At 41.8% G+C, this 106,874-nt stretch overlaps 5 protein-coding genes and 1 pseudogene across 17 annotated transcripts; 1 reads left to right on the top strand and 5 right to left on the bottom strand.

The window, feature by feature from the left end:
- Positions 1 to 10,814: 10,814 nt before the first annotated feature.
- On the bottom strand, positions 10,815 to 18,870 carry LOC139387132 (zinc finger protein 48-like). 2 transcript variants are annotated; one of them, XM_071133155.1, is made up of 5 exons: positions 18,411 to 18,818; positions 14,468 to 15,175; positions 13,954 to 14,268; positions 13,492 to 13,902; positions 10,815 to 13,128 (listed from the first exon to the last, which is right to left on the bottom strand). In XM_071133155.1, exons 1-5 carry the CDS (start codon positions 18,673 to 18,675, stop codon positions 12,131 to 12,133), a joined length of 2,697 nt encoding a protein of 898 aa, XP_070989256.1. In that variant the 5' UTR covers positions 18,676 to 18,818; the 3' UTR covers positions 10,815 to 12,130. The 2 variants fall into 2 exon arrangements, with proteins under 2 accessions (XP_070989256.1, XP_070989257.1); XM_071133156.1 differs by having other exon boundaries at positions 13,492 to 14,268; positions 18,411 to 18,870.
- A 12,979-nt stretch (positions 18,871 to 31,849) lies between these two features.
- LOC139387146 (zinc finger protein 892-like) lies at positions 31,850 to 39,284 on the bottom strand. Of its 7 annotated transcripts, none has more exons than XR_011629133.1 (7): positions 37,719 to 38,198; positions 35,032 to 35,067; positions 34,735 to 34,768; positions 34,287 to 34,344; positions 33,923 to 34,124; positions 32,624 to 33,803; positions 31,850 to 32,448 (listed from the first exon to the last, which is right to left on the bottom strand). XR_011629133.1 is itself a non-coding variant. In XM_071133179.1 (7 exons), the coding sequence occupies exons 1-6, from the start codon at positions 38,995 to 38,997 to the stop codon at positions 32,694 to 32,696; spliced, it is 1,794 nt and encodes a 597-aa protein (XP_070989280.1). In that variant the 5' UTR covers positions 38,998 to 39,284; the 3' UTR covers positions 31,850 to 32,498; positions 32,649 to 32,693. The 7 variants fall into 7 exon arrangements, 6 of the variants coding, with proteins under 6 accessions (XP_070989280.1, XP_070989279.1, XP_070989276.1 ...); XM_071133179.1 differs by lacking the exon at positions 37,719 to 38,198 and adding an exon at positions 38,644 to 39,284 and having other exon boundaries at positions 31,850 to 32,498; positions 32,649 to 33,803; XM_071133178.1 differs by lacking the exon at positions 37,719 to 38,198 and adding an exon at positions 38,644 to 39,063 and having other exon boundaries at positions 31,850 to 32,523; positions 32,649 to 33,803.
- Positions 39,285 to 43,470: 4,186 nt separating this feature from the next.
- LOC139386793 (zinc finger protein 25-like) lies at positions 43,471 to 47,314 on the bottom strand. The gene is made up of 3 exons (XM_071132598.1): positions 47,298 to 47,314; positions 45,215 to 45,410; positions 43,471 to 45,111 (listed from the first exon to the last, which is right to left on the bottom strand). The coding sequence occupies exons 1-3, from the start codon at positions 47,312 to 47,314 to the stop codon at positions 43,471 to 43,473; spliced, it is 1,854 nt and encodes a 617-aa protein (XP_070988699.1).
- Positions 47,298 to 71,530, bottom strand: LOC139387145 (uncharacterized). The gene is made up of 12 exons (XM_071133173.1): positions 70,965 to 71,530; positions 68,755 to 68,895; positions 68,255 to 68,398; positions 64,266 to 64,403; positions 62,313 to 62,453; positions 61,890 to 61,970; positions 61,002 to 61,643; positions 58,450 to 58,674; positions 57,814 to 57,856; positions 51,020 to 51,065; positions 49,415 to 49,634; positions 47,298 to 49,311 (listed from the first exon to the last, which is right to left on the bottom strand). The coding sequence occupies exons 1-12, from the start codon at positions 71,310 to 71,312 to the stop codon at positions 47,671 to 47,673; spliced, it is 3,810 nt and encodes a 1,269-aa protein (XP_070989274.1). The 5' UTR covers positions 71,313 to 71,530; the 3' UTR covers positions 47,298 to 47,670.
- Positions 71,531 to 73,158: 1,628 nt separating this feature from the next.
- LOC139386792 (general transcription factor II-I repeat domain-containing protein 2B-like) lies at positions 73,159 to 74,026 on the top strand (annotated as a pseudogene).
- A 1,650-nt stretch (positions 74,027 to 75,676) lies between these two features.
- On the bottom strand, positions 75,677 to 102,934 carry LOC139386672 (ran-binding protein 3-like). 6 transcript variants are annotated; one of them, XM_071132457.1, is made up of 16 exons: positions 102,891 to 102,934; positions 93,702 to 93,760; positions 93,506 to 93,542; positions 92,303 to 92,386; positions 92,113 to 92,190; positions 90,898 to 90,963; positions 90,453 to 90,652; positions 90,167 to 90,256; positions 89,899 to 89,990; positions 89,428 to 89,503; positions 88,791 to 88,890; positions 88,500 to 88,624; positions 85,262 to 85,382; positions 82,538 to 82,680; positions 81,192 to 81,372; positions 75,677 to 77,529 (listed from the first exon to the last, which is right to left on the bottom strand). In XM_071132457.1, exons 1-16 carry the CDS (start codon positions 102,910 to 102,912, stop codon positions 77,486 to 77,488), a joined length of 1,518 nt encoding a protein of 505 aa, XP_070988558.1. In that variant the 5' UTR covers positions 102,913 to 102,934; the 3' UTR covers positions 75,677 to 77,485. The 6 variants fall into 6 exon arrangements, with proteins under 6 accessions (XP_070988558.1, XP_070988557.1, XP_070988559.1 ...); XM_071132456.1 differs by having other exon boundaries at positions 90,453 to 90,655; positions 102,891 to 102,928; XM_071132458.1 differs by having other exon boundaries at positions 90,453 to 90,640; positions 102,891 to 102,928.
- Positions 102,935 to 106,874: the final 3,940 nt, after the last annotated feature.

Here is a 106,874-nt window from a genome sequence, read left to right as displayed (position 1 = left end):
TGTATATATAGCTATAGAAATGCATGTATTGATGTCTACATTCGTTTTTTAACACGTTTGTTATATAACATACACATTAATGTATACTTTTAAACTATATTATGTAAGCTAAACATAAACATGAATATATAAACACATTTTTTTGTACTAATGTTACTGTCCCCACTACAGCAACTAAAAATATATGTTGTTTTGTCCTTGAAACATTTAATTGAAATACTGTAGAATTCCATTCATTGCTATGAAGGACTGCTCCTACTGAGGAGAGCCAATATGGCCGACCGGTGGCTTCAAAGCCTCTCAATGGCCAATACCTCGCATCAGCAGTTCAGGGTTTATATACATCATTGTTGCGGATCCAGTAGTGACGAACCTACCGATTCTACATGTAGAATCACAATACTTGTCGGTGGCAAACAACTTAACTTTGAGTTAATCAGGGAGCACAAACCCACACTTCGGGGAGCCCCCCCCCCCCCCAAAAAAAGAGAAAAGCACCACCACTTTTAAAAAAAAATCTTCCATTTATCTATTTTTTCTATTTATTTATCTATTTTTTCATCAATGGATTAAGTATAGGATATGGATCAGCAGCTCAGACATCTTTAAAAAAGCTAGATGTTATCCAGCCCCAAGCCCTAAGAATATGTTGTGGAGCACTTAGGACCTCTTCGGTGGCAGCGATGCAGGTAGAGTTGGGAGAGATGCCATTAAAGTTAAGAAGACAACAGCTAGCCATGACATATTACGTAAATCTACAAGGACATAAGGTTACACATCCTACAAAAAGTTGCTCCTAGAGTGCTGGGAACATGAACAAAATCTGAATACAATCTTTGGGTGGATAGGCAATTGCATGGCGAGAGAGATGGGGTTGTTTGGGAGGGTGTTTAAACCCCTCTGTGGTTCTTCCTGCTATCCCACCTTGGTTTCTCCCTCAACCAAGGATAGACCTAGAGTTGCTTGAGAGGCTAAGAGCTATTGAGGAAGGAGTAGATTCAGTTGTAAGTGAACATTTAAGAACACAGTAACTATGCTTTCTTTAATATATTCACAGATGGATCTAAGGACCATAAAACAGGAAAGGCAGGAGTAGCGTTTAGTGTTCCTGAGTTGAATGTGGCAGTGGCAAAAAAAGAGCAACGGATCATTTATCTGTTTACACAATGAGGTTGTCGGCCTTTACTATTGGCTGCAGAGTGGGTGGAGGAGGTGTGGCCAGACAGGGTAGTCATCTGCTCTGACTCCTGTACAGCACTGATGAGCTTAAAGTCATGTGTGTCCCAGAGCAGACAGGATCTATTGTATGAGGTTTTGCAGTGCTTGTATAGGGTGAAACAGATGGGGGAATTTGTGATGTTTCTCTGGGTACCAACTCATGTGGAAGTAGAGGGGAATGAGGAAGTGGATATTATCGCCAAGAAGACTCTTAAACATCCTAATGTTGAGACGGAATTTTCAATCAGTAGCGGTCCAAAGATTATCTATTTTATTGACAAGATATTCGAGTGACCGCTCTAACAATGGAAATACATTTTGTATAGATTCATCAGAACATGACGACTATATCGACTTTAAATCTTAAAGTTCCTGAACATTCAAGGAAAGACACACTTTTTCTAAATGGAACTTTAATCATTATCATGACAGCAAATAAAACAATCCTGAATGAGAATAAAAGAACAATACTTTCTAATGTTATAGGCCTACTTTAAAAACTATACAAATTCTTAGCGTAACAAACTGGAATTCCAAAGGGAGGTTGAAAGTCATCAATTGATATAATGTAGTCATTATATAACATTAACACAAACTGAACCTATAAGACAATGCAGTAAAATAAGCTTATATGTTGAGTTCTGATGGGGTATGACAGATGGACAAAGCTCATGAGGCGTTCATAAATTATTTTCTTCAAGAATTAAAGGGTATATTGTGACGTCGTGACTTCCGGACTTGTCTCCATGCTGCTGTGCTGTTTGTTGCTACTTGGCTTTGATAATTTGATCATATTACTCATGCTAGCCTCTCTACACTGGCTTCCTGTTAAGGCTAGGGCTGATTCCTCTCTACACTGGCTTCCTGTTAAGGCTAGGGCTGATTCCTCTCTACACTGGCTTCCTGTTAAGGCTAGGGCTGATTCCTCTCTACACTGGCTTCCTGTTAAGGCTAGGGCTGATTCCTCTCTACACTGGCTTCCTGTTAAGGCTAGGGCTGATTCCTCTCTACACTGGCTTCCTGTTAAGGCTAGGGCTGATTCCTCTCTACACTGGCTTCCTGTTAAGGCTAGGGCTGATTCCTCTCTACACTGGCTTCCTGTTAAGGCTAGGGCTGTTTTTAAGGTTTTGTGTGAGATGTATATGCCTTTAAGGCTAGGGCTGATTTCAAGGTTTTACTGCTAACCTACAAAGCATTACATGGCCTTCCTCACTCTGATTTGGTCCTGCCGTACAAACCTACACGTACGCTACGGTCACAAGACGCAGGACTCCTTATTGTCCCTATAATTTCAAGGCAAACAGTTGGAGGCAGAGCTTTCTCCTATAGAGCTCCATTTTTTATGGCATGGTCTGCACATCCATGTGAGAAACGTAGACTCGGTCTCGACCTTTAAGTCTTTACTGAAGACTCATCTCTTCAGTAGGTCCTATGATTGAGTGTAGTCTGGCCCGGCAAGGCACTGGAGTGACAAATCACCCTTGCTGTCTCTGCCTAGTCCGTTCCCCTCTCTCCACTGGGATTATATATCTCTAACCCCATTACGGGGGCTGAGTCACTGGCTTACTAGTGCTCTCCCATGCCGTCCCTAGAAGGGGTGCATAATTTGAGTGGGTTGAGTCATTGATGTGATCTTCCTGTCCGGTTTTGCGCCCCCTCAGGCAGTGGAGGTCTTGGTGGGCTATTTTCAGCTTTGTCTGTTGGGTAATAAGTTGGTGGTCTGTTGATATCCCTGTAGTGGTGTGGGGGCTGTTCCTTTGGCAAAGTGTGTGGGGTTATATCCTACCTGATTGGCCATGTCAAGGGTATCGTTGGACGGGGCCACAGGAAATCACAAAGTGACCGCAAACTTTTATACGGTAGTGTACAGTTGAAGTGGGAGATTTACATACACCTTAGTCAAATACATTTAAAATCAGTCTTTCACAATTCCTGACATTTAATCCTAGTAAAAATTCCCTGTCTGAAGCAGAATACCATTAATTGGGGGGGTTATTACTCTCCCAAATTAGTTTTTTTTGTTTAAGGTTTTTTTGTTGTTGAAGGAATATGCTCATCTTTTAGTATTTGTTGTCTTTCTTGCCTTTTGTAGAGGAAGATGGAGAACCCATACTGTGCAGAGGCAGGAACCACATACACGCACAAACAATGGTTACTGCTTTTATGTTGCTATTTAGACTAAGATATTTTGTGCCAAATAGAATGACCTCTGTTTTACCTTTTGTTTAATTGAAGGAAGTTCTGTGACATCCAGTTATTCTCACACACAAGTTCTCATTCCTGTTACTCAGCGCTCATTCCTGTTACTCAGTTCTCATTCCTGTTACTCAGCGCTCATTCCTGTTACTCAGTTCTCATTCCTGTTACTCAGCGCTCATTCCTGTTACTCAGCGCTCATTCCTGTTACTCAGCGCTCATTCCTGTTACTCAGCGCTCATTCCTGTTACTCAGCGAGATCTGCATGGAGGAATGGGCCAAAATACCAGCAACAGTGTGTGAAAACCTAGTGAAGACCTCTGTCATTGCCAACAAAGGGTATATAATAAAGTATTGAGATAAACTTTTGTTATTGACCAAATACTTATTTTCCACCACAATTTGCAAATAAATAAATTAAAAATCCTACAATGTGATTTTCTGGATTTTTTTCTCTCATTTTGTCTGTCATAGTTGAAGTGTACCTATGATGAAAATTACAGGCCTCTCTCATCTTTTTAAGTGGGAGAACTTGCACAATTGGTGGCTGACTAAATACTTTTTTGCCCCACTGTATATAACAACGTTCCAACCTTGTTTAGCATCTAGTCCAAAATGTGACATTATTCCACTATTTGTATCAATTTGCATCAGTTTCAATAGGGAACTTTTATTTTGAAGGCAAACCGCAAACACCACTATTGTGGCTAATCCTTATTGGGGCTACCATCAAAGGTTTGGCTCCAAGCTAATTGTCCAATTTTTTGTTACTGTAAATATTAGAGAAGTGAGCACCATATTTGCATGGGCAGAAATAGGAATCTCATATATGTTTTTTTTTTACTGTCAACAAGTAAAACAGTGAACCCACAAGATTTGCATTCAGAATTTTACATTTATTAAAGAATACAACAGCAGATACGAAATAACAACGCAAACTTAAGAGTGCGTTTTTGAACATAGGAGTCAAAAAAAAATCTATCATTTGAACTACTCAACGAGTACGGTTACATGCACACAATAATGCGATTGTTGATCGTCTGATTAATATAATAATTTGATTAAAACGTTTACATGCTTTGCAAGAAGAGCCATTTCCCTAATAATCCTGTTTACATGGACATGTTTAAAATCAGGCTACCTGATGGCACTGATAAATGCAGAAAATTGACAATAAACATTCTACCACAGTGACCATGTTATTTTTGTGAGGCATATTTGATTCGAGTTCGGACATATAAAAGTTTGTGAAAACTACTTCTAAGACCCGTTGTTCCGAACTCACTTCACTCGCACTAAAGAGTGAGGCTCGCTCGGCTGGCGCAAGCTCATGTGCAGATCAAATACACAGGTAGAATGCTGATTAAGTCCAGGAACCACACCCTAACAGAGATGTATTTTTTACACTTAAAACAACTTTTACTAGTTGAATGTAGCCCCAAATTATTATTTTTTACTAATATGCAAATGAGGCAATACATAATTAAATATGCGCATACAACATCAATTATTTTTTCTGGACACTGAATGAAGTCAGCCTAAATATTTTCACTTACTTTTAAGACAGTCCAGCACCAGACTTGTCCAGAGCAGATTGTGGATAAATATTTTTTTTCATCTTTCTATCAGTAAAATAAAGACATTTACTATTTTACAAATAAAATGTTACTTAGAATAAAAAATGTACAGCATATCAACAATTCACTCTGGGCAAGTCTGGATAATATATATCTAAGGATAACCAAACAAAGTGGTGAATGTTGATGCTGCTGAAAAGGAATTGGCATGTGGTAAGAGTCTGACTTTCAGGAAATGGCAGTTAAAGACGAGTACAATGAATTAAGAGTACCAAACACCAAAACCCTATCCTCATCTCTTCAAAGTAAGTTACTAAATGAAGTACAGTTTTGTAACATTCTCTATGAAATGGGCTTGGAAATTGTGTAATTCAATGTAGTGGGCTTTGAAATGACTGATGCATGTCCGGTTGAGCTAACGTGCGCTAATATGATTAGCATGACATAAGTAACAAGAAAATTTCCCAGGACATAGACATGTCTTATATGGTCAGAAAGCTTAAATTCTTGTTAATCTAACTGCACTGTCCAATTTACAGTAGCTATTACAGTGAAAAACATCATGCTATTGTTTGAGAAGAGTGCACAACAACAAAACTATTAATCACGGCAACTGGTTTGATACATTCACCTCTGAAGGTAAATAATGTACTTACATTCAGTAATCTTGCTCTGATATGTCACCCTGAGGGTCCCAGAGATCAAATGTAGTATAGTTCTGTTTGATAAAATACATTTTTATATTAAAATGTAGGAACTGGGTTCCCCACCATCTAGGTGTGTGAAGGTTTGTGTTTCTGTAGGGAAGCTAATTATCCATCATTTATGACATTCCTGGGAGTGTGTAAACTTAAATTTCGTATTACCATATCATTTTTGTATTTTGTCTATAGTTATGTACTTGAAAATGTATCAATTAACCAATTCGGCACAGTTGGGCAGACTTGATACAACATTGTGAACAGTAATGCAATGGTTCATTGGATCAGTATAAAACTTTGCACATACACTGCTCCCATCTAGTGGCCAAAATCTAAATTTCTCCTACACTGCTAAGTGATATAATGGCCTCTTTCTTGCATTTCAAAGATGGAACAAAAAATAAAAATAGAAACGTTTTTTTTCTTTGTATGATCTTTTACCAGATCTAATGTGTTATATTCTCCTTCATTAATTTCACATTTCCACAAACTTGGTATTAGGAATTTGCATATCCTTGCTTCAGGTACTGAGCTAAATAAAGGGAATTAGATTTGGGTATGTCATTTTAGGCAAAAAAAATTGAAAATAAAAGGGTCCGATCCTTTTAAGGCATTCTAATAATTAGAAATATTACTCAGAAAACCATGTGTTTTAATCGGCGTATGCCTTTGATTTTGACCTTACGCCGATTAAGATAAACGCCTTACTCTGCTTACATGACTATTGCATAATATGCTTACTGACATAATCAGTTTAATATTGAATTATTAGTGTGCATGTAAACATACCTATTGAGTAATAAACAACCCTACCATCAACGTCTTCATACAAAACAAATAGATATGTGGCCCACATGTTAAATTGGATCATTGATCCATACGTTTGATGCAGGAAGAAAAGAAAAACGTTGAATAATTAAATTACATTTTTCCTTAAAAACACTTTTTTCCCCCCCCTCCCTTCTATATACATTATTGGAGAGATACCTGATGACAACTTTATAAACTAAGAACTACTAAAAATGTTCATTTTTCCATAGCCCCAGCATTTGGATATCTTTAACATCCTTTGGGCTCCCGAGTGGTGCAGCGGTCTAAGGCCCTGCGTCTCAGTGCAAGAGGCGTCACTACAGTCCCTGGTTCGAATCCAGGCTGCATCACATCCGGCCGTGATTGGGAGTCCCATAGGTCGGCGCACAATTGACCCAGCGTCGTCCAGGTTTGGCCGGGGTATGCTGTCATTGTAAATGAAACTTTGTTCTTAACTGACTTGACTATAATAAAGGATTTTTTTTTTAAAACACACAAAATGTATTGGAAACAAATATGACATCTTATCACAATTTAGTTGGACTTCTAAACTGTTATCAATAGCAGCCAAGTGTCCCATACTCATTAACCGGTTTTGATGAGGACGAAACAACTTTCAGTTAGGGTGCATCCCAAATTATAATCCATTTCTTACATAGTACACTACTTTGACCTATGGTCTCTACAGTGGCAAGAAAAAGTATGTGAACCCTTTGGAACTACCTGGATTTCTGCATAAATTGGTCATAAAATGTCATCTGATCTTCATCTAAGTCAACAACAAGAGACAAACACAGTCAGCTTCAACTAACACACAAAAAAATGATATGTTTTCATGTATTTATTGAACACGCTGTGTAAACATTCAAAGTGCAAGGTGGAAAAAGTACGTGAACCCTTGGATTTAATAACAGGTTGACCCTCCTTTGGCAACAAAACATTTTCTGTAGTTGCGGATCAGACCTGCACAACGGTCAGGAGTCATTTTGGACCATTCCTCTTTACAAAACTGTTTCAGTTCAGCAATATTCTTGGGATGTCTGATGTGAACCACACTCGAGGTCATGCCACAGCATCTCAAATCGGGTTGAGGTCAGGATTGACTGAGCTGCTCCAGAAGGTGTATTTTCTTCTGTTGAAGCCATTCTGTTGTTGATTTACTTCTGTGTTTTGGGTCGTTGTCCTGTTGCATCACCTAACTTCTGTTGAGCTTCAATTGGCTGACAGATAGCCTAACATTCTCCTGCAAAATGTATTGATCAACAGAAAAATGATTTTGCAAGTTTAAGCTGTCCAGGCCCTGAGGCCAAACAACTCAACTGCAGTTTCATCTGTCCACAGAACATGTTGCCAGTATCGCTGTGGAACATCCAGGTTCGCTTTTGCAAACTTCAAACGTGCAGCCATGTTTTTTTTGGACAGCAGTGGCTTCTTCCGTGGTGTGCTTCCATGAACACCATTCTTGTTTAGTGTTTTACATATCGTAGACTCAGATGTTATCAGATGTTCCAGAGTCTTCAGCTGACACTCTAGGATTCTTCTTAACCTCATTGAGCATTATGCGCTGTGCTCTTGCAGTCATCTTTGCAGGGACAGCCACTCTCTTAAGGAGAGTAGCAACTAGAGGTCGACCGATTATGATTTTCAATGACGATACCGATTATTGGAGGACCAAAAAAGCAGGTACCGATTAATCTGACTATTTTTTATATATATATATATATATATATATATATATATATACACACACACATATATATACAGTGCCTTGCGAAAGTATTCGGCCCCCTTGAACTTTGCGACCTTTTGCCACATTTCAGGCTTCAAACATAAAGATATAAAACTGTATTTGTATTTTTTTGTGAAGAATCAACAACAAGTGGGACACAATCATGAAGTGGAACGACATTTATTGGATATTTCAAACTTTTTTAACAAATCAAAAACTGAAAAATTGGGCGTGCAAAATTATTCAGCCCCTTTACTTTCAGTGCAGCAAACTCTCTCCAGAAGTTCAGTGAGGATCTCTGAATGATCCAATGTTGACCTAAATGACTAATGATGATAAATACAATCCACCTTTGTGTAATCAAGTCTCCGTATAAATGCACCTGCACTGTGATAGTCTCAGAGGTCCGTTAAAAGCGCAGAGAGCATCATGAAGAACAAGGAACACACCAGGCAGGTCCGAGATACTGTTGTGAAGAAGTTTAAAGCCGGATTTGGATACAAAAAGATTTCCCAAGCTTTAAACATCCCAAGGAGCACTGTGCAAGCGATAATATTGAAATGGAAGGAGTATCAGACCAATGCAAATCTACCAAGACCTGGCCGTCCCTCTAAACTTTCAGCTCATACAAGGAAAAGACTGATCAGAGATGCAGCCAAGAGGCCCATGATCACTCTGGATGAACTGCAGAGATCTACAGCTGAGGTGTGAGACTCTGTCCATAGGACAACAATCAGTCGTATATTGCACAAATCTGGCCTTTATGGAAGAGTGGCAAGAAGAAAGCCATTTCTTAAAGATATCCATAAAAAGTGTCATTTAAAGTTTGCCACAACCCACCTGGGAGACACACCAAACATGTGTAAGAAGGCGCTCTGGTCAGATGAAACCAAAATTTAACTTTTTGGCAACAATGCAAAATGTTATGTTTGGCGTAAAAGCAACACAGCTGAACACACCACCCCCACTGTCAAACATGGTGGTGGCAGCATTATGGTTTGGGCCAGCTTTTCTTCAGCAGGGACAGGGAAGATGGTTAAAATTGATGGGAAGATGGATGGAGCCAAATACAGGACCATTCTGGAAGAAAACCTGATGGAGTCTGCAAAAGACCTGAGACTGGGACGGAGATTTGTCTTCCAACAAGACAATGATCCAAAACATAAAGCAAAATCTACAATGGAATGGTTCAAAAATAAACATATCCAGGTGTTAGAATGGCCAAGTCAAAGTCCAGACCTGAATCCAATCGAGAATCTGTGGAAAGAACTGAAAACTGCTGTTCACAAATGCTCTCCATCCAACCTCACTGAGCTCGAGCTGTTTTGCAAGGAGGAATGGGAAAAAATGTCAGTCTCTCGATGTGCAAAACTGATAGAGACATACCCCAAGCGACTTACAGCTGTAATCGCAGCAAAAGGTGGCGCTACAAAGTATTAACTTAAGGGGGCTGAATAATTTTGCACGCCCAATTTTTCAGTTTTTGATTTGTTAAAAAAAGTTTGAAATATCCAATAAATGTCGTTCCACTTCATGATTGTGTCCCACTTGTTGTTGATTCTTCACAAAAAAATACAGTTTTATATCTTTATGTTTGAAGCCTGAAATGTGGCAAAAGGTCGCAAAGTTCAAGGGGGCCGAATACTTTCGCAAGGCACTGTATATATATATATATAAAAAAATAGTCAGATTAATCGGTACCTGCTTTTTTGGTCCTCCAATAATCGGTATCGGCATTGAAAATATATATATATATATAAAACAATGACAATTACAACAATACTGAATGAACAAACACTTATTTTAATAGATCAATAAAATCAATTTAGTCTCAAATAAATAATGAAACATGTTCAATTTAGTTTAAATAATGCAAAAACAAACTGTTGGAGAAGAAAGTAAAAGTGCAATATGTGCCATGTAAAAAAGGTAACATTTAAGTTCCTTGCTCAGAACATATGAAAGCTGGTGGTTCCTTTTAACACGAGTCTTCAATATTCCCAGATAAGACGTTTTAGGTTGTAGTTTTTATAGGAATTATAGGACTATTTCTCTCTATACCATTTGTATTTCATATACCTTTGACTATTGGATGTTCTAATAGGTACTTTAGTATTGCCAGCCTAATCTCAGGAGTTGATAGGCTTGAAGTCATAAACAGCTCAATGCTTGAAGCATTGCGACGAGTTGTTGGCAAACGCAGTAAAGTGCCATTTGAATGAATGCTTAAGAGCCTGCTGCTGTCTACCACCGCTCAGTCAGACTGCTCTATCAAATCATAGACTTAATTATAATATAACAACACACAGAAATACAAGCCATAGGTCATTAATATGGTCAAATGCGGAAACTATAATTTCGAAAAACAAACGTTTATTCTTTCAGGGAAATACGGAACCGTTCCGTATTTTATCTAAATGGGTGGCATCCATCAGTGTAAATATTGCTGTTACATTGCACAACCTTCAATGTTATGTCATAATTAAGTACAATTGTGGCAAATTAGTTCGCAATGAGCCAGGCGGCCCAAACTGTTGCATATACCTTGACTCTGAGTGCAATAAAACACAAGAGAAGTGACACAATTTGCCATTTTCTTTTAACTAAATATGCAGATTAAAAAATATATAGTTCTGTGTATTGGTTTTAAGAAAGGCATTGATGTTTATGGTTAGGTACAGTCGTGCAACGATTGTGATTTTTCGCAAATGCGCTTTTGTTAAATCATCCCCCGTTTGGCGAAGTTGGCTGTCTTTGTTAGGAAGAAATGGTCTTCACACAGTTCGCAATGAGCCAGGCTGTTGCTGTATATACCCTGACTCTGTTGCACAGAACGCAAGAGAAGTGACACAATTTCCCTAGTTAAAATTAACTCATATTAGCAGGCAATATTAACTAAATATGCAGGTTTAAAAATATATACTTGTGTATTGATTTTAAAAGGCATTGATGTTTATGGTTAGGTACACATTGGTGCAACGACAGTGTTTTTTTCACAAATGCACTTGTTAAGTTTGGTGAAATAGGCTGTGAATCAATGATAAATTAACAGGCAGCGCATCGATTATATGCAACGCAGGACAAGCTAGATGAACTAGTAATATCATCAACCATGTGTAGTTAACTAGTGATTATGTTCAGATTGATAGTTTTTTATAAGATAAGTTTAATGCTAGCTAGCACCTAGCCTTGGCTCCTTGCTGCACTCGCATAACAGGTAGTCAGCCGTCACGCAGTCTCCTCCTGGAGTACAATGTAATCGGCAATTATCGGTGTCCAAAAATGCCGATTACTGATTATGAAAACTTGAAATCTGCCCTAATTAATCGGCCATTCCGATTAATCGGTCAACCTCTAGTAGCAACAGTGCTGAACTTTCTCCATTTATAGATCATTTGTCTCACCGTGGACTGATGAACATCAAGGCTTTTAGAGATACTTTTGTAACCCTTTCCAGGTTTATGCAAGTCAACAATTCTTAATCTTAGGTCTTCTGAGATCTCGTTTGTTCAAGACATGGTTCACAGCTTCTAGTGAATAGCAGAGCAGCTCTAACCAACATCTCCAATCTCGTCTCGTTGATTGGAATCCAGGTTAGCTGACTCCTGACTCCAATTAGCTTTTGGAGAAGTCATTAGCCTCGGGGTTCACATACTTTTTCCAACCCACACCTTGAATGTTTAAATTATGTATTCAATATAGACAAGAAAAATACAATAATTTGTGTATTACTAGTTTAAGCAGACTGTGTCTATTGTTGTGACTTAGATGAAGATCAGATAACATTTTATAACCCTAATCCAGGTAATTGCAAAGGGTTCACATACTGTTTCTTGCAACTGTATGTATAGGGAATAGGGTGCCATTTGAAATGCAAACAAATACGCTTTGGCCCTTGATTAACCTGTATGAAGTCTCTGATGAGCTTTCAGGCTGCTCTTCTGAGTGAAACTCTTACCACATATCTCACAGCTGTAGGGCTTCTCACCAGTATGAGTGTGCAGGTGTCTTTCAAAATGACTATGGCGATCAAAACTCTTTCCACAAAAGGAGCATATGAAACATCTATTTCTTGTGTCGTCTGTAGTGGCACTGGTTCCCTCTGTACTGTCAAAACTGTCTATGCCAAGGGCAAATAAAATCCCCTCTTGACTGTAGTTTGGTTCTGTGATGTACGCTCTCATTGCTGTTTCCTCCTCTACAGGTAGTGGTGACGGTGGTACCCGGTCCTGAAACCTAGGTAGTACTGTTCCATCACCATCCTCCCTGTTCCTTGCATGTAGAACCCCCCCTGCATACTGCTCTTGCTCAATCACATCCAACTTGTCTTTCTCATCCTGAAAAGACAAGTGTTGAAGTTCCACCTCTCTAGAAGCTGACGTATAGAACCCGTGGTGGTGGTGCAGTCCATCAAAAGGACTGTGATGGTATTTGACACTGGGTGAAACAGGATGGGAGTTCTGCTGCTTTGTCGCATCGGAGGAGCAACCTGGATTTAGTGATCCAGACTCCATATCACTGTGCCTCTCTGTGAAAGATCTACACAGCTGACTCTCCCTCTCATCACTGTGCCTCTCTGTGAAAGATCTACACAGCTGACTCTCCCTCTCATCCATGACATACTCTGGGTCGTCCTGGTAATCTGGTCGCTCTGTGATTTGTTGGTGTTGAGGTCCTGGTTGACTGAGTATCTGGGATTCAAACTGCTTCTCTTTCTCTGCTACCCCCACCAACCCCTGCCCCCTGCCCTCCTCCTCCTCACTGTGCCCGGAGCTAGGCTGTGCTTCACCAGGTGAGGGCTGATCCCTCGGTTCCCCTGGGTTCTCCGAGGGTCTAGGATAAACGTCAGGCTTTTTATCATCTAGCGGAGGTAGACCCGTTAGCATGTCAGCGCCGTCTGTTTGACAGGAGAAAAAAAGTATGGAGTATTTTAACAACATGGCAATTTAAACAATGAATTGTTTAACGTCATCTTAAACCACTGATAAAGAACAGGAAAACACTTTGTGTCCATCCCAAATGGCACCCTATTCTGTATGTAGTGTACTACTATTGATCAGAGCCCTTTGGGTCCTGGTCAATAGTAGTACACTATAAAGGGAATAGGGTTCTATTAAGGATGCAGCCTTATTTAAGCCTTATTTAATGATATAACGGGCATACTGTCTGTTAATTACAGAATAATTGACTGATTTACACTCTTAAGAGAGTTAGTTTTTCATGTATTTAAAAAAAATATATATATATTCTAATCTCTTACCTCTGTGAGTCTTCAGATGTCCTTTCAGGCTACCCTTCTGGTTGAAACACCTTCCACATATGTCACAACTATACGGTTTCTCACCCGTATGAATTCGCTGGTGTCTTTCCAGATGACCAACACGCTCAAAAACCTTCCCACAGAATGAGCAGATGAAGCACTTCTTGTCCTTGGTGACTCCTTGGAAGGTTTTCACCTTCCTTTCCGGAAAACTGGAGAAGATGGGAGGATGGTTCAGAGAAGCCCCGTCCGTGACCTGCGAGTTTGGCTGTACTGTACCGTCACTTGCTATCAAGAGTGTGTCTGAAGGTCCATAATGTTGCTGTCTGAGCTGTAAAATCATATCCTCGCTGACATCTACATATGGTTTCCCTGGAGATGAAGCACTGCTACATGACGCCTCCACCCTTCCTGGGACAGGAAGTACAGGAGAGTGATCAGTGAGACACTGGGAGTTCTGACCTGAACTGATGAAATATTCTGAATTGCTCGTCTCCATATCGTTGTCTGCTTGTGAACTGGACATCCACGGCCGGCCGTCTCTCTCGTACGTTGACAAGTCATCATCCAGTTGCTGTTCTGCTCTTCCTGCAGTCTGTTCTCCTGCTTTATGATCTAGTGTCTGGAATGCATCCTTCTCCTCCCCTGGCTCAGACTTCATGGGCATCTGAGGAGCAGTTTGGAAAACTTCGTACTTTCCGTTGCAACGCTCTTCCTCAGACTGACGTCTATCCAGGAGAGGCTTCTCTTCGTTGTTAGCTATCCCGTCCATCGATACTGTGTGGAAAGATCACATTTGATTGATAAAATATTGATGCATCGGTCATGTCCTACATTAACACCCTATTATAGAGGGTCTGGTCAAAAGTAGTGCACTACGTAGGAAAAAGGGTATCATTTGGCGTGTACATGGGAATGATCTGTTGTATAATTGTGTGCTATCTGCCGTCATTAGCTAGTGATTCTAGTCTCTTACCTCTGTGAGTCTTCAGATGTCCTTTGAGGCTCCCCTTCTGGTTGAAACACCTTCCACATAGGTCACAACTGTACGGTTTCTCACCCGTATGAATTCGTAGATGTCTTTCAAGATGGCTGTAACGTTCAAAACTCTTTCCACACAGTGTGCAAATGAAGTGTTTATTAACCTGGAAAAATCTCTTGGTCCTCGCTCTCCTTGCCGTATTGTAATTCGGGCCAAAACCGAATTCACTTTGAGGGTCTGGGTTTGACTTTACCGTGCCGTCGCTTGTTCTCCTGAGCGCTTCTGACTGCCTATGACGTTGTTGCTGTCGGAGTTGTAAAATCATATCCTCTCTGACATTTGACTCCAAATATGGTTTCCCTGGTAATGAAACACTGCTGCATGAAGCTGCCGTCATTCCGGAAGGTTCAGGAGAGTGATCAGGGAGACACAGTGAGTTTGTCTCCATATCATTGTCTTCTTGTGTACCGGGCATCCACAGCTGGCTGTCTCTCTCGTACGTTGACAGTTCAGCATCAAGACGATCCTCGTCTCTTCTCCTTGTAGTCTGCTCTTCCTGTTCACCCTCCCCTCCCGGCTCAATCTTGACCAGAGTCTCATCCACAGGTCCAACGCCTTCACCCTTTCCATTGCCGTCTCCCCCAGGCTGCAGTTTCTCAACGGAGGTCCTCCTCACACAAGTGGTACCATTTTTACCAGGCCCTGTGGAAATATCCAGTCATCAATATCCTTCATTGTTTGTTTTAACAGTAATCCAAATGGATTTGGATTATACACACACACACACTATTGTTATTCTTATCGTGTTCTTTTTTTTCTTTATTTGGTAAATATTTTCTTAACTCTTTTTAAACTGCACTGTTGGTTAAGGGTTTGTAAGTAAGCATTTCACGGTAAGGTCTACACCCGTTGTATTCGGCACACGTGACAAATAAAGTTTGATTTGAGGCTGTGGGCGATTGGGATCAAGGGTTGTAATGGTTTGTAAGAATAGATTATTTGATTTCACAATCCTACTATCATGATAGTGAGTAAGCCTCGTCCGAGCCAGGACGGCCCATAGGGCAAGAGCGTCCTGTTCCTATAGTGGGATGTACAAGTACAGCTAGGGGGCACATAGAATTTTCCACAGCAAACAGTAGAATAGTTTACTTATTCAATTGTTCAGACCGTCTCATTCTATGAGACAATAGAATGTTCCTCTAAGGCTCCTTCAAATTGCGAGTGCGGCACAGGGAGAGAAATACGCCCAGTCGTTGTAGCCTACAATCTTAATACAGTTGCAGGGGGCAGTATTTTGATGTTTGGCTGAAAAACGTAGCCAAATGAAACTGCCTATTTCTCAGGCCCAGAATCTATAATATGCAATATAATTGTCGGATTAGGATAGAAAACACTAAAGTTTCTAAAACTGTCAAAATATTGTCCGTGAGTATATGATATTGCAGGCGAAAACCCGAGGAAAATCCAACCAGGAAATGCTTCTTATTTTGAAAGCTCCCTGTTACATTGCATGCCTTCCCTCCATTTAAAGGGATATCAACCAGATTCCTTTCCCTATGTCTTCCACATGGTGTGAACAGTCTTTAAACATAGTTTCAGCCTTTTATTCTGAAAAATGAGCGAGAACGATCACATCGCGTCAGTGGATGGCTGTGTGTCCCCAGAGTTTTGCATGTGCAACAGCTTGGAGCAGACATTCTCTCTCTCTCTCCTATTGAAAAAGCTACGGTCCGGTTGAAATATTATCGATTATTTATTGTAAAAACAACCTGAGGATTGATTATAAAAAACATTTGCCATGTTTCTACGAACTTTACGGAGACTATTTGGAATTTTCGTCTGCCCGTCATGACCTGCACGAGCCTGTGGATTTCTTAACAAAACGCGCCAACCAAATGGAGTTTTTTTGATATAAAAATGATCTTTATCGAACAAAAGGAACATTTATTGTGTAACTGGGAGTCTCGTGAGTGCAAACATCCGAGGATCATAAAAGGTAAGCGATTCATTTTATTGCTTTTCTGACTTTCGTGACCAATCTACTTTGCTGCTAGCTGTTTGTAATGTTTTGTCTGCTGAGAGAAATGTCCTCACATAAACGCTTGGTTTGCTTTCGCTGTAAAGCTTTTTTGAAATCTGACACGCCAGGTGGATTAACAACCAGCTAAGCTGGTTTTGCTATATTGCACTTGTGATTTCATGAAAATTAAATATTTGTATTAATTTAATTTGAATTTGGCGCTCTGCAATTCAGCGGATGTTGACGAAAATGATCCCGCTAACGGGATGGGTGCGCCAAGAAGATAAAAGACGATGATCACGGAGCCTTTCTGGTGCTATTAGGCTACACTTATTTCTCAAATCCCAATAAAAATGGTGTCAAATGCACCATTTTATGAACAGCAGCGTCGTTAGCAGGCGCCAACGGGCGTTGAATACAAAGGGCTAAATGAGACACGGGTCGGGTGTAACAGAGAAGCCTACAATATATTCACAGTACATGATCCTTGGGTTGGCTGTGCGCCAGCGGAACACTTTTTTGGGGACATTCGAATCATCAATATGTTGCTATAACTAGCAACAAGAGATCCTATGTTTAGACTTTAGACTTTGATCTAGCTAAAAAATGATCCCAGTGGTGGAAATGCAGATGGGAAACCTTCCGCCTATTTTTTTCTTGCCAATATGCTGCATGAAGGTGAAATAAAATATATATTTTTTAAATACTTAAAATCAGTTGGTATACATCAAAATGCTTATTGCTAAATAGCACAGCTGCCTGATTTACTTAATTGAACCTTTATTTAATTAGGCAAGTCAGTTAAGAACAAATTCTTATTTACAATGACGGCCTAGGAACAGTGGGTTATAACTGCCTTGTTCAAGGGGAGGAACGACAGATTTTTACCTTGTCAGCTCGGGGATTCGATCCCACGCTCTAACCACTAGGCTACCGGATATTGACCAACATGTTATATTGGGCTCATTTCTTGAGGGGGAAATTATATTTGAGATGTCAGCATCGTGTTATGTTGGGAGTAGGATTTCCTTCTAAAAAGGTCACCAGAACTGACTTTCTCACAGTCACACCCCCCCCCCACAAAAAAAAACTGTTAGGTTCTTCCGCAACCCCAAACTAGGAACCCCCTATCTCCCAAATCAACCACTGAGTACAACCCATGGACAGGATTCTTGTCTGTTGTAGGGCCTTACTCCCAATCCATCTCCTTAATGTGAGTGCTAAACAATCTGTGTTCAAATCAATGATTTATATATACACACTAGATGACTATTAGGGGGTGCTGTGTTGAAGCCATCGCGCCTCCATCTTGGCTCTCCCCCACCATTGTAAAGAAATATTTTGGAAATCATAGAAAACGCATTTATTAATGTCTACATTCCTTTTTACAACAATAAAAATACTTAAATGCATGTCATTTTGTCCTTGAAACATTTCATTGAAATACTGTAGAATTCCATTCATTGCTATGGAGGACTGCTCCTACTGAGGAGAGCCAATATGGCCGACCGGTGGCTTCAAAGCCTCTCAATGGCCAATAAATAGCGTTTACAATCCAAGATGTATATATATCGTTTGCTCAAACCCTCAACCTTCCAATCTCAGGGCGTAGGCCTGCACTCTAACCACAAGGCCACGGAGTTGGTTATAATGATAGTCATTGCTATATTCCTCTCCCATCCCATTGGGCAGTCTGAGATATGACTGGAGGACATGAGGCCTTCAAACTGCACATTTTTTAGCCCAGGGCTAAATGCCGTGAGAACGTGTGTAGGCTGATTAAATAAGCTTAGTTACATTGTTTACCAGCGAAATGGTAATGTAATATTGCTAGAACCCTAATGTGACTTGCACAGTTAACTATTGATAATTGTTTGATAGTAAAAGTGAGTTAGTACCACTACTTCGACCCACCTTCTCTCCCAAGATTCTCAGCAGCGACTGATCGACCATGATGGATGCGTTTTCGAGGTTGAATCCCTCGAGCTTTTCGAAGCTCGCTGTCAAGTTGTTGTACATTATTTTTCAGGACGTTGATTTCATTTTCCCGTCGACACATTTCCACACGTAACACAACTATGCCATCGTCGACTACTTTGCTAATTTCTGAAACCGCAGCTTTAGAAAGTACCTCTATGATGGAAGCGATCTGAGCCCGGAGAGAAACACTGCTCAACATTTTCAAACGTTTGCGAAAACTAAACAGAGATCGGTCTGACTTCCGCAGAAGATTTAAACTTCGTGTCTAAGTAATATGCTAATAACGTTTTGAAAATGGTACATTTGCTAGCAACAATTTGATCCGTGTAGTTCTGAGCAGATAGCTACATGCACCGCTGTGAAGCAGGCAAGGATAACGAAGTACTTCCGGATCACGGATTTTCGGAATCCTTCAGAATAAGAGTCTTGTCATGTCTACTTTGTGAATTAATAATTAGGACGAAAATTATGGAAACTCTCCAGAATTATCTATATATCTTATTATTGTTATCATACAAAGAGTAATTAAAAATACTTATATTAGATATGTGATTTCTTTGTTTATTTTTTCAAGCCGAAATTGTCAACAATGTTTTTTTGTGTGTACTCAGGAGCACTTCTAGTTTCCAAATCCACCCAGAGTTCACACCCAGAGCATCGTCGGTGCTCATTTTGAGGCCCTTTAAGATCCAATAATCATCATTAGGATCATGTAGATCATTTACAGGTATGCCGTCAGTTTAACATTAACACGTCATCTACAGATCACATTGCTTCTATTGTTTCGCTTAAGCAGTTAGCTTCTCACCTAATCACATGCTAATAGTCGGAATTTGGCACCTCCATTATAAGGAAATCCAAGAGTGCAAGTCTGCTATGGAATGGAGTTTAATGTCATACTGGAAACAAACAAAGAGTAAGCTAAAATGATCAAATGTATTCCATTGCGATTAAGATATAGTCCTGAATTAGTCAATCAGCAGAGTGTTAAAGTGATAGTACTAAAGTGCAGACTGGACACTGGGTTTTATGGACACAATCGCTAGTTTTTCCTGGACAGTGCTATATTTGTACCATTGAGGGCCAGTTTCCCAGACAGATATTATGCCTAGTCCTGAACTAAAAAGCTTGTTCAATGATGATTCTCCATTGAAGGTGCTTTGTTCAAACTCATCTGTTTTGTATGCTATGGACTCTAGTGAGTAGGCTGGACCCTGGTTCATCGGTTTTGTATGCTATGGACTCTAGTGAGTAGGCTGGACCCTGGTTCATTGGTTTTGTATGCTATGGACTCTAGTGAGTAGGCTGGACCCTGGTTCATCGGTTTTGTATGCTATGGACTCTAGTGAGTAGGCTGGACCCTGGTTCATCGGTTTTGTATGCTATGGACTCTAGTGAGTAGGCTGGACCCTGGTTCATCGGTTTTGTATGCTATGGACTCTAGTGAGTAGGCTGGACCCTGGTTCATCGGTTTTGTATGCTATGGACTCTAGTGAGTAGGCTGGACCCTGGTTCATCGGTTTTGTATGCTATGGACTCTAGTGAGTAGGCTGGACCCTGGTTCATCGGTTTTGTATGCTATGGACTCTAGTGAGTAGGCTGGACCCTGGTTCATTGGTTTTGTATGCTATGGACTCTAGTGAGTAGGCTGGACCCTGGTTCATCTGTTTTGTATGCTATGGACTCTAGTGAGTAGGCTGGACCCTGGTTCATCTGTTTTGTATGCTATGGACTCTAGTGAGTAGGCTGGACCCTGGTTCATCGGTTTTGTATGCTATGGACTCTAGTGAGTAGGCTGGACCCTGGTTCATCGGTTTTGTATGCTATGGACTCTAGTGAGTAGACTGGACCCTGGTTCATCGGTTTTGTATGCTATGGACTCTAGTGAGTAGGCTGGACCCTGGTTCATCGGTTTTGTATGCTATGGACTCTAGTGAGTAGGCTGGACCCTGGTTCATCGGTTTTGTATGCTATGGACTCTAGTGAGTAGGCTGGACCCTGGTTCATTGGTTTTGTATGCTATGGACTCTAGTGAGTAGGCTGGACCCTGGTTCATCTGTTTTGTATGCTATGGACTCTAGTGAGTAGGCTGGACCCTGGTTCATCGGTTTTGTATGCTATGGACTCTAGTGAGTAGGCTGGACCCTGGTTCATCGGTTTTGTATGCTATGGACTCTAGTGAGTAGGCTGGACCCTGGTTCATCTGTTTTGTATGCTATGGACTCTAGTGAGTAGGCTGGACCCTAGTTCATCTGTTTTGTATGCTATGGACTCTAGTGAGTAGGCTGGACCCTGGTTCATCGGTTTTGTATGCTATGGACTCTAGTGAGTAGGCTGGACCCTGGTTCATCTGTTTTGTATGCTATGGACTCTAGTGAGTAGGCTGGACCCTGGTTCATCGGTTTTGTATGCTATGGACTCTAGTGAGTAGGCTGGACCCTGGTTCATTGGTTTTGTATGCTATGGACTCTAGTGAGTAGGCTGGACCCTGGTTCATCGGTTTTGTATGCTATGGACTCTAGTGAGTAGGCTGGACCCTGGTTTTATGGACACACAATCGATTATGTACGGTGCAATATTTATGTCCGGAATGAAAAAAGTACTGCATTTAAATGTGATTCGTCACTTTTTAAGGGACACAAAATGATCAGTGACGTCCTCTGGGTGTAAACTGTGGATTTGGAAACTAGAAGTGCTCCTGATTAGAATAAATCCCCCTTTTAACTGTGACACAACGTACAGGAAATTGTCTATGGTGCAATGTGGTATGTTCAATATGAAGAAAAAAAAATGATTGGATTCAAGCCGATTGGCCACTCTTTAAGGGCCGCAAAATGAGCACCAATGATGATGGGTGTTTAAAACCTGTGGATTTGGAAACTGGAGGTGCTCCTGAGTAGAATGGACCCCCCTTTTACTGCAACACAATGTACAGGCAATTATGTATGGTGCAATATGTATGTCTAATATGAAAAACGTACTGAACATCATTCAATACGAATGGGCTAAATAACACTGTGATATTATTAAACGTTAATTATAATATTTATGTTATACAATTTTTAGTACAATTATAGTTATTATATATATTTTTTTATGTATGACCTTAGCGGCATATAGGCCTACTATATAATAATAATATAATTATTAACAGTGGCATTATAAAGAATGTTTTGTTTGAATTACTGGTGTTACCATAATAACTATAACTATCTAGTGATCATTACTTCCAATACTGTTTACAATATCGGCAATGCTATAATATTATTTGTGACACTAAAATGTTTATATAGTTAAACAAAATTCTAAGTCTGTTAACATTTCCTAATAAAAATGTTACAAAAGAAAAAGCTTAGTTGTGGGACTTTTATTTCGAAGGGAAATCGCCGAGTTAAACGCCTTATTCTTGCTAGGTCTTGCTTATTTTTGCTGGCTTCTCAGCGCCTCAGAGCTCATCCACGCCACAAAGTAAAATAGGGGGAATTATGACCGCAAGTGTTGAAAGTAGTCAACCGTAAATAAGGGAGATTATGCGCAAATGAATTTGAGATCTCTTTTTTTTTTATTAGACGAAGCAAAGACAAATAACATGACAACAGGTTCAACATCTTTAATATTTTATATATTAATACTTAATATTTTGGAAACCAAAACCTTCTCAGTACAGTTGGACAATATTTCCGGTTTACTTTATTTTGAATCCCAAAATACAAGAACTGGAAATGTGTTATTTAGGCTGTGGGCAGGACGTGGACGTGTTCGAGAGTATCAAAACGACTTCAGGTGACTGTCGACGGACTGATCTACAAATCACATTGCATCATAAATAAAAACTCATTTATATTTGTAGGTCAGACAGTCAGTCACGATTTACCAATGATACATTGCGGTTTTGATCCTCTCGAGCGCGGCCCATGTGTTATAACCGGCTTTGCCAAATCAACCACTGAGTACAAGGCTTTGCCTTGTGGCTATAATCATGTCACCAACATGATACGAATGTCATAACGCATGGACTCCAGTGATTGGCTACCAGCAAACTATAAACGTGATGTTTTTAACGTTCATTTAAAAAGGGTCCCTGCTTTCTGGAATCTTTGGGACGTCGAACTCTGACATCCGCCCATGGAACGTGAAACTTAAAATTATTAAAGCCCCCATGCAGTCTTTGGATTTAGTTTTTAAATCATCAATTTATGTCTAATCAATTACTGTGTGTGTTTTTATAATTTATTTTCACTGCGCCTCCATGGGCTACTCAGTCTGATCATGTGATTGTTAGGAAACAAATTTGAATATGAAATTAGATATTTACATACACAGTCCTGATTGGCTGATAGGATGGTCTAGAGCCCACTCCCATTACTCTTAAAAAAAAGGGGGAGGCACAAGGTATTCAACCTGTCAGTTGTAGCTGGAATTGGACCCTGAAAGTGACCATCTTCCACAGGTGGGCAGGCTACTTTGTCTTGTCATCTAAACAAACATTACATAATGCCTCTTATGTCATTGTTGTATCGTTTTCAATAGGTGCAGGAGCACAACAACCTGTTTATACATTTGGGAATGTTTTCTGCTGTTAAAGGTAAACAAAGCAACCAGACTGCAATGAAAGGTTGTCATTCTTCATAAATGATCATCAGTTATTTACATAAGATAATAAACCGATAGTAAACAAGGTTATAGTGAAGGTTATGTATCTTCCTTAGAAGTGGTTGTTTTACATGTGCACTCACAGGTGTTCCTGTGAGAAGAAAAACAGATGATGGTGAAAGTAAGAGTGTGTTGGCTAAACATGATCAGATAAGAAGGCTAGAGCGGCATCGGAGTAGTCATCAATGGTATAAAGTACAAAAAAAAAAACAAGTGGTTTTATTTACATTGTCATCACCAGCTTTCTCCAACACTGACAATACACATATCCTGTGGTAGGAAAGGTAGAAGAGTTAGTATTTCACGCACACAACTACACATAGCTTCTCAACTACACTTAGCTTCTCAACAAGAACTTGCTTGGCGGAATCTGTTGTGATATGGGATGAGGAGGGAAAACCTATCGGAGAATAGATCTTCAAGAGGATGGATGGTGACCACTGCTCCTAAACACATTACAAATGTGTTTTTATAATATCAAATCAAATTTATTTATATAGCCCTTCGTACATCAGCTGATATCTCAAAGTGCTGTACAGAAACCCAGCCTAAAACCCCAAACAGCAAGCAATGCAGGTGTAGAAGCACGGTGGCTAGGAAAAACTCCCTAGAAAGGCCAAAACCTAGGAAGAAACCTAGAGAGGAACCGGGCTATGTGGCTATAATAGTCATACAGTCAATCATAGATAGACCCATAGCCCCTTGAATCGTAACTTCCTTCCTACTAATCGGTTGTAGGGCATGTTTCAACCACTACACTCTCTGAAAAAAAAGATTATAGAACTTTTGTCCTCTTAGCAGAACAATCTTGGGTCGAAAAAGTGCCTTAGAAAAGTATTCAGACCCCTTGACTTTTTCCACATTTTGTTAGGTTACAGCCTTGTTCTAAAATGGATTCAAAATATATATTTTTCTCATCAATCTACACACAATGCCTCATAATGACAATGCAAAAACTGTTTTTTTAGAAATGTTTGCAAATTTATTTATAAAAAATGTAAAAAAGGGAAATATCACATTTATACAAATATTCAGACCCTTTACTTTAGTTTATTAATTCGACCATTTAAAAAAACAAGCACACATAAAACTTAAAAGCCATACATGCACATGAATAAAATCATCGAGGACAACACACAATAAAGTCTGTGACTTACTTCCATTGTGGTCCTCTTGAGACAAGATGGCTGGACAAGATGGAACACAGAATGGCAGTGAAATAATAAAACAAAGACATAGAAGAAGAACATCTATCTCATCAAAAACATAGAAGAAGAACATCAATCTCAACATTCCAGTTACATCATAAGGGTTATTCATATGGGCACAGAAGACAAACATATTTTTACCTTATTTTTAAAGCTGCCCAGATAGGACATTGTTTTTATAGGCAGAGGCAACTCATTCCATTCTGAGTTCTCCAGTATACAAGACATTACCTTTCCCAGCATTACTCCTGAACCTGTATAAGCACACATAAGCAACACCTGATCTGGTGCTGTGATTGTGTGCATCCCGAAAGCGAGGAAAGTAATCACTTAAATATCTGGGCGCAGGATCATAAATACCCCTGTAAACCAAACCTAGTCTAATCTGGGACACCCTAGCCTCAACAGGCAGCCAGTTTAGTTCCTGAAAGCAGCTCCTGCCTATGTGAGTATGTGGACCCACCTTTAATACCACCCTGATCAGCTTATTCTGGGCTATCTGGAACTTCCCCTTCATAAGTTTAGATAAGCCCCCAAATCAGGAAGTACTAGCATAGTCAAAATAGCATTGAATGAGGGCAGTAGCTAGCACTTTCATGGAGTCCTTATCAAGCAGCTTGGACTTTCTAGCCAAAAACTTAGTCCTGGCATTAACCTTCCCTAGCACCTTATTGGCCATGCTCACACCTCCCAAGATTCCATCAAGGATACATCCCAAGTAGCTAACAGAGGTTTTAGTAGTCAGCACCTCACCCCCTAACTCCACTCTGATTTCAGACAACCTACACAATTTAGGTCTGGATCCAAAAATAATTGCTTCAGTTTTCCCTAAGTGCAGAGATAGCTTATTATCTCCAAGCCATTTGCTAATGTTAGTAAGCTCTGTGCTAAGTATGCTCTCCAACATAGTTTTACTTTTGTGAGACACCAGAAGTGTAGTCATCCACATAAAGAAAAAGATGGCAAGAACAAGCATCTTCAATATTATTAATATACAATAAAAACAGCAGAGGCCCAAGCACGCTCCCCAGCGGAACGCCACAACTCATTGGTTTTGCCTTAGACATGTAACCATTAACCTCTACTACTTGCTCCCTTCCTGAAAAATAGAACTTAAACCCAGCCTAGATGGATACTTTGTTGAAGTTCCTTTGGCAGCGATTACAGCCTCAAGTCTTCTTGGGTATGACACTACAAGCTTGGGACACCTGTATTTGGGGAGTTTCTCCCATTCTTTTCTGCAGATCCACTCAGCTCTGTGAGGTTGGATGGGGAGCGTCGCTGCACAGCTATTTTCAGGTCTCTCCAGATATGTTCAAGTCCGGGCTCTGGCTGAGCCACTCGTCCTGAAGCCACTCCTGCATCGTCTTGGCCGTGTGATTAGGGTCATTGTCCTGTTGGAAGGTGAACCTTCGCCCCAGTCTTAAGTCCTGAGCGCTCTCAAACAGGTTTTCATCAAGGATCTCTCCGTACTTTGCTATGTTCATCTTTGCCTCGATCCTGATTAGTCTCCCAGTCCCTGCCACTGAAAAACATCCCCAAAGCATGATGCTGCCACCACCATGTTTCACTGTAGGGATGTTGACAGGTTTCCTCCTGACGTGACGCTTGGTATTCAGGCCAAAGAGTTCAGTCTTGGTTTCATCAGACCAGAGAATCTTGTTTCTCATGGTCTGAGAGTCTTTAGTTGCCTTTTGGAAAAGTCCAAGCGGGTTGTCATGTGCCTTTTACTGAGGAGTGGCTTCCGTCTGGCCACTCTACCATAAAGAGTCTTGGTGGTTCCAAACTTCTTCCATTTAAGAATGATGGAGGCCACTGTGTTCTTGGGCACCTTCAATGTGGCAGACATTTTTTGGTACCCTTCTCCAGATCCCTGTGCCTCGACACAATCCTGTTTCTGAGCTCTATGGACAATTCCTTCGACATCATGGCTTGGTTTTTGCTCTGACATGCACTGTCAATTGTGGGACCTTATATAAACAACTGTGTGCCTTTCCAAATCATGTCAATCAATTTAATTTACCACAGGTGGACTCCAATCAAGTTGTAGAAACATCTCAAGGATGATCAATGGAAACAAGATGCACCTGAGCTCAATTTCGAGTCTCATAGCAAAGGGTCTGAATACTTATGTAAATAAGGTATTGCTGTTTTTTATTTTTAATAAATTAGCAAACAATTCTACAAACCTGTTTTCACTTTGTCATTGAGGTATTGTGATGTCATTATGGGGTATTGTGATGTCATTATGGGGTATTGTGTGTAGATTGCTGAGGTTCTTTTTTTATTTAATCCATTTTAGAATAAGGCTGTAACGTAACAAAATGTAGAAAATGTCAATGGGTCTGAATACTTAACGAATACTTTCCACGGTACATTACTATTTTTCAGTCCATGCCCTTTAACAGACTTACTACGAACTATCAATGGACAGGGGCTACTCGTCTATCTGTGATTGGCCGTAGGACCGATAGAAGACATTTGTAGTCATTACAGGTATCTGGCCTATAGGAGCTTTGTCAGTTGTTGCCGGGGCTATCTGGGCCATAGGAACAGAGTAGTGCTGCAGCTGCGTCCTGTGCTTGGCCCTCCTATGTTGAACATAATAAACGGCTCTCTATCCACCGGATGTGTACCAAACTCACTAAAAGTGGCAGTAATAAAGTCTCTCCAGATAAAGCCAAACCTTGACCCAGAAAATATAAAAAACTATCGGCCTATATTGAATCTCCCATTCCTCTCAAAAAAAATGGAAAAAGCTGTTGCGCAGCAACTCACTGCCTTCCTGAAGACAATGTATACGAAACGCTTCAGTCTGGTTTTAGACCCCATCATAGCACTGAGACTGCACTTGTGAAAGTGATAAATTACCTTTTAATGGCGTCAGACCGAGGCTCTGGTTTTGATACCATCAATCACCACATTATTTTGGAGAGATTGGAAACCCAAATTGGTCTCCACGGACAAGGTATGGCCTGGTTTAGATCTTATCTGTCAGAAAGATATCAGTTTGTCTCTGTAGATGGTTTGTCCTCTGACAAATCAACTGTAAATGTCGGTTTTCCGACATTGTTTTCACTATAAAACTATTGTTTTCACTATATATTTTACCTCTTGGTGATGTCATTCAGAAACAATGTTAACTTTCACTGCTCTGCGGACGACACACAGCTGTACATTTCGATGAAACATGGTGAAGCCCCAAAATTGCCCTCCCTGAAAGCTTGTGTTTCAGACATAAGGAAGTGGATGGCTGCAAACGTTCTACTTTTAAACTCGGACAAAACAGAGATGCTTGTTCTAGTTCCCAAGGAACAAAGAGATCTTCTGTTGAATCTGACAATTCATCTTGATGGTTGTACAGTCGTCTCAAATAAAACTGTGAAGGACCTCGGCGTTACTCTGGACACTGATCTCTCTTTTGACGAACATATCAAGACTGTTTCAAGGACAGCTTTTTTCCATCTACGTAACATTGCAAAAATCTGAAACTTTCTGTCCAAAAATGATGCAGACAAATTAATCCATGCTTTTGTCACTTCTAGGTTAGATTACTGCAATGCTCTACTTTCCGGCTACCCGGATAAAGCACTAAATAAACTTCAGTTAGTGCTAAACACGGTTGTTAGAATCTTGACAAGAGCCAAAGCATTTGATCATATTACTCCAGTGCTAGCCTCTCTACACTGGCCTCCTGTCAAGGCAAGGGCTGATTTCAAGGTTTTACTGCTAACCTACAAAGCATTACATGGGCTTGCTCCTTCCTATCTTTCCGATTTGGTCCTGCTGTACATACCTACAAGTACTCTGCGATCACAAGACGCAGGCCTCCTTCCTGTCCCTAGAATTTCTAAACAAACAGTTGGAGGCAGGGCTTTCTCCTATAGAGCTCCATTTTTATGGAATGGTCTGCCTATCCATGTGAGAGATGCAGACTCGGTCACGTCCTTCATGTCTTTATTGAAGACTCATCTCTTCAGTAGGTCCTATGACTGAGTGTAGTCTGGCCCAGTGTGAAGGTGAACTGAAAGGCACTGGAGCAACGAACCTCCCTTGCTGTCTCTGCCTGGCCGGTTCCCCTCTCTCCAGTGGGATTCTCTGCCTCTAACCCTATTACGGTGCTGAGTCACTGGCTTACTGGTGCTCTTCCATGCCGTCCCTAGGAGGGGTGCAATCACTTGAGTGGGTTGAGTAACTGACGTGATCTTCCGGTCCGGGTTGGCTCCCCCCCTTGGGTTCGTGCCATGGGGGAGTTCTTCATGGGCTATACTCGGCCTTGTCTCAGGATAGTAAGTTGGTGGTTGAATATATCTCTCTAGTGGTGTGGGTGCTGTGCTTTGGAAGTGGGTGGGGTTATATCCTGCCTGTTTGGCCCTGTCTGGGGGTATTGTCGGACTGGACCACAGTGTCTCCCGACCCCTCCTGTCTCAGCCCCCAGTATTTATGCTGCAATAGTTTGTGTTGGGGGGCTAGGGTCAGTCTGTTATATCTGGAGTATTTCTTCTGTCTTATCCGGTGTCCTGTGTGATTTTAAGTATGCTCTCTCTAATTCACTTTTTTATCTCTCTCTCTCTCTCTTGGAGGACCTGAGCCTTAGGACCTTGCTGTCCCCAGTCCACCTGGTTGTGCTGCTGCTCCAGTTTCAACTGTTCTGCCTGCGGCTGTGGAACCCTGACCTGTTCACCGGACGTGCTACCTTGTCCGAGACCTGCTGTTTTCAACCCTCTAGAGACAGCAGAAGCGGTTGAGATACTCTGAATGATCGGCTATGAAAAGCCAACTCACATTTACTCCTGAGGTGCTGACTTGTTGCACCCTCTACAACTACTGTGATTATTATTATTTGACACTGCTGGTCATCTATGACCATTTGAACATCTTGGCCATGTTCTGTTATAATCTCCACCCGGCACAGCCAGAAGAGGACTGGCCACCCCTCATAGCCTGGTTCCTCTCTATGTTTCTTCCTAGGTTCCGGCCTTTCTAGGGAGTATTTCCTAGCCACTGTGCTTCTATACCTGCATTGCTTGCTGTTTTAGGCTGGGTTTCTGTACAGCACTTTGTGACATCAGCTGATGTAAGAAGGGCTTTATATATAAATTTGATTGAACACTATCCATGTCAGCTACTACAGCAACTGAAATGACTGCAACACTTAACAAAGAGCTGCTGTTAGTTTCAGAGAGGGTGGCAAGGAATAAGTTAGTCCTAAATGTTTCTAAAACTAAAAGCATTGTATTTGGGACAAATTATTCACTGAACTCTAAACCTCAACTAAATCCTTTAATAAACAATGTGGAAATTGAGCAAGTTGTGTAGTACTGAGGTGACTAAACTGCTTGGAGTAACGCTGCTCTACTTTCTTAATGGCACTATCAGCAAGGCAGGTCCTACAGGCCCTAGTTTTGTCGAGAACCTGGACTACTGTTCAGTCATGTGGTCAGGTGCCACAAATAGGGACTTTGGAAAATTGCAATTGGCTCAGAACAGGGCAGCACGGCTGACCCTTGGATGTACACCGTGAGCTAATATTAATAATATGAATGTCAATCTCTCCTGGCTCAAAGTGGAGGAGAGACCGACTTCATCACTACTTGTATTTATGAGAGGTATTGACATGTTGAATGCACCGAGCTGTCTGTTTGAACTACTGGTACTGCATACGCCACAAGACATGCCACCAGAGGTCTCTTCATAGTCCCCATGTCCAGAACAGACTATGGGAGGCACACAGTACTACATAGAGCCATGACTACATGGAACTCTATTCCACAGTACTGCATAGAGCCATGACTACATGGAACTCTATTCCACAGTACTGCATAGAGCCATGACTACATGGAACTCTATTCCACAGTACTGCATAGAGCCATGATTACATGGAACTCTATTCCACAGTACTGCATAGAGCCATGACTACATGGAACTCTATTCCACAGTACTGCATAGAGCCATGACTACATGGAACTCTATTCCACAGTACTGCATAGAGCCATGACTACATGGAACTCTATTCCACAGTACTGCATAGAGCCATGACTACATGGAACTCTATTCCACAGTACTGCATAGAGCCATGACTACATGGAACTCTATTCCACAGTACTGCATAGAGCCATGACTACATGGAACTCTATTCCACAGTACTGCATAGAGCCATGACTACATGGAACTCTATTCCACAGTACTGCATAGAGCCATGACTACATGGAACTCTATTCCACAGTACTGCATAGAGCCATGACTACATGGAACTCTATTCCACAGCACTACATAGAGCCATGACTACATGGAACTCTATTCCACAGTACTACATAGAGCCATGACTACATGGAACTCTATTCCACAGTACTACATAGAGCCATGACTACATGGAACTCTATTTCACATCAAGTAACTGATGCAGCAGTAAAATTAGATAAAAAAAAACACCTTATGGAACAGCGGGGACTGTGAAGCAACATAAACATAGGCACAGACACATGCATATACACACACGATAATATAAGCACTATACACACACTTACAAATGGATTTTGTACTGTAGATGTGTGGTAGAGTAGGGGCCTGAGGGCTCACAGTGTGTTGTGAAATCTGTTATGAATGTATTGTAATGTTTTTAAAATTGTATAAACTGCCTTAATGTTGCTGGACCCCAGGAAGAGTAGCTGCTGCCTTGGCAGGAACTAATGGGGATCCATAATAAACCCCAGGAAGAGTAGCTTCTGCCTTGGCAGGAACTAATGGGGATCCATAATAAACCCCAGGAAGAGTAGCTGCTGCCTTGACAGGAACTAATGGGGATCCATAATAAACCCCAGGAAGAGTAGCTGCTGCCTTGGCAGGAACTAATGGGGATCCATAATAAACCCCAGGAAGAGTAGCTGTTGCCTTGGCAGGAACTAATGGGGATCCATAATAAACCCCAGGAAGAGTAGCTTCTGCCTTGGCAGGAACTAATGGGGATCCATAATAAACCCCAGGAAGAGTAGCTGCTGCCTTGACAGGAACTAATGGGGATCCATAATAAACCCCAGGAAGAGTAGCTGCTGCCTTGGCAGGAACTAATGGGGATCCATAATAAACCCCAGGAAGAGTAGCTGCTGCCTTGGCAGGAACTAATGGGGATCCATAATAAACCCCAGGAAGAGTAGCTGCTGCCTTGGCAGGAACTAATGGGGATCCATAATAAACCACAGGAAGAGTAGCTGCTGCCTTGGCAGGAACTAATGGGGATCCATAATAAACCCCAGGAAGAGTAGCTGCTGCCTTGGCAGGAACTAATGGGGATCCATAATAAACCCCAGGAAGAGTAGCTGCTGCCTTGGCAGGAACTAATGGGGATCCATAATAAACCCCAGGAAGAGTAGCTGCTGTCTTGGCAGGAACTAATGGGGATCCATAATAAATACATTTCTGCATTCATATGAGAAGCACGTGCATAATGAATTGTACAGTTAACCACTCTGTTGAACAATTCTGTTTACATCACAGAACTGAGCGGACTATGAATCAGTGATATAGTTGGATATTATAGTGAGCTTGAATATTACATCGACTTCAAATCTTAAAAGTTGCACGGAAATCTGTAAAGGCAGTATTTCAAAATGGAACTTTAAATCATCCTCATGACAGCAAATACAAAAATCCTCTATATAAATATAACTATTTTCTAATATGATATTTCAACAACTATTAAAACAACTGTAATTCCAAATGTTTAAAATATGTAGAAAGTAATTAATACATGTTATATAACATCAACACAAACTAAGTTAAAAGTTAAAGTAGTAGTAAATAGCTCATTTTAATTTCCTGTTGAAAAACGTTTTGCTACGGTGTGCCCTATGAACACAACCCTGGTGTGATCAATCTAAGTTTTCTACAGCTACATTTCTTTCCCCAGCGGTTCTAGATGTCCCTCTGGGCCTCACCTTCTCTCTCCCTTCCCCTCCCTCAGCCTGCGGTAGTCTCCCCTCCCTCAGCCTGCGGTAGTCTCCCCTCCCTCAGCCTGCGGTAGTCTCCCCTCCCTCAGCCTGCGGTAGGCTCCTCTCCCTCAGCCTGCGGTAGGCTCCTCTCCCTCAGCCTGCGGTAGGCTCCTCTCCCTCAGCCTGCGGTAGGCTCCTCTCCCTCAGCCTGCGGTAGTCTCCCCTCCCCCAGCCTGCGGTAGTCTCCCCTCCCCCAGCCTGGGGTAGTCTCCCCTCCCCCAGCCTGGGGTAGTCTCCCCTCCCCCAGCCTGGGGTAGTCTCCCCTCCCCCAGCCTGGGGTAGTCTCCCCTCCCCCAGCCTGGGGTAGTCTCCCCTCCCCCAGCCTGGGGTAGTCTCCCCTCCCTCAGCCTGTGTAACTCTCCTCTTCCTCAGCTTGTGATACTCTTCTCAGGGCCATGATAGCGTTGGATGTGGTTCTTCAGACTGACATTGTGATTGAAGCACTTCTCACACTGCTGGCACTTGAAGGGCCTCTCCCCTGTGTGGAGGCGCATGTGGGACTTAAGGTGGCTCGCTTGGTTGAAGGACTGTTGGCAGACCTGGCACATGTGGGGCTTCTGCCTTGTGTGAATAATCATGTGCCTCTCCAGATGATTTTTGTTAGAAAATTCTTTGTAACAAGTGTGGCAGATGTTTCTATTCAGGTTGCTGTGGGTTCGTAGGTGGCTGTTCCTTGCCATTAGGTCATCAAATTTTTCGGAGCATTCTGAGCACTGGTAGGGAGAGATCTCACCCTGATGGCTTTCATCGTGTGTCAGTTTGTCTGACCTGGTTTTGAATGGCTGCAGGCAGAACTTACAGGGGAAAACATGGTCAGGGTGGTGGAGGTGCCTGTGAATCTTGAAACCGTTTTCAGTCCTACAGCGCTTACCACAGTCTACACAGTGGAATTTCTTGATCTTGTGCTCACACCAATGGTCCTTCTTGTGAGGAAAGATGCCGCAGTCTGTACAGAGAAACCTATGAGGTTGTGTGTTGTGTTCACGTCGTACATGTTCCTTGAAGCTGGCCGGGTCCTCGAACTGCATGTAGAATCGGTCAAATCCAACAGCTTGTTGGACCTCACTCACACACACACCACAGGCGTACAGCTTCTTATGGCGCTGTGTGGTGCAGGCGAGTACAGGCTCGGCTCCACAGTCAGTGCACCACTCCACAAGTCTCTCTTCTTTCTCTATTCCGCTCTGACAATTATCAACGTTGGCCTTTTCTGTTAGACCAGAGGAACCTGCCGTTTCCAAATCCTCAGAAGAATCAGAGTCCATTACAATGTCTTCCTCGTCAGACGGCTCCCACTCGGTCTCATCTGATCTCTCCTGCTTATTCCGCTTCTTGGGCTTTTCGTCCTCCTCACTCTCCTCGTCCGAGGACCGAGCATCATGTTCACACAACTCCTCAGTGATTTCCATAGTCAAGCGAATGTTCTCTAGGTCTGGGTCTCTGTCTTCACATGGCTGGGACCATGTCCCTCCAATCGCCTTCGGAAAACAAAATGTCATTATTATGGATTACAGGCATGTCAGAATCTTGTTAAGAATGTTGTGTACAGAGTTTGTATTTCGTCGTGTCCACTACATTGTATCCAGTGCATACCCACCTCTTCCTTCAATCCACAGGTTTCCTGGGCAAAAGAGGGCTGGCTCATCCATTTCCTGTGGTGACTGCAGAACGGGCACTTCTGAACGACAGAGAAGCAACCCAGTTCATCCTGGATCCTGGCATCACAGTCGCAGCCACACCTCTCGCAGAGCAGGAAGAGCTGCAGCAGACAGACTCTGTTCACACACACATCTGCACTCCTGTAGATGAAGGGGAAGAAACATAGAGGGTTTTTTAAAATCGTACCACAATCTTACAATCTCTAAACACTTAAAAAATTGACAGTCAATGACCAAATACATCTGGGCTGTAGGATTGTTAAGTACCGATAACAAAGAGGTGGTGGGATTATTTGAACGTACTCGGGTGTAATGTCAATGCTGGTTCCAGAATCCTGGACACGAGGTCGAGTCAGAACACCTGTGTGAACATTCACATTGGAACATCACTGTCATTCTATGAGACAGAAATTCTACCCGTCTTCATTGTTACAGTCTAATTAGAAAACTAAGTGGAATAGTCATGGCCAATTTACCACCATTTCTTGAAGTGGAATGAAAAAGATGCCTGTACAATACACCAGTGTTGATATTTTAGAATAATATGGGGTGAGATAAGATCGGAGGAAGGAAGGCAGGTAGAATCCAAAAACGAGACAAAACGATGACCAGTACAATGCAGAAAACGTTTAGTTAACTATTCAAAGATATTAGCAAAAAAATATATACAAGACAGAAAAACATGATGAAAACGTGAGTGCTGTTTACCACTGACAAGGATGTGGATAACGCAGAGTTACTTTATACTGACCTTTGTTCTTCCTTCCAGGCAATATTGGAGCCACCTGTATAGACACATCTGTGATCACTTTTCATTATAAAGACATCCCAGTTAACATGTCAATGTCCACATCTCAAATGGAACCCTTTATAGTGCCCATAGGGTTCTGATCAAAAGTATTGCCCTGCCCTATATAGGGTGGCATTTGGAACGCATTCAACACGACCTCAACCAGGGATGGCACCATTCATCAGTCTCTACAGTAATGAGGTAGGGCTAGTTATATTAAACTGTAAAAATGTAGTGGTTGATATTGTACCGACTCACCTCTGGTGTGATGAGAGCTTCAATACTCTTCAGATACTGTAAAGAAAACACAAAATGTTAGGCTACACATCATGAAATATATTGAGACAAATTACAGACCGTAGCCAACAAGTAACAAAATAGAACTCAATTGATTGAACATGAAATTTATTTCAATATGATTGATATAGACATATAGCCTACTGTTTTATATTTTAATGCAGTCATCTCGGTTCTCGTTTGAAGCCCCTTTTTATAAATTGTTTGTATCAATTGCAAAGACATTTGGCAAGTTTTGAATTTGTAGTTAACTTTGTTCTGGAGTCATCGGGGGTCACATAGAGACCGATAAAACCCATGTGGTTCTGTTCAGCGGAGATCTTCGGTGTATGAAGTGACGCAGGAAGGCAAAACGACGCACGCCGCTCGCCCGTATTTTGATATTGACCACCCACACCAGACGCGATCAGGACATGCAGGTTAAAATATCAAAACTAACTCTGAACCGGCTTTATTAATTTGGAGACAGGTCGAAAAGCATTAAACATTTATGGCAATTTAGCTAGTTAGTTTTCTGTTGCTAGCTAATTTGTCCTGGGATATTGATAAAATAATTTCTAACGTTTAAGATAAAGGATTAAATAATTCTACCCGGAAACTTAACCATTAGGGATTACAGGTTATGTAGCATGGATAAAGAATAACTAAAATTATTAAACATATGTCCAAATAGGTTGGACTGGGGAGAGAGTGATGTGTGGGTATGCCTAAGAAAACACCTAGAAACAATTCAACTATGGTTGAACCGACCCGGCTATAACTCTGAGAATGTACGATAGGACAGGGAGTACCCCTCCAGGTTTCCTTTATCTGGGGGGGAATGGAACTGTCAACTGGATAGTGATAAACTGTGGTGAAAATTCTGGAGAAGAAGATAGCTCTCCTAATGTTAGTGTGCATGTGTGTGGTGGATAGGTTAGAAGAATGTTATAAAAGGAACATCTTTGTATATGAACGGGAGAGCTCTCGTGAATAAACATTGATTTGACTAATTGTGAGCTGGGAATTCTGTCTGTTTCATTTACACACTCTGGGTTGCAGACCGATTAGAATAATTGAAAATTATAAACATTGATAATAACATTCTATATCAGATATAAACATTGGGTTGTTATTTTACCTGAAATGCACAAAGTCCTCTATTCCAACAATTAATCCACAGTAAACCAAGTTAGTTTCTAGTAATCTCTTCTCCTTCAGGCTTCTTCATCAAACTTCATATATGGCGGTTGGAAACCAACTTTAAGGTGCATTACCACCACCAATTGGACTGGAGTCTGGACCTCAGTTCATCTTTCAATCACCCAAGTGGGTATATTTTTTTATTTATCCATTATTTTACTGAGAACACGTTCTCATTTACAGCAACGACCTGGGGAATAGTTACAGGGGAGAGGAGGGGGATGAATGAGCCAATTGTAAACTGGGGATTATTAGGTGACTGTAATAGTTTGAGGGCCAGATTGGGAATTTTAGCCAGGACACCGGGGTTAACACCCCTACTCTTACAATAAGTGCCATGGGATCTTTAATGACCTTAGAGAGTCAGGACACCCGTTTAACGTCCCATCCGAAAGACGGCACCCTACACAGGGCAGTGTCCCCAATCACTGCCGTGGAGTATTGGGAGATTTTTTTAGACCAGAGGAGAGAGTGCCTCCTACTGGGCCTCCAACACCACTTCCAGCAGCATCTGGTCTCCCATCCAGGGACTGACCACAACCAACCCTGCTTAGCTTCAGAAGCAAGCCAGCAGTGGTATGCAGGACAACAAAGTATGCATTGTTGAAGACTGAGGGTGGACGGTGTTCCAATTGTGATGGGAATCACGTTCCATAGTTCCCTGGGTGGCCTGTTAGGGTGAAGGAGGTCAAAGTAGGAAGGATCAGGGCTGTCGAGAAGGTGTCCTTTGCAGAGGCAGTAAAAATTGAGAAGGTGTCCTGCAGATGTAACAGTATAGAATTTACGTCCGTTCCCTCGCCCCGACCTGGGCGCGAACCAGGGACGCTCTGCACCCGTCAACAGTCACCAGTCACCCTCGAAGCATCGTTACCCATCACTCCACAAAAGCCACGGCACTTGCAGAGCAAAGGGAACCACTACTTCAAGGTCTCAGAGCAAGTGACGTCACCGATTGAAACGCCACTAGCGCGCACCACCGCTAACTACCTAGCCATTTCACATCAGCTACACAGAGGCAGTAGAAATTGAGAAGGTGTCCTATACAGAGGCAGTAAAAATGTTCAACGCAAACAAGTAGGGATGATGAAGCTATGTCAGTGGATGCCCAACAGGATGTGGATGTCAGTCAGTTGAGAGATCCTGAAACACTAATCGTAAAGAAGGTTGATTTAGCTGTTTATTGCGCAGGTGATTCATTGTAAAATTCAAAGTAACAACAAAAAATCTAAGAAATTTGAAATTATTCTGAAAGCAGCTAAACGGTTATTGGATGTTCAGGGTTTCATGGCTGAAACATTGCAGAGAATATCGTCTGAAGTAACGTCTGACTACCGGGAGATTGAACAAGTTTACAATACAAATTTCAGCAAACTGAGTTGATTTCAGTTGATTTGGCCGATTCATTAAATACAGGACTACAGTGTTTGCTGTAACTAGTTAATTTAGCCTAGGTAAGGCTAGGTTACCTCTAATCGAGATCTTTTCTTCTGTGCTGGTGTTGGTTGATCGGATGTCTTCCGTTTTGTTGTGAAGGAAAACACCGATGGTATCGCGTCCCTTTTTAGCTGCCGTCGATTTGGCTTCCCCATCAATTCAGATTGATAATCCCTCAAATAATCTTCGGGACGAAAATGTTGACTACAGACGCGGATGTTTTGATACTTGGCCACTGGTGTGTTGACATTGTAAATATTATTCTTGATAGCCGCGAGCCATTTACGGCATCGGGGTATATCTCCGGTAGGCAAACTGTGAAAGATGACTCCTTCTTTTTGCGCTTGTTTGTAATTAGCACAGTATGGTACAGAACACCACACGGGCATGATGACAACAACAATATAGTCTAGCGAAAGTATGAGATTACAGCTTTGACTTCTCAACGCGTTGATCGTAACTGCTTGGCGAGCGAGTTTTTTGGACTATCCCACGTAAACGCCATTTCCACTTCCGGGTCATATCCCCAAATTTTCGGTCGTCAACTAGTTATCACAACCACAAAATGAATAAACCCCGCGTATTTCTAAAATATATCTTCTTAAAATCGGATGTTAAACCTAACTTCAACCACACTGCTAACTTTATGCCTAATCTTAAATGAAGACCAATAAACTCGTTTTTTGTTTACGATATATATACCATGCAGACGTTGTGGCTGTGGTAACTAGTGTAGTGACAAACCTGCAAGGCTGGAGCAGAGTAGCCTGGTTGAAGCGCGACAACCCAACGACTCTGTAACTTAACGTAGTTTACAAAGTTACAAATCACGTCGTTAGGTAGCAGCTAACTAATTACGTTGGTTATGCGATGGTATGATTAGCCAGCGTATTATGAAAACGAGTTAGATTTTGGTTTTAGCTAGATAAATAACTGTTCGATAGCTGCTGTAGTTACCTCAGGTCGACTTGTTTTTTGCTGCTCTGATGTCGGCTGATCGGATGCCTTCCACTTTGAAGTGAAGGGGAAAATTGATGGAATAACTTCACTTTTCAACGTGCGACGACCTGGCAAACCCATCAGTTGAGACCTCAGGTCCGTTTCGAAGTCCTCTGGCTGAAAGTGCTGGCTACAAACACGGACATTTGGATATTTATCCAGTGCAGTATTCACATCATAGGCTGCGTTCTTTACTGCCGCCAGCCACTGTCGACTACGAGTAATATCTCTGACAGGTAACCGATGAAACGTTACCCCAGCAGCCTGTGCTTGCTTGTAGTTCGCACATCCAGGTACTGAGCACCACACCATGACTAAACTTTAGTTGTCGACACAAAAATAAAAACTGTTGATCGCCCATTGTTAACTGAATCCACTTGGTTGTTACCACAGCCACAAAGTCATAACCCCCGCCCATTTCTATTTCTCATAAAATTAGATTTTTACCTTCACCACACTGATAACCTTATGCCTATATATATATTTCGACCTAGCTTACAACCAGTAAATGTAGATATCCCGTTCTACAGGTGAGATGCAGAAATGCTCTTATTTGCGTGTACCCTATTCAACTCGGCAAATTCGCTCTCAATCTCTCTAAGGTCTTTATTGGCATGGGAAATATATGTTTACATTGCCAAAGCAAGTGGAATAGACAATAAACACAAAGGAAATAAGCAATTAGAAATGAGCAGTAAACATTACTCAAAGTTTTAAAATAATATAGACATTTCAAATGTTACATTGTCTATGTACAGCGTTGTAACATAGTTGAAGTATAACATAGTTTAAGTATAAAAGGGAAAATAAACATAAATATAGGTTGTATGGAATGGTTTTTGTGCTCCACTGGTCGCCCTTTTTAGTGGCAACAGGTCAACAAATATTGCTGCTGTGGTGGCACAGTCCTCTCTGAAAAGCCAACTGACACGGACTCCTGAGGTGTTGGAACTGTTCCATCCTCTATATCCACTGGGGTTATTTCTTGACCTTGCTGGTAATCTATGCACATCTTGAATAACCATCTTGACTTAATGGCCACATGTACTCAACGTTTCCCCAAGGCACAGCCAGAAGAGGACTTTGCCACCCCTTCCGAGCCTGGTTCTTCTCTAATCTTTCTTCTTAGGTTCCCGTCTTAGGTTCCTGTCTTCTGAGGAGTTTTTTCTAGACGCTGTATTTCTGCATCTCAATTGCTTGCTCTCTTTTTTTTTTTTGGCTGAGTATCTGTAGAGCACTGTAAAGAGGCTTTATAAAATACATTTGGTTGATCTACTTGTTTGCTTCTGTACCATTTAAACTGAAGTTATCACTATACAGCTATTTGCTACTGTACTGTTCATTCTATAGAAGTGTGATTTGGAATCCTCAGACTCTTCTAATAGGACCCCGTGTCATACCAAAGATTTTTTTAAAAATATGTAACCCAAGATAGACCACAGCCTGTCATTTCCAATGGGAGCAAATGAATCATAGTGGGCAAAACAAGCAAGGATGTGGGCAGAGCCAAACACGAGCTAGCGAGATCCTATAGGCTCGTTTCAGCATGTATTTGCATATTTCTGTTAGGGAACGCCTACTCTGTGAAGTGCTGGTGCAATACTTAAATTCGACCTTGCATTCCTTCTAAAGAACAAAAGGCAAAGTCTACCAAATTTAGTCCACTCTGTTCGTAACAGATTCCAGTTTTGGAAATAGAAAACTATATTGAGATCAAATGTTGCATCGATGAGAAAAAAATCCATCTCGCTCCATCATCTCCCACTGCCGGCCCGTGGGCTTCACCATATTTGGTAGTGAGTGGAAACGCCAACACGATGCTTCACATTTATATACGGAAGAAAAATATAAACGCAACATGTAACATTTTCAACGATTTTGATGAGTTACAGTTCATATAAGGAAATCAGTCAATTTAAATACATTCAGTAGGCTCTAATCTATGGATTCACATTGGCCCACTCACTGGGTAGCCAAGCCCAGCCAATCAGAATGAGTTATTCCCTACAAAAGGGCTTCATTACAGACAAATACACCTCCCCCCATTTTTAAGGCAGAAAGCTACGGCCACCGCTGTCGAAACTTGTGATTATCATTGAAGGTCTCCATGAAAACACTATACAACTGTACTGTAGGAACTATAAAAAGGTATTTCCTACCAAAAAAATGAGGGTGATTTGGAATCCTCAGACTACTAATAGGATGCAGTGTCATACCACCAAGTAGAGCTTTTTTTTTTTCTCCAGCAAAAATCTACTTCCACCGCTGACAAATGTTGGCCTCTATGACAGCACTACAACAGCTATCAACAGTACTAACCCTGCTATAGACTTATAACATAACTATTTATAACAATGTACAGCACATCTACCAATGCACGGATGTGTGTCAAGAGCATCAACTATTTTGCTTCTGAATCCTCAGACCCCTGAATTGGGAGCAGCATGTGGAACAGTGCCCTATAGTGGAATGGGAATTAAACCAGTATTGCAGATATTATTTTATGTATAATATTGAACTTTCAAATATACATTTTCAACTCATTAATAGTTAGCGTTGTTGTTTCGATGTCCCCTTAGTAACACAATGTTCATAACGATTTGTTTTTAAATGGATTGCATATTTATTTAATTTACACACCTTGACAGAGTACCTACTTACAAATAACCACTACTCAACAATAAGCCTCAATACCTCCTAAAATAGCATGAAATGGGGAGGGTCGGAGAAACAGAACACATCTTGAAATAATAAACTACGATTTGTGATTATTGTCTTTTTATTTTTTAGTTTTTTTTGTGAGATTTGGATCCCCGGGAAAATCTCGCTGATTTCACAGCACTGTAGCAGAGAAGATGGAATATACACTGCTCAAAAAAATAAAGGGAACACTTAAACAACACGTTGTAACTCCAAGTCAACCACACTTCTGTGAAATCAAACTGTCCACTTAGGAAGCAACACTGACAATACATTTCACATGCTGTTGTGCAAATGGAATAGACAACCGGTGGAAATTATAGGCAATTAGCAAGACACCCCCAATAAAGGAGTGGTTCTGCAGGTGGTGACCACAGATCACTTCTCAGTTCCTATGCTTCCTGGCTGATGTTTTGGTCACTTTTGAATGCTGGCGGTGCTTTCACTCTAGTGGTAGCATGAGACGGAGTCTACAACCCACACAAGTGGCTCAGGTAGTGCAGCTCATCCAGGATGGCACATCAATGCGAGCTGTGGCAAGAAGGTTTGCTGTGTCTGTCAGTGTAGTGTCCAGAGCATGGAGGCACTACCAGGAGACAGGCCAGTACATCAGGAGACGTGGAGGAACAACCCAGCAGCAGGACCGCTACCTCCACCTTTGTGCAAGGAGGAGCACTGCCAGAGCCCTGCAAAATGACCTCCAGCAGGCCACAAATGTGCATGTGTCTGCTCAAACGGTCAGAAACAGTCTCCATGAGGGTGGTATGAGGGCCCGACGTCCACAGGTGGGGGTTGTGCTTACAGCCCAACACCGTGCAGGACGTTTGGCATTTGCCAGAGAACACCAAGATTGGCAAATTGGCCACTGGCGCCCTGTGCTCTTCAGATGAAAGCAGGTTCACACTGAGCACATGTGACAGACGTGACAGAGTCTGGAGACGCCGTGGAGAACGTTCTGCTGCCTGCAACATCCTCCAGCATGACCGATTTGGCGGTGGGTCAGTCATGGTGTGGGGTGGCATTTCTGCTCGCCAGAGGTAGCCTGACTGCCATTAGGTACCGAGATGAGATCCTCAGACCCCTTGTGAGACCACATGCTGGTGCGGTTGGCCCTGGGTTCCTCCTAATGCAAGACAATGCTAGACCTCATGTGGCTGGAGTGTATCAGCAGTTCCTGCAAGAGGAAGGCAATGATGCTATGGACTGGCCCGCCCGTTCCCCAGACCTGAATCCAATTGAGCACATCTGGGACATCATGTCCCGCTCCATCCACCAACTCCACGTTGCACCACAGACTGTCCAGGAGTTGGCGGATGCTTTAGTCCAGGTCTGGGAGGAGATCCCTCAGGAGACCATCTGCCACCTCATCAGGAGCATGCCCAGACGTTGTAGGGAGGTCATACAGGCACGTGGAGGCCACACACACTATTGAGCCTCATTTTGACTTGTTTTAAGGACATTACATTACAAGTTGGATCAGCCTGTAGTGTGGTTTTCCACTTTAATTTTGAGTGTGACTCCAAATCCAGACCTCCATGGGTTGATAAATTTGATTTCCATTGATCATTTTTGTGTGATTTTGTTGTCAGCACATTCAACTATGTAAAGAAAAAAGTATTTAAAAATAATATTTCATTCATTCAGATCTAGGATGTGTTATTTTAGTGTTCCCTTTATTTTTTTGGAGCAGTGTTTAACAAACTCCAGCAAACTTTGAGTTGATCATCATCGTTTATTTCCCCATTATATATTTTTTTATTTAATCTTTATTTAACTTGGCAAGTCAGTTAAGAACAAATTCTTATTTTCAATGGCGGCCTTGGAACAGTGGGTTAAATGCCTTGTTCAGGGCCAGAACAACAGACTTTTTACATCATTATAATGATGCTATACAGTTCCAATCTCTCCTGACTCTCCCCCTCCTACTCTCTCTCCTGCTCAGTACTAGAGTTTGGTTCCTGACTCTCTCTCTCCTGCTCAGTACTAGAGTTTGGTTCCTGACTCTCCCCCTCCTACTCTCTCTCCTGCTCAGTACTAGAGTTTGGTTCCTGACTCTCCCCCTCCTACTCTCTCTCCTGGTCAGTACTAGAGTTTGGTTCCTGACTCACCCCCTCCTACTCTCTCTCCCTGCTTCTGAGAGCCGGTGCCATGATGCCGTTGGATGTGGATCTTCAGATGGACTATGCGATTGAAACACTTCTCACATTGCTGGCATTTGGAGCGCATGTGGGCCCTGAGGTGTTTCTTTTCAGTGAACGAGCGTTGGCACAGCTGGCACGTGTGGGGTCTCTGCCTACTGTGGACGAATGTATGTTTCTGTAGGTGTTTAAACTGGAAGAAACGTTTGTCGCAGATGTCACAAATATATCTCTTTGGACCTCTGTGGCTCTGAAGGTGTCTGTCCCGTAGATTAATGTTCTTGAATCTTTCTGAACATTCTGAGCACTGATAAGGATGCCGATGGTTCTCCTCGTGGATAAGCTTGTCCTCTTTGGTCCTGAATGGCACGAGGCAGAACTTACATGGGTAAACGCAGCCTTTCTGGTGGAGATGTCTGTGACACTTCAGACCCTGTTCACTCAGACAGCGTTTACCACAGTCTAGACAGCAGAGCTTCTTGATCTTGTACGCACACAAATTATCCTCCTTAAAGTGACGCTTGCGCTCTCTCTCCTCCTCTTTCTCCTGCGCCGCCCCACAGTTTGTCTCCCGACTCTCCTGCTTCTGAGAGCCGGGGCCATGATAGAGTTGGATGTGGTTCTTCAGACTGACGCTGTAATTGAAAAACTTCTCACACTGATGGCACTTGAAAGGCCTCTCCCCTGTGTGGAGGCGCATGTGGGACTTGAGGTGGCTCGGCTGGGCATACGAGCGTCGGCACAGCTGGCACTTGTGGGGCTTCTGGCCACTGTGGACGGCTGTCGTTGGACCTCTGTGGCTCTGAAGGTGTCTGTCCCGTAGATTAATGTTCTTGAATCTTTCTGAGCATTCTGAGCAATGATAAGGATGCCGATGGTTCTCCTCGTGGGTAAACTTGTCCTGTTTGGTCCTGAATGGCTTCAGACAGAACTTACATGGGTAAACGCGGCCTTTCTGATGGAGACGTCTGTGACTCCACAGACCCTGCTCACTCAGACCGTGTTTACCACAATCTTGACAGCGGAGCTTCTTAATCTTGTACACACACAAATTATCCTTCTTGATGTGACGCTTGGCGCAGTCTGTACAGAGCAACCTATGAGGTTGTGTGTTGTGTTCACGTCGTATATGTTCCTTGAAGCTGGCGAGGTCCTCGAACTGCATGTAGAATCGGTCAAATCCAAGAGCTTGTTGGACCTCACTCACACACACACCACAGGCGTACAGCTTCTTATGGCGCTGTGTGGTGCAGGCGAGTACAGGCTCGGCTCCACAGTCAGTGCACCACTCCACAAGTCTCTCTTCTTTCTCTATTCCGCTCTGACAATTATCAACGTTGGCCTTTTCTGTTAGACCAGAGGAACCTGCCGTTTCCAAATCCTCAGAAGAATCAGAGTCCATTACAATGTCTTCCTCGTCAGACGGCTCCCACTCGGTCTCATCTGATCTCTCATCTGATCTCTCATCTGATCTCTGCTTTCCCCTTTTCCTCCGAGGACAGACTTCTTCATCATAGTCACACATCTCCTCAGTGATTTCCATCGTCAACGAACAACTGTCATCCTGGTCTCTGTCCTTACATGGTTCCTCACGAAAAGAAACAAAAACACATTTTACTATCAGCATGTCTGCATCATTCTCTAAAAAGGTTCTGTGATGATGTCACTGAGGTAAATAACTAAATACCCACCTCTCCATCCAGTAGCTCTGTCTCTCTTTCACCAGAGGTTTCCTCAGCAACAAAAGGCTGGCTCATCCACTTCCTGGTGTGACTGCATATTGGGCACATCTGAATGACAGAGAAGCTCCTCTGTTGACCCTGCAAGCTGACCTTGCACTCAAATCCACACCTCCTACACAACCGGAAGAGCTGCAGGAGACAGTCTCTGTTCACACACAGGTCACCACACAGTTAGCGTTGTTGTTTCGATGTCCCCTTAGTAACACAATGTTCATAACGATTTGTTTTTAAATGGATTGCATATTTATTTAATTTACACACCTTGACAGAGTACCTACTTACAAATAACCACTACTCAACAATAAGCCTCAATACCTCCTAAAATAGCATGAAATGGGGAGGGTCGGAGAAACAGAACACATCTTGAAATAATAAACTACGATTTGTGATTATTGTCTTTTTATTTTTTAGTTTTTTTGTGAGATTTGGATCCCCGGGAAAATCTCGCTGATTTCACAGCACTGTAGCAGAGAAGATGGAATATACACTGCTCAAAAAAATAAAGGGAACACTTAAACAACACGTTGTAACTCCAAGTCAACCACACTTCTGTGAAATCAAACTGTCCACTTAGGAAGCAACACTGACAATACATTTCACATGCTGTTGTGCAAATGGAATAGACAACAGGTGGAAATTATAGGCAATTAGCAAGACACCCCCAATAAAGGAGTGGTTCTGCAGGTGGTGACCACAGATCACTTCTCAGTTCCTATGCTTCCTGGCTGATGTTTTGGTCACTTTTGAATGCTGGCGGTGCTTTCACTCTAGTGGTAGCATGAGACGGAGTCTACAACCCACACAAGTGGCTCAGGTAGTGCAGCTCATCCAGGATGGCACATCAATGCGAGCTGTGGCAAGAAGGTTTGCTGTGTCTGTCAGTGTAGTGTCCAGAGCATGGAGGCACTACCAGGAGACAGGCCAGTACATCAGGAGACGTGGAGGAACAACCCAGCAGCAGGACCGCTACCTCCACCTTTGTGCAAGGAGGAGCACTGCCAGAGCCCTGCAAAATGACCTCCAGCAGGCCACAAATGTGCATGTGTCTGCTCAAACGGTCAGAAACAGTCTCCATGAGGGTGGTATGAGGGCCCGACGTCCACAGGTGGGGGTTGTGCTTACAGCCCAACACCGTGCAGGACGTTTGGCATTTGCCAGAGAACACCAAGATTGGCAAATTGGCCACTGGCGCCCTGTGCTCTTCAGATGAAAGCAGGTTCACACTGAGCACATGTGACAGACGTGACAGAGTCTGGAGACGCCGTGGAGAACGTTCTGCTGCCTGCAACATCCTCCAGCATGACCGATTTGGCGGTGGGTCAGTCATGGTGTGGGGTGGCATTTCTGCTCGCCAGAGGTAGCCTGACTGCCATTAGGTACCGAGATGAGATCCTCAGACCCCTTGTGAGACCACATGCTGGTGCGGTTGGCCCTGGGTTCCTCCTAATGCAAGACAATGCTAGACCTCATGTGGCTGGAGTGTATCAGCAGTTCCTGCAAGAGGAAGGCAATGATGCTATGGACTGGCCCGCCCGTTCCCCAGACCTGAATCCAATTGAGCACATCTGGGACATCATGTCCCGCTCCATCCACCAACTCCACGTTGCACCACAGACTGTCCAGGAGTTGGCGGATGCTTTAGTCCAGGTCTGGGAGGAGATCCCTCAGGAGACCATCTGCCACCTCATCAGGAGCATGCCCAGACGTTGTAGGGAGGTCATACAGGCACGTGGAGGCCACACACACTATTGAGCCTCATTTTGACTTGTTTTAAGGACATTACATTACAAGTTGGATCAGCCTGTAGTGTGGTTTTCCACTTTAATTTTGAGTGTGACTCCAAATCCAGACCTCCATGGGTTGATAAATTTGATTTCCATTGATCATTTTTGTGTGATTTTGTTGTCAGCACATTCAACTATGTAAAGAAAAAAGTATTTAAAAATAATCATTCATTCATTCAGATCTAGGATGTGTTATTTTAGTGTTCCCTTTATTTTTTTGGAGCAGTGTTTAACAAACTCCAGCAAACTTTGAGTTGATCATCATCGTTTATTTCCCCATTATATATTTTTTTATTTAATCTTTATTTAACTTGGCAAGTCAGTTAAGAACAAATTCTTATTTTCAATGGCGGCCTTGGAACAGTGGGTTAAATGCCTTGTTCAGGGCCAGAACAACAGACTTTTTACATCATTATAATGATGCTATACAGTTCCAATCTCTCCTGACTCTCCCCCTCCTACTCTCTCTCCTGCTCAGTACTAGAGTTTGGTTCCTGACTCTCTCTCTCCTGCTCAGTACTAGAGTTTGGTTCCTGACTCTCCCCCTCCTACTCTCTCTCCTGCTCAGTACTAGAGTTTGGTTCCTGACTCTCCCCCTCCTACTCTCTCTCCTGGTCAGTACTAGAGTTTGGTTCCTGACTCACCCCCTCCTACTCTCTCTCCCTGCTTCTGAGAGCCGGTGCCATGATGCCGTTGGATGTGGATCTTCAGATGGACTATGCGATTGAAACACTTCTCACATTGCTGGCATTTGGAGCGCATGTGGGCCCTGAGGTGTTTCTTTTCAGTGAACGAGCGTTGGCACAGCTGGCACGTGTGGGGTCTCTGCCTACTGTGGACGAATGTATGTTTCTGTAGGTGTTTAAACTGGAAGAAACGTTTGTCGCAGATGTCACAAATATATCTCTTTGGACCTCTGTGGCTCTGAAGGTGTCTGTCCCGTAGATTAATGTTCTTGAATCTTTCTGAACATTCTGAGCACTGATAAGGATGCCGATGGTTCTCCTCGTGGATAAGCTTGTCCTCTTTGGTCCTGAATGGCACGAGGCAGAACTTACATGGGTAAACGCAGCCTTTCTGGTGGAGATGTCTGTGACACTTCAGACCCTGTTCACTCAGACAGCGTTTACCACAGTCTAGACAGCAGAGCTTCTTGATCTTGTACGCACACAAATTATCCTCCTTAAAGTGACGCTTGCGCTCTCTCTCCTCCTCTTTCTCCTGCGCCGCCCCACAGTTTGTCTCCCGACTCTCCTGCTTCTGAGAGCCGGGGCCATGATAGAGTTGGATGTGGTTCTTCAGACTGACGCTGTAATTGAAAAACTTCTCACACTGATGGCACTTGAAAGGCCTCTCCCCTGTGTGGAGGCGCATGTGGGACTTGAGGTGGCTCGGCTGGGCATACGAGCGTCGGCACAGCTGGCACTTGTGGGGCTTCTGGCCACTGTGGACGGCTGTCGTTGGACCTCTGTGGCTCTGAAGGTGTCTGTCCCGTAGATTAATGTTCTTGAATCTTTCTGAGCATTCTGAGCAATGATAAGGATGCCGATGGTTCTCCTCGTGGGTAAACTTGTCCTGTTTGGTCCTGAATGGCTTCAGACAGAACTTACATGGGTAAACGCGGCCTTTCTGATGGAGACGTCTGTGACTCCACAGACCCTGCTCACTCAGACCGTGTTTACCACAATCTTGACAGCGGAGCTTCTTAATCTTGTACACACACAAATTATCCTTCTTGATGTGACGCTTGGCGCAGTCTGTACAGAGCAACCTATGAGGTTGTGTGTTGTGTTCACGTCGTATATGTTCCTTGAAGCTGGCGAGGTCCTCGAACTGCATGTAGAATCGGTCAAATCCAAGAGCTTGTTGGACCTCACTCACACACACACCACAGGCGTACAGCTTCTTATGGCGCTGTGTGGTGCAGGCGAGTACAGGCTCGGCTCCACAGTCAGTGCACCACTCCACAAGTCTCTCTTCTTTCTCTATTCCGCTCTGACAATTATCAACGTTGGCCTTTTCTGTTAGACCAGAGGAACCTGCCGTTTCCAAATCCTCAGAAGAATCAGAGTCCATTACAATGTCTTCCTCGTCAGACGGCTCCCACTCGGTCTCATCTGATCTCTCATCTGATCTCTCATCTGATCTCTGCTTTCCCCTTTTCCTCCGAGGACAGACTTCTTCATCATAGTCACACATCTCCTCAGTGATTTCCATCGTCAAAGAACAACTGTCATCCTGGTCTCTGTCCTTACATGGTTCCTCACGAAAAGAAACAAAAACACATTTTACTATCAGCATGTCTGCATCATTCTCTAAAAAGGTTCTGTGATGATGTCACTGAGGTAAATAACTAAATACCCACCTCTCCATCCAGTAGCTCTGTCTCTCTTTCACCAGAGGTTTCCTCAGCAACAAAAGGCTGGCTCATCCACTTCCTGGTGTGACTGCATATTGGGCACATCTGAATGACAGAGAAGCTCCTCTGTTGACCCTGCAAGCTGACCTTGCACTCAAATCCACACCTCCTACACAACCGGAAGAGCTGCAGGAGACAGTCTCTGTTCACACACAGGTCACCACTCCTGTGGATGGAGGTGAAGTGACAATTAACAAAATGGTGCTCATCACAAAGTGCTGTTAATGTAAAAGCCACTTAAGACTAAATAAAAACAAAACGCAATATGCAACAATTTCAAAGATTTTACCGAGTTGAAGTTCATATAAGGAAATCAGTCAATTTAAATAAATAAATGAGGCCCTAATCTATGGATTTTACATGACTGGGAATACAGATATGCATCTGTTGGTCACATACAGCTATAAAAACAAAAAAAAGTAGTGGCAGAGTTGATCAGGCTGTTGATCGTGGCCTGTGGAATGTTGTCCCACTCCTCTTCAATGGCTGTGCGAAGTTGCTGAATATTAGTGAGAACGGGAGCACGCTGTTGAACACGTAGATCCAGAGCATTCCAAACATGCTCAATGGGTGACATGTCTGGTGAGTATGCAGGCCATGGAATAACTGGGACATTTTCAGCTTCCAGGAATTGTGTACAGATCATAGCGACATGGGGCCGTGCATTATTATCTTAGCGGTAACTGGAACATGCCGTCATACACATCGATCCCAAACATGCTCAATGGGTGACTGCTGGTGAGTATGGTTGGAAGAGATGGAGACCCGCACACTGTCGAAAAAAATTAATAAATCCAAAACTGACGCTTGAATGCAAAATAAAGATGTTGATCATGTGACATATGCAATTATCATTGAAGTAAAAGCCAGGTGTGTGTTCCAACGATTTACACTGATGATGGCCTGAGGCCGAAATATTTGTGTTTTGTTTTCACCTTTTCATTTATGCACTTGTTGGACGTCCTGGATCTTTCATTTATGCACTTGTTGGACGTCCTGCCAAATTATCTAAAACGACGGAGGCGGCTTATGGTAGAGAAATTAACATTACATTCTCTGGCAACAGCGCTGGTGGACATTCCTGCAGTCAGCATGCCTATTGCAACGCTACCTCAACTTGAGACATCTGTGGTATTGTGTTGTGTGACAAAACTGCACACTTTAACGTGGCCTTTTATTGTCCCCAGCACAAGGTACACCTGTGTAATGATCATGCTGTTTAATCAGCTTCCTCATATGCCACACCTGTCAGGTGGATGGATTATCTTGGCAAAAGGAGAAATGCTCACTAACAGGGAGGTAAACAAATTTGGGCACAAAATTAGAGAGAAATATGCTTTTTTTGTGCGTATGGAACATTTCTGGGATCTTTTATTTCAGCACATGAAACACGGGACATTTTTACATGTTTTATATTTTTGTTCAGTGTAGTTTTAAGAAAAGATGGTTGTCTCAAAAGGTAGTGAGTTCCCGGTTATGTTACGATCCCCTTTAGACATGTTGATGTATTTTCTGTATGTGGAATCATCAGTGAGGTGAATGTGGACTTACTCAGGAGAAACATCGACGCGGGTTCCATGAGGACGTGTTTGCACAGCTGTGGAAAATGAGATGCATTGTTTCACGCTGATATTTTGCCCAGGGTTCACTGTGAACACATTAATAAACAATTATATTATTTAAAAAGGTGTAAAGTACAATGCCTTCGGAAAGTATTCAGACCCCTTGACTTTTTCCACATTTTGTTACATTACTTATTCTATATCTACTTTTTTTCAGCAATCTACACTATACCCCATAATGACAAAGCAAGAGAGCTGGCCGCCCGGCCAAACAGAGCAATCGGGGGAGAATGGCCTCAGTCAGGGAGATGACCAAGAACCTGATGGTCACTCTGACAGAGCTCTAGAGTTCCTCTGTGGAGATGGGAGAACCTTCCAGAAGGACAACCATCTCTGCAGCACTCCACCAATCAGGCCTTTATGGTAGAGTGCCCAGACGGAAGCCACTCCTCAGTAAAATGCACATGACAGCCCGCTTGGAGTTTACCAAAAGGTACCTATAGACTCTCAGACCATGAGAAACAAGATTCTCTGGTCTGATGAAAACAAGATTGAACTCTTTGGCCTGAATGTCTGGAGGAAACGTGGCACCATCCCTATGGTGAAGCATAGGTGGCAGCATCATGCTGTGGTGATGTTTTTCAGCGGCAGGGACTGGTAGACTAGTCAGCATTGAGGCAAAGATGAACGGAGGAAAATACAGAGAAATCCTTGATGAAAACCTGCTCCAGAGAACTCAGGACCTCAGACTGGGGCAAAGGTTCAATCTTCTAACAGGACAATGACCCTAATCACATGGACAAGACAACGCAGGAGTGGCTTTCGGACAAGTCTCTGAATGTCCTTGAGTGGCCCAGCCAGAGCCCGAACTTGAACCCGATCTCTGGAGAGACCTGAAAATAGCTGTGCAGCGACACTCCCCATCCAACCTGACAGAGCTTGAGAAGATGTGCAGAGAAGAATGGGAGAAGCTCCTCAAATACAGGGGTGCAAAGCTTGTAGCGTCATAGGGGCGGCAGATAACCAAGTGGTTAGAGCGTTGGGTCAGTAACCGAAAGGTTGCTGGATCGAATCCCTGAGCTGACAAGGTAAAAATCTGTTGTTCTGCTGTAATTGCTGCCAAAGGTGCTTCCTCAAAGTACTGAGTAAAGGGTCTGAATACTTGTGTAAATGTGACATTTTGTAATCTAAAAACGTGTTTTTCCATTATGAATATAGTTATTGACGAGGGGGAAAAAAACATTTTAAAACACATTTTAGAATAAGGCTGTAATGTAACAAAATGTGGAAAAAGTCAATGGGTCTGAATACTTAACGAATGCACTGTATTGTAAAGACGTGTGTGTGTGTGTGTGTGTGTGTTGCATGGTATACCGGTAACTTCAAAAAGGTAGGATTCATATTGGGCTAACTATATAAAACAATCTCTTTCTGGTGCTCCTGAGAGGGGGAGAGAGGGAGGTGTGTGTTTTGATAGTTGTCACGATCATTTGTTTTCCTACCCTCATGGAGTGTCAGCACATGTGTGGATTTTATTTTGGAATACTTCCTGTTAACAATGTTAACAAAGCCTCCAGGACTTCTTTATCAGTGCATTTCCCAAAAAGAAAACTCCTGACCGGCATTTTCAGTATCATTCAATAGATTTTCACCGTCTACATCCAAACTACTCTTTTCAAAAGCTGGCTTTGAAATACATTCAAATATAAAGCCTGCAGAGATCAAATGGTGATTAAATGCATTAATGATATCAATTTGGTCAGTAATAGGGCCAGAATCTAAATCAATTTAATGGGGGGAGTGAAGAGGAGACACAACCCTTCAGTGATTTTAACAGCCAAAATGTAGCCGAGTCCCTGTACATTCAGATAGTGATAATCAACATGATAATCTGATTTATTTAACCACTTTGACGCACAGATTTCTCAATTGCCTAAAAGACTGCCAGTCTGGGCCACGAGTCAGTGAATCTAGCTTTGGCCCAGGCAGCATCTCTGTTGTGTATGACTTCAGATAGCTCTGGACTGAACCAAGGGCAAGACTGATTTTTAATTCTCTTTTTTAAGGGAGCATGTTAATCTACAACACAATTGAAAACCTTTGAGAAGTGGTTCAGAGCCAACTCTGGGTCAGGTATAGGTGCAATACAATCAAAGTCACCAAAATAAAGGTCTAAAAATAAAAAAAAAAGGCCTGTCAATTGAAATCTTAAAAATTCCTTTTTGATAGAACGAGGTTTGGATCGAGGCATCCGTATACACCTGACACATACAATGGAACAGCGGTCACTAATATCCACAGTAAACACTCCACTCCCAGCATATTTCTCTGGAGTATTTGTAAATATGAGGTCAATCAAAGTCAATTTTGTAGGGGCCTTTAAGTTTGGACGCGTGGGCTTTGTAATCAGCTGGGTCAAATTTAGATTAGTACAAATATCATTTAAACAGTCAGCATCCTGCATTCCCCATGCAAGATTAAAATCTCTGGCGATCAACACCTCTGGGGTAGTAAAAATGGCAATTAAATCAGTGAGTTAGGTACAGATGTTGGACGATAAGATTCCTATAACTGTTATTTTTTAGTTTAAACCCAACTGAAGACTTAAAGCCAACAATTAATATAGTTTAGGACTGTTGGTAGCCTATAACAGAGACACAGAAAGAAGATTCCTTGTGTAAATATCAACACAACCACCTCTTTGCCTTTCCTACCAGCCCTAAACACATTGTAACCATCCATAGAAACACCACCACCGTTGCCTTTCCTACCAGCCCTAAACACATTGTAACCATCCATAGAAACACCACCACCGTTGCCTTTCCTACCAGCCCTAAACACATTGTAACCATCCATAGAAACACCACCACCGTTGCCTTTCCTACCAGCCCTAAACACATTGTAACCATCCATAGAAACCTCAGAGGCCAGGGTTTTATCAGTTAACCAGGTCTCAGATACAATAAAAAAAATATCAGGGTCTGCCTGAGAGGCCCAGATCTTGACATGATCCATTGTAGGTAATAAACTACAAATATTAAAATGTAAAAATGTCAAACCTTTTCTGCATTTAAAATCATACAGAGTTTCAATACAAATCAGATTACTTTGAGATTTCAGAACAACAGGAGACTCAAAGATTGAATTATACCAATTAGGAAAATAAAACAAAGTCGGAATAGCAATGACATTTCTCTGGTTAGCACCATTAGGCATGTCACCACTTTCAGATACAACATGTGGAACTCTCATAGAGACCAAAGAGGACATGGTAAAAACTAGAGGTCGCCCGATTTATGATTTTTCAACGCAGATACCGATACCGAATGGAGGACCAAAAAAGCCGATACCGATTAATTGGCCGATTTTAAAAAAATACAAAAATAATGTATTTGTAATAATGACAATTACAACACTACTGAATGAACACTTATTTTAACTTAATATAATACATCAATAAAATCAATTTAGCCTCAAGTAAATAATGAAACATGTTCAATTTGGTTTAAATAATGCAAAAACAAAGTGTTGGAGAAGAAAGTAAAAGTGCAATATGTGCTATGTAAGAAAGCTAACGTTTCAGTTCCTTGCTCAGAACATGAGAACATATGAAAGCTGGTGGTTCCTTTTAACATGAGTCTTCAATATTCCCAGGGAAGAAGTTTTAGGTTGTAGTTATTATAAGAATTATAGGACTATTTCCCTCTATACCATTTGTATTTCATTAACCTTTGACTTTCTTATAGGCACTTTAGTATTGCCAGTGTAACAGCATAGCTGCCAGTGTAACTCACTCCTCCCTGAGCTCGAACCAGCAACACAACGACAACAGCCACCATCGAAGCAGCGTTACCCATGCATAGCAAGGGGAACAAGTACTAGAAGGCTCAGAGCGAGTGACATTTGAAACGCTATTAGCGAGCGCTAACTAGCTAGCCATTTCACTTCGGTTAAACCAGCCTCATCTCGGGAAGTGATAGGCTTGAAGTCATAAACAGCGCAATGCTTGACGCACAACGAAGAGCTGCTGGCAAAACGCACAAAAGGGCTGTTTGAATGAATGTTTACACCCCTGCTTCTGCCAACCACCGCTCAGTCAGATACTTGTATGCTTGTATGCTGTCAGATTATATGCAACGCAGGACACGCTAGATAATATCTAGTAATATCATCAACCATGTGTAGTTAACTAGTGATTATGATTGATTGTTTTTTATAAGATAAGTTTAATGCTAGCTAGCAACTTACTTTGGCTTACTGCATTCGCGTAACAGTCTCCTTGTGGAGTGCAACGAGAGAGAGGCAGGTCGTTATTGCGTTGGACTAGTTAACTGTAAGGTTGCAAGATTGGATCCCCCGAGCTGACAAGGTGAAAATCTGTCGTTCTGCCCCTGAACGAGGCAGTTAAGCCACCGTTCCTAGGCCGTCATTGAAAATAAGAATGTGTTCTTAACTGACTTGCCTAGTTAAATAAAGGTATAAATAAATAAATAAATATATATATATATATATAAATAAATAAATATATATATATATATATATTTTTTTTAATTGGCGCCCAAAAATACCGATTTCCAATTGTTATTAAAACTTGAAATCGGCCATTCCGATTAATCGGTCGACCTCTAGTAAAAACTGACTTACATGTAATGTTAATATTGTCCTCACGTCAATTTAGTTGACCAATTGAAGAGTAGGTTTCATGCAGTGTTGTCTCCTGACTGACACAATGACATACAGATCATTGTGTAGTGTTGTCTCCTGACTGACACAATGACATACAGATCATTATGTAGTGTTGTCCCGACTGACATACAGATCATTATGTAGTGTTGTCTCCTGACTGACACAATGACATACAGATCATTATGTAGTGTTGTCTCCTGACTGACACAATGACATACAGATCATTATGTAGTGTTGTCCCGACTGACATACAGATCACTATGTAGTGTTGTCTCCTGACTGACACAATGACATACAGATCATTATGTAGTGTTGTCTCCTGACTGACACAATGACTTACAGATCATTGTGTAGTGTTGTCTCCTGACTGACACAATGACATACAGATCATTATGTAGTGTTATCCCCTGACTGACACAATGACATACAGCTCATTATGTAGTGTTGTCCCCTGACTGACATACAGATCATTATGTAGTGTTGTCTCCTGACCGACACAATGACATACAGATCATTATGTAGTGTTGTCTCCTGACGACACACAGATCATTATGTAGTGTTATCCCCTGACTGACACAATGAAATACAGATCATTATGTAGTGTTGTCCCCTGACTGACACAATGACATACAGATCATTATGTAGTGTTGTCTCCTGACTGACACAATGACTTACAGATCATTGTGTAGTGTTGTCTCCTGACTGACACAATGACATACAGATCATTATGTAGTGTTATCCCCTGACTGACACAATGACATACAGCTCATTATGTAGTGTTGTCCCCTGACTGACATACAGATCATTATGTAGTGTTGTCTCCTGACCGACACAATGACATACAGATCATTATGTAGTGTTGTCTCCTGACGACACAATGACATACAGATCATTATGTAGTGTTATCCCCTGACTGACACAATGAAATACAGATCATTATGTAGTGTTGTCCCCTGACTGACACAATGACATACAGATCATTATGTAGTGTTGTCTCCTGACTGACACAATGACATACAGATCATTATGTAGTGTTGTCTCCTGACTGACACAATGACATACAGATCATTATGTAGTGTTGTCTCCTGACTGACATACAGATCATTATGTAGTGTTGTCCCCTGACTGACACAATGACATACAGATCATTATGTAGTGTTGTCTCCTGACTGACACAATGACATTCAGATCATTATGTAGTGTTGTCCCCTGACTGACACAATGACATACAGATCATTATGTAGTGTTGTCCCCTAGCTGACACAATGACATACAGATCATTATGTAGTGTCTCCTAGCTGACACAATGACATACAGATCATTATGTAGTGTTGTCTCCTAGCTGACACAATGACATACAGATCATTATGTAGTGTTGTCCCCTAGCTGACACAATGACATACAGATCATTATGTAGTGTTGTCCCCTAGCTGACACAATGACATACAGATCATTATGTAGTGTTGTCTCCTGACTGACACAATGACATACAGATCATTATGTAGTGTTGTCTCCTGACTGACATACATATCATTATGTAGTGTTGTCTCCTGACTGACATACAGATCATTATGTAGTGTTGTCCCCTGACTGACACAATGACATACAGATCATTATGTAGTGTTATCCCCTGACTGACACAATGACATACAGATCATTATGTAGTGTTGTCCCCTGACTAACACAATGACATACAGATCATTATGTAGTGTTGTCCCCTGACTAACACAATGACATACAGATCATTATGCAGTGTATATTCCTTCCTCCCATTCCTCCAGCTAAATCACAGGTAGGCCTTTGCAAATATGAACAAATTAGCCCTTCCATGCAGTATTCAGTATACAGTGTGAAGTTACATTTAAAACGTGTTGTATTCAATAGAAGTGTGAATATCAGTGCCAGGTTTTTCATTTAGCACGTTCGCGTAACGTTTAGGAAACGGGAACAAGCGTCCGAGGGACAGGGTGAACAGGAGTCTTTACCACTCTGAATTTCTCCCCCTGTGATACTTGGCCTGTTATCGTATCATTAGTAGAATGTTGCTATCGTGACAACACTACTAACGAATATCATTAGTTAAATTGTTTCACAAACCTTTATTTTTCCTTTGCGCTTTGAAGAACTTCTTCGCAGAGAGCTGTGTGGACAGATCTGGAGTCAATTTCAATCATTCTGAACATCATAAAATAGTTAGTCCTCAACCAAACCCCCTTGATATACCCTCCTTCCCTGATAGCCTCTCCCTCCCTCCCTGATAGCCTCTCCCTCCCTCCCTCCCTGATAGCCTCTCCCACCTTCCTTCCCTCCCTCCCTACTTGATACCCCCTCCCTCCTTCCTTCCCGCCCTGATACCCCCCCTTCCTTCCCTCCCTGATACCCTCTCCCTCCCTCCCTGATACCCCCTCCCTCCCTCCCTCCCTCCCTCCCTCCCTCCCTGATACCCTCTCCCTCCCTCCCTCCCTCCCTCCCTGATACCCCCTCCCTCCCTCCCTGATACCCCCTCCCTCCCTCCCTCCCTCCCTGATACACCCTCCCTCCTTCCCTCCCTGATACACCCTCCCTCCTTCCCTCCCTGATACACCCTCCCTCCTTCCCTCCCTGATACACCCTCCTCCCTGATACACCCTCCCTCCCTGATACACCCTCCCTCCCTCTGTATAGTAATGACCAGTTACAACTGTCTACTGATTTGGTTGCATTCCAGATATTCATTCCATCAAAAAATCTCACCTGTTTTCCCTGTTTCTGCTGGACTGACTTCCTGTATGCAGTCTTGTTCTCCTTTTCATCCTCATCATCCTCATCTTCATCCTGCTCCCTGGAGAACTGCCAGAACTCCTCATCCGTCAGCGCAGCGGCATCTTCATCGTCACTGCCCGGCAACACAACAGTAGTCTCTGCTACACTCTCTCCAGACCAACCGGTATCGCCATCCTCCAGTGGCAAAGGTGGCATCTGTATACATGTAGAACATATGTGCAGTTATTAACCAGTGCAATGGAAAGAACCAATGGAATAGTCCCAAAAGTGCAAACTGAAAAGTGCAAACTAAAAATGGAGCACTTCTCAGTCACTGTCAACGGGTCTAAAAATAGCTACTTGGGTTGTGACGATACCAGTATCGCGATACTCCGAGGTATCGTGGCAAGGAAACAAAAGATTGAAGCGGTTTTAATTTTCCTGAGGAAATCAGTCCTAATGTTGGAAATAATATTATGTTGTCACTAAGAGTCTAAGAGTTTATTTTCCAAGCTATAGCACACATTTTGATATAAAGCAGGTTTTAAAAAAGGACCATAGAGTTTGGCATGCTTCGTGTTTTCTTTGGTGGAAAATAAATAAATAATCATATATCTCGATATCGCCACAACCCTAAAACCACCATTTTAGTAAAGTATAGTATAGTATACATAAAGTATAGTCATGATGGAAGGGTCTGTCTGCTGAAACGACTGGGGAAGAATACACTGTGGAATAATGCTACAACTATATACAGGGCCTTCAGAAAGCATTCATACCCGATGACTTATTCTACATTTTGTTGTGTTACAGCCTGATTTCAAAATGGATTACATTGATTTTCTCTCACCCATCTACACACAATCCCTCAAAGACTAATTGAAAACATGTTTTTAGAAATGTTTGCAAATTTAGTGAAAATAAGATAAAGAAATCTAATTTACACTTGTACACACCTCTGAGTCAATACATGTTAGAATCACCTTTGGCAACAATTACAGCTGTGAGTCTTTCTGGGTAAGTCTCTAAGACAGGGATGTCAAACTCCTTCCATGGAAGGCTGAGTGTCTGCTGGTTTTTGGTTTCTTCTTTTAATGTGTTCAATTAAGACCTATATAGTTCCTATCTAATCGGTGACCATAATTAATCAATTAAGTACAAGGGAGGAGTGAAAACCCAGACACTCAGCCCTCTGTGGATTGAGTTGGACACCGGGCTCTAAGAGCTTTGGACACCTGGATTGTATAATATTTGTACATTATGTTATTTTTAATTCTTCAAACTCTTTCAAATTGGTTGTTGATATTTGCTAGAAAGCCATTTTCAAGTCTTGCCATAGATTTTCAAGACGATTTAAGTAAAAACTGTAACTAGGCCACTCAGGAACATTCAAATGTTGTCTTGGTAAGCAACTGGCCTTGTGTTTTACGTTATTGTCCTGCTGAAAGGTGAATTCATCTCCCAGTGTCTGTTGGAAAGCAGACTGAACCATGTTTCCTCTAGGATTTTGCCTGTGCTTAGCTCTATTCCGTTTCCCTTTTATCCTAAAAAACTCCCTTGTCCTTGACGATGACAAGCATTCCCATAACATGATGCAGCCACCACTATGCTTGAAAATATGAAGAGGGGTACTCAGTAATGTGTTGTATTGGATTTACCCCAAACATAACATTTGTATTCAGGACATAAAGTTATTTTCATTGCAATATTTTTGGCAGTTTTACTTAGTGCCTTACTGCAAACAGGATGCATGTTTTAGAATGTTTTATTCTGTACAAGCTTCCTTCTCTTCACTCTGTCAATTAGGTTCGTATTGTGGTAACTACATTGTTGTTGATCCATCCTCAGTTTTCTCCTATCACAGCCATTAAACTCTAACTGTTTTAAAGTCACCATTGGCCTCATGGTGAAATCCCACAATCCAAAGTGTAATTAATAACTCTACCATGCTCAAAGGGATATTCAATGTCAATTTATTTGTATTTTTTACCCATTTACCAACAGGTGCCCTTCTTTGCGAATCATTGGAAAACCTCCCTGGTCTTTGTGGTTGAATCTGTGTTTGAAATTCACTTCTCGACTGATGAACCTTACAGATAATTATTATATGTGTGGGGTACAGAGATGAAGGACCTTACAGTATGTGTGGGGTACAGAGATGAAGGACCGTACAGATAATTGTATGTGTGGGGTACAGAGATGAGGTAGTCATTCAAAAATCATGTTAAACACTATTATTGGACACAGGGTGAGTCCATGCAACTTATTATGTGACTTGTTAAAAGCACATTTTTACTCTTGAACTTATTTAGGCTTTCCATAACAAAAGGGTTTGAATACTCAAAAACATAATTCCACCTTGACATAATGAGGTATCGTGTGTAGGCTAGTGACACACAATCTTAATTGAATCCATTTTAAATTCAAGCTGTAACACTACAAAATGTAGAGACAAAAAAAAATTCAAGGGGTGTGAATACTTTCTTCAGACACTGTATGTAGTCACATTTAGGAAAACATACCGAATGGTAATCTCTACTCACCATTGAATGGGCTGGGCTGGTCAGTAGGCTTATTGGTTGGTCTTCAACTGCGGTTCGGGTATGGCAGGCAGCTACGTCTTTATCATAAGACAGTGTAATGTCTCTCCTCTTTGTTAAGCTACTGTGACTTGAAACGCAAACTCCCATTTTTGCAAGCTTGTTTTGGCATCTCGTCCTGGTTCGTCGTTGCCGTAGCAACATTGAGGTCCTGTACATGGCTGCACACATATTCTTTGAACGAGCCCTAAGTAATAAGGCACCAGCCATGGCCACCATAGAACTTTTTGGTGATTTGGTTGTGTTTGGATTCAAGCCCGCTGTAGCTGAACTAGTGGATAGAAACCGGAAGAAGGTCGGAGCCGAGTTCCTCCACTCATCGGTCACAGTGGTCCAGTTGAAGGTTTTAATTGAAAGGGGACTAGTCTGGCGTAGTACTGAGTTGAAACGCATAGAAACTAAAGTGACGCATTCTTTAGTTACCAGCTTCAGCACTTCCTCCAACATGGCGTGGCCCAGGCCAGGGATTGCCATTAGGTTTTTAGGGATAGCTTTGAAACGACCTCGCGCTAAATTATCTGCAACTGTCTCCCAAGGTCCGGTAAGTACTCTTGTTCGTAGCGATAGGCCGACACGAAGACTGACCTACATTAGAATAAAAAGAGCCATAAGAAAATGTGTAGTTGCGTATTTTCCATCCACACAGAACAGACAAAAGGTAAAAAGGATTGTGGCTGGAATTTGTCATTTAATAGATTTTTTGTGGAGCGATGGGTAACGATGCTTCGTGGGTGACTGTTGTTGATGTGTGCAGAGGGTCCCTGGTTCGCGCCCGGGTATGGGCGAGGGGACGGTCTAAAGTTATACTGTTACAGTGTTACTGTTACTTACTTTTGCTTCTTTATAAGTTTGATACCGTCGGGATCCTGATGATGTTGTTGTCTGCCAACTAGCAAGTCTGCCAACTGCACTCTACAATGAGAGGAACAAAGGGAGGGGGGTGTTTTCACAACAACACAGCTGTCATTTTCCATGCATGCTACCATGTGTCAAGAATATTCGACCTGCAACACAACACTGTATATTCTAAGAAGGGTTGCAAACTTCTGGGAACTTTCCCCAATTCTCTGGGTTTCCAGAAAATCAGAATTCCAGAAGGTGGAAGATTTACAGAATCAAGAGGGAGAAGAAGCAGAAAATCCTGGAAACCTCATACCGGGATTTCTGGAAAACCTGGGAATTTTCTACCATAATTCTTAGCATATTATTGGGGACTCATTGCAAATGCATTTACACAAAAGGTTGCAGTCTGACCTTCACAGTCTGTGTTGAAAAAGCAACAGGAACTACAGCAGGTTGTTGGACCACTGATGTTGACATCTGGGATGCTGCTCCTGTTGTTGTTGTTGTGCCAGGCTCACATTTTGGTTTGGCACCAAGTCTGCCAACTGCACTCTATAATGGGGACAATAGAAAAAGGAGGGAGAGTTGTGATAACACAGTGGACATTCTCCATGCATGCTACCATGGTTTACTCAGATTACACCTGCAACACTGCAAATCCAGGCTGTATCACATCCGGCCGTGATTGGGAGTCCCATATGGCGGCGCACAATTGGCCCAGCGTCATCTGGGTTTGGCCGGTGTAGGCCGTCAGTGTAAATAAGTTTGTTATCAACTGACTTGCCTAGTTAAATAAAGGTTAAAATATTTTGTATTATTTTAACACTGTATTCTAAGCATATTTTTAGAGGAATGGTGGCAAATGCATATGAGCAAGAGGGTGTAGGGTTAAAATTGTCCCTGGAAGCTGATATTTCCTAAATTATACATTTTCCACAATTATGGTTAAGATTGGGGAAGCTGTTTAGGGTTGGGCAGTATACAGATCATCTAACCGTCTTTCTCTCATCCCGGGATTTACGGTTTTACCGGCTTAGTACACATGCAGGAAAAAAAACAGAATAAAAGCACATAATAAATATCTTACTGCGTTTTGTAAACACAAATCTAAAATTCTTCTTATTGTACAATGAACAAGAATATTAAACGCAAAATGTAACAATTTAAAAGATTTTACTGAGTTACAGTTCATATACAGTGGGGCAAAAAAGTATTTAGTCAGCCACCAATTGTGCAAGTTCTCCCACTTAAAAAGACGAGAGAGGCCTGTACTTTTCATAATAGGTACACTTCAACTATGACAGACAAAATGAGAGAAAAAAATCCAGAAAATCACATTGTAGGATTTTTTATGAATTTATTTGCAAATTATGGTGGAAAATAAGTATTTGGTCACCTACAAACAAGCAAGATTTCTAGCTCTCACAGACCTGTAACAACTTCTTTAAGCCAGTACATGTCCAGGCCCGTCTGAAGTTTGCTAGAGAGCATTTGGATGATCCAGAAGAAGATTGGGAGAATGGTTTCATCTGACCATATGACAAAATATAACTTTTTGGTAAAAACTCAACTTGTCGTGTTTGGAGGACAAAGAATGCTGAGTTGCATCCAAAGAACACCATACCTACTGTGAAGCATGGGGGTGGAAACATCATGCTTTGGGGCTGTTTTTTTTGCAAAGGGACCAGGACGACTGATCCGTGTAAAGAAAAGAATGAATGGGGCCATGTATCATGAGATTTTGAGTGAAAACTCCTTCCATCAGCAAGGGCATTGAAGATGAAACGTGGCTGGGTCTTTCAGCATGACAATGATCCCAAACACACTGCCCGGGCAACGAAGGATTGGCTTCGTAAGAAGCATTTCAAGGTCATGGAGTGGCCTAGCCAGTCTCCAGATCTCAACCCCATAGAAAATCTTTGGAGGGAGTTGAAAGTCTGTGTTGCCCAGTAACAGCCCCAAAACATCACTGCTCTAGAGGAGATCTGCATGGAGGAATGGGCCAAAATACCAGCAACAGTGTGTGAAAACCTTGTGAAGACTTACAGAAAACATTTGACCTCTGTCATTGCCAACAAAGGGTATATAACAAAGTATTGAGATAAACTTTTGTTATTGACCAAATACTTATTTTCCACCATAATTTGCAAATAAATTCATTAAAAATCCTACAATGTGATTTTCTGGATTTTCTTTCTAATTTTGTCTGTCATAGTTGAAGTGTACCTATGATGAAAATTACAGGCCTCATCTTTTTAAGTGGGAGAACTTGCACAATTGGTGGCTGACTAAATACTTTTTCGCCCCACTGTATATGAACTGTAACTCAGTAAAATCTTTTAAATTGTTAGGTTGCTGTCTGACCTTCACAGTCTGTGTTGAAAAAGCAACAGGAACTACAGCAGGTTGTTGGACCACCGATGTTGACATCTGGGATGCTGCTCCTGTTGTTGTGGTACCAGGCTCATATTTTGGTTTGGCACCAAGTCTGCCAACTGCCCTCTACAATGGGGACAAGAGAAAAGGAGGGAGAGATGTTGTAACACACATAACCCATTGCGCCACCGAAAAAAGGCCTTCTTCAGTGGCGTAAAAGGGTGACACTTCAAGACTGTGGAGTGAGTTTCCAGTTCCATTGATATGTGGTTTAGTAGCTGTACCCACCTGAGGAGAGGAGAGAAGAAAGGGGTGGCACTTCAAGACTGTGGAGTGAGTCCCCCCCCCCACAATCACTCCACAGCGACCAAGAGGTTGAGCTAAGCACAACTGCAGATCCAGAGTCCAACGGCAACATTATAAAGGACGTCCCACTGCTTGCTATTAGCGAGTCCAGCTCCCCCTTGATACCAAGTTTCAAACTCCGGTCCTCTGCTTTGCAAACATACATGACCTCCCTGGTGAAGCCTTCCAACCCATTGTGCTTTTGGAAAAGGCCTTCTATTGCACAGGGGGAAACACTTCAAGGCTGATTAGGGACTTTCACAGTTCCTCATCTGCTACACTCCCATTGCTTTAAGGATATCAGACCTGCAACACAACGCTGTCTTTTGATTTGTTTATATTTTTCATTTGTCTTTTTATTTTTTACACCAAAGACAAAACATACACACATGAACAACGACTACGTCTCCTTTGCCCATCCCTAGTGCCTGGCCACACCCCCCATCCCTCGTGCCTGGCCACACCCCCCCATCCCTCGTGCCTGGCCACAATCCCCCATCCCTCGTGCCTGGCCACACCCCCCCATCCCTCGTGCCTGGCCACACCACCCCCCCATCCCTCGTGCCTGGCCACACCCCCCCATCCCCGTGCCTGGCCATCCCTCGTGCCTGGCCACAATCCCCCCATCCCTCGTGCCTGGCCACACCATCCCCCCATCCCTCGTGCCTGGCCACACCACCCCCCATATCCCTCGTGCCTGGCCACACCCCCCATATCCCTCGTGCCTGGCCACAATCCCCCCCATCCCTAGTGCCTGGCCACACCCCCCATCCCTAGTGCCTGGCCACACCCCCCATCCCTAGTGCCTGGCCACACCCCCCATCCCTAGTGCCTGGCCACACCCCCCATCCCTAGTGCCTGGCCACACCCCCCATCCCTAGTGCCTGGCCACACCCCCCATCCCTAGTGCCTGGCCACACCCCCCATCCCTAGTGCCTGCATTATTGTTTGCCATATGACTTGAAACTGCACCATTTTGTTTCTCTCCATAGCCCACGCACTTTCAACATTTAGATAATAATTAAATTTTTCATTGTGTTAATGATGGCGGATTGATTGATTTCCAAGTTTGTTTTTTCAAGATGAGTGATGAAAAGAGAATCATCCAACCCACCGGGTATCTCACTACACCCCCATATGCCATGTCTTGAAATATGCAGACAGACGGATTAAAAGCACATTTACATTGAAATACTTCTGACGGACAACTTTCTAGCTCCGCCCACAACTTCCGGACTTCATATCATTCCCAGAAAGCATTGATTATTGAGTCATTATTAGTTTTACACTTAAGACATGACTCTGCCATTGTGCTGTAGAATTTGTGAACTTTGTCACTTGTATAATTAAGCTCTAAGACATGGGGGGGGGGGGGGGTTGTGGTATGTGGCCAATATACCACGGCTAAGGGCTGTTGTTACGCACGACGTATCGCAGAGTGCCTGGATACAGCCCTTAGCCGTGGTATATTGGCCATATACCACAAACCCCCGAGGTGCCTTACTGCTACTATAAACTGGTTACCAACGTAATTAGAGCAGTAAAAATACATATTTTGTCATACCGGTGCTATACGGTCTGATTGGTCCAATCAGCATTCAGGGCTCGAATCACCCAGTTTATAATCAATTATATACATTAGTTTATACTGCAGCTTACATTTTCCTTAACTGTAATTTCGTTAGTTCTGCTCCAACTTTCCCTCCATCTTGTGCCAACATCAGTTATTTTTAAGTCTTGGTTCCAATAGTTATTTTTTTTCCCTAAGAGATTGTCTGTTAGATTTGCTCTCTGCAAGGTTTTGTAAATATAACCTAATCATCTGAACATCATTTTCTGACTCAAATAAGATTCCCTCAAGTTTGCTCTGATGTCCAAAAAATGTCAAATCAAAATGTTGTAATATGTAACTTTTAAGTTTAAACTATCTACATTAGTCAGTCCAAAATTACTTATTAGTTTTGTCATGGAAATAAATGTATTTCCTGTTGCCAAGGCATTTCCGCTTTCTATGCCTTTAGTTTTCCATGTGGACCAATTTATCTTTGAATTCTGAAAAGCTACCCAAGGACTGTTTCATAAGGTTGCGTTTTTAGGAAGTGATATTGGTTCTTATAAAATACGTTTAATTTTCTTCCATATTGTTATAGTGTTCTTAACTATGAAGTTGTTCATGTTCTTAGCTTTATCCTTTGAAAACAGACACGTGAAAAGATTCTGGGGGGTGAGAATGATCATCTTCAATATATGTACCCATTGTTCCACGTTAGTGCTTTTAACTATACTGTATGCAGAGAGTAAAAGCCCTGGGTGGAGAGCTGATACAAGTCTGGGAGGTTAAACCCATCTTCAATATGTACCCATTGTTCCACATTAGTGAGTTTAACTATACTGTATGGAGGTTAAACCCATCTTCAATATGTACCCATTGTTCCACATTAGTGTGTTTAACTATACTGTATGGAGGTTAAACCCATCTTCAATATGTACCCATTGTTCCACTTTAGTGCATTTAACTATACTGTATGCAGCAAGTAAAAGCCCTGGGTGGAGAGTTGATACAAGTCTGGGAGGTTAAACCCATCTTCAATATGTACCCATTGTTCCACATTAGTGCGTTTAACTATACTGTACCCTGGGTGGAGAGCTGATACAAGTCTGGGAGGTTAAACCCATCTTCAATATGTACCCATTGTTCCACATTAGTGAGTTTAACTATACTGTATGGAGGTTAAACCCATCTTCAATATGTACCCATTGTTCCACGTTAGTGTGTTTAACTATACTGTATGGAGGTTAAACCCATCTTCAATATGTACCCATTGTTCCACGTTAGTGCATTTAACTATACTGTATGCAGCAAGTAAAAGCCCTGGGTGGAGAGTTGATACAAGTCTGGGAGGTTAAACCCATCTTCAATATGTACCCATTGTTCCACATTAGTGCGTTTAACTATACTGTATGTAGCAAGTAAAAGCCCTGGGTGGAGAGTTGATACAAGTCTGGGAGGTTAAACCCATCTTCAATATGTACCCATTGTTCCACGTTAGTGCGTTTAACTATACTGTATGTAGCAAGTAAAAGCCCTGGGTGGAGAGCTGATACAAGTCTGGGAGGTTAAACCCATCTTCAATATGTACCCATTGTTCCACGTTAGTGCATTTAACTATACTGTATGCAGGTTAAAACCATCTTCAAACTTAGGAAGATGTAAAACTTTCCTTTTTAAAAAATGTTTTATTCTATGCATTTGATTGGCCCATTTAAATATGACCAAGTATACTTTTTAAAGAATGTCTTTGATGGGGTAGTTGGTAATATCTCAAATAAATACTAAACCTTTGTCAGCCATGCCATTATGAAGAGGTTGAATTTTACCTGTAAGATTATTACATTTAATTAGATCTGCTTTCATATTGTTGAGTAATGGAATAAAGTTCTGTATGTTGTCACTTATTAAACATCCTAAGTATAAAAAATAAAAAAATGTGCTCCACTTAAAGGATTGCTGTAGATTGTGAGTTATTTTTTATGTTTCCTATTGCCCTTATTTCAGTTTTTCACTGTGCATTCTAAGCATATTTTTAGGCAACTCATTGCAAATGCATATACACAAGAAGCTGCAGTCTGACCTTCACAGTCTGTGTTGAAAAAGCAACAGGAACTACAGCAGGTTGTTGGACCACCGATGTTGACATCTGGGATGCTGCTCCTGTTGTTGTTGTTGTTGTGCCAGGCTCACATTTTGGTTTGGCACCAAGTCTGCCAACTGCACTCTACAATGGGGACAAGAGAAAAAGGAGGGAAAGATGTCATAAACACAGCGGCCATTCTCCATGCATGCTACTGTAAAAAATACCACGCTGCTTGCTAATTCAGGGGGAAGTCAGGACCTCTTCCTCACAAACACGTGGTCGCCTTTGTGATGCGTTACAATCCATGCGCCACCAAAAACGGCCTTCTTCAACGGCGCAAGGGGTGACACTACAGGATTAGGAGTGAGTTTCGCAGTTCCCCATATGCTACACTACCATGCTTTAAGGATATCAGACCTGCAACAACACTGTGCATTTTAAGCATATTATTGGGGGACTTATTGCAAATGCATACGAGCAAGAGGCTGTAGTCTGACCTTCACAGTCTGTGTTGAAAAAGCAACAGGAACTACAGCAGGTTGTTGGACCACCGATGTTGACATCTGGGATGCTGCTCCTGTTGTTGTTGTTGTACCAGGCTCACATTTTGGTTTGGCACCAAGTCTGCCAACTGCACTCTACAATGGGGACAAGAGAAAAGGAGGGAGAGTTGTGATAACATTCTCCATGTGTGCTACCCATAGAGATTGTATATTAAATTACTAGAGGGGCTGTGTCATAAACCTACAAAGTTCCAGAATGGTATGATAATAGAAGCCATTTTGGGGAGAAATCCAAACCAGTCTAATAGGAATGAACGCAGTAAAGGCCGTGCTATGTGGAATACTTGGGACGTCCCTACCCCATTGAAGTTAACATATTAAAATGGGGTTAAGGTTAAGTAAGGGTTAGGGTAAGGGATAAGGTTAGGGTTTAGGATAGGGATGTCCCAAGGATGCTGGATAGCACTGACCGTAAAGGCCTAGGTGATGCATTTCATGCTTTCTATTTATGCAGGAAAATAAAAGTTAGGCATGTGATATTACAGAACCTTTGTCACCTTAAAATATTGTCATATAAGTATAAATACAGTTTATACAGGTTTTATACCAATTTTCTTTATACATTTCCTCTAAAATATACAGTATGTAAACAGTATCAATGTTGGTTTTCTTGGAAAGGTGTGAAATTAAGCAATAAGGCCATGAGGGAGTGCCTGGACACAGCCCTTAACCGTGGTATATTGGTTGTATACCACAACCCTTTGAGGTGCCTGGACACAGCCCTCAACCGTGGTATATTGGTTATATACCACAACCCTCTGAGGTGCCTGGACACAGCCCTCAACCGTGGTATATTGGTTGTATACCACAACCCTCTTGAGGTGCCTGGACACAGCCCTCAACCGTGGTATATTGGTTATATACCACAACCCTCTGAGGTGCCTTATTGCTATAAACTGGTTACAAACATAATTAGATCAGTAAATATAAATGTTTTGTCACACCCATGGTCTCATATACCACAGCTGTCAGCCAAATCAACATTCAGGGCTCGAACCATGCAGTTTATAATATGATACAATATCAGAACTTGTTGCATTTAAAACTTGTCTAAACCCTAACATCAACTGATTTCAGCCAGTGTGTATAGCCTGAAATCTCTATATAATGACATTGGTAACCAAATGCTCATGTCTCCGCCCTAACAATGGGGGTTGTTGTCCCAAAAGCAACAAGCTTAGGTTCAAAAATAAGCCCATAGGCATTGAGTTTACATGTATTCTGGGCAGATTGAGGCGAGTGAAACCTCTCGTTTCGCCACTTCCTCTCTGGTATAGCTGTGGATTGACTGCATTGTTGGCACATTTGGCAATTAATTTGAAAAGATGTGTGGAATGATTCCATTGAAACTGGCAGGCTAAATCTTAAGGCTTACAGCATACAATTACATTCTAGATGATTCTGTGTTTCCAACTTTGTGGCAACAGTTTGGGAAAGGCCCTTTCCTGTTTCAGCATGACAATGCCCTAGTACATGAAGGGAGGTCCATACAGAAATGGTTTGTCGAGATCGGTGTGGAAGAACTTGACTGGCCTTCACAGAGCCCTGACCTCAACTCCATTGAACACCTTTGGGATGAATTGGAACGCTGGCTGCGACCCAGGTCTAATCGCTCCACATCAATGATCAACCTCATTAATGCTCGTGGCTGAATGGAAGCAAGTCCCTGCTGCAATGTTCCAGCATCTAGTGGAAAACCTTCCCCAGAAGAGTGGAGGCTGTTATACCGGGGAAAATCAACTCTATATTAAGCTCCATGATTTTGGAATAATGAGATGTTCAACAAGCAGGTGTCCACATACTTTTGACAATGTAATGTAGTTTGTCCATTCTGGAATTCTAATTCCTAATTCTATGATGCTAAAAGTTTAAGCATATGTATCAGACCTGCATCACAACACTGCACTAGTATATTTGCAAGTACTACATTACAAGCGCTGTTGTTGATAAACCGCGCTGGCATGTTTGATAATGAAAACTATGACACAGATGATACATTTTAATTGGACCAAAATACTGGGAAATTGAGTCTTTGGGAAAAAAATTAACAAAAACGTTATGTTTAGCAAGCCGAATTTTCCGCAATGGGAGCACTAACGTCCCGTTTTGGTGGAAGGGTTTCTCAGGGGATTTCGCAAACCTACCAGAAACATTTCACTTCCGGTCGCATTCAAATGTTTTCTGTGTGGCTGAATTCTCTTCAAAATGTAATCATTCCATGGAAATATGGTGGGAATCGCGGTGGATTTGAGCTTTTTCTTATGTTTGGCGCCCATCGTCTCTGCCATCAAATCATTTTCATATTCCTCTGGTCTGAAGTGGTGTTCACACACTAAGAAATATTTATGCCTTTCCATTGGTAAATTGACATCCTTTTGTATGGCTGCTAACCATCGTCTGCATCTTTGCACATCATTCGCCGGCAAGCAATGATAAAGAATATCTTCATCTTCCTGTGTGTTACAACCCGGTACAGCACACCAACCCACCATTATCACCGTGCAATCAAGTCAGTTTCAGTCGACTCTCTTTGGTAAACTAACGTTAACGAGCCGACCTTTCGGGTAATCTCCCTCTGTAGACGTGAGGCCTGTCACATTAACAATGTTTCAGCATAGGTCTGCATAGATACAACACAACGATATTATAAGGGATATAAATATCTGAACGCAAACATCCGTTTGGTATACTCAGAGACGGAACTGTGCGCGCAGGATATCCGCTGTGTTACTTCGTTCATTGCTATATGGGGTCATTGGGACGTACACACGCTATTTCTGACGTTTAAAATTGTATTATTTTGAACTAGGCAAGTCAGTTAAGAACAAATTCTTACTTACAATGACGGCCTAACCCGGACGACGCTAGGCCAATTGTGCGCCGCCCTATGGGGCTCCCATTCACGGCCGGTTGTGATACAGCCTGGAATCGAGCCAGGGTCTGTAGTGACGCCTCTAACACTGAGTTTGCAGTGCCTTAGCATTTACTCCAAACGGAAAACGTTTTGCAAAGAAAACAAGAGTGTCTATTGGACAAATACAGACAGGTCCCGCCCCGTTTCGTTCGTTCGTTTCCGTTGCAAGACGTAATGAATACACCCCATGTGTAAACGTCCCTACCGGACACAATGGGCGCGTTCGACATTGCAGCGCCCTTTAAAGGCGAGATTTACTAATCTACCAAACACCTTGCATCATAAAAAAACTCCTCAATATTATTTGTAGATCAGTCAGTCGCGTCATAAATGTACCCGATACAGCACGGTTTTGATGCTCTCGAACATCGGCCAACGTGTGTGTGTGTGTGTGTGTGTGTGTGTGTGTGTAGTAGTAGTAGTCTTATCACCGGGGTTGTCAATTTCCAGTCAAATTGGGCTACTTTCAAAAAGATGTCTTGGGTGAAAATGATATTGCTCATCTTCTAAATTGTCATTATCTATTAATTTCACTGTGACCTGCTGCTGACTGTCAGGCAGCTGTTGCTGAGTGAGTGAGTGAGTGAGTGAGTTTACTGGCTGGACACGGTTCTACTGTCAGAAATGGACAGAATATGGGTGAAAATATTGCAAATACCAGGAAAGAGAACAGAGTAAATTGAAATGGATAAAGAGCATCACAGGAGAACAATCAGACTTACACAGATGAAAAGGGAATCAATTATCCACAGAACAAAATGCACAGCGCTCATAGATGCAGTTATAGGGCCTGCAGTGCATGAGGAAATAAATGATATTGGGAATGAGTCTTACTCGTTGATTATTGTTGAAAGTACTGATGTCACGACCAAGAAGCAACTGTGTGTGGGTGAAGAAGAAACTCTCAAATCACACAAACACAAGAAAAAAGCAGGGTGAGTAAAGAGGAGTTAAACTTTACAGACAAATGACAGAAGGAAGTGGCAGCAGTACCAACTTGTATGGGGATCACTAGCATGTACCTCCTTTGGCCTCTCCCTGGCTGGAACCCTTGTTTCCTAGTGCCCCCTAAGGTCCTCCCTGCTAGTGGGGCTCCTGGTTGGTCTAACCCAGCACTTCAACCTGCTAGTGGGGCTCCTGGTTGGTCTAACCCAGCACTTCAACCTGCTAGTGGGGCTCCTGGTTGGCCTAACCCAGCACTTCAACCTGCTGGTGGGGCTCCTGGTTGGCCTAGGGCCAATGAGAAATATGTGAAATCCACACATATTGAAAGATAGTTGAAAGACAAGGTAAAGGATTTCACATATTTCTCATTGGCCCTAGATGAGAGTAGTGATGCATGTGACACGTCGCAGTTGTTGATATTCTTACGAGACATAACTGCAGACTATGAAATTATATAGGAGCTTGCTTCAGTGAAGTCAATGAAGAGCACAACCACAGGGAAATATTTATTGGAGGAGGTTAATAACTGTGTGGCAAAGCTGGAACTGAGTTTTGAAAGGTTATCCAGTGTGACCACTGATGGGTGCCCAAACTTGACAGAAAAAAACGTTGGCCTTTTGAAAAGGATACAAGATCATGTAGCTGAGCTGAACCCAGATCAGAATTGTTGCATCATTATTATTTTGCATTGCATTATTCATCAGGAGGTGCTCTGTAACTGTGTTCTGAAAATGAGCCATGTTGTGGATACAGTCACTAAAGTGGTAAGCTTCATAAGAGCAAAATCTTTAAACCACAGGCAGTTTGTCTCACTGTTGGAAGAGACAGAGTCGGGTCGTTCAGATCTCCCCTAACACACAAACGTGAGATGGCTGAGTTTGGCGAAGGTGTTTAAAAGCGTGTGGGACCTGAAGTCGGAGATCGCTGAGTTTTTGCAAATGAAAGGAAAATATGTGGATTTCCCTCAACTGCAAGATAAAGAATGGTTGGCTGATTTGCCCTTCACCGTGGCCCTCATGAAGGAACTGAATTCCAAACTACAAGGGAAGGGCCTTTTTGCACATCAGATGTACATCCTTGTCAAATAAAAAATTACTTCTCCTGACCCGCCAAATAGAAGCCAACAATTTCACCCACCTTCCGACACTACCAGTCTGTTCCCTATCAGATGACCAGAGGGAGAAGTATACTTCGCTGCTGTGCTTTAACGGTGAGTTTTCTCGTCGTTTTGAGGATTTCAAAGTGTTGGAAAATGACACGCTGTTGGTTTCCTCTCCTTTCACCTTCAATGGGGATAACGCTCCCACAGACCTGCAACTTGAGTTTATCGATCTTCAGTCGGTCTGATGCAGTGATTGGAGAACTATTCAAAACAATGTCACTGACGAGGTGCTATGCATCTCTCGATGAACAAAACTTTCCAAAGATTAGGAGTCATGCTCAGAAGATGTTTGTACTGTTTGGGTCTACCTATGTGAACAGACATTTTCAGTGATGAAATATAACAAGTCGAGGCACAGATCATCTCTTACTGACTCTCACCTCAGCAATCCTGCGAATAGCGACGTCAGAAACTTTACATGACTTCACTGCTCTAGTCAATTCCCATCAGACGTCACTCCGCACACTGTTTGAGTAGTTAATAGTAATGTTGAGCTCTTTGTTTTTGTGCATCCCCGTAAAGAGTTCTGTCCGTGGTGCTGAATGCAGAATAGACTTTTCCCTCCGTGTAGTTCATTTCATGTTTAATAATGAAAATACCTACCAAAAGGGGAACATGGATGTGGTTTATTTCTGTGCATGTTAAAAAACGAAAATAAGTAGCATATCTGGACGAGATTTACTGCAGATATATCTGTCAACACAGTCATACACATGATGTATAATCCTGTAATATGATTCTGGACCGCGATAGGAAAAAAATATGATAATGTGGCCCTCCATGGAAAATAATTGCCCAGGCCTGCTTTAGATGGAGAGCTACTAGCAAACCAGCACTACTGTTTTGGTGAGTACTTATCTCTACACATTGACATTTATTATCAAATAAAAGAAGCCCAAAAAAACAAACTGTTGGGGCTTTTAGATTTTTATACTCCATTTTTTTTAAATGATTATTTATTTATTTATTTAACTAGGCAAGTCAGATAAGAACAAATTCTTAATTACAATGACGGCCTACAGTTTAAAGGAATACGATTATTTTAGAGCAATGTGACTCAACACTATTTCACAATATTTTATTGAAAAAAATATATGGCTTAAACATTCACTATCAATCACTTCTATAGTTAAGCATTAAGGCAGGGGGGGGGGGTATATGGCTAATATAACTCTGGATACAGCCCTTAGCCGTGGTATATTAACAAATATACCACAAACCCCCGAGGTGCCTTATTGCTATTATAAACTGGTTATCAACATAATTAGAGCAGTAAAAAAATGTTTTGTCATACCCGTGGTATACTGTCTGATACACCACGGCTGTCAGCCAATCAGCATTCAGGATTCTAACCACCCAGTTTAAAATTCAGATTAAATCAATTGGTGTGATGAACCAGTAATAAAGTGATAAATGCAGAGAAACAATTTGACCATAAATATTTAGATTGTCATTGTGGAGACAACTACTGGATAAATGTACAAACTCCTCTCTTGCTGCTGGAACAAAAATGAGGGCTAGTATTCAGGTCTTGTGGGTGGGTTTTGAGTGGTCATTGTGCTAGAAATTTTAGCTCGACCTGGCAACACTGCCTTATCACATAACATACTGTGAACCCATTATGTCACTAAAAAGGTTTCAGTTTGAAGTAAACATTTAACAGAAACTTGTCAAATTAATTGGAAACTTCTCAAGCTTCCTTCCCACTGTCCATTGTGAATGAATGTCATTGCTTTTGTAGGTACATTAATCTGCAGCCCCTATTTCAGCTCTTTGCGATATGGGAGAAATTATTGATGTGTTTGATGAAGGTTTCATAATGAAAAATACACAAGTCAGTCCAAAATGTTTTATTTTGTAAAGAGGGAGAAGAGTTGAGAACGATAACTAAAGAATAATATATTCAACGGCGTGGCTGCGGATCGCTAACTAAAGGATAAATAATATATTCAACGGCGTGGTTGCTAACTAAAGGATAATTAATATATTCAACGGCGTTGCTGCGGATCGCTAACTAAAGGATAAATAATATATTCAAACGGCGTGGTTGCGGATGCTCCTTTATTAGGATCTGCTTCTGTGCGGATCACGTTCTGTACATGTGTATATTCTCTGCTCGTCGTAGAGAACAGACCTATTCAGACGAATGGTGCTCGTTTAATAAAGTTAGATTAAGAGATGAATCAATGTCTGCAAGATCATTTAGTTATATTTTAAATAACAACAGAACATAGTAGCATAGTAGAAAGTCATCCGCACATACACAGACGCTTCGGGATCTTTAGATCCCAGAAAAGTCTACTCCGCAGCCACGGCCTATATTCAAATGTACATGACATTCAAGGGTAGTACGGTTGTTTGAATGAACTCCCGTTTTTTTTTCACAGACAAAATAAATCTTCATTCCAGCTGTTTTTTTTTTTCTCTCCAAATGAATTGAAAATGGATAAAAAATGTTTATATGTATCAAACAACAAATAATACTGTATCAACACAATAAAACTCTCAAATGTCAGAACTGAAAACCATGACATACAAAATGTAGATAAGATTTTGTTGAGTTACTTTCTTGAGATGCATAACAGGGTCAATGACTAGATGATGCAAAGTCATCCATTTTAGAGACATTTTCCAGGTGAATCCTTCGTTTTGTCCCAACTCTCTTTGCTCCAAAAGTGTGCACTTGTTCATTTTCCTTCACTGATTTGAATGGAAATGTGGTTAAAATGATGGACGCCACCAATCCAATGCTTTTAGATGTGTGAGAAGTATCGTATCTCACTAGGCTCCGGTCGAACCTGCTCAGACTGAATGAGTACACACTTTCAGGAGAAACAAGATATTAATTGGGACATGCCCCTTGTTGCCTGCTCCGTTGGTTATCCTTGGAGCATTAACCCACAAGAGTTGTATTGGTTTTAGTCATTTATTTACTAAATAGGAAATATAAGAAACTGCTATCATTTGAAGACTGAGTGATGCGGACTAGCCGTGAACACTAGAAACACAATGCATATTATGCGTTAGATAGCTCACGAAAATTGATGACCACAAAATGAATGACATATCTGGAAACTATTCGACATGTGAGAGCTGGATGGATGGGGATGGTGAGCCGATGAAGGACCAGTCAAATGAGTCAGAGCCGTACACGGTGACAGCCATGAGTTCCTCTGGAGCCGGGGCTGGTTGGGTGGGTCCAAGACGTGTGGGTGAGTAGAAAGGTCCCATAGTAGAAACTGCATTCATAAAACATGTGTCATACCTTAAAATGTCAGAGGGGGAAAACACCCTCACACTCATCAATATGATGAGAAGCCAAGTCACAAACCTCCCCCAAAAAGCTGTGGTTTCTTATTGCAGCCGAGAAAAAAATATAAAAAAAATAATAATAAAAATAACTCCAGATGTTTACTTTTTTTGAATGCAAAGGGAAAAAATGAACTGTACGAGTTAGGGTGAGAGAGAATCCAGCACAGGTTTTTTTTTATTTTTAATCCTGGAGCTAGAATTCTAAATATCCAAAAGTACTGGTCTGAAGGACCCATGTTGGTCAGGGTGGGGTGTCCGTGGGGATGCCTGCAGTAAAATGCCCCTTAAACAGCAGCAGTATCCTGACAGGCAGTCCTTTAGGGCGACTAACGCTATGTGTTCCCAGCAGCCAGGGTCTCCCCTCCCTCGGAGTTACCTGCAGGACAGAACACTGTTAATATAATACAATCAAGGGTTTGCCCTATATGCATTTAGCCATGGCACACAGGAATCATTTTCTGGATGGTAAATTGTTTTCAGTGTAACTTAAAAAGGACTAAAACAAGATATTAAGAATGTAGAAAATAGAATGGAGCAATGTTATTTTATACATCTTTTTTTAAATAAGATATTTGAGATCTAACAATCACGAAAATAAAAACTACACCGTCGGTGAGAATCGGAAATTCCAAAAATGTAATGGAGTCCCCATTGATTTTGTAATGTTTGAGTCATTTTGCTAGCATAAGAACAAGGCATAAGCCATGGCAAAATGTGTAGAATTGCAGGAAATTAGCTTTAAAACAGCAAAATTGCAGAGCAGCCGAACAGTGACTGGACAAACTAGAATTGTAGGTTTGGGCGGTATCCTTGTTGTCATAACTTTATACCGGCACTGAACACAATGAGCTCTATTTTCAAACCCCACTGATCCTCTGTAATCCGAAGGTTAGCAATGCTAACAAGTACATGTAAAATCCCATCGAGAATGCTAAATAAATGCTAACGAGCGCATTGCTAACATTTTTATACAGTCTCTGAACCTAAAGTATTTGCAGAACAGACATCCCAGCTAATAAAGTTATACAAGTAACTCAAAAATGCTACTCACAGTTTGCTGCATGCACAAAACAAATATTACACAGCTCTTGATCCAGGAGGGGATTCTCTACTATTACCAAGCAAAGCTTGTTTTTGAATGTAGCTTACTAGCTACTAAATTAGCAAAGCAACTGCAGCGCATTTAGCACATTTGACAGTTAAATAGGTACAAAGACATCTAACTGGCAAACATTTAGTTGTGAATTCCATACTGTAACTACATCACCTGGCGTGTGCTGTACTGCAAAACATTCAGTGACTCAAGGCTCCGGTATCTCGTCGCCGTGTGCAGGTAAACGTGACTAGGGACTACCAGTAAGCATCATAATGAAAAATGATGAACGGGGGGGGGGGGGGGGGGGGGGGGTCTATTGGACAAATTCAGGTAAGTCCCTTCCAGTTTCATTCCGTTTGCTACGTTTAAGAATTTATTTTGCAACAGATGGGCGATTGAATACACCCCAGGGCTCTCCCTAGTATTCTCTGACAAGGTGGTGCTGATGTAGGCCTTGGGTTGGGCAGGTCCAGAACGGGATAGGGGGCAGTATTTTGACATCCGGATGAAAAGCGTGCCCAAAGTAAACTGCCTGTTACTCAGGCCCAGTAGCTAGGATATGCATATACTGGATTTGGATAGAAAACACTCTAAAGTTTCTAAAACTGTTAAAATAATGTCTGTGTATAACAGAACTGATATGGCAGGCGAAACCCCAAGGACAAATCACCCCCCCAAAAAAATACTTTTCAGCTTACCACTATTTTCAAAGTCCTCCCAGATTGCAGTTCTTAGGGCTTCCACTAGATGTCAGTCTTTAGAAAGAGTTTCAGGCTGGTTTTTGGAAAAATTACCCAGAAATTCTAGTTTTTCTAGGTGGCTCCCATTTTGGCTGTAGTGTTTCCAAGCGCATGGAAGAGAGCGCATTTTGGTATTTTTCTCCGGTAAAGACAATAACAATTATGTCTTCAATTTTATTGTATATTTACGTATTAGTGTGCCCAAGGTTTGATTATAAATGTTGTTTGACTTGTTTGGAGAAGTTTTAGTAACGTTTGGGATTTATTTTGTATGCATTTTGATGGTGGGAAACTGGGTGAATTATTGACTGAAGCGTGCCAGCTAAACTGAGTTTTTATGGATATAAAGAAAGACATTATCGAACAAAAGGACCATTTGTGATGTAACTGGGACCTTTTGGAGTGCCAACAGAAGAAGATCAAAGGTAAGGCTTTTATTATATCGCTATTTCTGACTTTAGTTTTCAATGGTTTTGTATGCGGGTCTCTGTTCCCAGATAATTGCATTTTTTGCTTTCGCCGTAAAGCCTTTTTGAAATCTGACACAGCGGCTGGATTAACAAGAATTTAAGCTTTATTTTAATGTGTTACACTTGTGATTTTATGAAAGTTAAATATTTATAATACTGTAGTTTGAATTTCGCGCTCTGCAATTTCACCGGATGTTGTCGAGGTGTCCCGCTAGCGGCACGTCTTTCCCAAAGTTAACTTCCCCCTCAGGAAGTCCGAGCATTTAGATTATTATTTTTTAACCAGTAAATGCCATTTCCTGAAACCTAGATCTTAAATGATATCAAACAATGTAGCTAACATAGAAGTCTTGTGTTTTATCCTAAATGAAATGGAGCTGGTCTCAATGACACTTTCAAATGTTTCTAGGTTCAATTTAGGAGTAATGCTTTTTCTAATGAATAGGTGTCTATGTGGATAGTCTAGTGAAAATGTAAACTGACTTTTTTTTCATTTTGTTTGGGGAGAAAATTCAGAATAATTCAATTACTGGATGCAATGTAGTAGTCTAGTTTACTGTAGGCTATTTGGTAATATGAAACAAGTGAACTAGACCTATAGGAGCTTGTTGCTGATCTCCATCCCTGACATAATCCTCCAAGTTAGGTCTGACTACTAGGCTACCTAGTATTCAATATGCCTTGTTGTCATTGGTGAACTGACTATTATCACTACTTAGCAGCCTACAGATCAAGAACTGTTTAATTAACATAGGCCTACTAATCGTTAACAGTCCAACATAGCGTTACGTTAACGACGGTCTTAGCGGAAAAGCTCTCTCTGCCCTGTCCGTTTCCATCCACGCGCACTGAACTACCTCAGCACCACACACACACACGTTTCCTTGCTCGTCAATGCGCTCCCGCCTACTACCGTTGAGGAGATCAAAGCATGCGCAGGTAAGAAAGTGTTATTTTAGTTGACTAAACGCTGTAGCTAATTACCTTCGTCGTAATGACGACCTTAGCTAAGTAGACAATTAAGAAAGTAGTTGTGCGCCTGACTTGTTTCAATTTCGTTCGCCTTTTTTCCCCCCCTCACACATTATTGATGTCAACAAACAAGAGAGCTGCCACCCAGCTGGAGAGGAAACCATGACTACGGGGGGCAATGCGGGGAGCTGCCATCACGCTGGAGGGAAGAAACCAGTCCTCTGATTGGCTCAGCTCCAACTTCAGATGGTTGAGTCAAACACCAACTAGAAGCCTATTTTAAAATGGTAGTTTTTTGTACCTGCATGCTTTCCTCTCAGATTGAGTGCATGGTACGCAGAACACGTGTAGGTTTTTATTCTTTCTTTCTTTAACCAGGCAAGTCAGTTAAGAAAAAATTCTTATTTTCAATGACGGCCTAGTGGGTATACTGCCTTGTTCAGGGGCAGAACGACAGATTGGGAATGGTGCTGTGTCTGCAGAACAACAGATTTTTACCTTGTCAGCTCAGGGATTTGATCTTGCAACCTTTCGGTTACTAGTCCAACGTTCTAACCACTAGGCTATACCCTGTCGTCGGCGGGTCTGATGACTGGACACACTAGTAATAGTGACTGGAGAGATATGGGTAGACATACTGACTAAAAGTACACAAACAAAAGTACCACAAAGGCAGTTGAAGAACCTTGAAGTTTCACAAAAAGTGATTGAATGACACACCCACCCACTAATACCACTAGAAAGGTAGCTAGGTACAGACCTGCTGCTGTGTTGTTGACCTGGTCTTCCTCATCGCTGTCCCCCTCAGAGTGGGGCAGGTCAGCCTCAGGGACGCAGTCTGTAGCCGAGGCCTCATGGGGCTCCTGGTCCGCACGGCTCTTCAAGGCCAGGATACGATGGTGCAGCGCTGCAGCGAGCTGACCTGTGTCCTTAGAACTGGCCTGGAAACCAACATTTATTATTTTTTTTAATCACATTTATTTTATAAAGCCCTTTTTTACATTAGCAGTCGTCACAAAGTGCTTTACTGATTACCCAGCCAAAAACACCAAAGAGTGAGCAACGCAGAAGAACAGTGGCTAGGAACTTCCTAGAAAAAGGCAGGAACCTAGGAAGAAACCTACAGAGGAACCTGGCTCTGAGGGGTAGTCAGTCCTCCTCCGGCTGTGCTGGGTGGAGATTTATGGCCAGATCCATAAGGGACCACAAAGACAAGAGATAAACAGACACCATTGTTTCCCCTATATGCATTTAGCAGTGACGCAGTTCTAATTTTCTAATTGTTTTATTTACATTTTCCCGGACTGTAAAAAGTTCTCAGTGTGAACTTAAATTACTAAAACAAGATACAAAAGTGTGTAGGAAAGATAATGTTAGCAAGGTCATCTTTGAGATCTAACAAGCACTGGAATAAAAACTAGATAGTCAGGGAGAATGTCATGGCATGGGGGGGGGGGGATCCCATTGACTTTGTTATGTTTGAGTCACTCAGACACTGCAGCAGCCATGGCAAAATGTGTAGAATTACAGGAAATTTGCTGTAAAACAGCAATATCGCCTCAGCAGCCAATAGGGCCCCTAAAACTGCACCATTGGCCACACCCACTACAGGGGATGGTGCTGTATGTGTGATGACATAACATGATGCAGGCTAGGGGATGGTGCTGTATGTGTGATGACATAACATGATGCAGACTAGGGGATGGTGCTGTATGTGTGATGACATAACATGATGCAGACTAGGGGATGGTGCTGTATGCGTGATGCAGGCTAGGGGATGGTGCTGTATGTGTGATGATATAACATGATGCAGACTAGGGGATGGTGCTGTATGCGTGATGCAGGCTAGGGGATGGTGCTGTATGTGTGATGCAGGCATGGTGCTGTATGCATGATGCAGACTAGGGGATGGTGCTGTATGCGTGATGCAGGCTAGGGGATGGTGCTGTATGCGTGATGCAGGCTAGGGGATGGTGCTGTATGCGTGATGCAGGCTAGGGGATGGTGCTGTATGCGTGATGCAGGCTAGGGGATGGTGCTGTATGCGTGATGGAGGCTAGGGGATGGTGCTGTATGCGTGATGCAGACTAGGGGATGGTGTCGTACCGATATTAGGAACACTTTGACCCCCTGGTCCTCTGTGTCCATGGCGGTGACGCGGACACTCTTCTCGCTGGCCTTGTCCACCTGCATCTGGGGCCACAGCTTGGTGTTCAGGATCAACCTTAAACTGCCCTGGGTCCGCATCACTGGGGAACACAGATACACAGAGTAGTTACAGCCAGATCACTGGAGAACACAGATACACACACAGGGTAGTTACAGCCAGATCACTGGAGAACACAGATACACACACAGGGTAGTTACAGCCAGATCACTGGAGAACACAGATACACACACAGGGTAGTTACAGCCAGATCACTGGAGAACACAGATACACACACAGGGTAGTTACAGCCAGATCACTGGAGAACACAGATACACAGGGTAGTTACAGCCAGATCACCGGGGAACACAGATACACAGAGTAGTTACATCCAGATCACCGGGGAACACAGATATACAGGGTAGTTACAGCCAGATCACTGGAGAACACAGATACACACACAGGGTAGTTACAGCCAGATCACCGGGGAACACAGATACACAGGGTAGTTACAGCCAGATCACCGGGGAACACAGTGTGGAAGACATCTTTGTGGGCTATACGCAGCCTAGTTTCATGGTAGTAACTGTTGATATCCCTCTAGTGGTGTGCGGGCTGTTTTTGGCAAAGTGGGTGGGGTTATATCCTGCCTGGTTGGCCCTGTCTGGGGGTATCGTCAAGACAGGGCCACAGTGTCCCCCAACCCACCGTCTCAGTATCTATGCTGCAATAGTCTATGTGCCGGGGGCTAGGGTCAGTCTGTTATATTTGGTGTAATTCTCCTGCATTATCTGGTTTCCTGTGTGAACCCTCTAATTCTTTCCCACTCTCCCGGAGGACTTAAGCCCTAGGATCATGCCTCAGGACTACCTGGCCTGATGACTCCTTGCTGTACCCAGTCCACCTGGTCGTGCTGCTGCTCCAGTTTCAGCTGTTCTGCCTGCGGCTATGGAACCTGACCTGTTCACTGGACGTGCTACCTGTCCCAGACCTACTGTTTTCGACTCTCTAGAGACAGCAGGGGCAGTAGAGATACTCTGAATGCTTGGATATGAAAAGCCAACTGTAATTTACTCCTGAGGTACTGACCTGCTGCACCCTCTACAACCACTGATTATTATTTGACCCTGCTGGTCATCTATGAACGTTTGAACATCTTGAAGAACAATCTGGCCTTTAAATTGGCAATGTACTCTTCTAATCTCCACCCGGCACAGCCAGAAGAGGACTGCCCCACCCCCCAGAGCCTGGTTCCTCTCTAGGTTTCTTTCTAGGTTCCTGCCTTTCTAGGGAGTTTTCCCTAGCCACCGCGCTTCTACATCTGCATTGTTTGCTGTTTGGGGTTGATTGATTGATATATACACAGGGTAATTAGACAGATCACTGAGGAACACATACAGTGCATTCGGAAAGTATTCAGACCCCTTGACCTTTTCCACATTTCGTTAGGTTACAGGCTATTTTCTGCATACCACCCCTACCTTGTCACAACACAACTGATTGGCTCAAATGCATTAAGGAAAGAAATTCCACAAATTAACTTAAGACACACCTGTTATTATTTGAAAATCATTCCAGGTGACTGACTACCTCATGAAGCTGGTTGAGAGAATGTCAAGAGTGTACAAAGCTGTCATCGAGGCAAAGGGTGGCTACTTTGAAGAATCTCAAATATAAAATTTATTTTGATTTGTTTAACACTTTTTTGGTTACTACATGATTCCATGTATGTTATTTGTCTTCAATATTATTTTACAATTAATAAGTTAATAAAAACCCTGGAATGAGTAGATGTGTCCAAACCTTTGACCGGTACTGTATGTTAATGAGATATTTCTGTTTTCCATTTTCAATAAATTACCAAGCATTTCTAAAAACATGTTTTCACTTTGTCATTATGTGGTGTAGTTGGGTGAGAAAAAAATATACATTTAATCCATTTTGAATTCAGGCTGTAACATAATGTGGAATAAGTCATGGTTTTATGATTACTTTAGGAAGGCATTGTATTCCTTCAATCCTTTTTGGAATGTTCAATCCAAATGACTGGTCGGTTAGGAAGGCATTGTATTCCTTCAATCCTTTTTGGAATGTTCAATCCAAATGACTGGTCGGTTAGGAAGGCATTGTATTCCTTCAATCCTTTTTGGAATGTTCAATCCAAATGACTGGTCGGTTAGGAAGGCATTGTATTCCTTCAATCCTTTTTGGAATGTTCAATCCAAATGACTGGTCGGTTAGGAAGGCATTGTATTCCTTCAATCCTTTTTGGAATGTTCAATCCAAATGACTGGTCGGTTAGGAAGGCATTGTATTCCTTCAATCCTTTTTGGAATGTTCAATCCAAATGACTGGTCGGTTAGGAAGGCATTGTATTCCTTCAATCCTTTTTGGAATGTTCATGACTGGTCGGTTAGGAGGGCATTGTATTCCTTCAATCCTTTTTGGAATGTTCAATCCAAATGACTGGTCGGTTAGGAGGGCATTGTATTCCTTCAATCCTTTTTGGAATGTTCAATCCAAATGACTGGTCGGTTAGGAAGGCATTGTATTCCTTCAATCCTTTTTGGAATGTTCAATCCAAATGACTGGTCGGTTAGGAAGGCATTGCGAGTTATCCTGTAAGTTACCGAGACAAACAACCATTCATGAATGTGTACAGGTTTGTGCGTTCGTGTACCTACCTAGGCGTGACTGTAATGATCCGTCATCTGTAGATGCCATGTCATTAAGCCTGAGCAGCCCTCGACCTCGCTCTATCCACGACTGGGCCGTCATGTCAAACACAAACAACTTGCACTGGACCTGAAGAGGGACAACAAAAACAACAAATCAACAACAAATACCCCAGACGACTCGTTTTTTTTTTTTTTTATCATTTGAGAAAAAAACAATTTCATTTTATTTGGAATGCTAGACAAAATTAAAATGTGCTTATTTATCCAGCCTGTATCACATCTGGATGTGATTGGGAGTCCCATAGTGTGGCGCACAATTGGCCCAGTGTCGCCCGAGTTTTGCTGGGGTAGGCTCTCATTGTAAATAAGAATTTGTTCTTAACTGACTTGCCTAGTTTAAAAAAAATATATATATATATATATATTTAAAAAATATGAGTTTAGGGGCTAAAATTATTAAATATTAAAGCTTTAAACAGGGGCTAAAATTATTAAATATTAAAGCTTTAAACAGCTCACTAAAAGCTTCACTCATACATAAGTTATACTTAAACCCAAAATGGATCTCCAGTAGATTATTAAGGAAGAATCATCCTTTGTTCAAAAATGGCCTTTTTACCTTCATACAGATTACAACTTCTCATTGCCGACTAATTGAAAATGAAATGTTGTTTAAAGTATCACCCTTTCTTAAAACAAGCCGTACAAAGCTGGGTACAATTTCAGTTTTATCCTCCAGAAAAATGATAGAACAAATATTACATCAAATGTTATGGTCAAACTCAAATATACTGATTTATTATATTTACTAATGATATTATGAATAGTGTTGGATTCAAAATTCAATTTTTTTAACATTGAGATATTAAAAGACATGATAGATGAGATGCATAGTATATAAAGGAGTGAGATCTGTAGAAAGACAAGAGTGGCTGTGGAATGTGCTGCGTGGACAGGAGGAGATCAAAGGATTGCTATAGGGGAGGCAGATGGACATCTGTGGATTAGGCGAAGGAGGGATTGAGGTCAGGTGGTTGAGGTCAGATCCCCTGAAGGGAGTTATAAGGTTCCTGTGGAACCATAAGATGTAAGGATTGGAGAGGAGGAGTGTCTTAAGTGGGATATATATATATATATATATATATATATATACACACACACCTATGATTGTGAGAAATGTTTGGCGGTCTGAATTACAGCTGTAAAATAACCTTTGGGCAGAAATAAACTAATTAAACTTGGTTAAGCTTCTCTAATGTCTGGGAGTTATTTACTCTCAAAAATAAGACCCTAACAATAGAAACAGTGGAGCTGTGTCACATATGCAGCTATCGAAAATATATGGGAATATCTGTTCAATATAAACTAACAACCAACTGATTGCAGCATTACCACAAACATGGAGGCGGCAAGTGGAAAAGGGAGAAAGTAGGGAACTTGTTTACACATACATATATATACACACATATACACACACATATACATACACACACACACACACATACATACATACATACATACATACATATACATACACACATATATATACACACATATACATACACACACACACACATACATACATACACACACACACACACATACATACATACATACATATATATATACACACACACACACACACATACATACATATAGATAGATATATTTTATATATAGATAGATATATATATTTTTTAAAAAAAAAATATATATATATATATATATATATATATATATATATATATACACACAGAATCATTAGAAAATGTATTCTGGTATTTATTTTATATAGCTCGTTTCTGATCACAGGTTCAGAAATGGTAAAGAAAATTTAAAAAAAATAAAATTCACTTAAAATGAACCTTACAAATAGCCGTTTTGGGCGATTTGGAAAGCCAGTCAATAAATACTCGTACAAAAGGTTCATCTTTAGTTCACAATCTGTGGATACTATACGATTAGAAAGGTTCAAAATGTTTGTAAAACTTCACAGAACAAAAAAATATATGACACATGAAAACTAGACGAGGGTGGTCTATGGTGATAGATGGGATGGGCTGAGAGAGGCTGAGGGGTGGTCTATGGTGATAGATGGGATGGGCTGAGAGTGGCTGAGGGTTGGGATTAAAGAGTTGAGGACTATGGTGATAGGTGGGATGGGCTGAGAGTGGCTGAGGGGGTGGGATTAAAGAGCTGAGGTCTATGGTGATAGGTGGGATGGACTGTGAGTGGCTGAGGGGGTGGGATTAAAGAGCTGAGGTCTATGGTGATAGGTGGGATGGACTGAGAGTGGCTGAGGGGGTGGGATTAAAGAGTTGAGGTCTATGGTGATAGGTGGGATGGATTGAGGGGTGGGATTAAAGAGTTTATGTTTGGTAATGTATTATTGTTATGTGACTGCTTTATATAAAAAAAGTACCATGTATGTAAAATGTATATTTAGCAGAAATACTGTATAAAGAAAATTAAGATATTTCTCCTCAAAAAAGGGCTTGCTGATTTTGTCTCCACACATTACTGATCGGCGGGGTGTATGTATCAAGTGTCTCAGAGTGTGAGTATCACTCTAGATCAGCTCCTCCCTGTCCATCTAATACATTATCCTATACCAGCTCCTCCCTGTCCATCTAATACATTATCCTAGACCAGCTCCTCCCTGTCCATCTAATACATTATCCTAGACCAGCTCCTCTAATACATTATCCTAAATGAGCTCCTCCCTGTCCATGTAATCTAATGCATTATCCTAGATCAGCTCCTCCCTGTCCATGCAATCTACTACATTATCCTAGACGAGCTCCTCCCTGTCCATGTAATCTAATACATTATCCTAGAACGTGTTATTGTTAGACATCAGGTATCCTATGGAAAGGAGAAGGGCCACCGTCTGGTACAAGTCAACAGGACAGCCGTGAGTTAGAGAGGAGTGAGGAATTTGGGCCGAGGTCAGGTCAGATGAAGAAAGAGAAAACGGGCATCATTAAAGTCCTGTCTAGCAGCAGAGGTCTATTGGCTGTCCAGATGTGTAAGGAGGAGAGACAGCATAGGATGAAGGTTTATGTAAAATCTAGGACCAAGTGCTTATGTAAATATGTCTGTTTAGCCGTTTGTCCCATTGAGTGAATAAACTTGGTTTGAGCTTTCCCTAGTGGTCCCATAGTTTTACTCTGTTTATTTAGGACCTAAGACTGTGCACCTTGATGTATTCCAACATAGTCAGCAATAGAGACTAGTCACCGACCTGTAAAACATTACTTTCTGATTCCTCTCCAGTTTTGACGTCTACTTTCTCTAAGATACACTTCTTGGCTGTGGCTTTGGTGTATGCTGCTGCAGACTCCTCCAGTGACTCTGTCACGTTGTTACCTGGGAACACACACACACACACACACAATGACGCACACCTAACTAATTAACACACTGGGGCCAGCACTAGTCTGTACTGAAGATAGAGAAAGCCAGTCTCTCAAGATTTATACTGCGAGACGTGTGTGTGTGTGTGTGTGTATGTGTGTGTGTCTCTCTCTCTTACCCTTCTCTGGTGTGTTTTCCTTTGAGGACGGTTCAGACACAGGGGGAGCCGGTAAGTCTTTACAGTCCTCTTCTGATGCCTCACCTCCTCTAGGAGGACTCTGAAAACACACAGTACGTAGCCAGTCAACCCCACAGGAGGCGGCCAGTCAACCCCACAGGAGGCGGCCAGTCAACCCCACAGGAGGCGGCCAGTCAACCCCACAGGAGGCGGCCAGTCAACCCCACAGGAGGCGGCCAGTCAACCCCACAAGAGGCGGCCAGTCAACCCCACAAGAGGCGGCCAGTCAACCCCACGAGGCAGCCAGTCAACCCCACATGAGGCAGCCAGTCAACCCCACATGAGGCAGCCAGTCAACCCCACATGAGGCAGCCAGTCAACCACAGTGTCTCAACAGTGCAATAATAAAGTCCACCCCTGATAAGGTCACTCATAATATACACGTGTGATTTTCTAGTCCCAATTCAAAAACACATTGTCCTGCATGATTGGATTTGCTACAAGCTTTCATAACAGTTCCAGGTTGATCCATTTCTCATGGAGCTGTATCGATTTGGGTTTCGTTCTCCCCCACCAGCTCTACTGTTTGTCATGGCCCGAAGGACAACACCACCCGCTAAAACAGTCCACTACTCACCAGAACCCTCTCTGACATGTTCTGCCCGAAGACAAATTTGGCCCCCTTGTCCGTATTGTTTGCGGCGTTCTTTGAACTGGAAGGAAAAGGAGGAAGGTCAAAAAGGGGGTGAGTGTAACGGATGTGAAACGGCTAGCTAGTTAGCGGTGTTCGCGCTAAATAGCGTTTCAATCGGTGACGTCACTTGCTCTGAGACCTTGAAGTAGTAGTTCCCCTTGCTCTGCAAGGGCCACGGCTTTTGTGGAGCGATGGATAACGATGTTTCGTGGGTGAAGTTATCAGTACGCCAGTCATTTAGCAGACAGTTATCCAGTGCAACTTACAATTACCGCTTCTAAAAACACTAAGGTAGCTGAAACCATAATATTACGAGCATTATAAAGTTCAACCTTCAAAATAGTGAAAAAGAGTATAAAGTGGTCTGAAAAGCCAGTAAAATGAGTATTTCTACTCTTGAGGACACTGCATTACCTGGGGGTGGCAATGTACTCTAAGAAATAGTTTGTTCCCTCCTTCTGAGAGGCCAGGGGTAACAACTTGCAGTCTTTAGAGCTCTCTTCCAACTAGAGACGGAGACAGAGAGAGAGACACAGACAGAGGAATAGAGAGAGGTTACCAAAGAAACTGAGATCATAATCCACTTCATTTGAGAAAGTTATAAAAAAAAATGAATAAAATATTGAAAACAGCCTATTTAGTGAATTAAATAAGAGTATCAGCATCCTACAAAAATATGAACCTTTGCTCTGTCTTTGATATTTTGTCCAAACACGAAAGAGGACTCTGCAGGACAGTCGTCCCTCATCCCATCCTCCTCTTTGTCACATTTCTAGATGAAACATATATGGAATTCAATTTGAAATGTGTTGTTGTTGTTGCCATGCAACTACAGGCAAAATAAGTCGCTGCCATAGAGACGCATTAAAATTATCGTTCCACTTTAAAATTATTTCGTTGCTGCACCGTTGTCACTTTACACACGCTTCTGCGTATTACAAAACGGGACCAAGACGCCTTGTCCTCACCGGTGACCTGGCGAGGCCGTCTGACTGCTCAGTGTTGTTACGGAAGATGGTCGACCCTTCTGACGTCCCGTCCGTTGACTTCTTCACCCCGTTAGTGGACTCGGAGTTGGTCTTGGCTGGCGGGGCCTGGAGCATGGCTGGCCGGAGGACACTGCGCAGTTGCTCCTTGGGTTTCTGACTGGGGACGCCTGGAACATAACCTGCTAATGGATTGGATCTGAATGCCTTACAGAACTAGTCCATTCACAACAATATCACACCTACCATGTACTATATTACAACATGCACGACCGCGGGGACTATATCAAAACTACTACCATGCACGTCCAATCATATTAACACGCTGTAACACCATCTACGTTTTAAGAGTTTTCCTGACCATTTAACCTGACTAGAGTTGCTTTCTGTAATCAACACACACCAATACCCAGGCACCAATACCCACCTGAACTAGGTGCCTTCCCGTGTATAAGAGTTGGTGGTTTTAAACGAAACCCAACTGGCTTCTCTTCTGGCAAAAAAAAAAAAAAAAACAAGAGGTACAATTGTTAACAAGACCATAAACAAAAATGGCAACTTTCAGCGTGTGGGGAGGGTACATTAATACCATCATAAAATGAACCCAGATGAACCCATGGAGATACCGTTTGTCTCTGCATCCATTATGATGGAAGTTAAGAGGTAGTTTCGCAAGCCAATCCTAACTAGCGTTAGCGCAGTGAATGGTATCTACTAGCAGTTATCATAGACTTTGTCAACTTCATTCAAACAGCACGCAGGGACCAAATGGTATCCACAGGTTCATCTGGGGAAGTAGATAAATGGTTTCATTGACAAAAATCCCCTTAGTATCCCTTTAAAACGAAGCACTACACATTTATAGATAGACACATTTGACTAACTTGCTTGAATGAAGGTAATTTTCAAAGCTACATAAATTAAGTTCCCTACTCACCTCAAAGCTAGTGTGTCACTAAGGTCTTGGAGATGACACACATTGGTGTTTAGTTTACCCTTTTCCCCCCAGAATGGACTAAATTAAGTCTTATTTTCTTGATCTCCAAACTAATTCTACATATGTTTGGGAGCTTTTGAGCTGAGATTCTGTATTTTTGTGGTTTTGTTATGTCTTTCAAATCTTGATGTTTTGTGGCACAGACATTTTTTTTTAATGAGGAAAATAACCATCTGTGAAAGTTTACTTCAGCATCTCATTTGCCGATTTGGAGTAGTGTGAGTAAGACTCATTCAATGTCTACATTAAAACAATTCATTAAAACAATACATTAAAACAATTCAAAACCATGTTTATATATTTCTCTGTCCTGCTATTCTTCCCTGTCAAGTTTAACCCATGGTACGTGTGGGTTTTTTCTATAATGTATGCTTCTTGTCTATGTGAACCCATCTTGAATTAAGGTATTTGTGAGAGACTGCACATAAACCAAAGTTTAAAAAAAAAATATCCAGGTCAGACCTTTTTATTAACTTTCCTTGCCATTGAGTTGTACTATAACTTATTTGTGCATTAAAAAAGGTGCTTTTGGCCTGGACTAAAGTTCACAAGCATTTACAAAACGCATGTCACATACTGGAGACTTAAATGAGGGGAAGCCTTTATAATGAGGAGGAACCATAGGAAGTAAACACTGTGCCTCACCTGGCTCCGAGTCCTCGGAATTCCCAGTGGGAGACTGCCAGAAACTTGATGGCATGAAGACATTGTTCTTACTAGCCACTGCAGAGAGCAAGAAGAAACCTTACACACACACAAGGCAAGATTCCTGTCCTACTCTTCATTAATCAACTGAAACACAGTCAGCTTCTCTGATGTTGTTGTTTTCTCCTACCAGAATGTGAAGACGGGAACTGTGTTGAAGATGAAGTCCTCTCTCTTTTCACCGGAGGACAATAGCCATCTTCTCTGTCTGAATCTGAAGTAAAAAAAAAAAATAATAATTAAAGAGACTTAGCCGTCAATTCACATGATTAAAGAGCGATTGAACGCACTGATTCCGCATTTGTTTCTCTGTCGCTCATTAAGAAGGAAAAAAGAAAGAAGAGATTTCAGTCTTTTGGGTGTGGTTAGATGTGGCAGTTACTGAGGGTTTGTCCCCCGTGAGACGCCATATGAACAAAGCCAGTATCACTCCTCAAAAGTCAAAATGAACTCAAGAAATCTGCATGTTTTTGCTGAGGTTTTAGTCACGCAATCTAGTTAAGTGTTTGGTGAAGAATTTCTGAAGAAAAAAAAAAAGTGTGAAGTTGTCTCATGTAAACAAAGACTGCTCTGCTGGTCAGTCTGTCTCACGGTCTGTGTTCTGCGGTAGGATTGGATAGAGCACAAATCACTGCAGCTGTGTATCCCGTGTTAGCGGACAAGTGAGCATTGTTGAAATCCAAACACAACCCTTGAGTAAGTCATGACGAACTCACTTACAAAACTCAGTTTAGGACGAGACTGACGTTATGACCAAAATGTTCACGTTTACACTTGGTACTCAATTTTGACATTAGAATAAATGTTTGACTAATATCGATGCCAAATAGAGAAACTTTTCTATCAGCGAAGTTGTTTATTGCAATCAGTTGCACTTTAATGAAGCCGAGAAGGTGTGGTATATGGCCAATATACCACAGCTAAGTGCTCTTCTTAGGCACAAAACAACAAGGAGTGCCTGGATGCAGTCCTTAGCCATGGTATATTGGTCATACACCACAACCCTCCCCGAGGTGCCTTATTGCTATTATAAACTGGTTACCAACGTAATTAGAACAGTAAAAATAATTGTGTCATACGCGTGGTATACATTCCGATATAACACAGATTTCAGCCAATCAGCATTCAGGGTTGACAAAGAACATGGCAGTTTAAAAAGCCCCAGCTGGGCTCCAGTTTAGGAAATACAATACCCCTCCTGGTAAACAAATTACAAGATTTATAAAACGGACATCAATTTTAAGATTAGATGGAAAATATTAGAAAAGGTATTTAAAAAAATAAATAAATAGATTTAAAAAAGGCCAAATCTGATATGCGGATGTAGTCTTACCTTCTCCATCTTCTCCACTGGATCCATCAGCTGCCCGCTGTAATAGAAAGCAGTACTGAATCTACTGTGTTTCTCAGTCTAAAAAACAACAACAACAACTACCCAATCAAATGGAAGCTTTACAGTGAATTTCCATAAAGAAGGTTCACTCATGTCAACGAATGTCAGGCGGTAGAAACAACACGATGTGACTTACCTTCGAAGGTGCTTTATCCTTTTGGAACACAAACATTGGTGGCACTGTGGCAGGTTTCTCTGTTTCAAAAGAAGGAAAGCATCCTTTATCATACAGAAGAAGAGTATGCTTCAGTGACTTGTGTGAAGTGTAGGCCTAATATATATATATATATATTTTTTAAAAGACACCACAGCCTGTCAATCAGTTGTTTGTTTCAACAAACACTTGTCATGGTGATCATAAAAAAATTAAAAACAAGCGTCGTGAACGAACACCCTGCAGCAGTCTTGAGTTGACAAGTACTCCCATAATGTTGTTTTTTTTGCAAACAGCTAGAAGGCCTAGATCAGAGCAACCCATGTCTGGCACACATGATTCTCTCTGTTTAAAACACAGGAATATGTTTCTAATTCTACAAAAGATGCTCAGTGACACTTATGGAAACTCGGGAATACTGTATTTAGATAAGCCGAAGCAAAACCATAAACATGGTGAGTATTTCTGCCCCCCCCCAAAAAAAAAGAACCATGGTTTCAGACTTTATTTTCTCCTTCTTCCAACTTTCCGCTAAACTAGTTCTACCCACAAAGCATAGCAACGCTCACCACTCAGTTCAGACACTTCTGAATAGATGCCAAACATTCATGATGCAAAATCTGAGAATAAACAACTTTCATTGTAATCCTTCAGTCCATTTTAAAACAAGTGGCACACAAACACTGATTAGTTCAGTCACCAGAGACAACCACAGCCTAGAATAGATGAGACATGAATGAAATATTAAAAACCTGCATCTAAAGCAAATCAAGTTTTTTTTTTTAAAGGACAAAAAAGTTGCATTAAACAAAAGCTATTTACAGTGCCTTCGGAAGGTATTCATACCCTTGGACTTTTTCCACATTTTGTTACAGCATTATTCTAAACATTTTAATGTTTTCCCCTCATCAATCTGCACACAATAGTCCATAATGAGAAAGCAAAAACAGGATTTTGGACATTTTTGCGAATTTATATATAATTTTTTTTATAATTATTTTTTTTTTAAATGTATGTAAGGATTCAGCGATTACAGCCTCAAGTCTTCTTGGGTATGACGCTACACGCTTGGAACACCCGTATTTGGGGAGTTTCTCCCATTCTTCTCTGCAGATCCTCTCAAGCTCTGTCAGGTTGGATGGGGAGTGTTGCTGCACAGCTATTTTCAGGTCTCTCCAGATATGCTCGATCGGGTTTAAGTCTGGCCTCTGGCTGGGCCACTCAAGGACATGCAGAGACTTGCCCACTCCTGTGTTGTCTTGGCTGTGTGCTTAGGGTCGTTGTCCTGTTGGAAGGTGAACCTTAACCTGCTCAGGACCTCAGAATGGGGTTTTCATCGAGGAGATCTCTGTACTTGTATCTCTGTACCAAGTCCCAGCCGCTAAAAAACATCCCCACAGCATGAGACTGCCACCACCATGCATCACCGTAGGGATGTTGCCTGGTTTCCTCCAGAAGTGACGCTTGGCATTCAGGCCAAAGATTTCAATTTTGGTTTCATCAGACCAGAGAATCTTGTTTCTCATGATCAGTCTTTAGGGGCCTTTTAGCAAACTCCAAGCAGGCTGTCATGTGCCTTTTACTAAAGAGTGGCTTCCGTCTGGCCACTCTAAAGGCCTGAATGGTGCAGTGCTGTAGAGATGATTGTCCTACTAGAAGTTTCTCCCATCTCCACAGAGGAACTCTGGAGCTCTGTCAGGGTGACCATCAGGTTCTTGGTCACCTCCCTGACTAAGGGCCCTTCTCCCCGATTGCTCAGTTTGGCTGGGCGGCCAGCTCTAGGAAGAGTCTGGTAGTTCCAAACTTGATCCATTTAAGAATGATGGAGGCCATTGTGCTGTGTTCTTGGGGACCTTCAACGCTGCAAAAATGTTTTGGTACCCTTCCCCAGATCTGTGCCTCGACACAATCCTGTCTCGGAACTCTACGGACAATTCCTTCAACCTCATGGCTTAGTTTTTGCTCTGACATGCACTGCCAACTTTGAGACCTTATATAGACAGGTGTGTGCCTTTCCAGCTCAAGTCCAATCATTTGAATTTACCACAGGTTGACTCCAATCAAGTTGTAGAACCATCAAGAATAATCAATTGAAACAGGTGGCACCCGAGCTCAATTTTGATTCTCAAAGCGAATGGTCTGAATACTACAGTAAATAAGGGATTTCTGTGTTTTTATGTTTAATACGTTTGCAAAATTTTCTAAAAACCTGTTTTCCCTTTGTCATTATGGGGTACAGCGTGTATTCTATCCATTTTAGAATAAGGCTGTAACGAAAAAGTCAAGGGGTCTGAATACTTTCCGAAGGCAGTGTATATCCTCCAGTGTATATCCTGCTTATCTGTCCTATGAGTGGCTCAAGTAGTCTACATTTATGGACAAAAGCATTGGATTTGGACCATCAAAACTCATGACCTAACTGAAGCCGACGACACAACTAGCTCGTCTACAGGCCAGGGTCGGAGAGAGAGGACTGTCCTGCTTTGTAAATAAACATGTGATCCAGCTCAACTCCCACAATATTTTTTTTAGCTTGACTGAAACAACTGTGGTCATAAGTGACAAACAGTCATGGTGTACGACAGTGACACACGCAATATGACCAGGCAGGGCAAACCAGATTTGGTGATTTCTGGGGTATCATAAAAATTAAATCTGACATGTTCTTGGACTCGTTAAGCAGTTTTCACCTGATTAAATGTTTATTCTTAAACCTTAAATGATACCGCTGGTGCTTCTCGTTGACCAGACATTTTGATAAATAGCCCCAATGTCAAAACACAGTTTTAAAAAGTGTCCAAATCAATACCAACATGCAGAAACAGTTTGTGATATTGAAAACATAAAAATGTACTATCTACATATACAGTGCATTCAGAAAGTATTCATACCCCTTGACTTATTCCACATAATGACAAAGTGAAAACACGTTTAGACATTTTTGCTAATGTATTTTCAAATAAAATACAGAAATATGTCATTTACATAAGTATTCACACCCCTTTGCTATGACACTAAATTGAGCTCAGGTGTATCCGATTTGTTTTGATCATCCTTGAGACGTCACTACAACTAGATTGGGGTCCACCTGTGGCCAATTCAATTGTTTGGACATGATTTAGAAAGAAACACACCTGTCTATATAAAAAGGTCCCACAGTTGACAGTGCATATCAGAGCAAAATCTATACCACGAAGTCCAAGGAACTGTCTGTAGATCTCAGAGATAAGAGTTGTGATGAGGCATATATCTGGGGAAGGGTATCAAACAAGTTCTAGAATGTTGAAAGTTGCCAAGAGCAGTGGTCTCCATCATTGGGAAATTGAAAAAAAAAAAAATTGAACTAACCAGACTCTGCCTAGAGCTGGCCGGCAGACCAAACTGATCAACCGGGCAAGAAGGACCTTGTCAGGGAGGTGACCAAGAACCTAATAACCACTGACAGATCTACAGAGTTCTTTAGATGAGATGGGAGAACCTGCCAGAAGGACAACAGTCTTTACAGGACTTCAATGTGGGCTTTACCGTAGAGTGGCCCAATGGAAGACACTCCTGAGAAAATGGCACATGACAGCACGTCTGGAGTTTGCAAAAAGGCACGTGAAAGACTGAGCATAAGGTAAAATATTATTTGGTCTGATGAGACAAATTTTACTCTTTGGCCTGAATGCAAAGCCCTGTGTCTGGAGAAAACACAGGCACAGCTCATCACTCATCTAACACCATCCATACTAGAGGTCGACCGATTAATCGGAATGGCCGATTAATTAGGGCCGGTTTCAAGTTTTCATAACAATCGTAAATCTGTATTTTTGGACACTGATTTTGCAGATTTTTTAAATATATTTTTTATACCTTTATTTAACTAGGTAAGTCAGTTAAGAACACATTCCTATTTTCAATGACGGCCTTGGAACGGTGGGTTAACTGCCTCGTTCAGGGGCAGAACGACAGATTTTCACCTTGTCAGCTCGGGGGATCCAATCTTGCAACCGTACAGTTAACTAGTCCAAGGCAATAACGACCTGCCTCTCTCGTTGCACTCCACAAGGAGACTGCCTGTTACCCGAATGCAGTAAGCCAAGGTAAGTTGCTAGCTAGCATTAAACTTATCTTATAAAAAACAATCAATCATAATCACTAGTTAACTACACATGGTTGATGATATTACTAGATATTATCTAGCGTGTCCTGCGTTAAATATATAATCTGACTGAGTATACAAGCATACAAGTATCTAAGTATCTGACTATGGGGTGGTAGGCAGAAGCAGGCGCGTAAACATTCATTCAAACAGCACTTTTGTGCGTTTTGCCAGCAGCTCTTGATGTGCGTCAAGCATTGCGCTGTTTATGACTTCAAGCCTATCAACTCCCGAGATGAGGCTGGTGTGACCGAAGTGAAATGGCTAGCTAGTTAGCACGCGCTAATAGCGTTTCAAACGTCACTCGCTCTGAGCCTTGGAGTAGTTATTCCCCTTGGCTTTTGTGGAGCGATGGGTAACGCTGCTTCGAGGGTGGCTGTTGTTGTTGTGTTCCTGGTTCGAGCCCAGGGAGGAGCGAGGAGAGGGACGGAAGCTATACTGTTACACTGGAGATACTAAAGTGCCTATAAGAACATCCAATAGTCAAAGGTTAATGAAATACAAACGGTATAGAGGGAAATAGTCCTATAATTCCTATAACTACAACCTAAAACTTCTTACCTGGGAATATTGAAGACTCATGTTAAAAGGAACCACCAGCTTTCATATGTTCTCATGTTCTGAGCAAGGAACTGAAACGTTACCTTTCTTACATGGCACATATTGCACTTTTACTTTCTTCTCCAACACTTTGTTTTTGCATTATTTAAACGAAATGTAACATGTTTCATTATTTATTTGAGGCTAAATTGATTTTATTGATGTATTATATTAAGTTAAAATAAGTGTTCATTCAGTATTGTTATTATTACAAATAAATAAATAAATACATTTAACTGTTTGAATTATCGGCATCGGCTTTTTTGTCCTCCAATAATCGGTATCGGCGTTGAAAAATTATAATCGGTCGACCTCTAATCCCTACAGTGAAGCATGGTGGTGGCAGCAGCATCATGCTATAGGGATGCTTTTCAGCTACAGGGACTGGGAGACTGGTAAGGATAGAAGGAACAATGAATGGAGCCAAATACAGGAAAATCCTTGAGAACCTGCTTCAGAGTGCAATCGACTTTAGACTGGGGGTCGAAGATTTACGTTCCAACAGGACAAAGACCCCAAGCATACAGCCAAAGTAATGCCAGAATGGCTTCAGAACAAGAATGTGAAAGTCCTTGAGTGGCCCAAACAAAGCCCAGACTTGAATACCATTGAAAATCTGTCAAAAGACTAAGATTTCTGTTCACTGCTGCTCCACCCATCTGACTTAATAGAGCTTGAGAAAATCTGCAAGGAAGAATGGGAGAAAATCCCCAAATCCAGATGTGTGAAGCTGATAGACATTACCCAAGAAGACTCAAAGCTGTAATTGCTGCCAAAAGTGCTACTATAAAATATTGACTCGGGGGTGTGAAGTGAATACTTATGTAAATTAGATTTCCATATTTCAAAACATTTATAAAAATAAAAAAAATCACTTTGTCATTAGTGATGGGGGGGGGGGGGGGTCTATCCATTTTGAATTCAAGCTGTAACAAAAATGTGGAATTAAGTCAAGGGGTATGAACACTTCGAAGACACTGTACATGTGCAACAATAGTAATCATTCTACTTTCTTTAAACAAGCACCTCAAAACTGCACCAGCACCAAAAACCCTGTTGTTTTCACGTGTGGAAATAAATCACTCATCAATTAAGGAGATATGTGCTGCTGAAACTACCACAACTCAAAAACTGGAGATGTTTTGCTACCTCACTGGTTAGAGGCCAACCTGCAGCTACCTCACTGGTTAGAGGCCAACCTGCAGCTACCTCACTGGTTAGAGGCCAACCTGCAGCTACATTTTGGAATGTTGCATTTTGATAAGGGGGTCACCAAACAGAAAGAAAATGCAACACTTTCGTCAATCACGCATATCGATATCACGTTGAAATCAATTGCGCAAGAGGGGGAGATGAGGTTGGACATCCTGTTAAAACTAACACAGCACAAAAAAAACACAGGAAAAAGGAATAACAGGTAGGCTTTACAACCCTGGTTAGAGGACAAGTTGTAGAAGACAGCTAGATAGATACATCTTGAAGAGTTCTGCACTAAGTGTACCGCAACACTCTTTTGTTAATCACTTCCATGGATATCATGGTGAAATCAATAGAACAGAGGGGGTAAATATTTGGGGTGTAGAGAGGTTCAAACCAAAACTACCACGATTCAAAGGCCACACGGAAACTTGAAATAACTCACACATTGTTGGTTAGATGAGAACTTGTAGAAGGCATACACAGTGCCTTCGGAAAGTATTCAGATCTCTCTTTTTACACTTTTTGTTACGTTACAGCCCTATTCTTAAATGGATTAGGGCTGTAACAAATCAGCAAATCAACACAATAACCCCATAATGACAAAGTGAAAACAGCTTTTTAGAAATGTTTGCAAAAGTATTAACACGAAAAAAACAGAAATATCTTATTTGCGTAAGTATTCAGACCCCATGCTATTTTTTTTTGTTGCTATGAGACTCGATATTGAGCTCAAGTTCATCCTTGAGATATCACTACAACTTGATTGGAGACCACCTATGGTAAATTCAATTGATTGGACATGATTTGGAAAGGCACATACCTGTCTATATAAAAAGGTCCCACAGTTGACAGTGTATGTCAGAGCAAAAACCAAGCCACGAGGTCGAAGGAATTGCCCGTAGAGCTCCGAGACAGGATTGTGTCGAGGCACAGATCTGGGGAAGGGTACCAAAACATTTCTGCAGCATTGAAGGTCTTTAAGAACACAGTGGCCTCAATCCTTCTTAAATGGAAGAAGTTTGGAACCACCAAGACTCTTCCTAGAGCTGGCCGCCTGGCCAAACTGAGCAATCAAGGGAGAAGGGCCTTGGTCATGGAGGTGACCAGAAACCCGACGGTCACCCGGACAGAGTTCTACAGTCCATCTGTGGAGATGGGAGTACCTTCCAGAAGGACAAGCATCTCTGCAGCACTCCACCAATCAGGCCTTTATCGTAGAGTGGTCAGACCGACACCACTCTTCAGTAAAAAAGCACATGACAGCCCGCTTGGAGTTTACCAAAAGGCCCCTAAAGACTCTCAGACCATGAGAAACAAGATTCTCTGGTCTGATGAATCCAAGATTGAACTCTCTGGCCTGAATGCCAATTGTCACATTCTGGAGGAAGCATGGCACCATCCTTACGGTGAAGTATGGTGGTGGCAGCATAATGATGTGTGTGTGTTTCAGCAGCAGGGACTGGGAGATTAGTCTGGATCAAGGCAAAGATGAACAGAGCAAAATACTGATGAAAACCTGCTCCAGAGTGCCCAGGATCTCAGACTGGAGCGAAGGTTCACCTTCCAACAGGACAACAACCCATATGCCCACAGCCAAGACAACGCAGGAGTGGCTTTGGGACAGGTCTTTGAATGTCCTTGAGTGGCCCAGCCAGAGGCCAGACTTGAACCTGATCGAACATCTCTGGAGATACCTGAAAATAGCTGTGAAGCAACACTCCCCATTCAACCTGACAGAACTTAAGAGGATCTGCAGAGAAGAATGGGAGAAACGCACCAAATACAGGTGTGCCAAACTTGTAGAGGCATTTTATTTTATACATTTGCAAAAATGTCTTAACATCTTTTTGCTTTGTAATTATGGGGTCTTGTGTGCATATTGATGAGTAAAAAATAAAATGTAATACATTTTAGAATAAGGCTGTAACCTAACAATGTGGAAAAAAATCAAGGGGTCTGAATACTTTCCAAAGGCACTGTATCATTTATTTTTTATTGGAATGTCAGATGTTGATTTCGGGAGGCTGCCATCACAGAAAAGTGAACAAAACACTTCAGTTAAAGCTACAATATGTAACTTTTTGGGCGACAGACAAATTCACATAGCAATGCATGCTATAGATCCATCATTTTTAATTGAAAGCTTCAATGTGCATTATTCCTATGCTTCCAGTTCTTTTAAGTATATTTTACTTTTCGGTTTTCACCAGCTTCAAATATTTGAAAATACTATATTTTTTGGCTATGTAAAATACTTATGAGCAGTCTAGATGGTACAATGATTCTCTACATTTGCTTGTTTTGTCACAAACTTAAATTAGGCGAACTATTAGAATTTTTGCAACCGGGAAATGGCGGAGCGATTTCTGCATAGTGCATCTTTAACTACTCTTCATAGCGTCTGTGCAGCAGCCTTAACGTTCCTACCACGACATAGCCACTAGCCTACCTCCCAATCAGATACAGCAAAACAACTTAGTAAACAGGTTACATCATATAGGCTACTAATATAAATACAGTTACAGACAACTCAGTGAATTTACAAGCCACAAAGCGTTTCTAACTAGATAACTGGATTTGGCGTAAGAATAAGGCTCAGACTTGTTAGTTATTGTACTAGCTACCTAGTCCTCTCCGGTTCCGAATGTGCAACATTCATTAAAATTCCTGGCACGTGGGGTGTTGACAGATAGTTGGCTAACCTTTCAAGAATTCGGGTTTTACTGGTTAGTTAACTGTCCTTGACAAATAACACTCTTGCTAAAGTTAGCCATAGCCCCCGCCAAGGAGTAGCGAGTCATTTCGCCGGCTAACGTTGGCTAGCTGATGAAATTGTTAGCTAGTTTGACAGTAACGTCAGATGTGACAACCACAAATAAGCAACCCACATAGTTAGGTAGGAAGCAAACATGCATTAACGTACATTACTAATTGATTATATATAAATACAAACACCTTACTAACACGTAGTTAATGGTACCATAATTTCTGATTACCTAGCTAACGTTAGCCAGCGTCCCATCCCCGCCTAAAAAGAGACGCTTGCTCTGAAAGCTAACGTTTTCTTTTGTTTTTGCAACCGGAGTTGATTTTTTTTTTTTTTTTTCGTTCAACTGTTCTCTTGAAAGGCTACGAAGCACTATTTTTAGCACACAGTAATTTAACTATAATTAAAACGTAATGTAGATAATCCAACAGTTTCGTTTCCTCACACGGCCACTGCTCACCTTCATTTGCCAAGTCCGCCATTTTCCTTCTTTGCTCAACACCCACAATCCACCACGCAAAATACGTGTAGGCAGACAGAAACAAATCTCTCAGAAATAGACAAAAATCACTCAATATCGATAACCAGTAGAATTTGTAATGGAAACGTATAACATAATCAATATCTTCAAATATTAACGTGTGATTTGTCTATCATTAGCAGCAATTCAAAAGTGTTCTTTTCAGAGAGAGAGAGCACCATCCAAAGTAGCTTAATCAATTTGTGACCAAGGTAATAGGAGATATACCCCTAAGCTAAGGCCATCAACTCTAGGAGAGAAACTGAGTGAAACAAACTTTGGGTTTCAATTCAGAAATCTCATGGTTTCGCGGGGCCCCCTCAAGGTCTGACAAAGGACATTTTTTGGGGGGGATAAAAAGCCTAATGGCAAAATGTGTAGAATTGTAGGATGAGAGAAAATGTTGCTGTTTTTAAGCTAATTTCCAGCTATTCTACGCATATTGCCATGGGGCAGAGAGAATTTTGAATTTTTAAAGCTAATTTTCTGGCAGTCTACTGGGGCTGAACTCAATTAGTAGAGTGGTTGATTGTTCGTAAACCAAGATTGTTGTAGTCAAGCAGTACATACACACACACACACACACACACACACACACACACACACACACACACACACACATATATATATATATATATATATATATATATATATATATATATATATATACACACACAGTTGAAGTCTGAAGTTTACATACACCTTAGTCAAATACATTTAAAATCAGTTTTTCACAATTCCTTACATTTAATCCAAGTAAAATTTCCCTGTTTTAGGTAAATTAGGATCACCACTGAAATGTCAGAATAATAGTAGAGAGTGATTTATTTCAGCTTTTATTTATTTCATCACATTCCCAGTGGGTCAGAAGTTTACATACACTCAATTAGTATTAGGTAGCATTGCCTTTAACGTGGGTCAAACGTTTCGGGTAGCCTTCCACAAGCTTCCCACAATAAATTGGGTTAATTGTGGCCCATTCCTCCTGACAGAGCTGGTGTAACTGAGTCAGGTATGTAGGCCTCTTTGCTCACACAAGCTTTTTCGCTTCTGCCCACAGATTTTCTAAAGGATTGAGGTCAGGGCTTTGTGATGACCACTCCAATACCTTGACTTTGTTGTCTTTAAGCCATTTTGACACAACTTTGGAAATATGCTTGGGGTCATTGTCCATTTGGAAGACCCATTTGCGACCAAGCTTTAACTTCCTGACTGATGTCTTAAGATGTTGCTTCAATATATCCACATCATTTTCCTACTCATGATGCAATCTATTTTGTGAAGTGCACCAGTCCCTACTGCAGCAAAGCACCCCCACAACATAATGCTGCCACCCCCGTGCTTCACGGTTGGGATGGTGTTCTTCGGCTTGCAAGCCTCCCCTCCAAACATAACGATGGTCATTATGGCCAAAAAGTTATATTTTTGTTTCATCAGACCAGAGGACATTTCTCCAAAAAGTACAATCTTTGTCCCCATGTGCAGTTGCAAACCGTAGTCTGGCTTTTTTTTATGCCGTTTTTGGAGCCGTGGCTTCTTCCTTGTTGATCGTCCATTCAGGTTATGTCGATATAGTACTCGTTTTACTGTGGATATAGATACTTTTGCACCTGTTTCCTCCAGCATCTTCACAAGGTCCTTTGCTGTTGTTCTGGGAATGATTTGCACATTTCGCACCAAAGTATGTTCATCTCTAGGAGACAGAACTCGTCTCCTTTCTGAGCGGTATGACGGCTGCGTGGTCCCATGGTGTTTATACTAGCATACTATCGTTTGGACAGATGAACGTGGTACCTTCAGGCATTTGGAAATTGCTCCCAAGGATGAACCAGACTTGTGGAGGTCTAAAAATAAATTCTGAGGTCTTGGCTGATTTCTTTTGATTTTGCCATGATGTCAAGCAAAGAGGCACTGAGTTTGAAGGTAGGTCTTGAAATAGATCCACAGGTACACCTCCAATTGACTCAAATGATGTCAATTCGCCTATCAGAAGCTTCTAAAGCTTCATTTTCTGGAATTTTCCAAGCTGTTTAAAGGCAGAGTCAACTTAGTGTATGTAAACTTCTGACCCACTGGAATTGTGATACAGTGAATTATAAAGTGAAATAATCTGTCTGTAAACAATTGTTGGGAAAATGACTTGTGTCATGCACGAAGTAGATGTCCTAACCGACTTGCCAAAACTATAGTTTGTTAATAAGAAATTTGTGGAGTGGTTGAAAAATTAGTTTTAATGACTCCAACCGAAGTGTATGTAAACTTCCGACTTCAACTGTATACATACATGCAGTACCAGTCAAAAGTTTGGGCACCTACTCATTCAAGGGTTTTTCTTTATTTTTACTATTTTCTTTATTGTAGAATAATAGTAACGACATCAAAACTACGAAATAACACATGGAATCACATAGTAACTAAAAAAAAGTGTTAAACAAATCAAAATATATTTTATATTCTTCAAAGTAGCCACCGTTTGCCTTGATGACAGCTTTGAACATGCTTGGCATTCTCTCAACCAGCTACACCTGGAATGCTTTTCCAACAGTCTTGAGGGAGTTCCCACATATGCTGAACACTTGTTGGCTGCTTTTTCTTCACTCCGCGGTCCAACTCCTCCAAACCATTTCAATTGGGTTGAGGTCGGGTGATTGTGGAGGCCAGGACATCTGATGTAGCACTCCATCACTCTCCTTGGTCAAATAGCCCTTACACAGCCTGGAGGTGTGTTAGGTAATTGACCTGTTGAAAAACAAATGATAGTCCCACTAAGTGCAAACCAAATGGGATGGTGTATTGCTGCAGAATGTTGTGGTAGCCATGCTGGTTAAGTGTGTCTTTGATTCTAAATATATCACAGACAGTGTCACCAGCAAAGCACCCCCACACCTCCTCCTCTATGCTTCATGTTGGGAACTACACATGCAGAGATCATCAATTCGCCTACTCTGCGTCTCACAAAGAAGAAATTTGGACTCATCAGACCAAATGACAGATTTCCACCAGTCTAATGTCCATTGCTCGTGTTTCTTGGCCCAAGCAAGTCTCTTCTTCTTATTGGTGTCCTTTAGTAGTAGTTTGTTTGCAGCGATTCGACCAGGAAGGCTTGATTCACGCAGTCTCCTCTGAACAATTGATGTTGAGATGTGTCTGTTACTTGAACAGACACATTGTACTTGATTTGGGATGCAATTTGAAGTGCAGTTATTCCAATGATTTTGTCCTCTGCAGCAGAGGCATCTCTGGGTTTTCCTTTCCTCATGAGAGCCAGTTTCATCATAGTGCTTGATGGTTTTTGCGACTTCACTTGAAGAAACTTTCAAAGTTCTTGAAATGTTCCAGATTGACTGACCTTCATGTCTTAAAGTAATGATGGACTGTCATTTCTCTTTGCTTATTTGAGCTGTTCTTGCGTTATTATGGACTTGGTATTTTACCAAATAGGGTAAAATAAGACAAGGTCAGTCAATCCATAAAATCTTAAGAACTTTGAAAGTTTCTTTAAGTGCAGTCGCAAAAACCATCAAGCGCTATGATGAAACTGGCTCTCATGAGGACTGCCACAGGAAAGGAAGACCCAGAGTTGCCTTTGCTGCAGAGGATAAGTTCATTAGAGTTATCTGGCCAAATAAATGCTTCACAGAGCTCAAGTAACAGACACATCTCAACATCAACTGTTCAGAGGAGACTGCGTGAATCAGGCCTTCATGGTTGAATTGCTGCAAATTAACCACTACTAAAGGACACCAATAAGAAGAATAGTTGCTTGGGCCAAGAAACATAAGCAATTGACATTAGACCAGTAGAATTCTCTCCTTTGGTCTGACGAGTCCAAATTTGAGAATTTTGCTTCCAACCGCCGTGTCTTTGTGGTTCCCAACGTGAAGCATGGAGGAGGAGGTGTGATGGTGTGTGGGTGCTTTGGTT

Source organism: Oncorhynchus clarkii, chromosome 28 (assembly GCF_045791955.1).
Source record: "Oncorhynchus clarkii lewisi isolate Uvic-CL-2024 chromosome 28, UVic_Ocla_1.0, whole genome shotgun sequence".
NCBI classification, from domain to species: Eukaryota; Metazoa; Chordata; class Actinopteri; order Salmoniformes; family Salmonidae; genus Oncorhynchus; species Oncorhynchus clarkii.
Note: the sequence above shows the minus strand (reverse complement) of the source record. Positions and strands in the feature narration are given on the sequence as shown.

Excerpts from the sequence above, each read along its gene's own strand:
- LOC139387132 (XM_071133156.1), bottom strand. The coding sequence starts at position 18,675 with ATGTTGAGCAGTGTTTCTCTCCGGGCTCAGATCGCTTCCATCATAGAG. Across the intron at positions 15,176-18,410 it reads TGAGAATCTTGGGAGAGAAG|GGCCTGGTAAAAATGGTACC; the intron begins GTGGGTCGAAGT and ends ATATTTCCACAG. Across the intron at positions 14,269-14,467 it reads ACATCTGAAGACTCACAGAG|TATCGATGGACGGGATAGCT; the intron begins GTAAGAGACTAG and ends CTTTCCACACAG.
- LOC139387146 (XM_071133174.1), bottom strand. The coding sequence starts at position 38,075 with ATGCCCGTGTGGTGTTCTGTACCATACTGTGCTAATTACAAACAAGCG. Across the intron at positions 34,125-34,286 it reads AGCATTGACATTACACCCGA|GAGTGCAGATGTGTGTGTGA; the intron begins GTACGTTCAAAT and ends CTTCATCTACAG. Across the intron at positions 33,804-33,922 it reads CCTGTGGATTGAAGGAAGAG|GCGATTGGAGGGACATGGTC; the intron begins GTGGGTATGCAC and ends TGTTTTCCGAAG.
- LOC139386793 (XM_071132598.1), bottom strand. Across the intron at positions 45,112-45,214 it reads CAGAGCTACTGGATGGAGAG|GAACCATGTAAGGACAGAGA; the intron begins GTGGGTATTTAG and ends TCTTTTCGTGAG.
- LOC139387145 (XM_071133173.1), bottom strand. The coding sequence starts at position 71,312 with ATGGTGGGTTGGTGTGCTGTACCGGGTTGTAACACACAGGAAGATGAA. Across the intron at positions 57,857-58,449 it reads AGCAGAAACAGGGAAAACAG|CTCTCTGCGAAGAAGTTCTT; the intron begins GTGAGATTTTTT and ends CTGTCCACACAG. Across the intron at positions 49,635-51,019 it reads CGCGTCGATGTTTCTCCTGA|GAGTGGTGACCTGTGTGTGA; the intron begins GTAAGTCCACAT and ends CTCCATCCACAG.
- LOC139386672 (XM_071132456.1), bottom strand. The coding sequence starts at position 102,912 with ATGGCGGACTTGGCAAATGAAG. Across the intron at positions 93,761-102,890 it reads GGCGGACTTGGCAAATGAAG|AGAAACCTGCCACAGTGCCA; the intron begins GTGAGCAGTGGC and ends CTTTTGAAACAG. Across the intron at positions 92,191-92,302 it reads GTTCCCGTCTTCACATTCTG|TGGCTAGTAAGAACAATGTC; the intron begins GTAGGAGAAAAC and ends TGCTCTCTGCAG.